The sequence below is a fragment of the Hypanus sabinus genome, chromosome 4, assembly GCF_030144855.1.
Source record: "Hypanus sabinus isolate sHypSab1 chromosome 4, sHypSab1.hap1, whole genome shotgun sequence".
Classification (NCBI taxonomy): Eukaryota; Metazoa; Chordata; class Chondrichthyes; order Myliobatiformes; family Dasyatidae; genus Hypanus; species Hypanus sabinus.
The window spans coordinates 145,379,902-145,524,080 of NC_082709.1; the positions used below are offsets into that span (position 1 = coordinate 145,379,902).

Consider the following 144,179-nt stretch of genomic DNA (forward strand, 5'->3'; position numbering starts at 1 on the left):
CTCTATCTTTGCTGGTAAGTTATCCAGTTACGGGATACGTAACACCATAATTCTATTGGATTTAAGAAAGCAATGGAAAAGGATCAGACAGGTTTACAAGATGGGGCTCTAAACTAGACCATGGTTAATTTTGGGGGAATTAGACAGGATCTAGTGGAGATCAACTGGATGAACCTGTTTGAAGTGAAAGGAATGAATGGCAAGTGGAAGCTTTTAAAAGGGTGATATCAAGAACCCAGGAACACTATGTCACTGAATGGTAAACCTAGCATGTGTAGGGAACCTTGGCTGATGTCAGATATTGAGGCTATGGTCAACATAAGGAATGATGCATACACTGAGTTTAGGAGGTCGGAGACAAGTGATGCCTACAAAAAGATAAAATAAACTTGGGAAATCATGAGGACAAAGAGAAGTTCTGAAATAGAACTTGCTGGAAAGATTCTACAGCCACACAGATTACAAGTAAAAGGGTGACTAGGAAAGAGTAGGTTCCCTTAGAGACCTGCAGGGCCCCCTCTGTCTCAAGCTGCAAGTGATGGGTAATTGTAATGAATATTTCTTCTCTGCATTTACCAAGGGAGAAAATCATAATTGCTCAAGAGCTAAAGGAAACAAGTGGAGATGATTCCCTGTGGGGAAGTAGATGCAGCCATACAGTTCATTAAGGTGGATAAATCCCCAGAGCCTGACCAAATGTATACTCAGCCTTCATAGGAGACTCGAAATTTGCAGAGGCTCTTCAAGATATTTGCTTCAATGTTAGCCGCTGGTGAAGTTCCTGAAGACTGGAAGGTGTTTAAATCAATTCCATTGTTTAAGAATAGTAGCAAGGACAAACCAGGGAACTACAGGCCAGTCAGCCTGACATCTGTGGTAGGTAAGTTACTGGAGTCAATTCTGAGGAACGGAATCTATCAACATTTGCTAGACAGAGTATGATTAGGAGGAATCAACATGGATTGGTGCATGGAAGGTTGCTTTTGACAAACCTTTGAGTTTTTCAAAGATGTAACCAAATAGGCAGACAAGGAAAAAGCAGCAGATATTGCCCATCTGGCACTTGGTAAGTTGGACTAGAGGGTCCCATGGAATCCAGACAGAGATACTTAGATAGATTCTAAATTAGCTTGGAGGTAGGAAGTAGAAGTGAGAACGTGAAGAGGGTAAGGGGTTCATGTAGAAGGGGTGGGCATGGGGTAAGTGTAGCAAAATATGTAGACAGGGCCAGGGGGAGGATACGTTATTGGGGAAGTAGCTAGGATAAGATTTCAGATAGCAAGTGGCAACCACAAAGAAAAAGGAACTTGTGACCACAAGACAATGGCAAAGTATTTTGAGCTATATACCTATTTTGAGTGTTTTGCTTGCGTCCATACCCATTCCGAGTATTACACTTGCGTCTACGCTTATTCCGAGTATTTCGCGTGCTTAGCTATGCAATAGCCAATCAATTGATGAATTCGAATCGGTAACCATATTTGTGAATGTAGAACCCTGCTTTTGGGTATAAGTATGACCTTCATAAACCGACAAATTGGGAGTTGGCTAAAGTCCGTGGGCTGCAAACTCCTATCTGAATAAAAACCGTTTCAGAAGTAATTTTGTGTCTCTGGTGTTTTTCCTGAACTGAGCAGGTTAATAATCTCAGGTTGGAAAGAAGGAGGTGGCACTTCTCAGAATTGAGGCCTGTAACTAGTGGAGTGCCTCAGTTTTGATAGTGAAGAAAGTTATCATCGATTACAGAGGTATCTTGATCAGCTAGAGGATTGGGCTAAGGAGTGGCAAATAGATTTCTGATACAGATAACTCTGAAGTGATGCATTTTGAAAAGTTAAAACAGCATAGGACTTATACTATGAATGGTAGGGGACGAGGAAGTGTAATAGAACAGTGGAACGAAGGTGTATAACTGCAGTCACAGGTAGACAGGGTGGTGAAAAAGGCATTTAGCATGCAGGCCTTCTTCAGTTGGAGCACTGAGCAGAGAAGGTGGAACATTTTGATGCAGTTCTTGGAGTACAGTTTGGTCACCTTGTTGCAGGAAAGACATGGTTAAACTGGAAATAGTACAAAGCGATTGATGAGGATGTTCCCAAGATGAGAGGGTCTAGTGATCGGCCAGGGTAGGTCTTTATTCCTTTTACTGTAGGGGAATGAGGGGAGACCCGGCAGAAATGTTTAAGATTATGGGTGAGGTGGATACTAACAGTCTTTTTCCCCAGGATAGGGGACATTGGTTTATTTTGAGAGAGGGAAGATTTAAAAGTGACTTGAGGGTGAACTTTTCTACACAAAATGTGCTGAGTACATGTAGTGAGCTGCCAGAGAACTGGTTGAGATAGGTACAACAGTATCATTTAAGCAGCACTTGAATAGGTACATAGAGGGGTGGGACTTGGAGAGCTATGGGCTGAATGCAGGGAGTTGGGACTACCTGGGGCCACACTGTGCTCGTACTGAAGGGACTGTACCTGTGCAGTGTTATTCTAAAACACTGATTTTTTGATACTCCTTTCAGCTAATAAAACCTTTGAACAAGAGAATGTGTTTTACAAGGTATTTTTGCAATGCAATACTTGATGCTTGCAATTGTACAAAAGGCAAAGGACTAAAAAATTAAACCTTTGATTGATCGCACAGTGGCTGCTGCTCCTGAGTGTGCCATCTTATAATAAAATTGTTATTATGTGTGTACATTACAAAGAACTTCAGTTCCCAGTGTGCAGTGCTGGTAGTTCACCCAGTGCCGGAAGTGACGTTAGTGAGCAGGCTGCATGCACTCAGATCGAGCTGAAGCCATGAGCTGGTTACATGTGCTCATGTGGACCTAGAACCATTTTACTGTAAATAAAAAAATGTGTTAGTTTTACCCATGCTAAGTTTGTCTTTTATTAAGAACAAACATAACAAAAGTAGCACTGGAGCTGGACTTATTGTGTACCATTGTTGATTTGCTGCCAGGTCTTACGTACTGTTGTTGAGTCGAGGCAGTGCATGGTACAAGTGATTCTTGGATGCTTTTACTGCGATCACAAGACCTTGTTGGATGTTGGTAATATACAATACTGCAAGGCCAGTTCACTGGTTCATTGGTGAGACCGATGGCATTACCTCGGTTGTGGCAGGGACTAGGCCCTCGTTGCAGGGTCGCCTGGTGCAGTAACCCAAGGAAGAAAGCGAAGGCAATGTGGGAGAGAGCAGAGCCCTCTGTTGGTGTGCTGGAATCTGGAATAAGTTGGGGGTTGCCTCTCTCTTTGGTGCTGCCCTCCGATGTTCAAGAACAAGCTACTTGCAGGACTACTTGCAATCAATCTGCAGTCATGCCACTTAGGGACTTGGGGTACAGTACTTTTTTTCCCTTTGTGACTCTCTGTTTTTCTGCAATTGTAACCATGCAGTGGCTTGAAAAAGTATTCAGCCTACACAGCTACTTTCACATTTTACTTTCATTTTTTTAAAATTTAAAATATATTGAAGTAGGATTTTTGAGCTAATCTACAAAACATTGTGCGTCATGTCAAAACAAAAGAAAAATTCCAAAACCTGTCAAAAATTTACAAAAAAAAGTTAAAAACAAAATTGTGAGGCTGAAAAATTATTCATCCCCTTTGTAATTACTACACTGACTTTCCTCTGGTGCATTACTGTACATTACCTCACCAACTCACCCAATTTGTTGATGCAGAAAACTGAAGAAACAGCCATTTTCAACAGACCAAACCAAAATGAATATAAACGAGCATTAAAAGCAAATCAGGGAAATGTTAATAGAGAAGCACAAATCTGGGGAATGGTACAAGACCATCTCAAAGGCACTGAACATACCTCGAAGTTCAGTACAGTCCTTGCAAATAGCAGTCAGCGTTGAGGCCAAAAAGTTCTACTGTAGTTTCAGCCAACCACAAGACCTTCTTCCACATCTTTACAGTATCATACAATGATGCTTTGAAAAGTCTTTATGGACTCTTTTTTTAAGTGATGCATGCAGCATTAAGGTAACACCATCCCTACTGTAAAAAATGGTGGAGGCAGCATCATCCTATGGGGATGCTTTTCAGCAGTAGAGACTGGAAATCTGGTCAGGATTGATGGGAAGATGAATGCTTCTAAATCCAGAGAGATCCTGGATAAAAAAAATACCTGCTACCTCTGCCAGAAAGCTTAAATTGGGGAGGAGGTTCACCTTCCTAGGACTATGCTCCAAAACACACTGCCAGAGCAACAACGGAGTGGCTTCAAATGAAGAAAATTGATGTCTCTGGGTGGCCAGTTCTGACCTTAACCCAATCAAAGTTCTCTGGCAAGACCTCAAGATTGCTGTCTACCGCTGCTCCCCAACTTGAGCAATTTTGTAAAAAGGAATAGGCACATCTTGCTCCATCACATTGTGCAAAGCTAATAGAAGTTCAAAGTAAATTTTATTATCAAAATAAATGTCAACATAATATAAACCTACGATTCATTTTTTGTTGGCATACTTAATAAATCTATAGAATAATCATAATAGAATCAATGAAAAAATCACCCAGCTAGAATGTTCAACTGGAATGCAGAAGACCACAAACTGAGCAAGTACAAAAAGAAATAATAAAAACAAACAAGCAATAAATAAATACCAAGAACATGAGATAAAGAGAGTCCTTGAAAGTGAGTCCATTTGTTGTGGGAACATTTCAATCATGAAAGAACTTTCAGAGCTTGATGGTTGAGGGGTAATAACTCTCCCTGAGCCTGGTGGTGTGAGTCCTCATGTTCTTGTACCTTCTTCCTGAATGCAGTATTCTATATTACCACAGTAAGTGCTACTGGGTGATTATCATTGGGGCAGGTCAACAGGCTCTTCTTGGGCACTGGTGCATGAAGCAGGTGGGTACCACACACTGCCGAAGTGAGAGGTTAATGATCTCAGTGAACGCAGCAGCCAGATATAAATGTTTAGTACTTGGCCAAGTACCCCCTCTGGATTGGATGCTTTTTGTGGGTTCACTCTCCTGAAGGCTGATCACCCATCAACTTCAGAGACTGGAATCATAGGATCATTGGGGGATGTGGGAGTTCATGATGGTGAAAGTTTGTAATAGAGACTGAACCAAAGACTACCGGCTGTAATAGCTGTGAGAGCTGGTTCGACTAAGTACTGAGCACTTTTGAACTGCTGCCATTTCAATTCTTCCATGTTTAGCAATTTTCCCTGATTTTTGGGCTCTACTGTGAAAAAGGAGCTCGAGATTCACAAATGAAAATTCTCAATTAAAATGATCAAAATCCTGGGTTGTAATATTCATTTATGTGAACAAAGGTGCAGAAGCTGAATACTTTTTCAAAGCTCTCTAAACACATGTGCTATCTGCTACGTGCAGTGTGTTGTGTGGCATTGGTAATGTGTTCTGCACCTTGGCCCCAGGGGAACGCTGTTTCGTTTGGTTATATTCATGTATGGTATTCCTCTCCACACCTTGTGGCACATCAGGTGGTGACCTTGCTGTTTCTTTAGCATTTGTCTGTTTTTTTCATGAGGCCGAGTTGCTAGCTTGAAACTCAACCCAGCAGGGACCCTTCTGTTCTACCACACTTCACAGTGCCCTACTGCTCACTGTGCAAATTCTACCCTGGCTTGTCCTCCCAAAGTGCAACACCTCACACTCCTGCACTAAATTCCATCTACCATTTTTCAGCTCAATTTTCCAGCCGGTCCAGATCCCACTGCAAGCTTTAGTAACCTTCCTTGATGTCTACTATGCTTCCAACCTTGGTATCATCTGCAAATTTGGGTCACATAGCCGTTAACCTGATGCTATTGCAGCTTAGACCGTTGGAGTTTGGAGTTCCGTTCTGGCATCTTCAATAAGAAAATTTGTATGTTCTTTCTGTGTGTGCGTGGGTTTCCTTTGGGTGCTCCAGCTGCCTCCCACAGTCCAAAGCTGTACCGGTTAGTAGAATAATTGGTCATTGTAAATTGTCCTGTGATTAGGCTAGGGTTAAAGCGGCAGGTTGCAGGGAAGTGCAGCTCAGTGAGCCAGAAAGGCCTGTTCTGCGCTGTCACTAGATAACAAATAAATAAATCTTGATTTTTGATATGGATGACAAACTACAACAGACATAGCACCAATCCCTGTGGCACATCACTAGTCACAGGCTTCCAGTCAGAGAGGCAACTATCTACTACCACTCTTTGACTTCTCCCAATATCTACGGTAATCCAATTTACAACCTCATCCTGAATGCCAAGCAACTGAAACTTCTTGACCAACCTCCCATAAAGGACGTTGTCAAAGGCCTTGCTAATGTTGATATAGACAACATCCACTGAATTGATTTCATCAATTTTCCTGGTAACTTCCTCAAAAACTCTTAAGTTTGGCTACACATTACCTACCATGCACAAAGGCATATTGTTGATCCCTAATCAGTCTCTGTCTATCCTAATACTTACATATTAAGTCCCTTACAACACCTTCCAATAACTTACCCACTACTGATATCAGGCTCACCAGCCCATAATTTCCTGGCTTATTTTAGAGCCTTTCTTTAACAGCAGACTCTATCTTTATTTCTCCAGTCCCAAAGAAGGGTCTTGGCCTGAAACGTCCATTGTACTCTTTCCCATAGATTCTGGCTGGCCTGCTGAATTAGCAGCAAGATATTAACTAGGGTGTTACGCGTGGATTTCAAGCATCTGCAGATTTTCTGGTTTATGACAAGGTATCCTCCAATCATCCGGTACCTTACCGGTTGCTAAGGGCATTATAAATATCTCTGCCAGGGCCCCTGCAATTTCTGCACTAGCCTCCCACAAGGTCTGAGCAACACCTTGTCAGGCCTCAGGGATTTATCCATCCTAATTTGAATGAAGCAAGCAAACACCTTCTCCTTTGTAACGTGCATATGGTCCATGATCTTACTGTATTTTGCCTCACCTCTATAGGATCTGTGTCTATCTCCCGAATAAATACAGATGCAAAAAATCCACTTAAGTTTTTCACCTTCTCTTTTGGCTTTTTGCATTATTGATGGCTCTGATCTTCAAGAGGACCAATATTGTCCTTTGCAATCTGTAGAAGCCCTTGGGATCCCCCTTCACCTTGTCTGCTAAAGCAACCCCATGCCCTATCTTAACCCTCCTGATTTCCTTCTTGTGTTCTCTTGAATTTCTTGTACTTTCCTTCCTATTTATACCTGCTATGTACCTCCTTCATCATCTTAACCATGGCTTTAAATCTCACAAAAACCAAGGTTCCCTACACCTGTTAGCTTTGCCTATTTGTTCTGACAGGAACATACAAACTCTGTACTCTGAAAATTTTCACTGTTGAAGGCCTCACACTTATCAAGCACATCTTTGCCTGAAAATAATCTGTCCCAATGCATACTTGCCAGTTCCTTTCTGATACCATCAAAATTTGCCTTTCTCCAATTTAGAATCTCAACCCAAGGACCAGACTTATCTTTCTCCATAATTACCTTGAAACTAATGGCATTATGATCACTGGATGCAAAGTGTTCCCGACACAAACTCCTGTCACCTGCTCTGGTCCCGACGATCACACTTCCCCTGGTCGGGACCTCCATGTATTCATCAAGGAAACTTTCCTGAACACATTTGACAAACTCTTTTCCATCCAGCCCATTTACAGTGTGGGAGTCCCAGTCAATATGTGGAAAGATAAAATAACCTACTATCACAACCTTATGTTTCTTGCAACAGTCTGCTACCTTCTACAAGTTTTCTCCTCCAAATCGCACCAACTATTGGGTGGTTTATAATATCATCCTATTAATGTGGTCATCCCTTTCTTATTCTTCAGTCCCACCTGTATAGCCTCAGTAGACAATCTCTCCAGTTTGTCCTATCTGACCACTGCTATGGCATTTTCCTTGACTAGTAATTGCACCCTCCCCCTTAAATCTCTCCCACTTTATCACATCTAAAACATCGGAACTGCAGAACATTAAGCTGACAGTATGCTCCTTTTGTAACCAAGTCTCACTAACCAATGTCATAATTCCATGTGCTAATCCATGCTCTAAGCTCGTCCACCTTTCCTACAATACTCATTGCATTGAACTATACACAACTCAGAATATTAGTCCCACTATGCTCAACATTTTGATCCTGACTGTGTATTTAGGCTTTCCTCACAACCACTCCACTATCTGCTCTGGCTCCCATCCCCATGCAACTCCAGTTTCAATCCACCCCCTTGCAACACTAGCAAAACTTCCCGATAGGATATTAGTCCCTCTCCAATCCAGGTGCAAACCATCCTGACTGTATAGGTCCCACCTTCCCTGAAGAGAGCCAAACAATCCAAAAATCTGAAGCCCTCCTTCCTCCACCAGCTCCTTAGCCACAAGTCAAGGTGTATGATCTTCCTATTTCTGAGCTCACTAGCATGTGGCATGGGTAGCAATCATGAGATCACAATTCTGGCAGTCCTGTCCTTTAACTTAGCACCTAACTCCCTGTATTCACTTTCCAAAACCTCATCACCCTACCTACCCATATCATTGGTAATGATGTAGACCACAACATCTGGCTGCTCAGCCTCCCACAAGAATACAGTGGACTCAATCCCTGACTCTGACATCCAGGAGGCAGCATACTGCTCTGGAATCTCATCCTCATCCACAGAACCTCCTGTCTTTTCCCCCAACCATTGAATCCCCTATCACTACAGCTCCGATCCCCCTCCCCTTTCCTTTCTGAGCCATAGAGTCAGGCTCCATGCTCGAGACCTGACTGCTGTGACTTTACTCTGTTAGGTCATCCTTCCAACTGCATGCAAAGCAGTATGCCTGTTATTGAGGGGAATGGCCACGGAGATACTCTGCATTGCTTCAGACGGTCACCCAGTTACTTGTGACCTGAGTGCAACTACCTCCCTGTATGTCCTGTCGATAACCCACTCAGTTCATCTCGTTCCAGCTCCAATTCCTTAAAATAGTCTGTAAGAAGCCACAATTGGGTGCACTTCTCACAGGTCTTGTTGTCAGGGAAACTAGAGGTCTCCATGCCTTCCCACATCCTGTACTATCTGGCCTGGTATTCTCACGTTCTAACAGTGCAAAAAGAAAGGAAAAAAAGAAAAAAACGAAAGGTGATGAGATCCTTCTCCCAAACATGTATATAGGTTAATAACATAAATATTTTAATCAGGCTTTTGACCATTTCTGTTGATTTCACTGGCTGTTTAATTCAAAACTTGCAAAGAGCAGGTCTACTTCAGTAAAAAAAATAGCGAAATGAAAATCCATCTTGAGAACATAGTCATTGTTCCAAAAAATCATTCTTGTGAGAAAAAACACTATCGAGAAAAATGTGCGAAATTTCTAAATCCTCTCATTTATTCTCAGTTAATTATTGCATTAGACACAACTTACTTGTACAGATGAGGTACAAAGTGAAATTCTTGTTTTGTTATTGATTTAGATTGATTTCAAACTAAATAACTTGAAAGGCATTTTTCTTTTCATGTCCATAAAGTAACAGTAGTAAAACATGCACTTTTCAATGAATAAGGCAAAGAAAACCCACTTTAAGTCTTGAAAGGCATTTTTCTTTTCATGTCCATAAAGTAACAGTAGTAAAACATGCACTTTTCAATGAATAAGGCAAAGAAAACCCACTTTAAGTAACTTCATTCCTGTTTGCCAAAAAGATCCTCGATTAAAGCTATGTAGTTGATACTCTTCACTTGCTTAATCAGAAACTCTGAATTCCTGGTGTAAAGCTGAAATGATAAACAGAAAGAAGGAAACTTGACAATTGTTCTCAGTAGAAAGTAATATCCATGCTAAGTGCTATTGAGTTATTTAATATTTCGGGAGATAGATATGCGGGTGAGTCAGTCCTATTACAATGAACACAGTGGTATAGAGCACCCTCTATGCAAAAGCTCTCGTTCCAGATTCTGAAGATGGGTTCCTTTAAATAGCTGAGTAATATTTTATGAAAATAGTAAAACTGTCATTATTTGTTGCCATCACATCAAGTGACTGAGTGCAGATATATATGAGCACAGTTATGGAAAAAACTAGAAGTTGCTTTCAATTATCTTTTACCTCTTGTTTGGATTCATAACTTTAAAGAGATTTTCAACATACTTTGCAGAAGCCAGCAAATTGATGACAACTTCAGGTATATATGAACTAAACCCAGTACATTAAAAATATCAGAACATTTTATCTCAAGTAAGTGCTTAATGGTATACTAAATCCTAGCATTTAGCATTTTCTTTGTCTTTGAAACAAAGTTTAAATTTATACATCATCTACACTCAGATAAATATTTAAACATTCAAAAGATTTAATACATTTTAAGTTTTTAAAGTTTATTCATGATGTCTCATCTTCTATCTTAGAAAAACGATTTCCAAATGTCTTAAAATGCTTATATCTTCATTTATCATGACTTATTGCTCAACACGCTTATCAACATCACATTGCTGTTACATATAGGGAGCTAGAAATTCTACATATAACTTGAAAATACAACACTATGCCAATTTTGCATAATGCCATTTTGCAATCGATTTCCTGTGCAAACAATATCTCTCACATAACAGGTCTGAAATTGGTTGCCCAGTTTTGCTGCTGACCTATGTCTTAAGTGGGTGGAAGTACACCATTACTAATAAATACCCTTTTATCAATTGCACGCTCAAGACAATCAGTCCTCTGCGGCAATGCTCCACATGAGAGCACACACTTCCACCAGAAGAATAATAACAGAAAAAGCTGAAAATAACCAGCAGTTCACACAGCGTCTGTGGAGAGAGAGACAGTCAAATGTGTCAGGTAATTGGTTTTTCATCATCATAATGAAAAATACATTAAACCTGTTTCAAACTGGAAATAAAGATGGAGAGCTGGAGAAAATGAAAGGAATACCTGTGAAAGAAGAGAGAGATAATTATGGTGCTACAAATGCAATTTTGAATTTATCTGGAATACATTCACTAGAGATTCCTGAGAATGATATAATCCTTCTCTGATTGACAAAGTATTCATAGGCTGAGTTCTTCTCATGCTGTCACTGACAAATGTGAAATTCAGTGGAAAGGGCCAGGCTCTGATGGCTGAATTGCACACTCCATGGGGATGATGTTGTGCTTACTCTAAAGGACCACCCACCCGATCTTTCCAAGGCACCAGAGTATATATCTGCTGTAGCTCCCAGAATGCTGCTCACCACATCAGAAACATCACTCAAGCACTGTAATCATGAAAAACATAATCACATCTACTTTGATTTTGGTTACAAACAGGTAGCAACTTGGGAACTGTGATTTACCAGCATTGTGGCCTTCCTACCAGTGAAGTTAAGGGTGCACAAGAGCTCTTCTGAATAAGCTCTTCTTTATGAACAGGAAGAATTTCCACTCCCTCCTTTGTATATCAGTAGAACCTCCTCAATTCTTCTGTGAATCATACACAAGTCCTTCATTTCAGCAGCTAACACTGACCAGAAAGTAGACTTTCATTCCTTAGCTACACACAAATGTGCTCTTTAACACGAATACATCAGAGTCCAAGCAAGTACATGACTTATTGTGAAACATATTGTTGGTCTATTTTAGATAAGTCTCTGGGAGAGTCATGCAGAATGCAGCAGGTGGAATTAAAGACTTTATCATTGCTAATTAAAGGAAGCTTGTGGGCTACGAGGTGAAGCTGGGAGAACAATAAGTATAAGAGGAAAGCTGCCAAGGTAATATTCTTACTCATCAAGTGTGTCTCCCAGATAAATGGCATAGGCCGTACAGGATAAAAGAGCCATACTAATAAGTCAGTGGTTTTCATTCAAAAATACAACTCACTGATGCAAAAGAATTAATCATTTCTACTGGAAATAGATGAACAGTGGAGAGTAACCTGACTGGTTGCATCATGGCCTGGTATGGAAACACTTATCCCAAGAATAGAAAAGCCTTCAAAAGTGACGGATACAGCCAATGTATCACGGAAAAAGATCTCCCCACCATTGAACACTGCCACAAGAAATCAGCATCCATCACGAAGGTCCCCCATCACCCAGGCCATGCTGCTACCATCAAAAAGGAAGAATAGGAGTCTTGGGTCTCTCTCACATGACCAGGTTTAGGAACAGTTATTGTCCTTCAGCCTTTGGGCTCTTGAACCAGCATGAATAACTTCACTCACCTCAATATTGAACTGATTCTACAACCTATGGATTCATTTTCAAGGACTCTACAGCCATGTTCTTGGAATTATGTATTTATGTATTCATTATTATTATTTATTTTCTCTCAGCTCAAGCTGATGAAACCTGAGGTATGGGCATAGCCAAGCACACTCATTCTTCAATTGCCAGGAACTTTTGGGCTATTCTAGGGGTGATTAGTACTGTGGATTTCTGAAGATTTACATACATATTGCTGTGTAGCCCAATTGTTTAATGCTATTGTGTAGTGACTTTGGGATGATATCAGTTGTAGATATACTACTGGGACATCTCATGTGCCAAAGACTTTCAATTTCCTCTTTTAAGTTAGCATACTTCAGGCGTTTTCACTTACTGATTTCTGTAAGTTTTGTGTGTTTGGAATTGCTATATCTATTAAGTCATTCTTGCTTGTTCATCCTGTATTATTACATCCAGACGGTTATTATGGATTGTCCTGTCTGTAATAATGGATTGGTCATAATTTAATTACTGGTATTCTGACTCCAAAACTGGATCTGGCTTTTCTTTTGATGAGTTTGTATTTTAAAGCAAGATTTTGGTGAATGGTGCTTGCCATTTGATTGTGCCTGTGTAAGTCATCAGATTGAGTTAAACTGCTACAGGATCCTGGAATGTGTTGGATTGCTTCTGGTTTTCTTTGGCATTTTCTACATTTTTCATCTTGAATTTGTTTGTTTTTATTATGTATTATGTATTTTTGATCATTGTCCTGTATTGCCACAATGAACCCTTCTGTTTCTGGGAAGAGGTCTCCAACTCTGAGCCAGGAATTCGATGTTTCTTTGTCAACATCTAGTCTACTCAGATCATAGGGATGACTTCCATGGGTAACTTTTTCTTCAATAGTGATAATTTCTTCTTTTTCCAGGGCTGTGCTCTCTTATAAGTTTAGTGGTGAATACTTCTTATTAGATTTGCATATACTCACATAGATAAAAATATATTCTCAGAAGTTTATCTGACTGCTGTGTAGATTTTTAACATCTGTTATTCCTCTTCCCCCTTCCGTCCAAGGTAGTGTTTACCCAAGTGCATTTGAATGTACATAATGTTTTCTGAAATTTCTAATTTCAGTTCTTATTTTTCTTTATAAATTTTCAAGATCAGTTTCAGACCAAGATATTGTGTCAAGAGAATATATTAAAATAAGTATAGCGTACGTTATATTTTTCCTGTCGAGCTCTGTTTGGCAGATCTTCTTAAGCCTTGAAGTAAATTCTATGAAATTTTTTTTTCTTTATTGCACTATGGTCTATTTTCTTTGCTTGTTGATAACCCAGATACTTATACGTTTCATATTCATGAATTAGTTGTATCCTGCGGCTCAGTTTTGTGATCTATCAGCTCTATTGCACCTTCCTTTATGTTTTATGTTCTGCATTTATCCAGTACAAAGTTCATGCTTATATCTTCTGAAAACAGTTCTATCTGAATTAATTGTTTAGCTTTACTGATGAAGAACTATATAACTTCAAATCATCCATGTATAGAAGGTGTGTTAAAGTATAGCTCATTTCATTGTTACTGATTTGATGCCAAATTTTCGTCCGCTTCACTTTCAAGGACTCTATGACTTGTGTTCTCAGTATTATTTATTTATGTATTTTTTTTCTCAGTTCAAGCTGGTGAAATCTGAGGTATGGCCATAGACATTATTATTATTATTTTGTATTTGTCTTTTGCACATTGGTTGTTTGTCAGTCTTGGTTCGTGTGTAGTTTTCATTGACTATTGCATTTCTTTGTTCTACTATGAATGCCTGCAAGAAACTGAATCTCAGAATAGTATATGGTGACATATACATATTTTGAAAATAAATTTACTTTGAATTAGGAAAAAGGATTTCACATTTTTTGATGTGTACAGCATTTAGTGTCATTATCCAGCTGGATCATGTGTCAGGGTGAGTTCATGGAGAAAGTTTTGCAGAATGGATTAGAAGCAGGAGGGAAAGGAATATATAGGGAGAGAGCATCTATGGAGAAGTGGTCGACTTGTATGGGGTGTATGGGTGTTAGGATCCGTTGAATATGGAATTGTTTGTCCTAAGGACAAAAGTTGCAAGTTAGGGTGGAGATCAGAAAATGAGCATCAATAAAATGACTTAAGAGTGTATTAGATGCCTTGGACTTCCTGTTTGTGAACACAAAGCTAAAGGGGAAGTGGGTCTCAAAAGGTAAATTGTAATTCAGACACACAAAACATGCAATGCACGTGCTCAGCGACCTCCATGTTACTTAATGTCTTATGTGGGGAAACCTGCATCAGATTTGTGGAAGCACACTATATGTACACAATCAGGATTTAATTAAACATTACTCAAGTCATTAAAGAGCATTATATTATTTGTGAGAACTTCTAGCCCCCCCCCAAATTTCTTAGAGCTAATACTGACATTGACATTGTAAATGATATTGAAGTGGAAAACTAAATATGCCATGTCAATTCCTGGATTGTGGACAATGTTCTTCAAAATCATCCTTTTGCTGCTCACTACAAAACACAGGCCAATATCACAAAATGAATCTAAGGTGAATTCTTCAATAACGGTGAACTGCTACAATATTTCATTTTCCAGTGCCACAATGTAAAACTCTTACAAAAATTCTCTAGTTGTGCTACCTTTTCAGTTCACTATCTGAAGCTTAGACCTGTAGTTTGGAGGTTCTAACCTTTGCCATTAAATCCATTTTGGAAATGTAAAATGTTACAGATAACTACAAGTCAAAGACAATATCAGCAATGTAAGGAAAATTTACCAGCATCCATGGAAAGTACAGCCAATAAGCAAGAATTTAAAGTATTCTATTTCCTCAAAAGGAATCTCTATAAATAGCAAATACAGTATAATCAAAATAACACTATTTAAAACATTACTCTTCTAGGTTTGTTATTCTGCAGCTTTGAGGAGTTGGCATTATGAATTCCACATCAGGCATACGGTATTTGTTTGATTTGTGTAGAGAAGTACCATACAAAAGAAAATAAATACAGTAGTAACTAAATAAGTAACAATTGTATAAATAGTTTTTAATTCCCAAGATCAGTTCAATATAAAAAATGTTGACTGCAAATTTGTCTAAAGTGACTCTGGAAATATAAATCTTGCTTTGGTGAATTAGAAATACCAAAGTCCATTTAAACTTGTCAGATAACGATAAAATATTATTAAACAAACCACTGAAGGCCAATAATCTGGTAATTAATAGCAATACTCTTTTTTAAAAATTAGTGTTTAGATACTGAAGTTCTGAAAGGCAGCCAGATGCAACACATAAGACACTCTATATCATACCTTGATGGGAACCTTTGCATCAACAGGTGGAACAGGGTTTTCTCTCCAGTTCAAACCCAGCACAAGATTCCTGTATGCCACTTGTCCATCAGCACATTGAAACCTTAAAAGTGTTTTGAAATAAATGTGATAAGACAAAAGTATAATTGTTCTGTGTGAATTACTACAGTATACTTCCTTGTTGCACACCATCAGATTGGCAATAGACAGTAGGTGCAGGAGTAGGCCATTCGGCTCTTCTAGCCAGCACCGCCATTCACTGTGATCATGGCTGATCATACACAATCAGTACCCCATTCCTGCCTTCTCCCCATATCCCTTGACCCCGCTATCTATAAGAGCTCTATCTAACTCTCTCTTGAATGCATCCAGAGACTTGGCCTCCACTGCCTTCTGGGGCAGAGCATTCCACATATCCACCACTCTCTGGGTGAAAAAGTTTTTCCGCATCTCTATTCTAAATGGCCTACCCCTTATTCTTAAGCTGTGGCCTCTAGTTCTGAACTCACCCATCAGCGGGAACATGCTTCCTGCCTCCAGTGTGTCCAATCCCTTAATAATCTTATATGTTTCAATCAGATCCCCTCTCATCCTTCTAAATTCCAGTGTATACAAGCCCAGTCACTCCAATCTTTCAACATATGACAGTCCCGCCATTCCGGGAATTAACCTTGTGAACCTACGCTGCACTCCCTCAATAGCAAGAATGTCCTTCCTCAAATTTGGAAACCAAAACTGCACACAATACTCAAGGTGGGGTCTCACCAGGGCCCAGTACAGCTGCAGAAGGACCGCTTTACTCATATACTCAATTCCTCTTATTATAAAGGCCAGCATACCATTAGCTTTCTTCATTGCCTGCTGTACCTGCATGCTTGCTTTCATTGACTGATGTACAAGAACACCTAGATCTCGTTGTACTTCCCCTTTTCCTAACTTGACTCCATTTAGATAGTAATCTGTCTTCCTGTTCTTGCCACCAAAGTGGATAACCTCACATTTATCCACATTAAACTGCATCTGCCATACATTTGCCCACTCACCCAATCCAAGTTATCCTGCATTCTCATAACATTTTCCTGACATTTCACACTGCCACCCAGCTTTGTGTCATCGGCAAATTTGCTAATGTTACTTTTAATCCCTTCATCTAAATCATTAATGTATATTGTAAACAGCTGCAGTCCCAGCACCGAACCTTGTGGTACCCCACTGGTCACAGCCTGACATTCCGAAAGGGACCCGTTAATTGCTATTCTTTGTTTCCTGTCAGCCAGCCAATCTTCAATCCATGTCAGTACTCTGCCCCCAATACCATGTGCCCTAATTTTGCCCACTAATCTCCTATGTGGGACTTTATCAAAATCTTCCTGGAAGTTCAGGTACACTACATCCACTGGCTCTCCCTTGTCCATAGTGCTGCTAACTCACGGCCCCAGACTGTGTTTGATTCAGACTTCTGGTGCTATCTTGTGTAAACTTTGCATGTTTTCCCACTAACAGCATAGGTTTCCTCCCTATTGAACCCTGGCTGCTGGAACTGAGAGGCTACAATCCTACTAGTTGCTCCAACCTGCTGTTAGAATTAAACACTGACATGTAATGCTGGGGAACCCTACTGTGATCAGATTAAATTGTTTAATTCCACAATGAGTCCAGTGACAGCTGAAGCTCTGATGTCTATGACTTAGTTTGACTGGCCTTACGAGTTTGTGCTAATACCAGACCTACAGTACATATCAACACTTGGCTGCATTTTTGGAGTTGCCAATGGAACTGAACATTGCAATAATGTAAGCAATGATCAAATAATAAAGAAAGATCACTGATCACTACAGTTAAATGTAGTTGAGCCAAGGATATTGTGCTGTGGATGTGCCATGGAGCAGACTGACCTACAATAACCAGGACAAACCCTCTTCGTATAATATAAGACTCCAATAATTTAAGTAATTTTGTCTTGATGTATGTGGATTCCAGGGCACTTGGTATCACGCTGAGTGAAATGCAGCCTTTTACTCAAGGGTTATTATTCTCACCTCAGAAATCAGCTTTTTTGGCTCATGTTTGGACCAAGACTTTAAAGAGGTAAGGAGGAGAGCCGTCCTGGTCAAGCTCAACAAACAGCAAACAACAGATCCCAATAATTTCACATTGATGGCTATTTGAAAATCAGAAGAGATCTTTCCCAAGTGTATGACAGTTCATATTTTCCTCAAATTTTGGAGCCTCCAAATCCTATTCCAATCCAAACATGAGCATAAAAATCAATTTATATGCATATCTAATCCTATTATAATAGCAAAGTCCTAATGCAAGTAATTACCATCCTTAATTATTCTTCATTCAGAAGCAATGTTATCATTCTACTAAAGTAAGCAGATAATTAATTTTATCCGAAGTATTGTACGTACAAAATCTTTAATGTTTCATTCAACCTACTTTGAAATCATTTCTTCAAGAATTTCATTTGGTATAGGCAGCCGGAAACCCTTCAAAACATTTCTGGTTTCCTGGGCTGGCAAGAATCCAGTTCTGTTATAAATTTAGAGGAAAAAAATAGATATTACACTCAAAAATTCAATAAGAAAGAGTTAAAATGGTGAGATTTGATTATTAAATCTATGCTTAAAGATGAAATCACACATCCAAAGAAACGAATGGGCTGAATTTCCTTAACATTTTTAATACTCATGCTATTATTATGTTGGGATATCAGTGATTAAATGGATAGAGACTTAGTTCCGTATCCAACACAATACCAAGACAGCTAACAGTCTAAATCATCTTATATAATTTCCAAGTAACAGTTGCCTGGAACATTGGCTTCAGTCTTCCTTCAAACTTATCAATACTGGATACTAGATAAAGAGAATTACTTATCTGAGATCGTAGAAGCATGATGGAACCCAGTGTCATCAGTAATCCTCGAACTATTTCAATTTAATCTTATATTTGTTTATTACACATATGCTGTAAATTTTTGTTTGGTAATTCTTTTAAAAATCTTGAGCATTTTATTTCATTAGAATCAACTTGTAAATGTAAATTGTTGCTAATATTGGACTAAGAAAACATTAAATTGGTGTACCTAAAACTGCTGGAGGAACTCAGTAGGTCAGGCAGCATCTATGGAAATGAATAAACAGTCAATGTTTCAGGCCGAGCCCTTCTTCCAGACTGGAAAGGAAGGAGGAAGATGCCACAATAAAAAGGAGGGGAGGGGAAGAAGAAGGTGATAGAGGTGATAGATGAAGCTAGGTGGGTAGGGAAAGTAAAGGGCTGGAGAGAAAGGATTCCGACAAAAGAGACTGGACTGGAAAAGGGAGGAGGAGGGGACCCAGAGGGAGGTGATAGGCAGTTGAGAAGAGACAAGTGGCCAAAATGGGGAAAAGAGGGAAGGTGGAGAGAATGTTTTTTTTACCGGAAGTAGAAATCAATATTTATGCCATCCATCAGGTTAGAAGCTAACCAGATGGTGTATAATGTGTTGCCCCTCTACCTCAAGGGTAGCCTCATTGTGGCACATGAGGAGCCTATGGACTAACATATCAGAACAGGAATGGGAATCAGAATTAATATCTTTAGGCACTGGTCAGTTTCACTTTTGGTGAATGGAGCAGAGGTTCTTGACAAAGCAGTCCCCCATTTGGGAACCACTTCATCGAGCACCTCTGCTCCATTCACAAAACTCAGAACTTCCCGGTGGTTAAACATTTTAATTCCCATTCCGACATGTAGGGGAGGCCGCACTAGCCTCAATAGATGAAGCTAGCAGATTTGCAGGTGAGGCGTTGTCTCATCTGGGGCCCTGAATGGAGGTGGGTGAGGAGGTGAATGGGCAGGTGTAGCACTGTGGCCACCTGCAGGGATAAATGCCAGGAGAGAGATTAGTGGGGAGAGACAAATGGACCAGGGAATCACGGGGGGAACGATTTCTGCAGAAAGCAGAGGGGAAGAGGTAAAGATATGCTTGGTGGTAGGGTGCCTTTGGAGATGGCGTGTTGTTTTGGATGTGGAGGTACACGGAGTGATAGGTAAGGATGAGAGGAACTCTATCACTGATAAGGCAGCAGGGAGATGGAGCGAGAGAGGATGTCCAGGGAATGGAGAAGATGCGGGTGAGGGTAGCATCAATGGTGGAGGAAAGGAGCCCCCATTCTTTGAAGAAGGAGGACGTCTCTGATGTCCTGGGAATGAAAGCTGTATCCTGGGAACAAATGTGGGAGAAACAAAGGAACTAAGAAAAGGGAATAGCATTTTTACAGAAGATAGGATGGGAAGATAACCATGGGAATTGGTAAGTTTATAAAAGATGTCGATCTACAGTTTGTCTCCAGAGATGGAGACAGAGAGATCAAGAAACTGAAGGGAAGAGACAGAAATGGACCAAGTGAACTTAAGGGCATGGTGTAAGTTAGAGGTAAAGTTGATGAAATTGACAAGCTCATTATAGGTGCACGAAGCAGCACTAATGTAGCCGTTAATGTACTGCAGGTAGAGGTCGGAGCACTACCAGGGAAGGCTTGCAATATGAACTGTTTTATATAGCTAACAAAAAAGCAGGCATAGCTGAGGCCCCTATAGGTGCCAATTACCACCCATGGCTACCCCTCAAGCCTGGACAAAGTGGGAGGAACTGAAGGAAAAATTGTTGAGGGTGAGGACCAGATCTGTCAGACAGAGGAGGGTGCTGGTGGAGGGGAACTGGTTGGTCCTTTTATTGAGAATGAAGCAGAGATCTTTAAGACCTTCTTGATGGCCAAGTTTAAAAATCAAGTTTTCCTTGGTATTTTAAACAGTGTAAATCTCCTTCTCCTTTAATGAAGAGGCATATAAATGTCTTGGGTTTATAATTTAAAAATGTTTTATTGCTCCCTCTATCACTTCCGACAAATCTAAGTTAGCTGTTGAAATGATAAGACTGTACTTTTTTAACATATTTCTTTTCACGTTTAATTGCTTCCACTTTATTACAGGACGTTTTGCCTCATTCCGTTTGATTCTCTAATCTGTACTTCTATCAACTGAAAAGTGATGACCAGGCTGTCATACTAAAAATGTTGCTTCTGAAATAGCAAAGGGAATGGATGTAAAGCCCACACTCATCTGTCAAGGATTTCTTCGTATAACTATTCACCTTCATCCACAGATAGAAATATTTTGATAAATTAATGTGACTCTCTTGATTCCACATCTTTCCACTATATGTGGAAACGTATGTTGAAGATGGAACATTTTGCGGATTGCCATACAGCCTGATCTCCCTATGCTTTTGTGATGGTGGATGGAAAGGTTTACTCAAGAGTAGGAGCAGAATACTCTGGTTGACATGAAGTCATTCAATTTCAGAGTTATGCTATTTTAAAATTTTTGTTTTGTGATTGGGATAAAATGATTCTAAAATTAAAATGTCCGAAAGTAAATAATTAATGCGATACAGGGCTTATAATTCCACTGAATTACTTAAGCTAGCCCTCAAGGAACCAGCTATGGTCATATGTTCACATGTATCATCCAGTACAGGCTATACATGAAGATAATGAGACAAAGATATTTATGTAAAATATTTCTTTAGATTTTTAAGATTCCTTGAGCATTAGGACCTGAGATGGGGAAGGAGACCAATAAAACTGGATGAGCTTCCCAGCATTCTTGCAAAGAGATTTACTGCAGTTGAGGAAGGATAAAAGCAAGGATGAATGGTGTAAACTAGAACTGTACTTAATGAATCCATCAGTGTTTGGCCAATAGTTCAAGAATCTCACTGATTTTGAGGAACAATTAGATCAACTCTTCAGTTAAAAGTCAATTCTCAAGCCATAACTTAGCTGGTCCACATTATTTTAACACATTTCTTTACTTCTGCTCAGAATGTATTAACTTTATTCTAAAACTCAATAATACTTTTTCACTTATCTTCTGACAATTCTTTCTTATTTCAACTAAATATATTGTCAATACATTTGCCTTGTGTTATTTGTGACCTGATCAAGCACCAGAGTTCCTTGGTGCAAAAACAGTTACTGATTTGTATTCAATTGCAAATGTCTGAAATACTTCTCAAAACTTATTCAGTCTCTTAGTGTACAGCATTAAAATTTCTAATTTTTCTGAACACTATAATTTATTTTATTTTTAAATCTAAAAAAGAACCATTTTTTTCTTAAACACAAGAAAATCTGCAGATGCTGGAATTCCAAAGCAACACACACAAAATGCTGGAGGAACTCAATGGGCCTGGCAGCATCTATGGAAAGGAAGAGGAGAGGTCACAGTAAGAAGGTGGGGGGAGGGGAGAAAGAAGTACAAGGTGGTAGGTGGTAGGTGATAGGTGAAACTGGGAGATGGGGTCAGGGAGAAGTAAAGAGCTGGGCAGTTGATTGGTGAAGGAAATAAAGGGCTGGAGAAGGAAGAATCTCATAGGAGAAGACAGATGACCATGGAAGAAAGGGAAGAGGGAGGAGTACCAGAGGGAGGTGATGCACAGGTAAGGAGCTAAAGTGAGAAAGGAATGGGGAATGGTGAAGGGGAAGGGGGCAATCACTGGAATTCAAGAAATCAATGTTCATGCCATCAGGTTGGAAGCGACCCAGACAGAATATAAGGTGTTGCTCCTGCAAGTCTATCCAGTAGAGGAGGCCATGGACTGACATGTCGGAATGGGAACAGGAAGGAAATCCCACTTTACGTGGCGGGCAGAGCAGAGTTGCTCAGTGAACCAGTCTCTCAATCTACGTCAGGTCTTACCGATATGCACTGCGAGCACTGGATACAGTAGATGACCCCAACAGACTGTCTTTTTTCTTATATGTGTTTAGTATATTTAACAATTAACATTAATTGTTGGCCTCAGTGCCTGTTATGATGATGGGTGCCACTATTTTAGGGGGTATTTTTAATACCTAACACATATTGTGGAGTTCCCTTAACAATATTAGTAAACCATAATTACTATTTCCCAGAAACATGTAAATCCTTTAGAATGTCCACTTCCTGTCTTGTCCACAGTACAAAAATTAAGTAAGTACGCTAAATTACTCTTTTTAGTCTTGGCTATGATAGTTCTATGATCGAATAAGTTAACATACTCATTAACAAATGTATTAGAAATGGCCTTGGGTGAAGATTCAAGATTGCAACACAAGGAAAAGCAGAATACAAGATAAACAGGTTAAGTCATGGCACAAGAAATTAAAATGTACATTACGTAATCCAACGCATTTCTATGTGACCTCGCTGACTTAATATAGTAACTTGCAATTTTTTTCTTTTTTTAAGTAATGTGAATTTATAGTATAACAAATTTGAAAGTAAGTTGCTTATAAGAAAAAAGAGCTTGCATAATATATAGATGAAATTCAGTTTAACAGTTTCTTTGCTATAAATAATCAAATACTGTATGCATGAATACTAAGCTATTTTATAGACAAGTGTCAGGAAGTATTAAAATCTCCAAATATCACCTATTATTAATTACAAAAGTTATGTGTTTCCATGAATTGCAAATATTTACAGTACAGTATCCTAAAATAAGAATGGGAAGACATAATGAGGGGAATGTGGATAATGCATTTACATATTAGGTTATAAACTTCTGGAACATTTTGGGGACTCACTGTATAAGAGTAATAAATCTGAATATGGCAATGCTTATTACTATGCTTGTTACCTTTGTCGATCCTCATAGATGAAAGCCTCCGCTATTTTGAGAAAATCTTCAAAGCCATTTTTTCTCAGCACCTCTTGAACCAAATGTAATATAAGGCAAATGTCTGTTTCTTGATCTTCCCGAATGCTATAATACCGGCCCATTGTAATCACTTCATGTTCAGTAAGGTGTCCTTCTCCAATCTGAATTATAATATTCCTTTTCATGAACAATATGTAAAATGAGCTATTACAATGAGGAATCAATCCAGAGGTTATTACATAGTTATTAAATCTATGATATGTAAGAATTTAGGAAATTCAAACTTTTAAAATATTGGAATGGTGCGTTGCACTTTAGAAGTATTATTACATAGCTTAGGTGATATTAATGAAGTTTCAAGTAATATTAGTAAACAGCTCTCAAACTCACTACAGGTACTAGCCAGAAAACAATACAATGATTTGATCACTAAGAAAAGTACAACCGAATAAAATAAAGGTAATAACTTAGGAGAATTCTGGTTAACTGGGCCATCAGTTAATTAGGGCAGCAGCTTATTTAGGACAACTCTTAAAAGTACAAAAACAAATTGAGAAAATAGCTGGGACTCCCTTCATTTATTTGGGACACTATGCTGTTTAATTGGGACAGAAGACTGTTTCCAAACATTTTCTAACCAGCATCTGTTGCGTGCATGTCGTGTGACTGTTAGACACTTCATCGTGCTTAGAGCAAACGGTTTGTGATTAGTGTCACTTGCATGTTTGTGTTCAAAAATCAGTGATTGTTGGCACTAATAGTTGCTGAGTAATAAACAGTAAGACAATTCAGAAATGTTTTGCTCAATGTAGTTTCAAGCATTCAGGCTTGGAGATGCCAGAAATGGCTGGGAGTGAAAATGAAATTATTTCCCTACTTCAACAAGTTAAGCAGTACAAAGAGGCAAAGAGTGTTGACAGCCAGTATCTTTCTCCTCAGGCAGAAATGGCTAATATCAGAGGATATCCTTTTAAAGTGAGTGGAGGAAAATTTAAGGAAGATATCAGAGGAAGGTTTTTTCTTTACACATGTAAAATGGTAAGTGCCTGTAATGCACTGCCACAGGTAGTGTCAGGGGCTGATACATAAGGGACATTTTATGAGACTCTTAGATGGGCACACAGATGGGAGAAAATGGAGGGTTATAAACTATGTAGGAGGGAAAGTTTAGATTAATCATGGAGTAGGTTAAAAGGTTGGCACATCATGGGCTGATGGGCCTGTTCTGTGTTGTACTGTTCTATGTTCTAGAATAAAACATGGATACAGTAGCAACCAGGCCAGTGGCACCGTGGCTGGCTCTGAGGCTCAGCAGGGAAAGGTAAAGTCGGGTAGTGATATGGTGAGAGGAGACTCTGCAGTCAGAGGCATGGACAGGAGATTCTGTGCTCGCAAAAAGTCAACAGGATAGTGTGTTGCCTCCCAGGTGCTAGGGTCAAGGACAGCTGCAGAATATTTTCAAGAGGGAGGGTAAGCAACCAGAGGTCGTGGTGCACTTTGACACCAATGACATAGGTAGAGAAAGGGAAGAGGTCCTGCGCAGTGAGTGTAAGAAGTTAGGGAAGAGGATGAAGAGCAGGACCTCAATGGAGGTAACCTCTGGATTACTCCCCATGCCATCTGCTAGTCAGGGTAGGACTAGAATGATAGCACACATGAATGAGTGGTTGAAGATCTCTTGGAGGAGGCAGAGTTTCAGATTTCTGGATCATTGCCTTCTAGGGAAAGCATGTACAAAAAGGAAGGGTTACACATGAACCCAAGGGGATCAATATCCTTCTGGGCATGTTTCCTAGAGTTGTTGGGGAGGCTTTAATCTAATTTGGCAAGGGGTTGTGAACCGGAGTGATAGTGTTGAGAATGGGCAGTTGGTATACAAGTAGAAGAAGTATGTAGTGAGACTGTGAGGAAAGACAGGCAGACAGGGCAAAATTGCAGCCATTGGGATTAGGTAAGTGAAACATGAAGGCAAAATTGAAAAGGGCTGATGAATCCAGAACTGAAAGTGTTATATTTGAACACACATAGTATACAGAATAAGGTAGAAGATAAGTTAGAGATTAGCAGGCATGATGTTGTGGCCATCACTGAGTCTTAGCTGAATGAAGATCACAAGTGGAAGCTTAACATCCAAGGATACACATTGTATCAAAAAGACAGGCAGGTAGGCAGAGGTGGTGGGGTGGCTCTGCTGATAAAAAATTAAATCAAATTCTTAGAAAGAGTTGACCTTGGATTGGAAGATGTAGAATCCTTGTGTGTAGAGAAACTGCAAGGGTAAAGACCTCGATGGGAATTATATACAGGCCTCCAAACTGTAGCCAGGATATGGGATATAAATTACAACGGGAGACAGAAAAGGCATATAAAAAGGGATGCACACACAATGCTGGAGGAACACAGCAGGCCAAGCAGCATTCATAGAAATGAACAAACCGTCGACACTTTGGGCCGAGACCCTTCTTCAGGACTGGAAAGGAAAGGGGAAGACACCAGAGTATAAAGGTGGGGGGAGGGGGGAGGGAGGATAGCTAGAAGGTGAAAGGTGAAGTCAAGTGGGTGGGAAAGGTAAAGGGCTGGAGAAGAGAGTGGACCATGGAGGAAAGGGAAGAAGGAGAGGCGCCAAGGTGAGGTACCGGTAATAGGCAGATGAGGAGAAAACGCTAGAGGCCAGAGTGGGGAATAGAAGAAGAGAGAAGAACTCCGAGAGTGGCTTCACAGTGGTAAGAATTATATAAAAAGAGAAATGTTACAATAGTCATGGGGCATTTCAATATGCAGGCAGATTCGAAAAATCAGGTTGGTGCTGGATCCCAAGAGAGGAAATTTGTAGAATGCCTTTGTAAGATGCCTTTTCAAAACAGCTCACAGTTGAGCCCACTAGCGGAAAGATAATTCTGGATTGGTCGTTATGCAATGAACCAGATTTGATTAGGGAGCTTAAGCTAAAGGAAACCATAGTCGGCAGTGATCATAATATGATAGAATTCACTCTGAAGTTTGAAAGGGAAAGCTAAGGTCAGATCTATCAGTATTACAGTGAGGTAAAGGGAATTACAGAGGCATGAGAGAGGAGTTGGATAAATTTAATTGGAAGGGGATACTATTCACGATGATGGCTTAGTAGCAGTGGTTGGAGTTTCTGGGGAAGTGTGGAAAGCGCAGGATAGATACATCTAAAAAATGATGAAGTACTCTAAGGGGTTGCGGGGTGGGGAGGATATGACACAACTGTGGCTGATAAAAAAAGTCAAGAGACCATTAAAAGGAAAAAAAGAGGGCATATAATATCACAAAAACTAGGAAGATTTTAAAAACCAACAGCAAGCAACGAAAAAACAGCCATAAATAAAAGATGAAATATGAAGGTAAGCTAACCAACATAAAGAGAATACTAAAAGTTTTTTTATATAGTTAGAGAGTAAAAGAGAGGTGAGAGTGGATATTGAATCACTGGAAAATGATGCTGGAGAGGTAGCAATGTGGGAATGAAATAATAAGTATTTTGCATTAGTCTTCACTGTGGAAGACACTAGCAGTATGCCAGGAATTAGAGTGTATCTGGGGGCAGAAATGAATGCAATTGCTATTACTAAGGAGAAGGTGCTTGGGAAGCTGAAAGGCTCTGAAGATAGTTAAGTCACCTGGACCAGACAGACTACACCCCAGTATTCTGAAAGAGGTAGTTGAAGAGATTGTGGAGGCATTAGCAATGACCTTTCAAGAATCACTAAATTCTGGAATGGTTCTGGGAGACTGGAAAATTGAAAACGTCATTCCACTCTTTAAGAAGGGAGGGAGCCAGGAAAAAGAAAATTATAGGTTAGTTAGCCTAATTTCTGTGGTTGGGACAATATTGCAGTCCAATATTAAGGATAAGATTTCAGCGTACTTGAAAGCACATAATAAAATAGACCAAAGTCAGCATGGTTTCCTTAAAGAGAAATCTTGTTTGACAAATCTGCTGAAATTCTTTGAGGAAATAACAGGCAGGATAGACAAAGGAAAGTCAGTGGATGTTGGCCTTTGACAAAGTGCCGCACAGGAGGCTATTTAACAAGTTAAGACCCCATGGCACTACAGGAAAGATAGTAGCATGGATAGAAAATTGGCTGACTGGCAAAAGGCAAAGAGTGGGAATAAAAGGAGCCTATTCTGATCGGCTGCCAGTGACTAGCGGTGTTTCACAGTGGTCAGTATTGAGACTGCTACTTTTCACATTATGTATCAATGATTTGATGGTTTAGTGGCCAAGTTTTCAGACGATACTAAGATAGGTGGAGCAACAGGTAGCGTTAGAATGTGTTAGTGATAGACTGCAAGAATGAGCAAAGAAGTAGCAGATGGAATATAGTGCAGGGAAGTGAATGGCCATGCACTTTAGTAGCTCCAAGGCGTAGACTATTTTCTAGATGGGGAAAAAATTCAAAAATCAGAGGTGCAAAGGTACTTGGGAGTCCTTGTGCAGGATTCCCTAAAGGTTCATTTGAAGGTTGAGTTGGTGGTGAGGAAGGCAAATGCAATGTTAGCATTCATTTTAAGAAGACTAAAAATATAACAGCAAGAATGTAATACTGAGGCTTTAAGGCATTGGTCAGACTGTATTTGATACTGGAGGTAGTTTTGAGCCCCTTATCTAAAAAACCGTATGCTCCCATTGGGAGGCTTCAGAGGAGGTTCACAGGAATGAAAGGGCTAATGCATGAGGAGCATTTGATGGCACTGGGCCTGTACTCACTGGAGTTTAGTAAAATGAGGTGAGATCTCATTGAAACCTATCAAACATTGAAAGTGAATGTGTAGAGAATGTTTTCTTTACTGGGTGAGTCTAGGACCAGAGGCACAAATTCCGAATAGAGAGACCTTCATTTAGAACAGAGATGAGGAGGAACTTCTTTAGCCAGAGGGTGGTGAATCTGTGGAATTCGTATCCACGGGCAGCTATGGAGGCCAAGTCACTGAGTATATTTAAAGCGGAGTTTAATAGGTTCTTGATAAGTCAGGCCATCAAAGGTTATGGAGAGAAGGCAGGAGAATGGAGTTGAGGGGGATAATAAATCAGCCAAGGTAGAATGGTGCACAGTCTTGATGGGCTGAATGGCCTAATTTTGCTCCTATGACTTATGGTCTTATGAAACAACTAAGTATGTAAATGTTAATGCAGGAAAATATTGCCAATTTGATCCCAAATTGATATCATGATGCTCACCTGAATTCATCATAATTGATTATTCCGGTCCTATTATGATCATGAGCTGCAAGCATCCTTTTAATTTCAAGAGAATGTACATTACCACTTGTTTTGAGCTTTGTCAAAATTGTGCAAATATTGGCCTTCTGGTACTAGTAGAAGAGAAGTTTGATGAAGTTGAAATTAAATTGTAGAATGAAAGAAAATAAGTTAAAATAAACTCATCGATTAAAGCAAATGTTAATTAAATTCTATACATTTTATTGGTTAATCCCTCTACAGTACAACAAATAAGTTATATTTTATGTACTGTCCAATTAATATTACTAGTAGTAAACATGAGATATAGGAACTCAAAACAAATAGCAGTATTTGCTTTTTTCACCAATTTCCCAGCGTTAGTAACTTATCCTCACCCTCACACACATGAATCCTACCACAGTGACACTACAATATCTTGCTGTGTACAAAATTATTGCTGCTAATGGCACGTATTTAAAGGAAATAATCCTTCATGAGAAAATGTATTCCAGCAATGTTCACTATTTACATAGTTTCACCCAGGTTTCCTCAATCTTTCAGTGATAAGCTTGTTGAATTGCTGTTGGATTTATTTGTAGATGGGCCCACATCAATTTGTGCCTTAGGGTTTGAGTTACTACAGTACTCTTTTTCAGCTTTGAAGGAGCTAGACACTGGTTGCACAGTTCTGCCTTTTAGAAGTCACTGTCTTCTGATTCTTTTTATTTTTTATGAAAGTGAATGCTTGATTTTTTTTTACAGCCTTTTTTCTGTTTGGCCTCATGATTATCATGTAGGAACAATTGCACAAAGTAAAAGGTAATAAAGTTAGATGTCATGGCAAATGTGAGCACACACCAGAGAGTAGCATTGTAATGGGCAGCACAGGTCCTTTGACTGCATCAAAGAGTTTTATATTAGAATTTGCTTTTCAATAGCTGCATTTTAATATTTACATAACTTAAAGCATGAAGATCTCAGAGTCTTACAGTGTGGCTCTCTTTGGGTAATGAAAGCCACCAATGATCATAATCCTTTCAATGATCTTGATGGTGACAACATTATCATGATCCTTTCAAGGACAGTTCCAGTATATTAGCTTGAAATATTCATCCCTTTAAGATTAACGATTTGGATAAAGATATGTAAGGTGAATATATTCTTCTAAAATAAATGTTCCTAAGTTATAATATCTGTAGAGTTTAATTTGCTTTAAATTATCTCTACGCATTTGTTTACAGTTAATTCTACTTTGAAAGGAAGTAGAAAGTAAATAAAGAAAAGTGAAAGTGTTATTTAACCTACTTCATCTGCATTCTTTTCCATGTAACTGAAAGTATACTCATCAGCATCTACCAGGCAAAAGTAATTCCCATAGAAGCAGAGTTTGGCTCCAACGAACAAATCCTGCTGAGTGAAATAGTCAGATAGCCCGCTCTTATATAGTTCCTGGCCAGGTTTTTTTATTCGTCCCCTTTCCAAAAATTTACCACCAGTAATGCCTGTAAGAAAAATATGTTATTTGAATGTTTTTTTTAAAAAAAATGGGTCTACAGTACAATCTTCAAAACCTATTTTAAAGTGTGTTTTCTTACAAAACAAACAGAAAGCAGATGTAATGAATGCCAATAAGCTTTAATTAAAATTCAGGAAAACTAGACAATGTACGTTGAAACTTGGGGACAAAATTCAGTGTACAGCAAAGGAATTAAAAGAATTTCTGATCATCCAACATTACCAGACAGCAAAACTAAGAGTTGCCACAGTTATAATTTGGGATTCTCCAACCCCATATTACATAATTGGGAAAGTATGCGTGTGGGATAAATAACAGAAACATAGATTTTGTGAGCACTAATTGCTTTGCATCTCTTGCTACAATTTTGATTCAAGAGTAACTCTCTCCTGTGAAATTGTATTGAGCTACTCAAATACACTCAGTGTCCACTTTATTAGGTACAGGATCTTTTGCTGCTGCCATCCAGCTATTTAAAATTCAACATATCGTGCATTCAGAGATGCCCTTCTGCACACCCCAGTTATAATGTGTGATTATTTGAATTACTATCGCCATTTTCCTCTGACCTTTCTCATTAATGAAGTGTTTTCATCCACAGAACAACCGCTCACTGGATGTTTCTTCTATTTTTCACATTCTTTGTAAACTCTTTTGTTGTGCATGAAAGTCCCAGGAGATCTGCAGTTTCTGAGATATTCCAACCACCCTTTCTGGCACCAACAAGCATTTTGTGGTCAAAGGCACTTCATTACATTTCTTCCCCAATCTGAATCTCTTGACCATGTCTGCATGTTTTTATGCACTGAGTTGTTGCCATGTGATTGGCTGATTAAATATTTGCATTAACGAGCAGGCTTACTGGTACACCTAATAAAGTGACCACTGACAGCATAGTTTACTAATAAACATGATTTTGCCCTGTAAATGTTTGTTTGCTCATGCCTAATAATGGAAATTCAGAATTTCAAGAAACTTGCTTCCAGGAACATGCTTCTTGCTTTCCAGGATCATCAACCATATCAATGCAGCTTAACTTTCTGCAGCTCTGGAAGCACCAATTAAAGTACTTGTGGATAAAGAGGGTTGGGGATGATCAAGTGGTCGGGATAAGGTGGGGAAGATGACATAGAGACGTACAAAGTACAAGCTCCAAGAGGAGCTGCGAATGAAAGGTGCAAAGCCCATCACTGAATCATGACAACACACACAAAATGCTGGTGGAACACAGCAGGCCAGGCAGCATCTATAGGGAGAAGCACTAGATGCTGCCTAGCCTCCTGTATTCCACCAGCATTTTGTGTGTGTTGTTTGAATTTCCAGCATCTGCAGATTTCCTCGTGTTTACACTGAATCATGAGAAGTGATTGTCCTTAGAGGAGCAGATTTAGAATCTAAATCTCTGACATTTAGAAATAAGATGATCAAATTTGAGTTGATTCAACAAAGATGCTGTTACAGAATATGCTATAGTGAATGCTCAATTGGAGGGATCCATTAGTTATATTTATAATGGTATTTATATAATTTACATAAATATATGTTGATTACACAGCCCTTTATGCGCAAGTAAAAGCATATAACTACAGTATATTCTTACCTGAGTTCGCCTTTGGAGGTTCGAAAATACTAATTGTGTCATCACTCAAATAATAGGAAAGGATAAAATTCCGTTCATTATTAATTTCATTATTCGTTATTAATCTGGCACTAAACTGGAGCACATTGCTTTCCAATCCCTGTCTGAAAACAATCATAAAAACAAGACACTGTATTTATTATATTTCAGATTTTATATCTCAAATGGCACATTATAATTCTAAGTCACAGGTGTCGAACACAGAAGAGTTAAAACTAAAACGAAACAATGAAAAGGGAGCATGAAAAATGATTGGCAGGTAGCACAAGGAGAAAATGTAAAGCAAAATGGTAAATACATAAAGAAATTATTTGTGGTGAAAATGCAAATTTATTTATGAAAAAAGTGAAGGTGGGCTATTAGAGAACAATAGATAGAGAAGCAGTTTTAAGCACCTGTGGGACAAAGGCCTGAAGGTATGTATTGCAGATCACCGAGAGAGTCAACATTTGATATCAAAGGTGTACAAACTTCTGAAAATTTTCAGCTCGTATATGGTGAAAACTTGTTAACTTAATGTAGTTCAGAGGCAGAACTGATTTACTAGAAATCCACATACCACTCAGCATAATATTAATGTATAATTTTTAAGGACCATTATAAAAGATAAAGTGAACACTATAATCCTGCAAATAGATTTAATAACAGGCTTATAAAAGGCAAGTCATGTCAAACATCGGTAATAAAGTTCTTTGAACAAATAGTAGAATATAGTGATTAAGAAAATCAGAACCATAATTTGATAAGATGCAGAAAGACAACCTTTTCTTTTACAAAATTATGGAGAACTGGTGATAAAACACCCAAAATTTATCAAGAATGAACCATGATTCATTAATGCATTTTGGACTAATGATAGACATAGATATGTTCCTCATAAACATAACATTGACTATTTTGTGGTAGTATAATAGACAACATGCATGTTGCATTCTGCAGTGGAAGCTGACATCTACCATTTTAGCAAAAGCGAATCCTTGACATGAAACATACACTATCCCTTTGCTTCACAGAAGATGCCTGACCCCTCCAAGATCCCTAGCGGTTTGTTTTTGTAGCTTTTCTGCAAATGCCTCTTCAGAGTTAATTTACCTAAAAGTGTCACTGGACCCTCAGCAGTTACGAATGGGGGATGTTTCCTTTTAAACAGTTTCCCTTGACAGGGAACCCACTTAGTGCTCATGATATCATCTAAACTCAAATGAACAATTGCCTCAGGTCCATCTACTTGCAAGCATTTGGTTTTACCTGTCTTTCTCCATAAACTTTATTATATCACGTCGTGGTGGTTTGGGCTCCAAGCTTAAAGTAGAATTGTAGGAATCCTCCTCAGATCCAAAACCATTGTATGGAGGAATTTCCTTTCTCACCTTCGTGGTTGGCTCTGATTTGTATTTGACTGGTGTGAAATCCTCTGTTAATTAATGTAACACAAGATCATTTTTGATAGGTTATTACAATTTGAAAAATTAGTGGATTTCACTTATTAACACTCAACTTATTAATCATCTCAAAAATACTTCAATATTAGAGATGACAGATGCACCATTATTTCCATTCATAACTAAGTTAATGATTTGATTTATGGATAACGCACATTCTAGTACTTTTCAGCTTCCAAAATACTCAAATTAATCTTCATATTGTATTTGAAAGTTTGATTTTGTCTCAGTACAGGTAAAAACAGAACCACAAGTTCTCAGACATTGTGTCCTAAGATGACATCCATCATTTAACTAATTTACTGCAGCATAAATTGATGTTGATTAGTTTGATGATTAACAATAAAATTGACTTCAAATAATATGTAAAAAAATGTAAAAATGTTAAACACAAAAGATTCTACAGGTGCTGGAAATCCAAAGCAACACACACAAAATGCAGGAGGAACCTCTCCCTTTCTCTCCAGTTCTGATGAAGGATCGTTGCCTGAAATGTCGACAGTTTATTTGCTTCAGTACATGCTACCTGGCCTCAGAGTTCATCCAGCATTTTGTGTGTGCTGCTATGTAAAAATGTTAACTTGTTTGTTCTTACACACTGACCTCCCAACACACGAATATGCTTATGCACATACACAAGCACACAAAATTGCACACCTCTACACATTGCTATGCTTCCCATAGGGGGATAAATTGGCAAACTCACTCTGAGAACATGATCCTGTGATTAACTGGTGCCACTGGATAACACATTCAAAATTCTCACTGAGACATAATTTCAACAACCATCCAGTCCCAATTGAAATGGTTACTGTTTTAGTTCATCACCATGGAGCTCAATTGCATCAGGTCATACCATCAATATCCTTCATTACAAGTAAGAAATTTAGGAAACAAGTAGGTTTTAAGTTTGAGAGCTAGGGAGAGGTGGAGAAAACCAATAAAGAGTGAGGACTGAGAATGATTGACACAAGTCTCAGATGAGCTGGGTGGTGTTGGGGGTAGTAAATGTAAATACTCACAGATTGTGGACAGAAGTGCAAAGAGAAAGGCTGAATAAAACAATAAATGTTGTTCAAAAGGATATTGTGGCAATTGATGGTCAGAATTGAGAACTATCACTTAAAGATCACGACCACAGCAACTGCAGTCTTTCTGGTGGCGACCTTCTTCTTAGTAGTATTTCAGGATTCAGGGCCAACAATGATGCATTATGCTGTATTTCTGAGTCATATTATTCAACTTGGAAGGAACCAGCAGTTTGTGCCTTTCCTATGATCTTGCTGCACTTATTCTTCTTTTCGTTCAGGATTTAAGAAGTATTGTTAGTGCAACCTTGATGGATAACTATTGGAAATAGTATATCCTGCTGTAACGGCATGTTAATGAGCTGGGATTGTTGTGGATAGGTTACCAAGGAAATGGACAGTTTTGTCTTGGATTGTGTTAAGCTATAGTGTAAGTTTCTGGTCAATGGTTGCACACACATGCAATTTTCCACCCCTAGAAAATTTGATCGTGGGGCCCAGCAAATGGTAGTGCCAATGAATATCAAGGGTATATAGTTAAGAGTTTCTGTTGTTGGAAATAATCATTGCATGGTACTTTTGTAAAATGTATGTTCTAGATACATGCTATTTCACAGCCCATGCCTTTGGACATTGATGCAATGCAGGTATATACTGCTTCATTTGCTGAAGGGTCGTGAATGGAATTAAATATTACACAATCATCAACAATCAACCCATTACAGATCTCATCATGGAAGGAAGCAATCTCATTCCAAATTTGTTCCAGAGGTGATCATAAGTGAACATAATTTTCTGAATGAAGCCACTATACAAGGCAACAAAATGTCCCTCTTTAAGCTAGTTTGCAGGTGACTACAGTTATTTTGCACGGTACCTAGTCCTTCCGTTTGAGTTCTCATTTGCAAAAACTAAAACATCACCTCCAAAGTAAATATTGGACTCAATGGAATTAGGGGAAAAAAAACAGTTGGTTCATTAGCAAATATTGACATACATTACTTGGCAGGATACTTGGGAGTATTGGAGGAGCAGAGGGATCTGGGGTACATGTCCACTGATCCCTGAAAGTTGTCTCACAGGTAGATAGGGTAGTTAAGAAAGCTTATGGAGTGTTAGCTTTTATAAGTCGAGTGATAGAGTTTAAGAGTCATGAGGTAATGGCGCAGCTCTATAAAAGTCTGGTTAGGCCACACTTGGAGTACTGCGTCTAGTTCTGGTCGCCCCACTACAGGAAGGGTGTGGAAGCATTGGAAAGGGTACAGAGGAGACTTGCCATGATGCTGCCTGGTTTAGAGAGTATGCATTATGATCAGAGATTAAGGGAGCTAGGGCTTTACTCTTTGGAGAGAAGGAGGATGAGAGGAGACATGATAGAGGTATACAAGATATTAAGAGGAATAGATAGAGTGGACAGCCAGTGCCTCTTTCCCAGGGCACTACTGCTCAATACAAGAGGACATGGCTTTAAGGTAAGGGGAGCAAAGTTCAAGGGGGATATTAGAGGAAGGTTTTTTACTTAAGAGTGGTTGGTGCTTGGAATGCACTGCCTGAGGCAGTGGTGGAGGCAGATACACTAGTGAAGTTTAAGAGACTACTAGACAGGTATATGGAGGAATTTGTGCTGGAGGATTATATGGGAGGCAGGGTTTAAGGGTTGGCACAACATTGTGGGCCGAATGGCCTGTACTGTGCTGTATTGTTCTTTGTTCTTTGTTATTACAGAAATATAGGAAACTTGACAATTGAATCATCTGGTTCTGCACTAAACAATGACTTCCTCAATTTAGTTAACCATTATCAATAATTTCTATTAGATTTTAATACCACTGAGAACATATTATCAAATAAACAATTTGTTTCAGCCATCATGCCAAAGAACAATTAGCATTAAACTCATCAAGATACCAGTGCTGCATGCTGTACTAATGAACCAAAGGTATATTTCTGCAGACTGCTGTAACAAGAAGCTATAATGGGTTGTGGAACACAAATAACAACTGTTTTCCAATGTTCAGCACAAAAAAAAATTTGAACTTAAAAATTAGTAATGAAGTATTCAAAATACATTATTTGTATATTGGACACATTCTGCAGCAAAAGAATTGCAACAGTAAATATGATGTAAAATTGCCAATGAATTTTCTACACAATGTGGCAATGTGGTACTTTCATTATATCTTTACTCAGGCCAAAAGTTTGTACACATGTGAGGCCATGAAATAAATCAGTGTACAGCCTACTGTTTTATACTCTGCTTATTAATCTGAAACAGTAATTTGAGTAAAGGACAGTTCTAGGGTGTTTTCCTTTTAGGTTGTCAGGATAAACAATATTTCACTTTACGATTTCAGATAACAATCCTACATCTCAACTATTCCCACTTTTGATGAAATGTCATCAGTTTGAAACTGTTTCTGTCTCCATAGGTCATCCCAGTTCCCCAACCTTTTTTACACCCTGGAGCCTTAACATTAACCGAGGGCTCCGCAAACCCCAAATTGGGAACCCCTGGCATAGTTGTTGCCTTATCAGCTAAATATATGTAGCATTTTCTCTTATTGTATTAAGTACATTATAAAAAGTCTCTTTAAATGATGATAGAATCTCAGATGATGATGAAGGGTGTACAGAAGTGAGATTACCAACTAGTGGAGTGGTGGTGCAGCAACAACCTTGCACTCAAGACAGAAGAGCTGATTGTGGATTTAAGGAGAACGTGAACCAATTCTCATAGAGGGATCAGAAGTGGAGAGAGTGCACAGTTTCAAGTTCCTGGGTGTCAAGATCTCTGAGGACCAAATCTAGGCCCAACATATCGATGCAGCTATAAAGAATGCAAGACAACAACTATACTTCTAATGTTGAAGAGATTTTGTATGTCAACAGAAACACTCAAAAACTTCTACAGATGTACTGTGGAGAGCATTCTGAATGGCTTTATCACTCTGATATGGGGGGGGGGGGGCGCTACAGAGGGTTATAAATTTCATTGGCTCCAACTTGGGTACTGGCCTACAAAGTAACCGGGACATCTTCAAGGAGCAGTGTCTCAAAAAGGCAGCATCCATTATTAAGGACCCCCAGCACCCAGGGCATGCCCTTTTCTCATTGTTACCATCAGGTAGGAGGTACACACTTCAGAAGCCTGAAGGCACACACTCAGTGATTCAGGAACAGCTTCTTCCCCTCTGCCATCTGATTCCTAAATGGACATTGAACCCATGAACACTACCTCATTTTTTAATATATATTATTTCTGTGTTTGCATGATTTTAATCTATTCAATATACATATACTGTAATTGATTTATTTATTTTTACATTTTTTCTTCTACATTATGTATTGCATTGAACTGCTGCTGCTAAGTTAACAAGTTTCACAACACACACCAGTGATAATAAACCTAATTCTGATTAAATGCAACAGGTTTTGATATTAACAGCATAATCATTTAAAATCTCAGAATTTTTCTTTAGATATTTTAAGTGACTTTGTGTAAGCTTTATTTATTTCCATCTCATTTGTTCATTAGAGGCAAAATTCAATGTGTTTTTATACAAAGAATATTCTGAGCGAAGGAACATTAATTACATGGTGTTGCCACCTGCAGTCACCAAAGAGGAGGAGGTATTTGTGCTCACAATTTCCTATAAGCAGTTTGTTAACCTGTTATTATGAAAACAATATTTTAGTAGGATGCTGGTTCCTTAAGGTTGTTCTAGCCAGGGATGATGGTGGGAGTAGTCTCCAAATTGCGTGCACCTCAAATAACATCTAACAACTAAGTCCAGGTCTTGGTCTTCACATAAACTAAGCCCAGCAGATCCATTTCAACCGACAGGAGAAGGGGCAAAGGTGAGTTACTGGCACTTTTGGGTGGGCCTGCTATCAGGGCAACGGTTTGCTCTCCATATCATATCACCTTGGGTTGCATATCACATAGACAGCTGGGACACAACATCCGCGGTCGACCCCAAACAACAAAGGGTGTCAACAGGATGCTTCACTACTCAAGGTTTCAGCATGATACAGGTAAATAAAAATTCTACATGGAATTTATATAATACTAAAACTCTCATGCTCTGTTTGTCACCTCCAATTAGCACAAACGGTGCATTACAGCGACACTATAATTGGCTAAATCGACTTAAAATGCAATTACAGAATGCAGGCAAAGTTCAGGGTTATATACCAGTATAAAATTGTTCATTTGCCAAAATCAACTGCCCCGTCATGACCCGAGAGCCGATCCGCCATCACGGAAATCGGGATGCGACACCACGATGCATGCATACGGCTAGCCTCAGCAGCGCCTCACGAGGTTCACAGGGCCAATTCCACCTTGAGTGATCAGGCAGCTTTTGCAGTGAATAGAGATGACAAAAATCACACAGTATTTGACAGGCAGCTATATCGAGCCCTCTAAAGCTTTTGGATTGATATTTGGATTTCCAGTTCATGAGAGGGAACCAGCCGTTGTTCACCTTCAAGTGCACCTTCCCCAACAGCATCGAGTATTCTTTGAGATAATGCTGCTGTGCAACTGAATACTGATATGGCAAGAACCACTTTAATGGAATTCATGGATCTTTGCACTTGCGATCCATTTGTAAGAACCCTGTACTATGCGGATATTCCCAGATTCTACACTTGCACTAATAAGAGAACAGAAAGAAGGAGAATGGGGAATAGAGTGGAGGAGTACTCCGGGATTTTTGAAGCAAATGTTCTGGGTCAAGTGTATACCATTTCTCCACGAAGTAGTGACCTCCACTATTTGAGACAACTTCTTCATCACATAAAGGGACCAGTATCTTTCAAATCATTGAAAACACATCATGGAGATATCCTTCCATCATTCAAAGATGTCTGCAGAGAGAGAGGATTGTTGCAAGCTGATGATCATTGGCAGTAAACTATAGAAGAAGCGGAGAGAACAAGAATACCCAGAGCAATGAGAGATTTGTTTGTTGTCTTGCTAACAAACATTGAAATCAACAATCCACAGCAATTATGGAACCGTTTCAAGAATGTAATGTAAGATTGTAAGATTTCTTACAAATGGAAAGGAGAACTATCGATGATCCTGATATCATGATCGATGACAGGCATCATGGGCAAGCTCTTCTGTATTTCCAAGGGAATCTTGAGAACTTGGGCAAAACACTTGAAGAATATAACTTGCCAACACCAAAAAGGGTACAATTGCTCAAAGTGCTGGCAATCTGGAATTATTGTGTGAACTGCAATACAACAGAGATGAACAGCAGTAATTTGTTTCACAGAAGGAGCCCCTATTGAATAATGAGCAAACAGAAGTATATGATTATGTGTGCGACTGCTTGGAAAGGAATCCCTCTTCAATGATTTTCACCGATGCACCAAGAGGAACGGGCAAGACATTTATCATCAACTTGATCCTTGCTAAAGTTAGGCGAGATGGAGGTGTTGCTATTGCTGTAGCATCATCAGGTATTGCAGTAACATTGACGCCTGGTGGTAGGACAGCACATTCAAGAGTCAAAGTACTCCTCAAAGTCAATGAAGATGCCCTTTGTAACATCAATAAAAGCAACAATACTGCAAATTTACTCCAAAATGCGAGGCTTATTGTCTGGGATGAGTGCCCCATGATTAGGAGGGAGAGCTTCGAAGCCGTGGACCAGACTCCTCGTGATGTATCTGGCAAGAATGAGGCCTTCGGGGGTATTTCAATCTTGTGCTGTGGCGACTTCCATCAGCTTCTACCAGTTGTGAAATGCAGAAATGATGCTGATGTGGAGAATTCATGCATAAAAATATCCTACTTATGGAGAAGCTTCATCAAGTTTCAATTGAAGAGAAACATGCGATTGAGTGAGGGCGAAGGATGATATTCTGAGTTCTTATTGGATGTTGGAGAAGACAAGATTGAGAAAAATGAAAACGATGAAATCGAATTACCTGATTCTGCCAGCAAAAACTATGGAAAAATGCATTGATTTCATCTACCCGACATTCGACAATCCTGCGGAACTATTCTCAAGGAATTCTATCTTGGTTCCTGTCAATGAAATGATGCGAAAAATGAATTTCACATGCATTAGACGTTTCCCTGGAATCATGAAAAAATACTGTTGCTTCAATGCCATAAGGAGCTAACGCCACTCATTTTTCTTGATTCGGTCGAACTCTCTGGATTGTCCCCATATAAACTGGAATTGAAGAGGGGATCTCCCATCATTTCAATGAGGAACTTGGATCCACCAAGGCCTTGCAATGGAATGCAAATGATGGTGGAAGAACTGCATGATAATCTCATCGTAGCAGAGATAAACATTGGTGCATTCAATAATGACATTGTCATGATCCCAGGAATAACGCTCAATTATCAGAAGGGGAAGATGTCCCTCTTCAGCACAGCCCGTTCCTGATACAGTCATGCTTTACTATGACCATACATAAGGCACAAGGTCATACAATGGAGAATGTGTTGATTTATCTGGGGAAACTGGTATTCCAGCATGGTCAGCTGTATGTGGCTTTAAGCCAGGGAAAAAGAAATGAAAACGTTAGAGTATTCTTGAAGGGTGGCAAATCAACCAGAAATGTTGTCATCAAAAGTGTCCTTCATTAAATGAGGAGCCATCTTTGTCTTGCCACGCATCTTTATTCTTTAATTAACTGAGTTTTTCTTCTTTAATTTCCAAAGCACATCACATCAGACTGCACTACCTTTCTCTCAAAGGGTGCCCCATCGGGTCACCCAGTTGTCTAGTCTAATCTAAAAATTGAAAAGGCCATTCAATGCTCTTTTTTCTTGTGCAATGCAACCTTGCAATATGCGGCTTTGGAATTACTACTGGTATTATTACGTCCCAAGATGGAACCTGAGTAAATATTAGTTTCAATTATACCATGGGTATCTTATTTTTGAAGTGTTTAAATTATTCCCCAGACACCAGTGTTCTGTTGAGGTTACGCTGTAGTTATGTCTATATAGTCCTTCTAAGACCAACAGCGCCACCAACTGACCACTGGATGAAAGTTAAAAAGACAAAGAGGTCTAAAGTAGGTAACCCAGGAAAGAAAAGAAAGCTTTCTTTTTGATAGCCAGGAAGTGCCTGTCCAGTCCAGTCCAGTCAGTCCCAGTCAGAGAAATGAGGAATTGAGGAGCCAGGTTGATGTAAGAGGTTCTAAAGATAGGACTCGTGTCCAAATTGTACTTTGATTACCTTGCATCTTCAATTTGTGGTCAAATTGTGAGGATTCTTTGAGGGTTGCTCACTGATTTCAGGGGAATTCAAAACCAGGAGGGTCAATGATATCCCCTACACTGAATACCTCTTCTTGGATTATGTCACCAGCACATGTTGGTGCTGTTTTCCAAAATATCAAATATGAGTATGATTTTGTTTTTTGTTATCAAAAATTCCTTTGAACTCAGCTTTCCAGCTTTTGTATTAGAAAAGCAAGGAAGCTCTGAAAATGGCAAAGGATCTACAATATATGAATAAGTGAGCCCATTCTCTTTGATGGTATCACTGCTACTTCGTGCTACCAGCTTATTTATATAGCCCAAACATTACACTGTAATATCACGTAGTGACTCAGATGAACATTTATTTGTTAAGTGGTTTACACCTTTAAAAATTAACCTGTACATCAATATATCAACTGAACCTAGCATAATAGAGGTACACTGGTAGCAGTGTGCTCTGACAGAGATTCTTGGAACTCATTTCAGGAAGGAGTCAATTTTTTCCAATGATGCATTTGATGGAGCTGGGAGAAATGGAAACTGGAGAACGAAATAGAAAGATAAATCATGCACTGCACAGCTGATGTACCAATCGTGTTAATGCAACCCAACAGGGTATTTGATCTTGAGTCTCTTTCAAATATGCAGGCACTTTCCAAGCACCCAATATTTCATTAAATGTCTGTCTGCATTGATCTAATATATAATTGCAACAATTAAGACCATAAGATATAGGAGCAGAATTAGGCCATTTGACCGATTGTCTGGTTGACCCAATTTCCCTCTCCACCCTGATCTCTTGCCTTCTCCCCATATCCTTTCATGCCTTGACTAATCAAGCACCTTTCAACTTCTGCCTTATGTACTCCCAATAACTTAGTCTCCACAGCCACCTGTAGCAATCAATTTCACAGGTTCACCCCTCTCTGGCTAAAGACTTTCCTCCTCATCCCTGTTCTAAAAAGACACTCTTTTACTCTGAGGCTATGTCTCCTGGTCTTGGACTCCCCCACCATAGGAAACATCCTCTCCACATCCACACTATCGAGGCCTTTCAACATTCGATAGGTTTCAATGAGGTCACCCCTCATTCTTCTGAATTCTGGTGAGTAGAGGCCCAGAGCCATCAAACACTCATCATTTTTATCAACAGAGCCATGCTACCTCCTCTGCCACAATTCAGTGATGCCCACAATGGCATAACATGCCGATCTGTAGCTGTGCTACAAGTTCAACTACTGTATTCCATACACTGCATGCATTCAAATATAACATCTTCAGTCCTGTAATCACCCTTTTTGATGTTGTCCGCCTTTTACATTGTAACTCATCCTGTTGACTGCAATTTTGCCCTATCATCAGCCTCTCCTTGCTAGCAGTCTCACAACACACTGTCTCTGTAAAGCAACTACCTCATCCTCAGCATTATCACTCTGGTTCCCATCCCCCTGACAAATTAGTGTAAACCTTGCCAAACAGCTCTAGCAAACCTGCCGCAAGGATATTGTCCCCCCCCCCCCCTTGAGTTCTGAGATAATCTGTCCTTTTTGTACAAGTTGTACCTTCCCGCTAATAATCCATAAATAAGAACTCCTGCCCCCTGCATCAGTTCCTCAGCCATACATTCATCTGCCAAATCATCCTATTCTTACCCTCCCTGGCGTATGACACGGGCAGTCATCCAGAGATTACTACCTTGGAGGTCCTGTTTTTCAGCTTTCTACCTAGCTCCCCAAAATCTTTCTTTAGGACCTCCTCGCCTATGTCGTGGTTGCTGATGTACCAACCCTGCTGGCTGCTCACTCTCCCACTTTAGAATGCCATGGACCCAATCCGAGACATCCCTGACCCTTGCAAACAGTGGATTCCAGTTAATTGTGTTACTGGTTAATTGGGGCATGCACTTATATGGGACAACTCTTAAAGAGCAAAAACTAACTGAGAAAATAGGCAGGACTCCCTTCATTTATTTGGGACGCTATGCTCCTTAACTGGGACAGGAAACCGTTGCCGAACAATTTCTAACTAATGGCAGTCACATGCACTTGTGTGGCCATTAGACACTACACTGTGCTTAGAGCGAATAGCTTTTTTTTAAAAAATGGTGTCATTTGCAGGTGGTTGTGTTGAAAAGCAATGATCTTTGACACTGATAGCTGGCGAGAAATAAGCAGAAAGGTAATTCAGAACTGTTTGCTCACTGTGGTTTCAAGCATTTAGGCTTGGAGATGCCAGAAACAGCCAGAAATGAAAATGAAACGATTTCACTACTTCAGTAAGTTAGGAACTATAAAGAATTTGAAGGTATCAATCATCTTGAGTGTTACAACAAAATTTAAAATTAGGAAGAAGCAAACAATGTAGGAAGGTCATCTATTATCTGCACGAGGTGTCTATGCTGTTCTTGTTCATTCACAGTTAATCAAAAGACCACATCAGTGTATACAAAATTAATTACTCTGCTGATACCTAATAGGAGCCAATACACAGTTTTATAATACTATAGTAGTATTGATAGTGTTTGTTCTAATTCATTCTATATTTCATTTAAATACATAATTCATGACTCAGTTAAACAGTTGTTTGTCTTTTTTTAAAATATCTTTTTAGCTATTTCCATGAAACTTCAGCTCATTGGAGCAGCTGCTTAATTGGGCCAAAATGTACTTGTCCTGCTGTGTCCCAGTTAACTGGAATCCACTCCATATTCCTACATCAATTGGTAACAGGGCTCCAACTTTTAAATGGCTCTCTCCATTTTGCCACAGTGCTACTCTGATTGCTATATGCTTCTGTGTTTTGAATTCAAACAGAAGCAAGGCAGGCAATGAAGTGGGGAAATGTAATTCCATTTCATTGACTATTATGTCAACATTCTTGTTCATCAACATTCATGGGAAGGGTGATAGGGGAAAGGATCTAAGGATATTCTCCAAGCTTCAAGCTTCCTTGAAAAAATGCAACATCTTTGTTGTCAGAAACCCTAGCTGGTTAAAATGCAGAAGGAACATTCAGAGTGACATTGAGACTCATACAATGGGACCACACAGAAACCTGGTGTAAATGGTGGAAGAACCATACCACTTCACAAGCCATCCATACCTCCCCACCCAGTCTGCAGTTCACAAATGGGCCTCATCAATCACCTAGAATCTACAAAATCAGAGTGGAAGCAAGAACGAGGGGTCACAGTTTAAGGATAAAGGGAAAGCCTTTTAGGACCGAGATGAGGAAAAACTTATTCACACAGAGAGTGGTGAATCTGTGGAATTCTCTGCCACAGGAAACAGTTGAGGCCGGTTCATTGGCTATATTTAAGAGGAAGTTAGATATGGTCCTTGTAGCTAAAGGGATCAGGGGGTATGGAGAGAAAGCAGGTACAGGGTTCTGAGTTGGATGATCAGCCACGATCATACCGAATGGTGGTGCAGGCTCAAAGGGCCGAATGGCCTACTCCTGCACCTATTTTCTATGTTTCTAAGAAAGAAGCAAAGAACTGTCAGGCTGTGCTACCTTGACATGTACAAGCATTTAAGTTCATTTCCTTGGGACATTTCAATGAATTCTCAATCTTGCCTTATCTGTACACAAGTCAGAGAAATAAATACATAGATATAAAAGTACAACTTTACTGTATTGACGGCAGATGTATAGGTACAGTTTGTTTCACTACTATCCACTTTCTGTTATGGTCCGGTCCGTGGACTCCGGACTCCGGGTCCCTTGTTTCGGTCGGACTTAACCATAAGCACCTGATGCTCATCCTGGGACTGGGAATATGTGGCCCTGGGATTGAGTGTGGTTGGGGGTTGTCTTGTCAAGCTTCCCTGGGAGCAAATGTCCGGTGGAAGGCTAGAATGGCCACTTACACCATCTTTAGGCTGGGATGGAGAACTATTGCTTCTTGGAGCCTTGCTGTCAGTAGTCGGAGCTGTCATTGCAGTATGGAGTCGGCTGTTTCCCGGGCCAGCTGGGTGGCCGTCAGCCACTCCGAGCTAGGTAGGGATCTGGTTATTTCCGTAACCAGCCAAGGTTGCTGGCCATAACTGCGACTCAGAGCAGCCCCGATGCAGAGATGGAACTGTCTGTTGTTCTTCGAAGTTTGTCTCTTCCTGTCCTCGCCCCATGGGGTAAGGTGAGGGGTTATATGGGTGGCAGGGTTTGAGGGTCAGCATAACATTGTGGGCCGAAGGGCCTGTAATGTGCTGTACTATTCTCTGTTCTATGTAAGTCAGGCCGTTCTGCCATTGCCCTCCGGGGGAATCTGTCTTGTCTTGTCTTTTCCTTCGTCGGGTAAGTCAGGCTGTTCTGCCGTTACCTGGTGGATGGTCCTGCCCCTCCTTGGTGTGGAAGTTGAGTCCCGGCTTGTCGAAGGGCAAGTCCTGGCACTATGTTGATGTACAGTTCCTAGTCTGCCTCCAAGCTCCAGCCTCTGAGTTATGCAAGCCTCGAGCACCAAGACCCCAGAACCCAGGCCTTGTCACGTCTTTGCCTGGTTTGGGGTCCGAGCCTGAGTCAAGACCCAGGTTCTGGGTCCTTGTCCAGTCTCGGGCTCGGAGTCCACACCCAGGATCCTTGTTCTCCGTCCCTCGTCCTGCTCCTGCTTCCCTAGCTTTGTCTGTGACCTGTCCCGTCCTGTTCCTAGTACTTCAGTGCCTGTGTCTTGCATTTGGGTCCATTCACACTTTCTTCCTAGTCAGCACCATTCCTTAGTGAAGAGTATTGTACCCTAGTTATCAATACCACCTAGTTTCTAAGAGGAACAAGGCACTGTCTCAGTGATATTCTATTTTTGCTTGGAATAACAGACCTTGTTTATAATTTCTCCCTTCAATTGCATTATAAATTAGGCCCATGATTTTACTTAATCCTCCCAGTAGGAACTTGGCAAGTGCAGCCTAGAAGTCTATTTTACATCTGCCCTATTTCACATCCATTAATGTCAACACAACATAAAGCTGGTAGTATGTAAATAAGCATCCAAAAATAGATGTGATATAATTGTCATAAAGTATGTACAAAGATTACAAATCTGATAAGATTCAGACTGATATTCTCAGCTTGATTGTGAAACCAGGGCATTACAATTGGAAAGTGTCAGCATAAGCTGCTTCATGCACTAAAATTCTGGTAATCATTGTGCAATTCACGATAAGACTTGTGGTGCCCTGAAAACCTTCAGCTCCCAACTCTTTGTTCACATAAATGAGTATTACAACCAGGGATTTTGATCATTTAACTGCGAGTTTTTATTTGTGAATCGCATGCTCCTTTTTTCACAACACAGCCCAAAGAACAGGAAAAATTGTAAAGCAATGATAAACTAATTGTTCAAAAACTTCAATGCCAGCAGTTCAAAAGTATTCACCCCCCCCCCCCCCCCCACCTTTGCTCGGTACTCAGTTGAATCACTTCTCATAGCTATTACAGTCAGTAGTCTTTCTGGCTAAATCTCTATTAGTTTTGCACAATGTAGTGGAGTAAGATTTGCCCATTCCTCCTTGCAAAATTGTTCAAGGTGTGTCAGATAGTTAGGAAAGGGCAATGGATGACAATACTGAAGTCTTGCCAGAGGTATTTGATTGGGTTGTCAGGATTCTCACTGGGCCACACAAGGACATCAATTTTCTTCGTTTGAAGCCACTTCATGGTTGCTCTGGCAGTGTGCTTTGGGTCATTGTCCTGCTGAAAGACAAACTTCCTCCCCAGTTTAAGCTTTCTTACAGAAGCTAGCAGGTTTTTAAATCCGGAATCTCTCTGTATTTAGCAGTTTTCATCTTCCCATCAATCCTGACCAGATTTCCAGTCCCTGCTGCTCAATATCATCCCCATAGCACAATGCTACCTCCACCATACTTTACAGAAGGGATGATGTTAACCTTGCTGATGTGCAGTATTGGATTTATGCTATACATACTGCTAAAAAAAGCATATCCTTTCCCTTAAAGACTCTGAAAAGTGTCACTGTACGGTACTGTACAGATGTGGAAAACTATCCTGTCATCGGCTGAGACTAAAGTGGAAATTTTTGGCCTCAACTCATGGTATAAATCTAAGACTGTGCATCAGCCAGGTCACACCATCCCTACTGTAAACAACATCTTCTCCATCAATAAGATGTAGGCAACATCTTAATTGACTTTTATGAATTGAAATAACAAATATAAGCTGTTTCAAAAAATGGTGCATAATAGAGATATTTCATGGTGACTGTCGTGATCAGCGGCCCAAAATCTAGAAGATACATCCAAGTATTCAGGAGGCAAAATCTTTGTAGTTCAGTGTTTGCCTCTTGTGATGATGTAATGTAAATAACAAAAAAAATTACGGTCAGACTGGGTACTCCAACATTGATGGCAGAATACTTTTGAAAGGAACTATATTTCCTCTCTAAACATAGTCTTTATTAGCTATAAAACATTTTATTAATTTATTGAGATACAGCATGGAATAGGTTCACAGGACAATTTACAATGACCAAGTAACGTACTGACCATTACATCTTTGGACTGTAGGAGTGAACATGGAGTACCCACATAGTCACAAGAGGAACTTAAAAACTCCTTACAGGCATCAGAGATTTGTTCAAATTTTTACTACAATTATGCAGCTATCATGGCTGAGAGACAAAACAATACATATAATAATATATAATAAACAATATATATATATCCTGCCTGCCTACTGCCTTCCCAATGGATATCTTCCCCAGAGAGATACTAGAGCAGATAAATCAAAATGAAGGTGAAACTAAAAGTTTGCTCACCAATGCCATACTTTTGCCGGTAATATTCTTTTGTAAATTCATCACAATCACAGAGAACCACCTTCCGTCCCCAGACATTTATCACTGTCCCAATCATCAAGTCACAATCCTTGTAGAACTCTTGCTGCACATGTCCCGTCTAAAAAATATAATTATAATTGTGAATAAATATGTCAATAATTTAGAATCTTTTTAAAAGACATTGTAGTTGGTAAACCTTGAAATATTGATTTTGGTACCTTAAGACTATCCAGAATATAGCGGCCTCCAGGCCCCACTGGTCCAAAGGTGTTCAGTAGTGTTCGGTCTGTAATCTCACCAGGATGATATAATCGATCTGGAATATTCTTTCAACAAAGATAGAATGCTCAAGACATTATCAAGTAAAATTTACTTTTTCTTGTCTTCTAAGTACAATTCTAACATGAGAACAGTTCAATCTAGATTCACTGGTGAGCCAATAATATCACTAATCTAACAGAAAGAAGAATAGTGGTTAACCAAAGATGGGCAAAAGCAATAGCCTAATCATTAATTAGGAAATAACAAGCTTTGCAAGCACTTTCACAGAAAGTAATCAGCTACACAACAATAACAAGAAAAGTAAATGACACAAAAAGGTTGGTGGTGTTGTGGAAGTGTAGAAGGTTGCTGTAATTTATGACAGCACAGTTTCAGGATGCGGAGCTGGGCTGAGAGGTGGCAAATGGAGTTCAATCTGGAAAGTAAAAATGAAATGATGCACTTTGGAAGATTAATTTGAAGGCAGAATACAGGTTTAATGGAATGATTCTTAGCAGTGTGGTGGAACAGAGGGATCTTGAGGTCTATGTCCATAGATCCATCAAAGATGCCATGCAAGTTGATGGGATGGTTAAGAAGGTGTATGGTGTGTTGGCCTTCATTAGTCACAGGCTTGAGTTCAAGAGGTACAAGGTAATGTTCCTGCTCCATAAAACTCTGGTTAGACCACACTGAGTATTGTGTTCAGTTCTGATCATTCATCATAGGAAGGATGTAGCAGCTTTGGAGAGGATGCAGAGGAGAATTACCAGGATGCTTCCTGGATTCGAGAGTACATCTTATAAGGACAGGTTGAGCAAGCTAAGGCTTTTCCCTTTAGGGAGGAGGATGAGAGAAGGGTGTGTACAAGATTATAAAAGGCATAGGTCACATGGAAAACCAGAGACATTTCCCCAGGATGTGATAGCTAATACAAAGGGACATAATTTTAAGGTGATTGGAGGAAGGTATGGGTAGATGTCAGAGGTAAGTTGTTTTTAACATGGTGAGTGGCAAGTGTGTAAATTGTGCAGCTAGTAGTGGTAGAGCCAGATACATTAGAGATATTTAAGAGACTCTTAGTTCTGCACATGAATAACAGAAAAATGGAGGGCTATGTGGGAGGCAAAGGGTAGATTGATCTTTGTGTAGGGTAACTGATTGGTACAACATCATGGGCTGAAGGGCTTATACTATGCTATACTGTTTTATGTTCTATGTTTTCAGTTAACTTTATTTGGGATTTTAAAATCATTTAATAAACTACATCCAGAGCTGTCAGGCTCTGACCGTAGTTCTTCCACCATTCCTGACTTCACGAGTGATGCCAAACAATAGTAGAGTACTAATATTGTATCAGTTTTTAAAAGGAAGTATGACAGTGTAACTGCTCCAAAACCTTTTTAAAAAATTTTTCTCACCGTAATAATATACTTCACTGCAAACAAATTTTCTGCTGGAGCTGCTGCCTCCATTCCAGAACCTGCAATACTCTAACCTGAGCTACAGTACACATGTTCAGTGACTGGATTCCAAGTCATGATCCACTTATTCACTGAAGCAGATGAGAGTATAGCTCTTGTAGGAACTGTACAATGCCACATTCCGACAATTCAGTGGATCATTTACCATATATGTTGTAGCAAAGGCTGACAATGATCATAGAATTCACCACTGAATTCCAGTATCTGTGCACCAGCACAACCTTTGGTCATCTAAGTTATTTGAAAAACAGAACACTAAATCCACTCTAATGCTCCTTTGCCGTATTTGTTCATTAGCTGCACATGGAAGATCGTCTACACGGAGTAGAGTAGGCCACTGAAAACTATAGAGGTTGATTTTCAGTGGCTCTTCTCTGGACTGACTGCAATGACTGATTTGATTCCAAGAAAGTATACCAAACTAGCACTCCAAATAGCTAAGTGTGACAGTTCAGCATAGATTTCTGAATTACTATCACAACCTGTTCTGAATATTTATATCCAGAGTCATGAAGACAACTGACTCAACAACTGATTTCACACCGTTACTCCTTGTATTGCAAAAGAAATTGAGGTAGCATGATATCTGGACTGAGGAACTAGCATGATGTCTCCATTTATGTACTAATGGAATGGTCAACTAATTTTATGCTAACCTTTATGAAAAGTTGCTGATGAATTCGGCCATATTCTTTGTAATTGAATGCAGGCTGTGTGGCAAACCTGATGGACAACCAACCCTTTTATGGGCCTGTTTTCAGACTTCACCATTAGACGTCTTCATTTAAATCCTCATCAGTGTCCTATAGAGCAGAACTGGAACATGTACTCACCTTTTGGCTGTGGATCCCTCATGTTGATGATTCACCACCAAATTTAAAGAAGTATATTATACACCTTTAAATACCCCTGAGAAGGATATAGGAATGCTTATCCAGCTATAGTAATTTTCACACAGCTGAAAGGTTTGCCGTTTCAAAGGATGGCTAAAAATGAACCACCTTGTTATGGGTCTGGAAATTTATCCGGGTAAGGCCAAATACGGGCAGTAGGGGAGGAAATCAAGCATGTGAAGCTAATTCTGCTTCATTCATTGTAAGAAAATGTTTTTTTTTGAAATTCCAGATTTTTAAATTAATCTTTCTAATACAACAAAATGCATAGAAGTACCAGAACAGTCAAAGAGATTCAGAGTTAGGGAATGTACAAATTTGCATGTTTGAAAAAAGGACTTTTTCTTTTCTCTTTCCACGGATGCTGTCTGACATGCTGTGTTTCCGCAGTAGTTGTTGATTTTATTTGACATATGTACGGCACATAGAATGTTGACTCTATGTGAAATATTGATATTATGGTGGCTATTATTTTTTGACCAGATTGTCTGGTTAGCAGTACAATGAAGGTAACATAGACTTAAATAGTAGATAGAAATTCATCGTGGAACTACAATCAGTAAAACCAGAACTGGGTTGTCTATATGCCTGACTTCCTTCTTCCACTTCTAATGCTATTGCTACCTGTTGGGATTTGAACTCAGCATATCATTTTCAGTTACTCTGCAGAATTGGATGAGTGCAGTAATTTAATCACTGCACTACCTTTCTGCCTTCTAAAGTTCTTTTGAGAGAAATTATTGATTATAACTGAGTGAGCAACTTTGAAAACTACTGATACAATATGGATATAATGTTTGATTCTGACCACATTCATAAGGTCATTTAACATTTAGACAGCCATTCCAGGATTATACTGCTTGGGCTCTTCACTTCCATCTCGACAATAATTCACTCATACTGCATTTGCAGAATGAGCCTGGAGATATTTCAATGCATAGCGGACATTTTATTTCCTCTCTACTTTTCATCAGTGTCCCTTTGTAGAATTGGCAAAGCACAACACTTGCTCTCTCCTGTGATGTGCCATGGCTGCTGAAGAAAGTTGCAATCACCAATACTTTCATCTCCAGTCGTTTGTAAGCCCTAAAATGTGTGCCTTTTCAGAGTTGCAAAAGTTGGCTACTGATACTCCAGGTTAGCTTCAACTATTGGCTGCTAGAGAAACTGGACACACTACTGAGGAACTAATGAATGTGATTAGCTCTGGACAGTCATAATAAAGTTTATAAACAGTTCAAACTTGATGCACTTTTACAAACTTGTGCCCATTTTCCAGCACTGTCGACTACTTATTATGTTTATACCTTTGGTAGCTTGTTTCGTTTGAGAAACACATCAACAGCATCTCTGCCGGAATTTGGGGGGAAAGCCTCTCGGATCTCAATAGTGTTGTCTGCCAGGTAATAATGTAGAACAAGCTCTCTGAAGTCTCCAAACTGAGTTTCTCTGTCATCCCAGTAGCAATAAAATCGTAAAACATGCTTATCATGGTCTAGAAACTGCTTAAGTGTATCAGTTTTCTCATATGGCCGGAGAGGTTGCATGTTTTTCTCCATCTGCAAGAAATACAGAAGGTACACAATGAATAAAAACCAGTGAGAAAGCCTTCCTGGAGACTATAATAAAGACTCTTCAAAATTAACTTTCTTTACATTGGTGTTTAAGGATACATTCAATTTATGCCATTTTACACATTTCATTTCTTTAATTGTGCACTGTTAAAACAAAAAATTTTGCTGTAAGTTGTCCAGCACATATTAATAAAAATAATAACATTTATAGAGCACTTTTCATACAGATGATCAAAGTACTTTGCAATGGGATAAACTGCAAACATGAAAATAAAGTTAGAAATAAAAATAAATATGACAATAAAGGACAAAAAAATGTTAGTTAAAAGCAAGATCAAATAAATAAGGTTTTAAGCTGGCACTTAAAATTGTCAACTGAGTCTGCATCCCTTATAGTTTTAGGTATTGAATTCCACACTTAAAGAGCATAATTCAAAAAAGCTGAACTACAAATTATCCTTTAAGGGAGACTGTTAAAATTTAAGAGATGGGTAGAAGACAACCTGAGAGTTCGAGCAGGATTGTAGAATAAAAATGATTCTGTGTTATACTCTGGTCCCATACCATTAAGAACTTTAAAAACAAAAAAGAGAACTTTAAAATCCATTCTGAAAAATACAGGATCCAGCGCAGAGTAGATAGGATGGGAGGGATATGCTCCCTCACCCTGGTTTTAGTTAAAAGTCTTGCAGTAGCATTCTGAATGAATTGGAGTTTATCAATAGATTGCATTGGAAGGCAAGTAAAAAGTGCATTGCAGTATCTAGTCCATTTGATACAAAGGTGTGAAGTAGTTTTTCAGCATCATTGTGATAGAAACGGGCATGCCTTTCCAATATTTTTGAAGTGTAAAAATGCTGCTCTGGTCACTTCCTTATCTGAATCGAGATAATACCAAGGCTTGTTATTTCTGTTTTACAAGCTAAGGTGAATTCCCAAGTTTATCAAAAAGTTTCTCTCTTTTGTCTTCATTTAGTTTTAGGAAATTATTGCTCATCCATTTGTTCGTTGCAGCCATACCAGAAATCATAGAAGATAGGGTGTTATCGTCATCAGTTTCAACTGAAATATACAATTGTGTGTCATCTGTACAAGTGTAGAAAGCAAGTTTATGCTCTCTAATGGCATCCCCTAAGGAGAGCATGTACAAGGAAAGGAGTAGGGGCCCAAGACAGCTTCCCTGAACAACACTAAAAGGTAACTTGTATCTCTTAGAAATATGACCTCCAAGAGAGTCAACAAATTTTACATCTAAGATATACGAGCAAAACCAATTAAGGACAGCATCAGAGAGACCAACCTACTTCTCCAAGCAATCTAGGAGAACATTGGGGCCAATTGTATCGAAGGCAGCACTTAGATCTAGAAGAATTAAAACTGATGCCGTCAGTCCTCAGCCTAAAGTTGCTGGTAATTTTGGTAAGGGCTGTCTCCGTGCTGTGGTTTGCTCTAAAATCTGACTAAAACTCTTCTCAAATATTGTTCACATTCAAAAAGTTATTGAGTATGAAAATGACTTTCTCAAGAATCTTGACCAGGAAGGGAAGATTTGTTATAGGCCTGCAGTTAGCTAGTACATCAAAATCAAGGATTGGCTTTTTAAGTAGGGGTTTGACTGCTGCAATTTTGAAGGTATCTGGAACAACTCCAGTTTCAAGGAATGTGTTAATAATTTTCCTAAAAGATTTGAATACACTATTAATAGAGTCCTTAAGAAGTGCAGTAGGAAAAGGGTCAAGACAGCAAGTAGACTGCTTACTCTTTGTTACAATCTTACAGAGTTCTGAATCAGAAATACTCATAAATTTTGACATGGTTGCCATCTTTTTACCAGGTTAGCTACAGAGATCCACTTGATACTCATTTGCTGAAGACTTCACTTGATGTTCATTTACTCAAGAGTTTTAAACATAATATGTGTTCATTTGACAGATACTGGTCCTCTTCCTCTCCTAAAAGCTCTTATATTATAGGTATTACCATGATATTTTTGCAAGATGTCAATACTCAGGCATTTTAATACAATAGAATTATTTTGTGTGAGCCTTGACATGAAGTAATAATAGGCTATTAAAGTCAAGATTTATTGTAGCTGTGCACATCCCTTCTATGTGCAGGAGTGGAATTACAAATATGATATTTTGACTATCTCAAAATTACCTGTCAAGCTGCCCTTGCATTCCAATTGAGCTCACCTACTTCAAACAAAATCCATGTGAAATCTGTGTGACATGATAATTCAATGGATGAAGGCAAGACAGTGGATGTTGGACTTTAGCAAACCATTTGGCAAAGTCCTGCATAGGAGACTGGTCAAGAAGGTTTAGTCACTTGGCATTCAAGATGAAGTAGTAAGTTAGATTAGAGATTTGCTTCATGGAAGAAGCCAGAGCATGATTATAGATAGTTGCCCCTCTGACTGGAGGGGTACCTGTAGGAATCGGTGCTGGGTCCATTTGTTGTTTGTCATTTATATCAATGACCTGGACGATAATGTGGTAAACTGGAAAAGCAAATTTGCAGATGAGGATATAGTGGACAGTGAGGAAGACTATCAAAGTTTGCAGTGGGATCTGGACCAGCTGGATAAATGGGCTGAAACTTGGCAGATGGAATTTAATGGAGACAACTGTGAGGTGTTGTACTTTGGAAACAACCGGAGTAAGTCTTACATGGTGAGCAGTAGGGCACTGAGGTGTGTGATAGAACAGAGGAATCTGGGAATACAGATCCATAATTCCTTGAAAGTGGTGTTACAGGTAGATAGGGTTGTGAAGAAAGCTTTTGGCACATTGGCTTTCATAAATCAATGTATTGAGGACAAGTGTTGGGATGTATAAGACGTTGGTGAGGCCTAATTTGGAGTACTGTGTCCAGTTTCATTCACCTACCTGCAGGAAAGATGTAATTAAGATTGAAAGAGTGCAAAGAAAATTTACAAGGATGTTGCTGGGACTTGAGGACCTGAGTTACAGGGAAAGGTTGAATAGGTTATGAATTTATTCCCTAGGATGTAAATAATTGAGGGGAAATTTGATACAGCAATACAAAATTATGAGGGATATAGATAGGGTAAATGCAAGCAGGCTGTTTTCACTGAGGTTAGGTGTGACTAGAAGTAGAGGACACAGGTTAAGGGTGAAAGGTGAAATGTTTAAAGGGAACATGAGGGGGAATATATTCACTCAGAGGGTGGTGAGAGGGTGGAATGAGCAGCCAGCGCAAGTGGTGGATGCAGGGTTGACTTCAAAATTTAAGTGAAATTCGGATAGATACATGGATGGGAGGGGTATGGAAGGCATTGGTCCAGATACAGATTGATGAGATTAGGGAGGTTAATGGTTTGGCATGGACTAAATAGGCCAAAGGGACTGCTTATGTGCTGCAGTGTTCTATAACTTTTTGACTCTATAACAGACTCGTAGATTGCAAGCAAAATTAAGGGAAAGACTGAATCTTGCATATATGAGCATTAGGTAAAATGGGATTCAAGGGGAAGGCTGGGGATATAATAAAGATTCAGCTATCAGAAGTAAACTGTAATCTAGAAATGCCAAGCCATTTATTTCTATTTACTTAAGTTTGTTTCTTACTGATTTATATAAATACCAGCATTTTAGTCATGATCTGCACAAGCCAAAGGTCTGTTCCTGTACTGTACTGTTCCACATTCTATAACTGGTTGTTTCATCTAGTGTCTTAACTGAACTGAAGTGGAAGTGGAATGAAGTGCTGTTAAACCCAGCAATCTGGAAGAGAGAAAATCCAATTGATACAAGGCTTCCACAGGAGTAATTGTTCAGATTCAAGTATATAGAAAGTGTAAGGCATATTAACTACAGACAATTCCTGTGTAGCATTGTGGTGGCAGTGGGGAGTGGGGAGTGCTGGAGTTGCATTCCTAAAAAATTGGTCCATACTTTAATTTTTCCATTAAGTTAAACTGCATCATCTATGCATGCATCAAGAAAGATGAGATGAACGATAAATAATTTTGTGCTCATTTACTTTTTCACATAGCTTTTCTAAGAGTGGATTTTATTCCGTATCTCAAAATTTTGGGAAAATGACTTGTAAATTCTTTAATGGCAAATTTCCATTACCCAAATATCTGTACAGCAGTGATTGGTTGTATTTAAAGAGAGAAGAGAAATATAATTATAATAGAAAAAAGCTGCATCACCCATTGGTAGCAAATTGTGAGAAAATCTATTTTGTCACAGTTGTTAAAATATATTTTAATTTATTAAAGCAAAAGAAAAAAATGTAAATGTCAAAATAGAACAAAACTTCCTTGGCTTTGTGTTGAGATTCTTATTCACTCTATCAAGTCAAATCAAACACACTAGCATCAAAAGTAACAGTTTAAGAGTCATTGGAAATTTTGTTCCAACCTATATTGTTGAATAGAATTATTGACATAGCTGGTTGGTTTTCTTTTTAAACATACTCTTGCAATCATTGTATAAAAAACTGGTCTTACTTGCTCGCGTTTTGAAATATATGGATCTTCGGGAATGCAGCCTGGGGGGTTCAGTTTGACACCCATTTTCCAGAGGAAGTTTTTAGTAAATTGATCACAGTCCACAATCATGAATGTCTTTGAATAGAAAACAATTTCTTGGCAGAGATTGAAATGATCCACTGTGTAGAACTGATCATCATACGGAGGTGGAAGAGGAATACGATGACGATGGATTATCGTTCCTAAAAAGGCAATAAAAGCATAACTGAAGTTTGCCTTGTTCTGTTCTATTTCTCTATTTTAGACTTGTAATGCTTAAGCTCTCTTCGATTATTATTCTGGATCACTTAAATTACAGTCTAAGCAATTACTTGCTCCTGATAACTTCAATGGCCTGGCTGAACTTAGACAGGATAACTAAAATAAAACTTAAAAGTTATCTTAATTCTGCTTGCCTATTTTCAGTAGCTGATTTAAATCATTACAGAATACTTGTTGCTGCAGTCTCTTTGGCCACCATTTTTATTTCACAGATAAAATAGCATCTGTGACAGACTTGACTAAACTTCAGTACCTTGATTGATGCCACTGTTTTTTACTTCTGGTTCAATAACTTGTATTGTGTCATCTTCCAAATAAAAGTAAATCTTGCACTTTCTTATTCGATACTGTTCTTCTCTTCTTTCCTGTACACTCTCTTGAAAATAGGCTTTAAAGCAAAGTACCTATTAGACAAGCACACAGTTAATTGGTTCTGAATCCAATGTCTTCAAATGCTGGTTTATAAGATAGTAGATATCTAAATTCTCCCCATGGAGATTGTGAAATTTTTCATTTATTTTGAGATTAACTAAGAGTTTAATGAGCTATAATTAAGAGTGAGAAATGAAGTTGAGGTAAGATTGGGCATGATACAATTAAATGGTAAAACAGGCCTGAAGGGCCTACTCTTGTTCCTTCATTGGTGAAAAAGTTGGTTCAAAGATCATTTAAAAGATGGAAACTCATGAAGGAGAAAATTTCAGAAAGTGAGACATGGAGAGCTAAAAGCATGCCCAAAGTGCATGAGGACTAAGGACCAGCAAAGATTGTCAGAAAGGATGGACAAGAGTCTATGAAGGAAGTTAAAAACTCAAAAGTGGTAACGTAGCATACTAGAAGCTAGAAGAAAAGCATGTCAGCAAGGACTTACCTGATGGTTGAGTGTAAATTGGTACAAGTTGGAGAAGGTAACAAAGATGCAGTTTACTAAATAGTTAAGTGGCTAAAGCATGAATAAACGTTTCAGCAGTAGATTAGCCAAAGTAAAAGCCAAGGTACAAAGACAAAAGAGTAAGTTAAAGTCAACATCTCATGCAAAGGCCTCTTATACATTGGGTCTGGTTTAGTAGTTAGAAGGTATGAAGAGGAAGCCAATGGGGAGAGGTATGAAGTGGGTGCGGAGAAGTCTTTATTTCGAGTAGGGACTGAATAATGGATTTACCCATGTCAATGAAAATATAGAAGTTATCACTATTCTAAAAGAATGATATAACATAATTAATCCAAGGTCATATCAAAGAATGTGAAAGGAATGTATGTTTAAAGCTTTATGTGATGGCACCCAGGAATGGCAGACGTGATATACTGTAGTTACTCAGCTAGGGTAGTCCAAATGCCTCTACCACCAGAGGATGAAGACATCAGGCACACAGGGGAACAGCCACTTCCCTTTCTTCTCAAATCATACATCATACTCACACAGAAATATGTTGTCATACCCTCATCAATGCTGGAATTCCCTTGTAAACAATAAACATACACCATTTTCTAGAAAGATTGCAATAATTCTGGAATGTGGCCTTCTAACATCTTTTCAAGGTGGACAATAAACACTGGCTTTGCTATCATAACCTGCTTCTTATAACAAATCAACAAATAGAAGAAATTTTAAAAGTCAGATTTTGTTGGGGGGAGCAGTGCAGTGATTTGCAGATAGACGCACTCTGTTACTACGAATATGTCAGAGTAAAATAAAGCAATGGCAAATGTAGAAAGAACATAACACATTATTTTCTGCAATGAAGGCTACAGTGAAGTCAAAGAAAACATGAAGGGAAAGCTGTTCAGGATTTTTGCTGGACTGTTTTACTCTAATCTGCATACAGTATACATACTTATTGGAAGGAAGTAAATGTGTGATGCTTCTGTCAGTACTGCAAATCCTCCAATATATCAGCGAATGATCATTCTTCATTATAAGTAGGGACAAGCCATGGCTCTTACCATGAAGCATGTCAAAGATGCAGAGCAAAACTTGGCAGAGTCTGAGGAATTGAGGAGTTGCTTTGAATAACGAAAGGAAGTCATTTGATCTATACACCCAGTTAATTCAAGGTTTAAACTAAAAGGTTTGAATGTGAGGAATTGAATGGCAAGGTGTTCAGGCTCAGCGAACAAAACATAATGGTGGCAGCGTATTAACTACAGTTTTTACTACGAATGCCGTTACGGAGGAAGTGGGCACTGGAAGTGCTGCTGAGGGCGAATATCACGGAGTAAAACTTTCAAACAAGGGTTGTTTTAGTCGCAAATGAAACTAATATGGATTTGAAACGTACCTGCTTATCAAAGGCGACCCACGATGGCGCATCGCTGCCTTGTCCCTTTGGGAATACACTGAACTTGGGCTTCAACTTCTGACCAAGCAATGGCTCCCCACCAATTCCAGGCTTTTCCTCTCCCACCATCATTGGGACGTCATTTGGAAAATCGAAGTGATGGGATTTATGAAACTTTTCTTTTCCTAACTATAATAAGGGGGAAAATAGTTATTAGCATTAGCGTCCAGGGAAACTAAAAACAAAATTAATGGCAGCAAGAGGTCCCGCATCCCGAAAGATGTCCATGTTGTGCATTTGCGTTCCCCGCAAGGTAGGGGAACCCAGTTCTAAAATAAGTTTTAAAGAACAAAATAATTCGTAAAGCGTTCGGTATTTATTACTCACGTTCCTGTTGAAGGTGTTCCCCGGTAAAAGTGGTAAAGTCATACTGTTATCCAGTAGCTGAATTGTTATGTAGCGGAGAAACTGAGCGAAGGGTGAGCACAGAGTTATCGGGCCCCGCCGTTGCCTCGGTGACGCTGACGTGTCCAGGAGCAGGTATTCGTGTTGCTCGGAAACAAACATGCCGCCATTAAGGAAAAGAAGTTTTAAAACTCGATTTTGGAAACTCTGCTTCTGCGACCGTTTTACCCCATGTTCACCTGCTTACGTTTGAAACTCAATTCACAAGCTTTTCCTTAGAAGACGAATAGACTTAGATTGTTGGTAGAGGAGGCCATAAACTGAGGCTACACACACAAAATACTTGATTCCAATTCAGGCAGCATCTGCAGAATCTCTTCTGTTTTAAGAACTGAGGCTTCTTGTCACTCTCGCGGGGTGAGAGCATTATTGAAGAAGAAACGTCCCTCGGACGTAATTAGACGAAAGAGAACAGGGACGATGACATGAGAGAGAGCATAGATGTATGCGATCGGCTGCTCGGTAGAGGGAGGAAAGTGCACCAAGTTCCAGGGTGTTCACATCGCCGTCGACCTCACCTGCTCCCTCGATATCACTTCCCTGAACAAGAAGTCACAGCAGCACCTCCACTTCCTGAGGAGATTGAGGAAAGCGAGATTCCTCCTCCCCCACCTAAAGAACTTTACAGCAGCACCACTGAGAGAGTCCTGCTAAGAGGCATCTCCAACTGGTACTAGAGCAGCAGAGCACTGGTCCAGATGTCCCTACAAAGGACTGTGAGAAAGGCCAACAGGATCATAGGGGTCACCCTGCCATCCATCGGGTACGTTTATCTGGATTGCTGTGTACACAGGGCACTTAGTATTATCAAGGATCCCACCCATCCACCCAAGCATCCTCCTTGAAATTCTATATTTCAATTTCTGAGAAAACTTAGAATGGAATTTTTTAATTGGTTAACACTTCATCATTATGTGCCTGCCACTCCCTCCTACAATTCAAAGTGGTTCATAGGGCCCACATGACTAAAGATAAGCTATCTCATTTTTATTTGGATATATCTCCCTATTGTGATAGATGTAACAATGGAGAAGCTTCACTAATTCATATATTTTGGACATGTCCGAGTCCTGAAAAATCCTGGAAGCAAGTATTCCAAACTTTCTTTGTACTTTTCAAAGTAAATTTTAAGCCTAACCCTTTGACTGCCTTGTTCAGTATTGTTGTAGGAAAAGATATTATTTTGGAGACATCTAATTTGCACATTTTGGCTTTTATTTCTCTTATAGCTAGGAGGACGCTCTTGCTTAAATGGAAGGATGTCGTTCCACCTTTTCAGGCTCAATGGTTACATGATATTATATCATGCTTAAACTTAGAGATCTGCTGTTCAATTTCTAAATCTAGTCAAGACTTTCAAATGTTGTGGGGACCATTTTTGAACTATTTTCAAAACCTTTGATTTGCTCTTAAAGTACAGATGTTGGCTAATAACATATTTCACTATGTGATAAGGATTTTTCCCTCTTTCTTTACCAAACAGCTTCGGTGTTGGTAGTGAGATTAGATTTTTTTGTATAATAAACTTATCACATTTCAATATTACAATTTAATTTAATTTACATGAATATAGGGTATTGAGATTCCAAGTATTTGATAATATTTAATCCCTTTTTTACTTGTATATCTTATTGTACTCTGTCTTCTTCTATGTAGAAAATTAATAAAATATTGAAAGAGACATTCTACCATCAGGCAGGAGACTCCGATGCATAAGGACAAGAACAGTAAGGATGGGAAACAGCTTCTTCCCTCAGGCCATTGGGCTTCTGAACTTCCTGCCGCATTGCATTCAAAGTGTCACCTTTTAATTTGTACTGTACCCTACAATATTTGATTTATGCACTTTACTTTGTTTAACTATGTGTAATTCATCTGTAGATTCAATTCTTACTTTGTTAAGTTATTATGTGTTATGTGTACTACTGTGCTTCACACCCTGGTTCGGAGATACGTTGTCTTGTTTGGCAGTATACATGTATGTATATAGTTAAATGACAACAAACTAGACTTGACTTGAACTTAAAAAGAGGTGCAAGTGATTGCAGATGCTGTAATCTGGCAGAACGTGGAAGGCTGAGCAGCATCTGTAGGGAAAGGAGGGTGTATAAGTCTAGTTGAATCAGCATATGACACGAGGAGAATAAATATGAGGCAAGGTTTTGTTTTGTGGTAGCAGCTATGATTGTAATCTTCTCTTTTAAAATTATACCTCAGAATATAGAACTGGAAGTTTCTATTTGGAATTGACCAGGGAAAGATACCCTAATGGAAGTTATTTCCAAACAATATATTACATGTATGTTGAAAAAAAAACTTAAGTCTAATTGTCACAGAGGTTACTTTAGAAATATGTGAACTCAGGCATGAGATCTGGTGATATACATTCATTTCCTAAATAGTTTTTAAAGCAAGTCTTCTCTCCATGGGAAATTTTGTTTTCTGGCATATTTGCAGTTTCTTGATGTTTACTATGCAATCAGAAAATGTGATCTGTTCAGTGGTAAAGCAAACTGGTAAGTCCACAATTACTTATTAATAAGATACAGCCTGCTGTACGATTGCATCAGGAAGCCTAAGGAGGTCCCTAAATGGGTGACATTATATGAAATATTACTGTAATGTTTTGTTTTATAAACTCTATTCATAAACAAATAAATGAAATAAAGTGTTTCCATGTAGTGAGATACAGGATTCAACAGTAAGGTAATTTCAGTAGTTCATGGACTAACTCTGATAGGAAAACTAACTCAACTCATAATTACTACTTTTTTAGTTTTGACAATTTTAAGTCTTGCTCAGGAATTTAAAAATACATCCCGCACCATGCATTAAAGCAAACTTTCTCTTATTTAATCAGGCTTATTGATGTATTCGTAGATTTATGAAACAAAGCAAGCAAAATAGCTCCTCTCCCAAAATTATTTTTTTTAATATAAGTTTTGCACTACTGGGAGTTCTGCTTTTTGTGTGTGACTTTCACTTTTCCTCATCTGCTGTAAATTGGTAGGCTTCTTTATCCATGTTATAATTATTCTACAGCCATATACATAGCAAAGTATTTATAACTAATATTTCATCATGCATAATAATGTGGGAAAATAGATACTTGACATAGTTAAAGCAAAACTTGCAAAAGACGAAGTTACAATAAGAGTATAATGCCATGCAACTGTATGCAAGGGGGTGTGAGATGGTAATTGCAAACAAAATCAAAAATAGTCAGTTTAATTGGATATATGAAGTACTGACCACGGGTTTTAGGATGTTCTTATCCTTTAATATTGCAGCCCATCCACTACATTTTTTGGCTGCCTTCTATTAATTTAGTACTGATGTTAAGGTTCCTATTATGACATAAATACCTGAATATTATCTAAAGTGGTTCATATTGATATTGGTCACACATATATGACTGATATATATATGCAGTGACCCCAGGAACTGATATCCTGTAATACTTTATATACCTTTTTGTTTGCATTATAATGCTATGTCACATTGGAAATTATGGGTCACTTCAATTACAAAGAAATCCAGAGCATATTCAAGTTTACTGAAGTCTTGACAGCTCTGGATGCTTTTTTCATGTAACCATTCTGGGAAAAGATCTGTAAATCCTTCTCTCTCTCTTTCTTCACATGTAATTAATCCACTTTGCCACAGTTCCTCTAATTCTAATGTGTTATTTTTAAAACACCCTTCTAATTTGTGGTAATTTATAAAAGGCTTTATGAAAATCTGTACAGACTTATGAAAGTTGGATTTTTTGTGCATATGATTCCTCCACTGGTGAAATTCTTATCCACTTTTGCTGGGACAGGTACTAACATATGAAGATGGTATAATTTACCACAGAAGATATATGTGAAGCATTTTGAATGTAAAAACTGTTTCATTCCTCAAGCCTCTGTCCTTGGCAGTTTCTGCTTGTTCTAGAAACATCAGGACAGATGTTAAAAGACTATATCTGTATGCTTGCCAAAACACTATGCAGAGAAATCAAGGGGATCTTAATTTTTTTCCCAAAAATTCTACTTATTTGGCTCAGCAAAAACCTGCAGTTACTGAAAATTAGTAATAAATACGAAAGTGCTGAAAATACACATTCGGTCAGGCAGTGCCTGTGGAAAGAGGAACACAGTTAAAGTTTCACATCCAAGGCCCTTTTAGTGTTTAGGATTTTGGTGCAATTTCATCAGTTTCCTCATCCTCCTAATTTACATGCCTGGTAATATCCCCATTTTCTCCATTTTTTTATGAGCCTTCTTGTTATTGACAGTTAGCCTTTCCTTGCTTGAGGGCAGCAGTTTTCAGTCCCCTTCTGTTTACTTGGCTCCTAGGGATGTATCTGAACTGGTACTTTGTGGTATGCACAATAATACTGTAGATGATGCAGCTGTCTTGTAAGTTCAACCATCCAGGTTTGATTCTGACCTTCGGTGATATTTGTATGGTGTTTACACGTTTTCCCTGTAAGTTTGCTGGTTTTTACGTAAGTCATGAAGAAGGGTCTCAGATTGTTTCCTCTCCTCTCCTTTCAGATTCCTTCTTCTCTGGCCATTTACCTTACCCACCAACCTGGCTTCACCTATCATCTTCTAGCTAGTCCTCCTTCTACTCCCCCAACCCCCCACCCCCAACCTTTCTATTCTGGTTACCTTTTCTGGTTGGCTGCCAGTGACTAGTGATGTTCCTCAGGGATCAGTGTGGGGACCACTATTTGTCACATAGTTTGTCACTGATTTGGATAATGGAATTGATGACTTTATGGCAAAGTCTGCAGATGCTACAAAGAGGAGGAGGGGTAGGTAATGCTAAGGAAACAATGTGATTGCAGCTGGACTTTGACAAATAGGAAAAATGGACAAGAAAGTGGCAGATGGAATACAGCGCTGGGAAATGTATGATGATGCATTTTGGTGTGGACTACTATCTAAATGGGGAGAAGGTCCAAACATCAGAGGAGTAGGGGGACTTAGGAGCCCTCAAGCAAGATTCCCAGAGGCTAATTTACAGGTTGAGTCTGTGGTAAAGACGGCAAATGCAATGTTGGCATTTATTTCAAGGGGAATAAAATATAAAAGCAAGGAGAAAATGCAGAGGCTTTTTGAGACTCTAGTCTGTCCACAGTTTAGTCAACAGTTTTGGGCCCCATAACTCAGAAAGGATGTGTTGTCATTGGAGAGAGTCCAGAGGAGGTTCACGAGGATGATTCAGGGAATGAAGGGGTTAACGTATGAGGAGCATTTGGCAGCTTTGTGCCTGTACTCACTGGAATTTAGAAGAATGCGAGGGGATCTCATTGAAACCGCCAAATATTGAAAGAACTAGATAGGGTGGATGTGGAAAGGATGTTTATGGGGCTACCTAGAACTAGAGGCCACAGGAATTTTTTTAGCCAAAGCGTGGCGAATCTGTGGAATGCTCTGCCACAGACAGCAGTGGAGGCCAAGTCCATGGGTATATTTAAGGAAAATGTTGATCGTTTCCTGATTGGTCAGTGCATCAAAGGATATGGCGAGAAGGTAGGTGTGTGGGGTTGAGTGGGATCTGGGATCAGCCTTGACGGAATGGCGTTGCAGACTCGATGGGCTGAATGGCCTAATTCTGCTCCTCTGTCTTATAATCTAATGGTCTTCTGGTTCTTCCCCTTCCTTTCCAGTCCTGAAGAAGGGTGTCAGCCTGAAATTTCGACTGAGTATTCATTTCCATTGATGCTGTCTGACCTGCTGAGTTCCTACAGCACTTTGTGTGTTTTGCTCTGGGTTTCCAGCATCTGCTGAATCCCTTGTGTTAGATAAATTTGATACATGTTATCCTTAGATATAATTTTCTGTGTATAATGTATACAGTACATATTTTATAAATACATAAAGTGCTGTGATTGTGCTGCTTTCTGCTTCTTTGTGTCAGCTCTATCATAGATGATGCCTGCATAAGTTAAAAAGTAAAATACTTTAACAGAACATTTGTAATATATTACTACGTGCACACTACAAAAGCTATAATGGTGCTATTGTGGGTAATGCAGATGAAGCTGATTGATTCTTAAGAACTAACAAGAAGAAAAATTCAATGTGACTCATCCCCTTGCCTGACAAGATTCTGTTAAATATGTAAAAGCTTAACATTATATGTTATATTTTGAACTGGTGAGTAGAAATGCTAGATTAAAAACAAAAGAGCTGGTAGGACAGGTTCAGTGGGTGGTGGGGGGAGGGGTGGCGAAGTATAAGAAAGGAACTGTTGAGTTCTTGTTTTCAAGATACTTTGCAGATGCATGAAAGTTTTCTGGGCACCATGATATTATATAATAAAGATTTCCCTTATTTTGAGTGGATATCTGCGTGTTCCTTGTTATATTTGTTTTGTCTTGTGTTTTGCGCCTGTGAATAATGCACTGAAAATACAGGATTAACACAATTGGCCATCTTCTAGCATTCTTGCTGTACACAGTCCTTTTTGGAAAAATGCCATCTATGTTGGAAAATGATCCTTTCCTCAGAGGGACCTCTTTTAATAAAACTTAACCAAATCAGAAATTCTAAGAGTTCCACTAATTGTTCATTGTCTCCAGAAAAACTGTTACCTCCGAACCCAGCACTGAAGTGTGTAACAGCATTTTAAAAAGTGCTGCATTCCTTGTTCTAATCCCCTACCAGTGAAACAATGTGTTCTGTGTTTAGAAGAAAATATAAGTTTTGATGAAGCGTCTCGGCCTGAAACATTGATGGTTTATTCTCCATAGATGCTGCCTGACTTGATAAGTTCCTCCTGCACTCTGTGTGTTGCCTTAGGAAAAAACATTATTGCAACATAAATTAGCGGCAGAACATTCAATCATTCTAGCTTGAAAACTGGTAATTTTACAAATGACAATGGAACCTGGCTTAAACCATTGGGGATTTCCCAGCTCATAAACTCTACTTGTGCTTCTCCATAACAATCTCTTAAATTTACATTAGCAACCTGAGTGAACTCATCTATTACACCCCTTAATTCATCCTTTTCTTTGCCACCAAGATCAGGAGCTCAGATATATCAGAACCCAATACAAGTGGATGTAGGCTATTCAGCCCTTCAAGTCTGCACCACCAGTCAACAAGATCATAGTAATGATCTATTTCAAATACTACAACAAGATAATGATCTACTTCAAACGTAATTTTCCTACCTCATCCATGTATCCTTTGATTCCTTTGCTAGTTCTTGATGTCTGCTTTGAATGTAACCAATAACAGCCCTAACCGACTTCCAGGAAAGAGAATTTGTGAGATTCACCATCCAATGTGAAGAAATATACAAAAAGCAGGATTTACTCAGCCTATCAAGCAATATCTGTGGAGAAAAAAATAGATTTAACACTTCAGGTTGAAGACCTTTGTCAGAATTGGGATAAATTCAGTATTAGGAAAAGCAGGGAAGGGACGAAAAATATTTTGTTCTGGTACAGTGCATTGGAGAATGAATGATAGGAACCAGTTCTTTTGTTTTTATATCTTTCTATACTTGCCCAACATCTCAAGCCCAGTCTCAAGCAGGCTTGAGATCATTAGGTGACTAGGCACTTAGGCCAATAAAAAGAAATAGGTTTGAGTGGGCAAAAGTTAAAGGAAGGTTGAGGGTCTGATTGACAGGAGACACAGGGAGGTAGTTACAACTAAGATGGAGGACATAGGTAACTGAGTGACCATCAGGAGAGGGAGAGGATAGGCAGCCAGTGCAGGATATACCTGTGCCCATTCCCCTCAATAACTAGTGTGACCCTCTGGTTCTGTCGGCTGCATAAGTCTAGGGAAGACAATCATGGGCCCCACCAAATGTCTGTTGGTGTGGATGCTGTGTGATGTGTTACCCTGTTACAAATCAGTACCACGAAATAACAGACGGTACAGCATATGCAATTAAACAATTTAGCTTTATAATTCTTAATTTGACTAAAGGGTTAGTAACGTAAAACAAAAAGAAAAGGGCCCATTCTAGTGAAACAGCTTAATGTGCACAAGTTGGAGCTCATGGTTTCCCTTCCGCTGGTCCTCCATCGATTTCCCCAGGCTTCATTAACTCCTGGCCCCACTCCAAGGCCACTCCTTTCTGGTGTCTACGACCTCTCCATTCTGGCATCTTTTCTCTCCATCTTCCACTGAACAAAAGACCCAGATCACCTCAGTCTCAGGCACACAAGAAAGAACACTCCCTTCATTGGCCAGCACACATTCCAAAGCCCCCGTAATCTCTAGTCATAACCCAAACACTGCTGCTACAGAGTGACCATTACATTAGCAGTTTTTCTACAGAAAGACCATTACATTAACAGTGTTGCTACAGAAAGACCATTACATTAGCAGTGAAACCTTTCCCAAGATGTTACACTAGTATATCACTTTGGATGTTGTTGCAAAGGGGTTGGGGTGGGGGGGGGGGACCCTAGCAGAGGAAAGCCACAACAGTCAGGTCTCTGGCACTGAGTCTAGCTCTGTAGCTCAGAAGGGAAGTGGGAGGGAGAAAACAGCAGTGATAGTGGATTCAATAGATAGGTGCGCAGGCAAAAGGTTTTGTGCATGTTACAGAAACTCCTGAATGGTATGTAGCCTTCCAGGTGTCAGAGTCAGGGATGCCTCAGATCAGATCCACAGCACTCCTAAAAGGGGAGGGGGGTGCGGTGAGCAGACCGAAGTTGTGATATGTATTGGTACCAATATTGCTAGGAAAAGGAATAAGGTTCTGAAGATCGAATAGAGGGAGCAAGGAACGAAGCTGAAAAGCAAGACCTCAAGGGTAGCAATCTCTGGATTGCTACCTGTGCCGCTCGCCAGTGAGAATAAGAGTAGGATAATTTGGTGTTGAATGAGCAGTTAAAGAATTGGTGTAGGGGATAGTTTCAGATTTATGGTCTTTCGGATCTCTTCTAAGGAAGATATGACCTTTACAAAAGGGACGGGTTACACCTGAACTCAGAGGATACCAATATCCTTGTGGACAGGTTTGCAAGAGCTGTTGGAGAATGTTTACTCCCTCCTAGGTCAGAGGATGGAGCAGTTGCTGCAAAGGTAGATCAGCCTGTAGAGAGACTGTGAGGAAGGAGAGGTAGTGCAAAGGACATAATTGCAGTCAGTTGGATGGGTAGAAATGAGTCTATTTTAATGCTATAAGTATTAGGAACAAGGGTGATGAACAGAGCATTGGTCAGTACATGGAGCTACAATGAAGATGGGAGGAGCTAAAGGGCGACTTCTTCGAGTTCATCTGTGAAAGAGTTTAAATTATTCTCTTTAGTGTCTCTTTTTCCTTTTCAAGATGTCTGGTGTCCTTTTGGAGTCCATGATCTGCAACTGCACTCAAACTGCAGTTCTTCATTCAGTTCTGCATTTGGGTGATCACTCTCTCTCCCTTTCTCTCTTAGTGACAGAGAGTTTGCTGCTGATTCTCCAGTTGGAGAAGCTCAAAATAAAGTGAACTTGCAGACTGTAACATTGAAACAGCAGGCCGTTGGCCTTCCCTCTCGCTGTGGCGGGAGTGATATCCCTTTCTCCCTTGGTAGTGAGAGAGAGCCTGTGGGATGAGTGGTGGTTTTTGATGGACTCTAGCTCATGGCCTCTTTGGGGATTTTGTTATTGCTTGGTTGTGGCGGTGGGGGGAGGGGGGCTGACATTTTCTGCTGGAACAAGTGGGGAAGGGCTGATGCTTTGCTGATGTATGTGTATGGGTGGAGAGGGAAAGCTTTGGGGCTCTATTGTTTTCTGTCAACCATTCCTTGGCTTTTCTGTTTTGTGGATGTTTGTGAAGAGTAAGAATTTCAGGTTGTATACGGTATACTTTCTCTGATATTAAATGGAACCATTTAACCATTGAACCTTCAGAGAGACTTGGCTGTCACAAGGGCAGCTCCTGGATGTCCCGGGGTTTAAAAGTTTCAAAGGGGATGTAATGTGGGTGGAAGTAAGAAACAGGAAGAGAACAGTCACTATATTGAGAGTATCCTATAAATTCTGCAATAGCAACAGAGGCACTGAGGTGCAGGCCAGGAGGTAGATTTTGGAAGGATGAAAAAAACAACAGGGCTGTTGTCACAGATGACTTCAACTTCACTAATATTGATCGGAACTTCCACAGTGCAAAAAGTGAAGTATTTGTCAGGTGTGCCCAGGAAGGATTCCTGACAAAGTATGTAGACAGGCTGAGTAGAGGAGAGGTCATACTGAATCTGGTACTACGCAATGAACTTCGACAGGTGACGGATCTCTTGGTGAGTGAGCATTTTGTAGACGGTGACCACAACTTTCTGACCTCTACCGCAGCCTTGGGCAGAGATAGGAGCAGACAGTATGGGAAATTATTTAATTGGGGGAGGGTGAATTTTGATGCCATTAAGCTGGAACTTGGGAGCATAAAATGGGAACAAATGTAATCATGAAAATGCACAACAGAAATGTAGAAATTGTTTAGAGAGCATCTGCATAGGGTTCTGGATGGGATTGTTCCATTGAGGCAGCAAAAGGATGGTAGGGTGAAGAAAATACGGTTGACAAAAGATATGAACATCTAATCAAAAGGAAGAAAGAAGCTTACTTAAGACTTAGGAAATAAGGATCAGACAAGTCTCTTGAGAGTAACAATGTAGCCAGGAAGGAGCTTAAGAATGAGTTTAGGAGAGCTGAGAAGGCCTTAGTGAGTAGGTGAAAACCCCAAGGCATTCTACCAGTACATGAAGAACAGGAGGATGACTAGAGTGAGGGTGCGACAATCAGGGATAAAATAATTTTTAAAAATCCACACTATTGGAGGAGGCAAGGATTCAAGATTCAAGATTGTTTAATGTTATTTCCTGTATACAAGGGTAAAGGAGACAAAATAATTGTCACTCTGGCTCTGATGCAGTGCAAAAAAACACAAAAGGTAAAGCACATAATAATAAGAAACACAATAAATATAAATTTATGTTAGCTTATAAATGTAGATTGATAGTGCATCAATAAAGTGACACTAGGCTGTACATAAGGTGACTGACAGGAAATAATAAAGTAGATCCTTAATAAATACTTTGCTTCAGAAATCACCAGTTAAGAGGAACCTTGACTAATGTGAGGTCAGTGTAGAATAGGCTGATATGCTAGAAGATGTTGGTGTTAAGAAAGTGGGTGTGCTGGAACTTTGAAAAACATGAGGATAGACAAGTCCCCAGTTCTGAACAGGATACAACCCAGTTTACTACAGGAGGCAAGATAAGAGATTGCTGTGTCTTTGATGATAATATTTGTGTCCTCAATGGCCACAGTAGTGCCAGAGGATTGTAGGGTGGCAGATGTTATTCCTTTGTTCAAGAAAAGTAACAGGATAACCCTGTAAATTATAGACCAGCGAGCCAAGCCCTACTCAGTGGTGTGCAAATTATTGGAGAGAATTCTTAGAGGCAGGATTTACAAGTATTTGGAGAAGCATAGTCTGATTAGGGATAGTCAGCATGGCTTTGTGAGGGACAGGTCATTTGTGAGACTGACAAAACATATCCATGAAGTCAGAACAGTAGATGTAGTACATAATGGACTTTAGTCAGGCATTTGACAAGACATTCCCCATGGTAGGTTCATTCAGAACATCAGGAGGCATGGGTTCAGAAACTTGGCTCTGTGGATGCAGAACTGACTTGCACACAGAAGTGTGGTAGTAGATGGAGCATATTCTGTCTGGAGGTCAGTGACCAGCGGTGTTCCACAGAGATCTGTTCTGGAACCCTTGCTCTTTGTGATTTTTATAAATAACTTTGATGAAGAAGTGGGAAGGTGCATTAGTAAGTTTTCAGATGACACAAGAGTTGATGTGAATAGCATAGGAGGTTGCTGTAGGTTACAACAGGACATTGATAAGATGTCAAACTGGGCTGAGAAGTGGCAAATGTTCAATCAAGAAAAGTGTGACATGGAAGGCCAAGCTTGAAGGCAGAATATAGGGTTAACGATAGGATTCTGATTGTGCGGAGGAGCAGAAACATCCATCAATCTAAGTTGCTGCACAAGTCCATAGGGTGGTGAAGAAGGTGTATGGTGTTTGGCTTTCATTAGTTGAGGGATTAAGTCCAAGAGCAAGAGGTAATGTTGCAGTTCTATAAAGCTCTGGTTAGACCACATAAGTTCTAACAGTATTAAGTTCTCATCCTCTCATTATAGGAAGGATGTGGGAGGTTTAGAAAGGGTGCAGAGCAGATGTAGCAGGATGCTGCCTGGACTAGAGAGCATGCCTTATGAGGACAGGCTGGGTGAACTGGGGCTTTTCACTTTGGAGTGAAGGAGGTACTTGATAAAGATGATAATAGACATAGTCTTAGTAACAGCCTGAGACATTTTCCTAGGGCGGAAATGGCTAATACAGGGGGAGGACAACTTTTAAGGTGTTTGGGAGGAAAGTATAGCAGAGATGTCAGAGGTAGGTGTTTTACACAGAGAGTAGTGGGTGTGTGGAATGCATTTCCAGGGGTGGTGGTGGTAGAGGGAGATACATTAAGGGACATTTAAGAAACTGTGAGATAGGCACAGGATGAAAATGGAAGGCGGTGGGAGGGAAAGGTTAGATTGATCTTGGAATTAATAAAAGGATCAGGACAATATTTTGGGCCAAAGGGCCTGCAATGTGCTATTTAATGTAAATTATCAAACATATTTATCAATTTCTCTTTGAAACAAAACTCAATAAAGTTGGAGAGGACTCTTACAGATTGGATTTACTCACATTTGGAATAAGGTTGTTAAAGGATGCAGAACAAGATAGATGAGTTGAAAATACAGACAGAGAAATGGCAGGTAGTGTTTAATTTCCTTAAGTGCGCAATACACTTTGGAGGTCAAATGCAAGTCTCTCTGAATCCCATGTGCCTTGATCTTCTGTATTAGCCTTTCATTAGAGACCATGCTGAATACTTTACTGAAGTCCATGTAGACAATATCCATTGCCCTACCCTCATCAATTATGTCCAGCACATTCTCATAAAACTCAGTCCTATGTAAGACATGATTTCCCTGAACCATGCTGATAATCCCTTAGTCCATTCTTTTCCAAATGTGAGTAAATCCAATCTCCAATAAGAAGTATTCTAAAGGCAAGATGATGCTGCCGTAGCTGACTACTGTAGTCAAAGACAACTTAAATGCAAATAAAGGGCATATAATAGAGCATAAATTAGTGGGAAGGTAGAGGATTGGGAAGCTTTTAAAAACCAACAGGAGGCAATTAAAAAAGTCAAAGGAGGGAAAAAATGAAATATGAACGTAAGCTAGCCAAGGAGGATACCAATAGTTTTTCAGATACATAAACAGTAAAAGAGAGGTGCCAGTAGATATCAGACTGCTAGAGAGCTTGTAATAAGGGACGTGGAAATGACAGGTGAACTGAATAGATATGCATTTTGTATTAGTCTTCACTGTGGAAGACACCAGCAGTATGCCAGAAGTTCAAGAGTGTCAGGGAGCAGATGTGTCCACCGTTATTACTAGGGAAAAAGTGCTTGAAAAACTGAAAAATCTTAAGGTCCAGATGAGGAATCTCACTGAGGACCTTAATGAGGAATGAGATCTTAAGAGATGAGGAATTTCTTTAGCCAGGGGGTGGTGAATCTGTGGAATTTCTTTGCCACAGGCAGCTGTGGAGGGCAGATCACTGGGTGTACTTAAAGCAGAGATTGATAGGTTCTTCACTAGGGAGTGAAAGGATACAGGGTGAAGGTAAGGGAAGAGTTGAGAGAGAAACTGGATCAGCTATGATGAAATTGCAGAGCAGAATTGATGGGCCAAATGGCCTAATCCCGTTCCTACATCTAATGGTCTTACAATTCCCTATCATCGTTTAAAAGTTCACCAGTTTATCATTTCCTGATTTGTTCCAATTACCCGTCATAAACAAAGGAATGATCTTGGCATTTATAATTTTGAGAAAAAAACACATCTCATTCAACCATACCTCCTGTTATCTCTCTCTGTGCCTCACTATCCCAGATAGAAAGCAAAGGGTAGCAGTGAAGCAGATAGAAAGCAAAGGGTAGCAGTGAATGGGTGTTTCTCGGACTGGCTGGAGGTGACTGGTGGGGTACCACAGGGCTCTGTATTGGGACCACAGCTCTTTACGATTTATGTCAACGATTTAGATGAGGGCATTGAAAACTATATCAGCAAGTTTGCTGACGATACTAAACTGGGTGGCAGTGTGACATGCGAAGAGGACATTAGGAGAATACAGGGAGACTTGGATAGGCTGGGTGAGTGGGCAGATACTTGGCAGATGTCATTCAATGTGAATAAATGTGAAGTTATCCACTTTGGAAGCAGGAACAAGAGGGCAGAGTATTGTCTGAACGGTGTAGAGTTAGGTAAGGGAGAAATGCAAAGAGACCTAGGAGTCCTAGTTCATCAGTCAATGAAGGTGAATGAGCAAGTGCAACAGGCAGTGAAGAGGGCAAATGGAATGTTGGCCTTTATTACAAGGGGAATTGAATACAAGAGCAAGGATGTCCTTTTGCATTTGTACAGGGCCCTGGTGAGACCACACCTGGAATATTGTGTACAGTTCTGGTCTCCAAGTTTAAGGAAGGACATTCTGGCAATTGAGGAAGTGCAGCGTAGATTCACTAGGTTGATTCCTGGGATGGCAGGGCTGTCTTACGCAGAGATTGGAGAGATTGGGCTTGTACACACTGGAATTGAGGAGATTGAGAGGAGATCTGATTGAAACGTTTAAGATAATTAAAGGATTTGATAGGATTGAGGCAGGAAATATGTTCCAGATGTTGGGAGAGTCCAGTACCAGAGGGCATGGATTGAGAATAAGAGGTCAGTTATTTAAAACAGAGTTGAGGAAGAACTTCTTCTCCCAGAGAGTTGTGGAGGTGTGGAATGCACTGCCTCGGAAGACGGTGGAGGCCAATTCTCTGGATGCTTTCAAGAAGGAGCTATAGATATCTGATGGTAGGGGAATCAAGGGATATGGGGACAAGGCAGGGACTGGGTATTGATAGTGAATGATCAGCCATGATCTCAGAATGGTGGTGCAGACTCTAGGCCGAATGGTCTACTTCTGCACCTATTGTCTATCCCTCTTTATAACCAGAACAAAACACCACTATTGTTTTCATAATATACCTTGATCTTTTCAATTCCTACCTTATAGATTGACGGTGTCAATGTCTTAAAACTAACGTAATTTTTGAAATCATATGGCAGTTTTGTCAGTCATAACTGTATAGTGCATAACACAGAGACAGATCCTCCAGCCCATTGAATCTGTGCTCAATTGTTAATCTGCCTAGTCCCTTCCGCCTGTATCCAGACCAAAGAACTCCATACCCCTCCCATCCATGTACTTATCCAAACTTTTTCTTAAATGTTGCAATTGAACCTGCATCCACCACTTCTACTGGCAACTCCGACATACTCAAAAAATGATAGGTGTACTGTGGAGACCATTCTAAATGGTTGCATCACTATCTGGTATGGAGGGACTACTGCAGGGGGTTGCAAACCCAGCTAACTCCATCATGGGCATGAGCCTCCAGAAGGTGGTATCCATCATCAAGGACCCCCGTCACCCAGGACATGCCTTCTCCTCTTTGCTACCATCAAGGAGCTGATACAGGAGCCTGAAGACACAAACTCAATGTTTCAGGATCAGCCAGCAAATTTCTGAGTGGATAATGAACTCATGAACACTACCTCACGTTTGTTGTTCACGTTTTGCATTGCCTAGTTTAATTCTTTTACTTATTTCTTATTGTTGTTTACAGTTTTATACACGTATTCCAATGCACTGCTGCTGCAAAACAACAAATTTCATTACATTTACCAGTGATACTAAAACTCATTCTCTTTCCCTGAGTGAAGTTCCTCTTCAGGTTCTCCTTAATTATTCCTCCTTTTACCCTCAATATCTATTTCTAGTCTCATCCAACCTTCATGGAAAAAGCCTGTTTGTACTTACCTTGTCTATACCCCTCATAATTTTGTGTACCTCCATCAAATCTCCCCTCAACTTTCTACATTATAAAGTCCTAACCTATTCAACCTTTCCCTGTAACTCAGGTCGAGTTCCAGCCACATCCTTGTAAATTTTCTCTGCACATTTTCAATCTTATTTATACCTTTCCTGTATGTAGGTGACCAGAATTGCACAGAATTCTCCAGATTAGGCCTCACCAATGTCTTATATAACTTCAATGTAACATCCCATCTCCTGTTTTTATGAAGGCCAATATGCAAAAAGCTCTAAGTGACCCTAGCTACTTTCAGATCCCTTTGTTCTACTGCATCCCTCAATATCCTGCCATTCGCCATACAAGTCTTAACCTGGTTTGTCCTCTCAAAGTGCAACACCTCACACTTCCTTCATTAAATCCCATCTGCCATTTTTCCAACTGATCCAGATCCCACTGCAAGCTTTGATAGCCTTTCTTTGCTACCCACTACACCCCCATCTTGGTATCACCAACAAATTTGCTGATCCAGTTTACTACATTATCATCCAGATCATTAATATTAGATGACAAACAACAAGAGACCTAGCACTGATCCCTGCAGCACGACACTAGATACAGGCCTCCAGTTAGTGAGGCAACCATCAACTACCACTCTCTAGCTTCTCCCACTAAGCCATTGTTGAATCCAATTTACTACTTTATCCTAAGCGCCAAGCAAATGAACCTTTTGGACCAGGCTCCCATGCGAGACTTCGTCAAAGGCCTTGCTAAAATCCATGTAGTCTTTTCATCATTAACATTCCTGGTGACCTCCTGAAAAAAACTCTGAGATTGGATAGACATAACTCACCACAAACAAGAAAATCTGCAGATTCTGGAAATCCAAGCAACGCACACAAAATGCTGGAGGAACGCAGCAGGCCAGGCAGCATCTATGGAAACGAATAAACAGTCGACGTTTCAGGCCGAGACCCTTCATCAGGACTGGTGATAACTCTTCTCCATAGATGCTGGCTGGTCTGCTGAGTTCCTCCAGCATTTTGTGTGTGCCACCACACACAAAGCCTTTTTTGACTCTCCCTAATCAGGACTGTCTATCCAAGTAGTGGATTCTGGTTACCTAAATCAGGGCAGCCACTTATTTAGAGCAACTCTTAAAAAAACAAAAACAAATTGAGAAAATAGCCGGGATTCCCTTCATTTATTTGGGACACGAAGCTGCTTTGTTGGGACAGGAGACTGTTGTTTAGCAGTTTCTAACTAGGTTCAATTGCACACTTAGAACAAACAGTTTTAAAATACTGTTAGTTGCATGTGTTTGTGTTCAAAAAACAGTGATCTTTGTCACTAATAGTTGGCGAGAAAGAACCAATATGACAATTCAAAACTGTTTTGCTCACTGTGGTTTCAAGCATTCAGGCTTGGGAATGCCAGAAAAGGCCAGGAGTGAAAATGAAATGATTTTACTACTGCAAGGAGTTAGGAACTACAAAGAATTTGAAGGTATTGACAATGAAAATTAAGATTTAGAAGATGCAATCATTGAAAGTAATGGATGCAGGCAGTACATTATCTTCACTAGGTGTCTGCACTGATTTTGTTCATTTACAGTCAATCAAAAGAACATGACAGCATACACTGGATGAATTCCTCCATCAATAACTATTAGGAGGAATATACAATTTAGTTGTACTATAGTAGTATGGTTGGTGTTCTAATTTGTTCTGTATTCTATTTAAATACATAATTTGTTACTCAGTTAAATGGTAGCTTGTATGTTTTTATACCTTTTTAACTATTTCCATGAAACTTCAGCTAATTAGGCCAAAATTTACTGGTACCGATACGTCCCAATTAAAGAGATTCTACAGTACTTATATATCATGTCCTTCAGAATACCTTCCAATAATCTACCCATTACTAAAGTCAGGCTCACTGGCCTACAATTTCCTGGTTTATTCTTTGAGCCTTTCTTGAACAACAGAACAATATTGGTTATCCTCCAATCCTTTGGAACCTCACCTGCCAGGAAGCCTGGAATTTCTGCACTAGCCTCCCACAAGGTCTAAAGGGACATCTTGTCAGGCCCTGAAGATGGGTGGCAAACTTCCCAAGCAAATAATTTTAAAAGCCAGGGAGATCAGCAGAACTCAAGGTTTTTTGAAATAGCATTGCTTGTAGTAAGCTAGATTGAGAATTAAAATTTAAGTTCTCTGGCCAATCAAAACTAGTTGCAAAAACTCCAGTAGCAAAAGGCCTTAACTGTGTTTTTCCTGGAATCATTTTAAAACATAGAGCTGGTTAGATAGGATGACTATAAACATAAACAATATTTGCAAAATTATCCTTGTTTGACAGTTTAAAATCAATATCAAAATCAAAAGCAGTGTTTAATTAATAAGAAAATTGACTGTTGCATTTTGTAAAGATATGACAGAGCCTCAGACTAAATTACAGATAGACATAATAAGCTCTTTATATACAAATTAGATTTCTTTTTTAAAGTTTTAAATACTGTGTAAAAAGTCTAAACAACAGAAAATACAGTATATTTGGCTTGAGATGTTTACAGCATGAACTGATAACAAGAAAAAAATATACAAAAAAACCCACAAAAATGAATTTAAAGCTTTTCTTACTATACAAATTATACCACATCAATTCAACTAACTAAAATCAAAAGTGCAGGATGATTATTTTTGTCCTTTTAATATTTCATTGTGTGGCTTGAACTCTCCAGTGTTCCTTGGGAAGCTGCAATACTGACATGCTAGCATTGTTGGTTTGGTGCAGTATATTTTCAGGACCAAACTGTAGTTTTGTCTTCATAGTTGTTACTGTGTCTGCATAGTCGGAAATACTTTACGAGGCCAGACCCAATAAAAAGCCCCCAACAAAACCACTTGTCAGCACGATATTCTTCTTTACAAATTCAGCTGACTGTGGGAGGTAAAACAATACACATTCAAGAAATTTAATTCAAAGAGAGATCTTCTTTTAAACAATGTTGCAATATTAATACTATTTTATCACATTTAAGAACATGATAATGTTGCATCACTCAGAAAAAGGCCATTAAAACTCAATGTATGCTAGATTATTATTAGATATCCAAAGCTTTGTATGTAAAGAGATATTATGATCAAAGACTGCACTCTTAAAGCCATGTTCAATTTCTGTTCCAAATTAAGATCTAAAATATGCAAGGTTTCTTAAAGAATCTTTTGCACTTAAAAGAGTAAAATTATAAACATCATTGTCTCTCAACAAAACAATTATGCAATCTAAAGAGATAATTTTATCTGTTCATACATTTAAATATCACAGAATATCAATATTTTGGATAGTCCAATGAGAAATCCTTCATCTTTAAAAAAAACTTCAATGATATAATTTAAAATTTCTCAGTTTTCATATGCTCTCTTCTTTATCGTGCTCTATATTCCTCAAATACGATCTCTTGCATATGCCAAAATTCCTTAACATCACTATTGTTAAATGATCAGGTAGGTGATCCATTATCAGACAGCTTGGTTCTACTGTCTCTAATTCAATACATGAAAGAAGCAAGCATCCAGGTAACTACAAACGTACATCTGGTTTCAGGGAGAAGGAGGGTGGTGGGAGAGAGATTATGGCAGAGCATCCTTTTTTTTTTGCAGTTTCTACACTGAGAAGTAGGAGAATACAGACATGTTAAACTCAAGCAACATACACAAAATGCTGGTGGAACGCAGCAGGCCAGGCAGCATCTATAGGGAGAAGCGCTGTCGACATTTCGGGCTGAGACCCTTGGTCAGGACCCTTCTCCCTATAGACACTGCCTGGCCTGCTGCGTTCCACCAGCATTTTATGTGTGTTGCTTGAATTTCCAGCATCTGCAGATTTCCTTGTGTTTGCATGTTAAAGTCAAGCACCTTGCTACTTTGGACCCATATTGACTTCCTTAGGATGATGGAAGATGGAACACTCCACAGTAGAATATGGAATAGTTCCTTCATCAGTTTCCATAGGTTTGGGAAGGGTCTGATGGTTAATGTTGGTTTAGATTGATAGAAGTACATATTGCGTACCAATGACAACATGTAAATGTTTATTTTAATACATCAGTTGCTTGTTTTCCATGAACAGAAATTCTAATGCCATTCAATTTGTATCAATTTATCTTAACACAAACCACTTCAATCAGCTATAACTTCTTAAGTAATAAGATGGCCAATGTCTAAATAAGTGACTCCTAAAGAGCAAATACTTATGGTTTCTCATTTCATCTTATTGCAGGATTTTTTTTTTCTATAACCGAAAATTTAAAACCATGTCCTTTAATCTCATACGTGGGGCGTGGCCAAGTGGTTAAGGTGTTGGGCTAGTGATCTGAAGGTTGTGAGTTTCAGTCCCAGCCGAACCACACACAGCTCCAGTCCACCCAGCTGAAAATGGGTACCGGCAAAATGCTGGGGGTTAACCTCGCAACAGACTGGCGTCCTATCGGGGGGGGGGGGGGGGGGGGGAAGAATCTCGTACTCTCAGTTGCTTCGCACCATGGAAACCGGCATAAGCACCAGCCTGATGAGCCTATAAAGCTCAGGACAGACTATAACTTTTTACTTTAATCATCTTTATGATTTCCAACAATATTATTACATCATCCAGTCCATTATCTTTGTCCAGTTTTCAAAGTGAGAAGAATTTTCTTTGTCCAGTTGATATGGCCTGCATGCCAGATGGGAAAGAGCCCAAAATTAGAGGCTCTGCCTTGGATTTTTTGCAGTAGTAGAATTACATGTCACCATGATCTGCAAATTCATGATCCCTCCTGCCTAAGTTCTCTAATAGTTATTTATCAAGTTAGGCAAATCTCTGAATGAGATCTGATCAAGATGTTTCATGTCAAATATTAAAAGGGTCAGACTAAAGAATAAAAAATAGTCCCTCAATCAAAAAAAGGGAATTCCATCCTATCACACCAGTTAAGTATGACAGTGGACAACAAATCAACATTGATATTGCTTCCTCAGCCAAAGGAGGTCAACTTGGCTCTAACAAAAAGTCCTTTAGTTTGAGGGGGGGAAATGAAGGAAGAAAGGGCAAATGTGCATTCAAACTGGATTTACAATCCATGGGCAAGAAATTTGTGATCCTTACTGTACAAACTATGAGCTATGAAACTTTCTGCAGCAAAGCCTACTGACCAAATAGTAGTAAATTAATATGTATTCTTTAAACTATTGCTGTCCCTTCTTTGTAAATTGGCTGGTCACATTTGTGACATTGATAGTGAGATCAATAAATTACATGGACAACAATTTGGCTGTGGGATGGGGAGGAGGGGTTGTTGAATTTCAGCTAGAGTACTAAGAGTTCAGAAAATATTCACTTTTCTCACCTCTTCAATAAAGGTGTTGATTTCAGGAGCAGCTTTATTCGCTTTTCTTCTCAACTGTCGTTTGGCTTTATTTACATCTTTCTCAACTCTTTTCCAATCTACTTTAATGTAGCCACTGTGATTTGCAACCTTAAAACAATAAATGAACAAAGTTTCGTAACAATTCTTTGAATATTTTAAATATGTTCCATAGATCTTACACCAGACTTACAAATTCAAACACCTATTTCCAGCAGTGTCACACTATTGTGGATAATCGGGCTGTCTGTAGAAAATGAAGTATATTTTACACAGTTTCAATTGATAACTTGCACTAAGCAATATTGATTTAACAGAAAGCTCAAGATTTATTAGTGCCTATTATATCATTTTTTCATAGAAGTTTCTCTGGAAATTTAACGGTTCTAGATAAATATGAAAAATGTACCTATGTCAAAAGGTCTTGTGGCTTTTATGTACTGTAATCATGTAGTTTGAGTATTGTTCCACCAAGTAGTCAATTGATGAGAAAACATCTCACTTCAGCTATCAAAACTTCTGTTCCTACTACTGGATTTTCAACATAGTGTGCTGCTCAGATCAATACCCTCAATCCAAAATCTCCAGTATCACAGTTATATTTCTAATAACTAAATTACAGATTAGAGTCATAAAATTATTTTGGAACAGGAGTCCATTCAGCTTAAGGAACTCAGGCTGGCACCTTGAATAGCATTTCAGTAAGTTATATTCCACTGCTCTTTCCTGTTGCCCTTCAAGTTATTTTCCTTTGCTTCTCAAATTCCCTCCGATTTTGTTTCAACACCTTTAGTGACTCTTAGATTGGTACTACCCTAATCTTTACAAGCAAAAAGCTTACAAACCCCATATATCATAATTTGATCCCTAAACCATTCGCCACTAAGAGCAGCTACTACTTTTCTAAACCTGTCATAAACTTGCACATCTCTATTAAATCTTCCCTGGACATTCTAGTGCAACAGCCTTCCACCCCCCAGTACACTGTCTAACCATTTTCAAAGATTTATACACACAATTTTAATGTACATAATTTATATATAAATTATATATGCAAATATTTATACACATAAATGCTCTGATTCTGCATTACTCTCAGAAGTGAGCCATTTAGTCTTTCTACCCAAATACAACATTTTGCACTCCTTTTGTATTAAATTTCATGCAGTATTTCTCTATCCATTATGCAAGCATGAACCTTTTTGCAGTTTGTCACTATCCTCCTCACTGTTTACCACATCTGTTTGGCATCTTCTGCAAATTTTGAAACAGCGATGGCACTGATTCCTGTGGCATACCACCACCTTTCAGTATAGAAAATTATTTAGCACAACTGTTTTTTGTGCTTAAGACATTTTTAGTCTACGTTGCTACTGGCTGCTTCATTCCATTTTGTTAATCTGCCTTTGTTTTGAATGTTGTCAAATATTCTGAAAACCCATATGAAAGGCATCGACTACATTCCCTTCGTTAAACTTTTGTTTTCTCAACAATATATTCAGTCAGGTTATTACATCACAATTTATCCCAGATTCATTTATATATCACATCTACTCTGAAACATACAATGAAATGCATCGTTTGTGTTAACAACCAACACAACTCAAAGATGTGCTGTGGGCAGTCAGCAAACGTCATTACACACTCTGGCGCCAACATAGCATGCTCATAATGTTCAACAGAACAACACAAGCAACAACAACAGCAACAAAACCAGTTCTTATCCTCCCTCCTTCCCACCTACCCATTCACACATCCAGACAGGATAGGGTACCTCCAGGCCTCCAACCTCCAGTTTCTAGCCTAGACCCACAGACATTGAGCCTCCGACTTCCGGACACACCAACCCAGTGGCTTTGACCATCGAGCCTCAATATTCAGACTCGCTGAATTCAGTTTCTGATCTTCTGCATCGACTCCAGAACTCACTGATCATGGGACTTGGAACTGTAGGCCTCGAAATCCAAACCTCCAACCCTGGGACCCGCCGAACTGGGGGAGGCATTCCTGGCTGGTCTTATAGATATGCCACCCCAGGAGCTTCAAACCTCAGGCACTAGCATTTGGACTCACCAACTTCAATCTCCGACATTTGGGGCCGACACGAGGACTTGCCTATTACGGATTTTGAACACCAGGTGTTCAAAAGTGTGGTGACTCTTGTGGGCTGCCCCAGCACATCTTCGGGTGTGTTGGTTGTTAACACAAATGACACATTTCACTTTTTGCTTCAATGTACATGTGATAAGTAAATCTGAATCTTGAATCTTGGTCAGTGTACTGAAAATCTTCACCATTGTGAAGATCAATATAGGGATTAAAGGCATGTTCTTACTCTTTGTACACAGAAATTATGTTCCATTAGGAAATTATGGGAAGTTTTTAAAGCATTCTTAATCCCAAATTCCCCAAGAAACATTGGACACCAGCCATCCAGACAGGAAAAGGATTAACTTCATGGCCAGTCTTTCAAGTAGCCCCTTTATCAATGTTTACTTTTTCTACAACTTTTACTCTAACTTCAATCAAGACTTTGATAATACAGTGGATTCTGGTTAATTGGGCCATTGGGTAATCATGGCAGCCACTGATTTGGGACAACTCTTAAGAGAACCAAAACAAATTGAAAAAAATAGCTAGAACTCCCTTCATTTATTTGGGACAATATGCTGCTTTATTGGGGCAAGAAACCATTGCCAAACATTTTCTAACTACATCATGCTTAGAATGAAGAGTTTTTAAATTGTGTGGGTTGCATGTATATATGTTTAAAAGCAGTGATTTTTGTCACATAGTTGATGAGAAGTAAGCAGTAAGACAATTCAGAACCATTTTGCTCACTGCAGTTTCAAGCATTCAAGCTTGGAGATGCCTGAAATAGCTGAGAGTGGAATTGAAATGATTTCACTACTTCAGCGAGCTAAGAACCAGGAAGAATTTGAAGGTAATGACAATCAACACGAATGCTACCTTTGGTTCTCACTGCACACATAGCTCTTATCTATGGCTCCAAGTAGCTGTTTGCATGTAAAGTGGCCACATGGCAGTACACTGCTTTGACAGGTGGACTAAACCAGGTGAGGGAAGGTGGTGAGATCAGGACATGCCTGTCACAACATGTGAAGTCAGCTCTGGTGGACTGGGCAGATGAGTTTTACATTGAGATCCAGAAGCCTGGAAGGGAGTTCTGCAAAGCTGCGTGGAGAGCAAAGTGCAAGACGAAGCACAGAAATTATGGTATCCACTGCAACCAGGGAAGACCCCAGATGTAATGTCTACTCATTCCACGGGACCTGGACTTCCGAGGTCAAGAGAGTGGAACTGCCCCAGTGCAATGGCTTTTCCATGTTAAAAACTCTCCTGCACAGGCTTCCTATCATCGCCAGATATGACAGACAACCACCAGCAGTATTGGTAGTGTTCTAATTTGTTCTGTATTTCACTTAAATACATAATTTGTTACCAAATTAAACAGTAGTTTGTCTTATTTTTTTTAACTAATTCCATGAAACCTTGGCTAATTTGGGCAGCTGCTTAATTGGGCCATAATGTACTGGTCCCAATTTGCCCCAATTAACTGGAATCCATTGTATATTATTTCTCCGAAAGGACAATTAAAGTATCCATTCAGTTTTATTTTGAATTTCAGATATAAAGTTTATATCTTTTCAAATGGAAATTTAAAACAGCCACTGATTTCAAACAATGGGCTTGGCCTTGGGCTCAGTAGCACTGGACGGACAAGCTAATTGGCATTCAGTTTCCACAAAAATCAAACATTAATGGTGGCATTTTGACATCTAATAATCTTTCTTATTCTAATAGGTAAGAGAGCATACAGCATTTTTTTTCCAGGTTCTATATATCACACTTCAATCCTGTACACTTCCTTGCTACTTTGTTGCAATCAGGAGAATGGTTAACTTCAAAGTTTGAATCACCGCATGTATAAGTACAACAGGATAATGATTCCTCTGCTGCAATGATTTCTGCAAAAGCAAACTAGCATTAGATCTTTAACTTTAGTCTCACCAATGAGGTTAATTCTTACTTAATCTCACTAAAGAAGCTGCATAGGGTTGTAGACTCAGCCGGTATTATCATGAGCACAACACTGCCCACCATTGAGGACATCTTAAAAAAGCAGTCCATCAATAAGGCAGCATCTATCATTAGGTACCCTCACCATCTGGGACATACCTGCTTTTCATTAGGGAGGAGGTACAGAAGCCTGAAAACACGCACTCAATGCCCATGACAGACACTCAGTGGCCACTGACTACATGCTCGTGGTCGTTTGCTGTTGTAACCCATTCACTTCAAGGTTGAATGCATTATCCAATCAGAGATGCTCTTCTGCACACCAGTTATAACGTGTGGTTAGCTGTGTTACAGTCGCCTTGAACTAGCCTGGCCAGTTTTCACTGACTTCTCTCATTAACAAGGCACAGAACTGCTACTCATTGGATGTTTTTCATTTTGATTTGATTTTTGCATTATTCTCTTTAAACTCTAGAGACTGTCACACATGAAAATGCCAGGAGATCAGCAGTTTCTGAGATATTCAAACCACCCCATTTGACACCAACAAATATGTCATGGTCAAATTCACTTAGATCACATTTCTTCCCCATTCTGATGTTTGGTCTGAACAACAACAGAACCTCTTCACAACGTCTGCATTGAGTTACTGCCATATGATTGGCTGATTTGATAGTGTTAACAAGCTGGTGCACAGATATACTTAATAAAGTGACCACTGCATGTACATCAGCTGTAATAAGCCTGATTCTGATTCCAGTTCTGGTATTGGTTGACACTTTCCTTTTACTTACGACATAGAATGAACCTGTGGAATAAGTCGTCGAATGAAAATAGGTAACTGTATCTACCACTGTTGCTCTGGTTTAAATCTGAAAAAATCTTGAGTGTTTATTTCTCTTTTAAGCTACTCTGGTTTGGCTGTGTGCAGTTCACCTACTATAGATCCTTTTTTACTGACTTTAAAGCAGTCCCATAGTCCCACTTAATTAACACTAAGGCTATCAAACCTCTCCACAAATATTTGCAAAAATAAGATCTATATACTGCATTTACCTGCATCAAAAGGAATCCACCTCCAATTGCTGTAGCCGCTAGCTTGCCAATCTTCTGAAATACAAAGCCTGCACACCTAAATGCAGAAACATGAGATGTAAATTTAACTTCAGGCTCACATCAAACAAAAATTATTATTTGATTCAGTAGAAAGGGGAGGTCAGTAACTGTACATTAATTCTGTTTCTCTCCCCATAAATGCAGTTGACCTGCTAAGTATTGTCCGAGTTTTTTATTTTTATTTCCAATGTTCAGCATCTGCCATATTTTGCTTTCAGACACGATGAAGTAAAGGTACACACTAAACTTCCAGTTTAATTTCTTCCTACACTAAATTTTCCTGGACTTTCTTTTTTCAATTTACAAATGAGTAATCAACTCAAGATTATTTGTTCATAGCTTAAACCTCAGCTCTGTGAAAAGTTAATTTTATTCTAATTTTCTTTTTCGAAGAGGAAACATGATAGCCAACAGACCAAATTTTTAGCCAAAATTAGAATTACACACTGGTATTCAGAATAATGTTCTGGTTGAAACATCAATTATAAATAGTAGAGTAAATTGGTATCACTTAAAGCTTTACTTCAAATTACTAGAAATAAGTAAGAACTAGTCCATCTCCCTTTTGGAACTTCAGAGCTATCAGAATAAGTGATCAAATGAATGCCTCTTAACTGTTTGGAAACTGCGCAGGTTTTCTGCTTTTATTAAGTATTTAGTGGTCTTACTTTTTAGATCACTGTACAAAATGTTGTTTGGATATATTTCTGATGCTGATTCGAGGAGTTCCATCTCATACATCAAAAGTGAAAGAGAATGAAAGAGACTAATGCAAATGTAATACTCTACGTGAATTCCCTTACATTAACAGCTTTCAGTTTTATTTTCATTTTACTGAGATAATGTCATATTCTAAGTATAGTATTGGGTTTAAAAGTTGGTAATTTATGTGACATCAGACAAAAAGCTGGAAAAACAGTGTGTCAGGCAGCAATGCAGAGGGAAATGGACAGTTGAGGTTTTAGATTGACATTCTTCATCTGGATTGAAAGATAGAGGAGAGATAATCAACATCTCTGTAAGGAATAAATGTGTAACAAGAAATGTCAATTGAAAGGTGGATCCAGGTGAAGTAGATAGGCAGATGGAGGAGGGAATAGTGGACACAGCAAGAGAGGTTGGGAGGTAACAAAAGGCTACAGATAATGGAATCCAATAGAACAGGAAGGTACAGCGTGTAAACAAGTAAGAGAGGTGAGGTGGGCAAACGTGAAGAGTAGGGAGAGAGGGTGTTAGATATGTGGGTGATGGCCACACAGGGTGAATGGAGGTGAGCAAAGAAACAAGGTAATGGGAGGCTTGAATACATGTGAGAGGAATTGGGCAGGTCAGAACATACAGACATACTTTATTGATCCCGAGGGAAATTGGGTTTTGTTACAGTCGCACCAACCAAGAATAGTGTAGAAATATAGCAATATAAAACCATAAATAATTAAATAGTAACAACTAAATTATGCCAAGTGGAAATAAGTCCAGGACCAGCCTATTGGCTCAGGGTGTCTGACACTCCGAGGGAGGAGTTGTAAAGTTTGATAGCCACAAGCAGGAATGACTTCCTATGACGCTCAGTGTTGCATCTCTGTCAAAGAGAGAGAAAAAGGGACAGAGAGGAAGCAGTTTACCTAAATTTGGATAATTCAATGTTCATACTGTCAGGTTGTAGACTAACCCCTAGTGGGGGGAAAAAAGAGTCATTCCTCTAGTTTGCATTTGGCTTCACTCTGACAATGAAGGAGGCCGAGTACACACAGTTTGGTGTGGGACTGGGAGCGAAATTAAAATGGCTAGCAACCAGGAACTCCAAAAGATTATAGCAACAACAGACAACATCTATTCCTGCAGAAAAGAGTACATACCGTTCTTGGAACAGTATTCCATTAAGAACAAGTAAATTCTACAGAAGAACTTTGTTCTTAGTAAGTAACTGCTCTGGTTAACAGTTTTATAAATGACAGACACATGTTCTTTATACAAAAGGAACATAACTAAAACCTATTGTAATTGAAATGAAAAAGAAAAAACTGCAAAAGTCAACTGAGAATTGAAGAAATCCCTTATGGCAACATTAGTAGATATTCCCAATCCAATCTCATTTCCTATATGAACGCTCTATGCAATCTCATTTGTGTGAACTTCAGCACATTTTTATATCCTCTTAATTAGTTACATGCTACAAATCCAGTTTACTCAAACTATTTCAATATAGGACCATTACAATTAGCAGAATAAGGATTGTCATACAATCATGTAACACCAAACTGAATTGTGTAAAATGAAACTAAACACGTGATTTACTGTTTGTGCTGTTTGTGATGATTTCATTTAAATAAGTCTTTTATATAGCACTTGCATCTAAAACATATGAAAATCAAAACAAAACTGCATCTGAAGCAAAAATATAAAACACTGGAAAAACTTACAGTTACCTAGCATCTGTAGAAAGGGAAACAGTTAATTTTTCAAATATCAGACTTTGAGCAGATGCCATGTTGTTTTAAAATCATCATGGCTTCTGGATGTATGTATAAAGCAATTCCCAAGGGCATTTTCACTCAAGCAATTTATGTATTCATTTTGCTTCCACGTAGACACACATGAAAGGAATGAGGAAGAGAATTGTAACAATAGATTAATTATGTTAAATTTGACATGCAATACATTTACAGACTCACCAGCCAGTCACACCACCCATCATTAACTGAGTAGCTACAGAATATTTCTCTGCAACTGGACCAGAATTATGTCCGAAAACACGGCCCCACCACGCATGTTGTCGTGAATACTCCCTCAGATCTACAACTTCATAGGATTCATCATCACTATTTTGGCCTAATGAGAGAACATAAAATTACTAATTTTTCTGCCACACAGCTGACAAGCTCTTATAAAAAGCAGCTAGTATGAGAAAGAAAAGGTGAAGGTTTGTTCAAAGTCATGAGCAATTGATGACTTGGTTCCACCTGCAATGCTGGAGCTGCATTCATATGAAACAAAAAAAAACTATTATTCTGGATGATGTCAGAAAAGTATGAGTAGATCAGTGTCTCTGTACTTTTCCACATAACTATTAGGTTAAAAAATCAGTTTATTTTACTCCTAAATTAAGTTCTGGGCTTCCAGAGTTAGTTTATCCAAGTTGGACCCTTATTTTCATTATTTTACAGGTTAATAAACCAGGTCCTCAAATTTAAAGTGAATGAACAAGCTAAGGAACAAACTCATCCACCCAGATAGTGCCAGGAATCTAATACTCAAAGAGTAAAAGGGGTGCTGAATGCAGAAATATTCACCACATTGAAACATTTCCTGGCTAATGCTTGGAATATCATCTTTAAGGTTTAGACCAAGTACTGAAAATGAGATTAGACTGGATAGATTGCCTTCTGTTAGCGTGGTCATAAGTCATAACTGCAAATCTGTCTCAATTGAGACAGCTAAGATGGTGAAAAGAATACAGTTGTTTCAGTATCCATGATTAAAACAGGTGAAGTAAAATGCTAATACTGTGAAGAACCATTGGTTGGTGTGTTCCTGGAAGTTGCAGACTGGTTCATGCCGTCTGAATTGTGACATTCTGACAGCATGCCAGCAGATGTTTTGAAATATATTACAAAGAGAAAAATAGTAAGCAGAGGACTGAGCACAACTGCAAAATTTTGCTAGTCAAAAAGCCCTGCTGAGTCACCAAGGGTCTACATATAAATAACAGCTGTTGCAGATCAGCACACAGTAAATGTGTTAATATACCACAAAACCAATTAGAATAGTTGCAGCAAAAATTTTTAAATGGTACAAAAAATGATAAAGTCTGCAGATGCTGGAAATCCAAAGCGACACACAAAATGCTGGAGGAACTCAGCAGGTCAAGCAGCATCTATGGAAAAGAGTAAACAGTTGGCGTTTTGGGCCAGTATGCTTCATCAGGATATATTAGTTGAGAAAAATGTTAGTTTAGGCCCCAAAAGTAATGTATATTACTTATATGTTTCATTGTTCTCAAGTATAAAACATTTCCTCCGGTATGGAAATCATAGTGATGTCTTAGTTTACAAAATGTGAGTATACAAGGATAAATATAAAGTAATAAATGGTATTTTTCAACAACACAAAATGAGATATTCAAGAACTGCAATCATTTTCAAATAAATTCAAAGGTTTCAATTATACTGCAAATTGGAAAAAAATCGAGGTAGTTTTCCAAATGTTTGGAGCAAATTGTTATTTCCAATTTCACCTTAGTAGAATGGTAAACTTTGTAAAGTCTGAAGATCATGTATTTAGTTTTGACTGGGTGAGTGCACTGTGCAATCAAAAACGCTATTTTTCCAAATTGGGAATTAAACTAATTTGTAGACTCAGGTGAACATTTTGTATCCTTCTAAAAACTTATTAAATAGTTTCAAATAACATTTGTCAATTATTTTTGGTCTATGCTTGAACTGGATAGTTAAAAAGCATAACATATTCTACATTTTAGAGACAACTGAACAATGTACAATGCTTCTGATTCTAAAAGCCTAAATTCAACTTATATTTGATTATTCCTTGTGTGAAATGTTTTGTGATATTTTACTGCATGTTGTTCCTATCATATGTAAAAAACAATCACAAATTTGGCTTAGAATGTGACCCATAGATGTCTTAAATATACATTGCTTCATGTTAAGGTGTTTTTCAAACTTGTCATGTTTTAGTTGACCATATTTTAGTTGGTGAATATGTCTTTTGTTCAACATAAATAAACTCGTAAAACGTTTTAAGAACTGAGAAATCAAGATGAACAACTGTAACACATAATAGACAGAAATGATGTTATAGATTCAAAAGTTTTAAGATGGCAGCAGCAAGAAAATGATTAAGAAGTTCCATAGTTTTGAGGTCTTGAGAAAATATCAGTTTAGGGAATTTCATTTCAGGTGTCTTCATTTCGTTATGAAAAAATGTAAAAATATGACGGAAACACAAGCTGGCCACGTAACCTAATCTATAATTTGAGAAAATAATATCATACAGTCGATAACCTTTTTATGCAATAACATCCAGATTTTGAATTAGTCATTAGTTTTTGCAATGGACCGTTCTAAAACAGTTAAACATTAATAAATGATGTATATTTTATCTACTATTCCTGCATTGCGTTTTCTGATTTACGTCAGAAACAATATGACACAGTTCTGACATTAAATACACCAGAGCAACTGTAATTTTTTTTTCCATCGTAAAACAATTTTACGGCTAAAAGGTCTGCAATGTCCTTGATCAAGCTCGTAAGAATTTTGGTCACAACAATTGCATATCTGCTATAATAATGCATACGTACTTAATTGGCAAGGATCAAACTAAAAATAAGCTTGTTCTTTCAACCATACAATCCTATAGTATGCTGTCGTAATGCCACAACTTTTCTGTGTGCGATGTTCCCGATAAGCAGAGAGAAATAAACCGCCGCCATTCCTACCTACCTCCCCGCTCCGCCATACTGTTGCCAATCTGTCATTGATTCCGCTCCTGACCCGGAAACACACACTGATGGGGTCAGAATGGCGGGCGGTCCGGGCCTCCCCTGGGCGTCACAGTGGTGGGACGGTGTCCACACCGAGATGCAGTTGGCGTAATCTCGGTATCGCCACAAAAGCGTTCATTATTGAACACCTTATTTTCGATGGATCGACTTTTCGAGCTAGCTATCTTGTTATATGTGGATGCCCCAGATTATCTTGTCTGTCATGATCGTATACAAGTCAGCCTCATGCCCTGGAGGTAGTCTTTTATGTTACGTTCAGTCATTTAATATTTCAAGATTGTTTAATATAATTTTCTGTACACACGTGTAAGGAGAACAAAATAATACAGCACAAAACGCAATGAATACAAGCACATGAAATAGCTTATATACATCAACTGATTCTATGTCTATGAAGTGAAGCTAAGCTGTACATAAGGTGACTGACAGGAAATAATACAGAAGTGGTAGAGTTAGTGGGTGGAGGTGTTGATTAGTTTTACTACTGGGAAAAAGTAACTGGTTTAGGGACTGTATTTGCAATTTAAACTGGGTTTGTACCTTTACCCGCGTTTAAAAAGGTCATACATTGTGTTTTGTCTGCGTGGGAATTCGTGCTAATGTGCTGATTGCCTGTGGTCACTGATGAATACTGTTCTGGACAGCATGGTTCCATTGAGATGTCCATTATTCTCTCCTAACACCAGAATGCAGCAACTTCTTCAATCAGGTTTCCAAAGGATAACTCATTGCTTGGACTTGCTGCTGAGAACACAATTACCCCACATTTAGAGCATCCACATTCTTGGAGAACTTTCATGGCACCAACATTTTGTACAGTGTAATCTGGTCAAATGGGTGAGCAAGTGTAATTTCAACTGAAACAGCTGAGAAAATCCTCTACAGATGGCAGGTTCATAATACAGGCTTTGTCATGTTAATACCGGCATAACAATTATAAATTAAATAACTGAACAACAGTTTAAAACAACATTACAATAATCATTTTTTGAAACAGCTTTTTACTTATTTTTCTTCCTGGCTGATGCAAAGTTGCCTCAAAATGAATGGACTTGCAGATCCTTACTCAGGTCTAACCTGTTATAGGACATGCTAGTTGAAGCATCAGCATAAATGATAGTGAATTACAGCAAGTTTATGTGGACATGGGTGGGAGTTTGGATAGCAAGTTCAGGATTGCTGTATTTGCAAGAAAATCATGTATTTCCTAGCACTTAGATTGAGCAATGTGAAAGTTTTGCCATGGCACTGCCAGTATTTCTCAGGTAGCTTTACCTTATCTATTTCAATTGAAAAGTATGAACATTTCCTCTCCTTCTCTGCTTTGGGACCTGTAATAAGTTTGTGTTGTGGAACAAGAAAAAGTTTCCATATTCAGCAATGCAAATTGATCCCAAAAAGATCACCTAATGCTGAGTATATCCAAGGCCTTTATTGGGATTTTTAAAGTACTTAACACTCATTGTGTTATACATCACTAAGTAAAACAACGCTATGGTTAAACAATTCTGTTTGCGAAGTCAAGACATGCAGAGTAACTGAGAGAAAACTGGGCTGGAAGTCCATCATAATATTTTCAAGGAAAATCTAGCCTCCTTTAACACTGCTGTACACTCTACAAGAGGAGTCAATTTTTCCAAGATTATTACAGAGAATAGTGGCGATTCAAGAATATTACTCTCGACTGTAAACCATATGTTTGAACCTGCCTCAACCTATAATGTCCTCACTCAAACATCTGCCATAAAATGTGAGGAATTCACAATATTTTTTATCAACAAAATTACTGGAGAGTATAGCTATAGATGCTGGTAACCTCTATAGTAAACCTTGTAAAAAGATTGCACCCATGTCAAAATTTACAAGTATTTTAAATTCAGAACTCTATAAGATTGTAACAAAAAGTAACCTGCTACTTGCTGTCATGGCCCTGTCCCTACTACACTTTTTAATAGTGTTTTCAAATCTTGTAGGAAAATTACTAACACATCCCTTGAAACTGGAGTTCTTCCAGATACCTTCAAAATTGCAGCAGTCAAACCTCGATAGCAAGGTACTAGCTAACTACAGGCCGATATCAAATCTTCCCTTCCTGGGCAAGATTCTTGAGAAAGTCATTTTCAAGCAATTCGATAACTTTAGGAATTAAAACAATATTCCAGAAAAGTTTTAGTCAGGATTTAGAGCAAACCACAGCACAGAGATGGCATCATCTTTGCAGGGGAAGCTATGAATCAAGAATTGCATCATCAGCTTGCCTATCTCCAATGCCATAGTTTGTTTGGGGAGAGGAACAGACTGATAAGCGGAGAACCAGTCCACCACAACTATAATGTCAGTATTCCCTCGGGACAGTAAAATAATCCATTGAAATTGAGACCAGGGATGAGTGGAAATTGGTAGAATCTGTAAAAACCCTTGGAACAGTGCTCTGGTTTCTTTATTCCGGGCACACACATCGCATGTAGACTTTGGCATCATTGACCATGCCTGGCCTCCAGAACCGCCTGCTTGTAAACTCCAAAGTACAGGAAACTACCAGGTGACTGACCATGTTGGAGGCACACCCCTAATTCAATACCTTAGTGTGGAACAGGTACAAAGATATCGCCAAGTAATCCATTGCTGGAATTAACTTCCTGTTTATCCAGGGTCCTCCACACCATGGAATCAATCCCCCATCTAATGGGAGCCACCAGCTTTGAATTGGGGAGAATGGTCTCTGGGACTTCCTCCTTATCTGGCATTTCAGACTGCTTAGAAAGAGCCTCTGGTTTCCAATTCTTGGAACCAGGTCTGTACGTAATGAAAAAATTGTACCTATTGAAGAACACTGAAGAGCGTACCTACAGTCTTTTGACATCTTGGATATAAGCTAGGTTCTTATGATTGGTGCAAATCAAAAAGGGGTATTTCGCTCCTTCCAGCCAATGTCTCCATTCTTCAAATGTCATCTTGACAGCAAGCTGATATCATAGTTCATGTCAGCGGGAGAGAAACATCTGGAGAAGAAGGCACATGAAAGCTTCTGGTCTGAAATGGTTCATTGAGATAGCACAGCTCCACTTCTGATGATCAAGGTGTCAACCTCCACTACAAAAGCTAGGTCCAGATCAGGGAAACAGGTACAGATGCAGTGGTAAATCTGTTCTTGAGAATGCAGAAAGCAGCTTCTGTCTTCGGAGTCCAACGGAACGGGCCTTTCAGTGAGGTTGGTATGTGGAATTGCGATTGTATTGAAATTGCAAATGAAGCACTGATAGAAATTGGTGAACCCTAAAAACTGTTGGAGCTGCTTGACCGATGTAGTTTGTGGTCAATTTTGTACCACTTGAGTCTTCTCAGGGCCTATCTGTAAACTCCTGTTCAAAATGACAAAACCCAGAAAAGAAACTTCAAGGAAGTGAAATTCACTCTCTTTTAACAAAAAGTTGGTTCTCAAGCAACTGAGAAAAAATAAGAACATTGTCCAAATAAACAAGACAAAGTGGTTAAGCATCTCCCAGAATGCATTGTTCTTGAAGGTCTGAAAGACTGCTGGAATGTTAACTTAACCAAATGGCATCACTCATTCTGTCTAGTGGGAGTGTTGAAGGCTGTCTTCTAATCATCTCTCTCTCTCGATCCAGATCAGGTTGTAGGCATTTCAGAGGTCTAGTTTAGAGAAGACCATGGCTCCTTGTAACAACTCAAATGCTGTGTTCATTAGACGAAGTGGGTAACAGTTCTTAATAGGAATTCTATTCAGACCTCTGTAATCAATACATGGTCTCAGTTTGCCATCCTTCTTAGCTACAAAGAAGAATCCTGCTCCAGATGGAAAAATGGATGATCAGATAACCCCAGATGTCAAAGTCTCTTTAATGTAATCCTCTGTAGTTTGCCTCTCGGGAGCAGAGAAGGCACAGAGCCTCCCCTGGGAAGGATATGTGCCAGGTTGGGAGGACATGTACCAGTTGGCACAATCATAGTTCCTATATGGAGGAAGCATAATGGCTCTCTTCTTACTGAACATCTCCAACAAACCTGAATACTCTGAAGGCACTCCAAATAACTCCGCTGAGTTCAAGTCCGGTCTTGAGGAGTCAGGAAGCAACTCGACTGACAACTTGACATGGTTCACAGCAGATCACTCAGGAACTTGGGAAGGTGTCGTGGAACATCTAGGAAGGCACTTATTCGGGTCAGCCAACCCTGAACGGTGCCAGAAGACCAGTTTATCCAAGAATTATGAAGACCAGTGCAATTTTTATAAATTCTTTCTGATACTTATTTAGTTTGAGTTTCGGTTTTATCCCTTCAATATCACCTAGTAAAAATAATATTGGATTATGAGGAAATTGTGTTCCTGTAATTTGTTCCAGTAAAAGTCTTAAATTTGTCCAAAAAGGTTGAATTTTAGAGCAAGACCATGTCGAATGTAAAAAAGTACCAGTTTCCTGGTTACATCGGAAACACTGATCCGAAATAGCCAAAAAAGCTATTGCAGTTACTTGGAAATCGGATTCACATTTAAGTATAGATTCTTGGAAGAAAGAAATCTATGGTTGTATTCCATTAGAAAAAATTACTTATAATTTAAGAGATAAATATGAAACATTTTTGAAAATTTGGAGCCCTTATTTACAAAAGATAGGATTAAATATATAGATGCTTTTAAGATGAAACAATTGGTTATTAGGGGAAAGAAATAAATATACATATTAAAATTATTACGAACTCCATGGAGCATGTGGAGATCTTCCAACCACCAGGCATTCTTTCTTTCTTTCTTTCTTTCTTTCTTTCTTTCTTTTTTTTCTAAGGGGCAGTTAGGGGGGAGGGGTTAAGGGGAGGGGGTATGGGTTATATACATTGTTTTTTTTCATACTTTGTAATCATTTAAAAATGCAATAAAAAATTATTTAAAAAAAAAAAAAAGAATTATGAAGACGTAACCACGGATAACCAAGGATTAGGGGAAGGTCTGGAGAATGAATAAAAGGAAACAAATCATTTCCTCGTGCCTTCCAATAGTCAAATTGAGAGTAACAGAAAGGTAAGAGATTTGTCTCTGTCTAGTGGTCTAGCATCCAGGGCCATAACAGAGATAGACTAGTCAAGGCATACCTTAGGAACCTGAATTCTCTCTGTCAGTCCACTGAATTAGAGACTACCAAGGTTCTCACAGAATGTTGATGTATCCCTCAAAATAATAGAGATGGGGAAATCACTCTTGGACTTGACAAGATGGCAGTGATATTTCAGACCGTAACAGTTCTCCCCTCACTGGATGGTCCTGGGAGTTTCCTGACAACACGGGACAGATGACTCTGAAGTGGCTGCCCTTAGCACAGTATAAGCAAAACCTTTGTTGTGTCATATGTCTCTCGCTCTGCTGGGGAGACAAGGGTTCTTTCAAGTTGCATGGGTTCCTCCTGAGATGACTGCGGAGATTTGTGTTGGTTATTGGATTCAGGAACTGGGGGTAGATATCGGATAGTTCTGAGAACCGGCCCTCCGGGTGAACTCGTCACATCTCCTTCCTTCTTTCGGAAATGCAGTTGTTGATTCTCATGGCCATGTCCATAAGTTACTAGGCAGCGATGCAACCAGTAAGAATGCTTTTCACCATTGATCTGTAGAAATTGCAAGTCTTTGATGATATACCAGATCTGCCCAAACTTCAAAAACAGTGATGTCATTGGCAAACTTATAGATGGTGCTTGAGTTGTGCTTAGCCACACAGTTATGTGTTTGGAGGGAGAGAATAAAGGTGTGGGCTAAGCACACATCCTTGAGTTGTGCCTATGTTGATTGTCAGTGAGATGATGTTATTACCATCACTGACTGCGGTTCCCCAATAAGGAAGTGGAGGATCCAGTTGCAGAGATGGCCACATAGGTCCAGCCTTAGAAGCTTTTTTATTAGAACTGAGGGGATGATGGTGTAGAACATTAAGCTATAATCAATAAAGTGCAGCCCGGTGTGTGTTTTGCTATTGCTTAGGTGTCAAGACCTGTTGTGGTGGTAGGCAAATTGCAGTGGGTCCTGTCCTTGCTCAGGCAAGAGTTAATTCTAGCCCATGACCAACCTCTCACAGCACTTCATCACAATAGATATGATTATTGTTGAGGCAGTTCACCCTGCTGCTCTTCTTGGAATGTCATTTTGAAGCAGTTGAGAGGTTGAGGATGTTATTGAACTCTCTAGATGATTGGTGAGATGATGATCAGCCTGTTGGCTTGGGGGAGTAACTGTTTTTTGAGTTTAGTTGTCCTGGCATAGTTGCTGCATAGCCTCTTCCCTGACGGAAGTGAGACAAACTTACATTAATTTATTCTTGATTTCTCTCTGCCTTTTCATAACATTACATTTTTAGCGTAAACAATATTGGAAGGAAATGCTAAGTCAACTTGAAGTACCATTGGTCCATTGTGCAAGAACTGACCCTGATAAAAATCAACTGTTATTTGAGGGAATAAAACATATGCTGATTGCTAGGGTAATTAGCTATTGCAGCTTATTTAGGATCAGAATCTAGTTTATTTTCACTAACATACAGCATGTCATGAAATCTGTTGTTTTAGCTAGCAGTGCACTGCAAGATATAAAAACTGAAATAATCTACAAAAATAAAGAGTGCAAGAGAGGAGTGATGAGGTAGTGTTCATGGACAGGTGGCAGAGGGGAAGCTGCTTTTCATTGAATGTAGGCTTTCAGACGCCTGTACCTCTTCCTGGATGGTAGTAATAAGAAGGGGTCATGTCCCAGATGGTGAAGGTCCTTAACAATGAATACTGCCTCTTGAAGCACCATCATTTGAAGATGTCCGTGACAGACGGAGGTTTGGAACCATGGTAGAGCTGGCAGTCTTACAATCCTTTGCAGCCTTTTGCGATCCTGAACCTTAGAGCCTCCAGACCAAACTGACATAGCTTGTCAGAATGTTCTCCATTGTACATCTGTAGAAATTTGTAAGAGTCTTTGGTGACACCAAATCTCCACAATCTCTTAATGAAGTAGAGCTGCTGGAATGCCTTCTTCATGATTGCATCAGTGTGCTGGGTCCTAGATAGATCCACTATAATGTTGATAGCCAGGAATTTGAAGCTGCTCCCTCTTTCCACTGCTGACCTCTCTATGAGGACTGGAGTGTGTTCTCCCGACTTCCTAGACAAGTTTTTTTTTGCTGATGTAGAGGTTGTGGTTTTGTTGTGGCACCATTCAACCAGCTGATCTATCTGACTCACTGCCTTCTGAGATTCTGGCAACAACAGCGGTATCAGTGGAGAATTTACTGATGGTGTTTGCGCTGTGTCTAGTGCAGAGAGTAGAGCCGTGGGCTTATCACTCATCCTTGATCATAGGTGAGGAAGAGATGTTACTACTGATCCATGCTGACTGCGGTTCAGAAATGAGGAAGTTGAGTATCCAGTTGCAGAGGGAGGTACAAAAGCCCAGCTTTGAAACTTGTTGATTAGTACTGAGGGAATGATGGTGTTTATCACTGAGGCTGCTCATCCCGGGCACCAGTATGATTGCTGCCCCTTTGTACCTCTAACTGAAGCAGTGAGAGGTTGAAGGTGTCCTTGAAGACTCCAGACAGTTGATCGACACTGATTTTCACTACCCTGCCAGTACACCATTGGGGCCTGACTCCTTGTGAGGGCTTACCCTCTTGAAGGATGTTCTGACATCAGTCTCCAAGACATAGATCACAGATGCTGGGAGTTTCACACAGTCTAAGATTAGACATCCAATAACATCCAAGGATGCACCTCAGGATTAGGCAAAAGATGGGAGATTTATAAGGTAATGGCTAAACAAAGTGAGATGGACAAAAGAGAATGATTAATGTCATTTACCTTTGTGGAATTGAAACTCATGTTCTCAAATAAGTCATCCAAACTTCTGGTTGCTGGTCCAATAACTTGATCTCTATGTAACTGTTTCACTTCCCTAAAAATCCAACTGAAAACAAGAGCCACCATATACAAGCAACCCAGAATAAAAGAAAATAAAGATAGTGTTTTCTTATAGCAATGCAAAATTGAACTCAGTTCTACCAATTTCTGTACAGGAGCAGTGGCCCTGATATTCCCCCTATTATTCCTATTCATTTCTGAAAACAATAATGATCTACAAGCCACCTGTTTCAAAAGTTGACCAAAGATCCCATGTTCACCTTTCTGAGTGCCACTATCATAGTTGGCCTAAACAGTCGTGTGTAAACTATAAAGTGCATTGAGTTGACCATTGCTGTCCACGGTACTCTGGAATTGTGGTTTTGGGAGAGAAGACCTAGTTTCTGGCAAACTTCAACCCTAGATTGCTGACCAGACTGCAGAATATTTGAAAACAGTCCAATGAGGTTACATGAAGCATTTCATTGTATTAACTTGCAATTTGTAACATCTTTTACATTGATGGGAGGTACAGCATATGGCCAACTTAGACTATTTTCTATAGAACAGTAAATAAATACTCCCAACATAGGAAATGCGTCAGAAATTGGAGATAATCAAGTACATTTTAATATTTATTATTTTCCCAAATATCCTGAGGTGCTTCACAGGCCCATGCAAGCAAAAAAATGACATGGAGCCATATGAAATTGGGAAACCACCAAAAACCATGATGAAATGCAGATTTTAAGGAATATTTTAAAGCAGGGGTTTCAAACTCATTTTAGGTCACGGCCAGATTGGGCAAAATGCAGCTTCATGCGGGCCGGATCAGTCGGGCGCGTGCGAATGCAGCTTTCTTTGCCTCTGTTTTTTCAGCCTTTATTCTCATGTGTCTCAGTCTCTGCTATAACTACAAAGTGTTTCACTTCACAAATTCTGTTTCTTATGAAGAATACTGCTGAGCAAGCATTATTTTTATGATTGGTATTAACTTACAATCATAGGCTTCATATCGCCGGGCCATTAATAATTAAAATAATAGATCTATCTAAAATGACCTCGCAGGCCGGATATAATTGTATGCCAGGCCGGATATGGCCCGCGGGCCTTGAGTTTGACACCTATGTTTTAAAGGAAGGTAGAAGATTTGAGAGACTAGGAACTCATCTGCAGAATGCAAAGTTATCTATTAGATATGATCAAGGTGGCTGTAAGAAATTAGTATTAAACTGTGGTATTGAGTTTATTGCTGTACTTTGTTTTTATTTGCCGACTACTACAATTTGCTCCTATTGTTTGTTTCCTTAGCAACAAAGATGTATCCTATTTGGACCAGCTGATTTTTCTACTTTAAATATAGCTATATTCTCCACCATTGAGCACAGCTACACAAAATGTTCTCACAGGAAAGCAGCATCCATCACAAGGGAACCCCACCACCCAGGACACGCTCTCTTCTCACTGCTGCCATCAGGAAGGAGGTACAGGAGCCTCGGAACTCACTCCACCAGGTTCAGGAACAGTCATTACCTCTCAACCAACAGGCTTTTGAACCAGAGAGGGTAACTTCACTCAACTTCACTTGCCCCATCATTGAACTGTTCACACAACCGATTAACTCACTTTCAAGGACTCTTCACCTCATGTTCTCAACATTTATTGCTTATTTTAAAATAATAGTTGTTATTTATTTATATATTTAGTTGCCTTTTGCACACTGGTTGAACACCCAAGTTGGTGCGGTCATTGATTCTATTATGGTTATTATTCTATTAAAAATTTATTGACCACAAGAATGAATCTCAGTGTTGAATATGGTGACATATATGTACTTTGATAATAAATTTACATGTACTTTGAACTTTTCTTCTATCCTTTTTACCTAATCCAGAATCTCAAGTATACCCTCTCAGGTAAAGACTGATGCAAAGTACTCATTTAGTATTTCTACTATAACCTCTGAGTAGATTTTTGATCTCTAATTCACTCCGTCTCCTCTGACAACCTTTTTGCTATTCAAATTGTTAAAATATTATTAGATTCTTTTTTATGTTTGCTGCCAGGTGATCTCCATTGTGCAATATTTTTAGTCTGAGAAATAATCTCTTGCTATCACTCTGTTTCCTATAACTTGTTCAATGTTCTATCTATGCTGCCCTAGTACCTTTTAGCCAATGGGCTTCAGTCTTAATGACAAGCCTATTGTGTATCACACAAGCTCTCTCTTATTTCCTTTTTCACTTCCCCTCTGAACTTCCTATAATTACTATGGTTTGTACTTGTATCACGATCGTTTAGATACCCTTTTTTAACCTGACTTTTTTGTCATCTTGACATTTGGGGTTTTACTTCCATCCTTTTTTTCCCTAGTGGGATTATACCTAAATTGTAGCTAAAACATTGCCACCTACAACTCTACCTTCAATATTATAATTTCAAGCAAACTCATCTCCAGTCACCTAGTCCTGGGATTCTTGATATCCTGACCAACAGACTGTAATCAGTAAGAACAGGCAGCAACACCTTCCCTGTGATTATTCTCAACACTGCTTCCCCACAAGGCTGCACTCTCTGCCTATGCTCTACTTTATGATTGTGTGGCCAGATTTTTCTCTAACTCCATCTACAAGCGATCCACTATAGTAGGTCGTATCTCAGATTAACAATGAGTTGGAGTACAGGAAGATGATAAAATGCCCAGTAACGTGATGGCATGACAACAACCTTTTTGTCAAATCAGGGAAACAAGAGAGCTGGCCATTGCCTTCAGAAAGAGGGATGATGCATGTATTCCTGTCTACATCAACAGTGCTGAGGTTGCAAGGGTTAAGAGCTTTAAGTTCCTGGGAGTGAACATCACCAATAACCTGTCCAGGCCCAATCACATGGATGCTACAGCCAAGAAGGTTCAGCAGGATCTCTACTTCTTCAAGAGGCTGAAGAAATTTGGCATGTCACCATAGACCCTCATCAATTTTCCCAATAGCGTGCTATCTGGATGTGTCATGGCTTGGTATAGCAACCAGTCTACCCGTGACCACAAGAAACGGCAGAGTTGTGGGTACAGCTCAGCACATCACAGAAACCAGTCACCCCTCCATGGATTCTGCCCGCAATTTTTGCTGTTTCTGTAAAGCACTCAGGATAATCAAAGACCCGACCCATCCCAGAATTATCTCTTGTCTCCAGTTAGGTAGAAGATAGAGATGATTGTTTTCCACTACAAAAGATGGACTCTTGTCTTCACAATCTTTTATGACCTTGCACCTTATTGTCTTCTTGTAGTGCACTTGCTCTGTAATTCTGCATTCTGTTCTTCCTTTACCCTGTACCTCCTCAATATATGGTTGTAATGAATTGATCTGTGTAACTAGTAAGCAAAATGTGTTTTTCTCTGTACTTCAGTATATGCAGCAATAATAAACTAACTTACCTTTAAAGCCTTCTATTTTCCCCAACTGCAGTATTTCCTGCTAAGCTTTGATGTTAATTTAGAAAATAAAAAAAAACTAAAATAAACTGCTACAGGAACTCAGCTGGTCAAGCAACATCTATGGGGAGAGAAGAATTAGCGACCCTTCAGACTAAAACCATGTATCAGCATTTTAGTTGCACTGGATCTATTCATTGCACTGAAAATGGTCCATTTCTAATTGAGTATGGAGAAGAATGTGAAGTGGTCTTATCCTTTTCCCTAACAATTTCCATACTTATGATCACTCTTTCCTAGATCAAATTCAAGTTTATTTTCATCTGACCAAACCTATATACGATCAAATGAAACAATGTTCCTCTAGGACCACAGTGCACCCACAAAAATGTATGTATATATATCACCCACAGTACATAAAACAAAATATAACCACAAATAAGTTAATAAAATATAAATAAAAATGCATGTCAAGTGCACAGCACAAATAACCAGTAAATAGGAATAACTCACTGTCCTAGTAAAAAGACCTCAATGGAGGCAGGGTATTCATTAGTCTCACAGCCTGAGGGAAGAAGCTGTTACCCCATCTGGCAGTCCTAGTCCTGATGCTCCTGTACCTCCTTCCCGACAGTTGTTGGGATTGTGGGATGGGTGGTAGGGTTCCTAGATGTTTCCCTACTGATGCTTACTCAACTTGGCCAAGCTGATTTCTGAAGTCCAGTTATCTTTTCCCAGCAATGTACTGACCCACAAAATTGTCCTCAATGCATGCTGGCATCTCCCCTTCCTCTATTGATACACTTTATACCTGGATGGTTAAAATCTCCCATTGTCATTTTTCTATGATTTTTATACTTCTTCAAGTTTGCTCTTCAAGCCAAAGAGTCTCAGTAGAGTGACGGCACTGCTCTTGTTTCATAATTGTAAACACATCAGACCGTGTCCATGATTATTACTTTATTGTCACCAAACAATTGATACTAGAGCGTACAATCATCACAGTGATAGTTTTTTCTGCACTTCGCACTCCAGGATATCCTTTTACAGCACTGGCATACCATTCCCTTTTCCTCAATCTTTTCTGAACTCCTTGCACTCAAAAATATTATGAACCTATTGCACCCTTGATGCACCATCAATAACTCTCAGAGACTGGAAGTGAACGAAAGGCTTATATTAACAGCAAAAGGGAGCAGTGCCCCAATCGCCTTTATACAGGGGTTTGTGGGAGGAGCCACAGGAGCAGTCAGCAGAGGGGCGTGTCCAGACAGGTATACATAGTTTACCACAACCCTTCCATTTAGTCAGACCTACTGTGTGTATTGGCATGCTGTGGATGAAAGAGGAAACTTGTGCTATACTTCGATTTCCACAAGGCTTTCAATAAGGTGGTTGCATCAAAGGTTATTGCAGAAAATGTAAAAATTAACACATTGGCAAGGAAAAAAAAGTCGCTGAATCCAAGAGTTGGAAGGTCATATTGCATCTGTTCAAGACATTGGTGAGACCACAGTGGAAAACTGTGTGCAGTTCAAGTCACCTGGCTATTGGAAGGATTCTATTAAGCTGGAAAGGGTGGAGAAAATACTGTCAAGAATTGTGTTAAAAGAAGAGACTGGGGCTTTTTTTCCCTGGTACACAGGATGACTTTATGGAAGTATATAAAATTAGGGGCATAATGAGAGAGAAAGTCATAGTCTTTCTCTCAGGGTAGGGGAGTCTAAAACTAGGGGGCAAAGATTTAAAATGAGGAGACCAAAATTTAACTGTGGCTTGAGGCACAATCTTTTCCTCAGACAGTGGTGGGTATGTGGGCAAATGGTTCAGATGAGTATAATTACAACATTTAAAAGTCACTTAGACTGATACATACATAGAAGAAGTTTGAAAGACTTAGCCACATTTACTTGATATGGGCCAGATGCAGGTCAGTAGAACTTGATCAGGTGGTGAGGATAAGATGGCCCAAAAGACCTGTTTCTGTGCTGTATGACTCAATGACACGAACAGGAAAAAGTCAGCATTAATGGGTATTTTTCTGCTTTGCAAGATATAGCAGTGGTGTATCCATGAGACTGGAGCGGGGGGGGGGACACTCACATTTTACAATCTATATGTAATTACTTGGATGAAGGGACGATCGTTTACTGCAAATTCTGCTGATACCAAAGACAGGTCAGAAAGTAAGTTGTGAGAGGACATAATGATTCCACAAGGAGATGATAGATAGCTTAAATAAATGGGTAATGATCTAGCAAATGGAATACAAGATGGTAAATATAAAACTGTTCATTTTGGCAAAAAAGAAACATCTAATAGTAAGAGACTCTAGAGTTATGAGAAACATTGGAATTTGGTGTCATAATGTATAATGCAGGTACTGCAAGTAACTAGAAAAACTAACAGAATGTTAACAATTATTCTGCGGGATATTAAATATAAAAGTAGAGAGGTTGTGCTTCAGTTACATTGAGTATTTTGTGAGACTACATCTGGAATAACTGTGTACCATACTGGTCTTCTTACTTAATGTGCGTACTGTGTACAGAGTGGAGGTTGGAAGATTACTGGTTGCCATATAGAAGAATGGTTGAGCAGGCTAAGCTTGACTGCTGCAGTTTAAATGAGTGAGTGGTGAGTTGATTAGACAGCCTTGCAATGATGGATATAATGAGTTTCCTCTAATTGGAGAATCTAGCATGAGGGGTCACTGTATAAAAATATGGTATCACCCATAAGACCCATGATTTTTTTTTCTTTTTGGGATATTTGGAATAAATGCTGAAGGAAGTCAGTGAGTTAAGCAGCACTGTGGAGGTAAAGAGGAATTGTGAGAGAGGTTGCTGGGTGATAGGAGAAAAGGCAGATGGAGCCAGGTAGGGGGAAGGAAGGGGAACATAGAGATAGAGACTGGAAAGTGATAAAGTGGAACCAGATGATGGGCAGGTGGACCCAGGTGGGAGAGGGGATAGGGACAGGTGCCTAGGGGAGAAGAAGCCCAATATGAGTAATGGATGGATGGAAATGGGAAAGGGAATCGAGGTGGCCTGGTAGGAATAGGAAAGTGACACAGGTGGTGTGGGTTACCTGAAATTAGAACATTCAGGGTTCATGTTAGTAAGTTGTAGGCCAGCCAAGTGGAACAAAGAGTGCCATTTTTGTTTGTTTGGCTTTCTGTGATAGTGGAAAAGGCAGAAGGCAGCTGGTTGTTATCTGCTCTAGATTCCAGCACATTCAGACTTATGTCTCCATGAATCTTTGGAATTCTTCTTCTATGGGCTGTGAAAGTTTAGTTTGAATACCATTTTTTAACATAGACATTGTTAAAGTGCTGTGCGAGTCTGAGAAACCTTTTAATCTACATCTATAAAAATCCCTTAGTTTATTCCACTTGCAGTTTTCCAACTTTGTGTGTTTCTTGTACTTAATTGTACACTCTGTTGCTTGTCATCACCTTTTCTTGTTGCAACGTGCACAAAGATATGGCTGAATAGACCAAACTGGATCTGAAAGTTCCTTTCAAACAGATGACACAGGTGTGGTCATGCCAAAGCATTGGCAGTTCCTGATTTTCTCACTTTTTCTCTTTGCTTTTTCACATAAACACCTACACCGGCAGTTTCAGGAAGGACGACTTCCCTACAATCATTAGTTTGCTGAACTGACCTGCACAGTCCTAAAGCTACCTCAGCAATGGAACGTTATGGACCCCCTCTTGCACTACCATGGTTTTGTCTGCTTTGTTTTTGCATTATTGTCTCATTTTGCACAGCCTTTTTTGCTTTCATTGCCTTGTGTAATTTTTGTTCTGTGTGAATCTCTGTGCTTGTGATGCTGCTGGAAGTTTTTCCATTGTGCTCATCATACTCATAGATATGACAATAAACTTGTCTTGCTTGACCTTCTGGCTTCCTCACGACCAAAAGCTGCTCTTTATGTGATTATTCTAAACAGGATAATTCAATGCCTATTGTTCCCTTGTGGTATATGTCAATATTAAAACTCCTCAGAGCTTTTCTTGTAAAGTTTTTGAATCTCTTTTTCTGTCCATTATCGGAATCAGAGTCAGATTTATTACTGGGATACATTGCAAAATTTGTTAACTTTATGGTAGCAGTACAATGAAATACATAAGTAAATAGAGAGAAAAATAAATTACAGTAAGTATTAATAAAGTACAGTAATTACAGAAAACAGTGCAAAAAACAGAAATAAAAAATTAGTGAGGTAGATTTCATGGGTTCAATGTCCACATAGAAATTAGATGGCAGAGGCGGTTCCTGAATCACTGAGTGTGTGCCTTCAGGCTTCTGTACCTCCTTTCTGATGGTAAAAAGGAGAATAGGGCATGTCCTAGGTGGTGGGGGTACTTAATGCGTGTAGTATAAGAAATAAGGTGGATGATCTTGTTGCAATATGACAGATTACCAGGTGTGATGTTGAGGCTATCACTGAATTGTGACTGAAAGATGGTTGTAGTTGGGAGCTGAATCTCCAAGGTTATATTATACACATTGTACAGGAGGGAAAGGAAGTTAGGCAGAGGGGATAGCATAGCTGTACTGGTAAAGAATGGCAGCAAATCAGTAGAAAGATGTGACATAGGATCAGAAGATGTTGAATCCTTGTGGGGTAAATTAAGAAACTGCAAGAGTAAAAGGACGTTCATGGCAGTTATATACAGGCCTCTCAACAGTGGCTGGGAGGTGGACTACAGGTTACAGCAGGATATAGAAATGGCGAGTCAAAAGGGCAATATTATGGTTGTCATGGGAGACTTTAATACACAGGTCGATTGGGAAAATCAGATTGGTAATGGAACTTAAGAGAGTGAGTTTGTCAAATGCCTAGGAGATAGATTTTTAGAGCAGTTGAACCTACTAGGGAATCAGCTATACTGGATTGGGTGTTATGTAATGAACCGGATGCGATTAGGGAGCTTAAGGTGAAAGAACCCTTAGGAACCAGTGATCACAATATGATTGAGTTCAACTTGAAATTTGATAGGGAGAAAGTAAAGTCTGATGTAGCAGTATTTCAGTGTAGTAAGGGAAATTACAGTGGTATGACAGAGGAGCTGGCCAAATTAAATTGGAAGGAGCTGCTGACAGGGATGTCAGCAGAGCAGCAATGGCATGCATTTCTGGGAAAAATGAAGGTGGACATATGCATTCCAATAATGAAGAAATAATTAAATGGTAAAATAGTACAACTGTGGCTAACAAGGGAAGTCAAAACTATTGTAAAAGTAAAAGTTAATGGGAAAATAGAGGATTGGGAAGTTTTTAGAAACCTACAGAGCAACAAAAATTATTAGAAGGGAAAAGATGAAATATGAAAGTGGATAGTAAAGGTTTTTTCAAGTACGTTAAGAATATAAGCGAAATGAGAGTGGATATAGGATCGCTAGAAAATGAGGCAGGAGAAATAATAACAGGGGACAAGGAGATGGCTGATGAACTAAATGAGTATTTTGCATCAGTCTTCACTGTGGAAGACACCAGCAGTGTGCCTGATGTTGTAGTGTGTGAAGGAAGAGAAGTGGGTGCACTTACAAAAGAGAAGGTGCTCAAAAAGCTGGAAGATCTAAAGGTACATATTTCACCCAGACCACAAGAACTGCACTCTAGGGTTCTGAAAGAGGTAGCATTGGAGATTGTGTTGGCATTAGAAATGATCTTTCAAAAATCATTGGACTCCCTGGTTTGGTGCCAGAGGACTGGTAAATTGCAAATGTTACTCCACTCTCTAAGAAAGATGGAAGACAGCAGAAAGGAAATTATAGACCAGTTAGCCTGACCTCCTGGTTGGGGAGATGTTAGCATCAATTGTTAAGGACGAGGTGATGGAGTACTTGGTGGCACTGGACAAAGTCAGCATAGTTTCCTTCACGAACCCGTTGGAATTCTTTGAGGAGATTACAAGTAGGATAGTTAAGGGGATGTAGTGGATGTTGTATATTTGGACTTACAGAAGGCCTTTGACAAGGTGCCACACATGAGGCTACTTACCAAGTTAAAAGTCCATGGTATGACAGGAAACTTACTAACATGGTTAGGGCATTGGTTGATTGGTAGGAGGCAGCAAGTGGGAATAAAAGGATCCTTTTCTGGTTGGCTGCCAGTGACTAATGGTGTTCCGCAGCAGTCGGTGTTGGGACCACTTCTTTTTATGCTGAATATAATTGATTTTGATGGAAAGATAGCTTTGTTGCCTTGTTTGCAGATTATATGAAGATGGGTGGAGGGGAAGGTAGTGTTGAGAAAATAGTTAGAATGCAGAAGGACTTAGACATATTAGGAGAATGGGCAAGAAAGTGGCAAATGAGCAAATACATAGAATGGGACTTGTTCTGGCTGGAGGTGTGTGACCAGTGATGTCCTACAGGGATCTGAACTGGGACCTATGCTGTTTGTGATATATGTAATTGATCTGTTGAACATGTAGATAGGTGTGTTAGTAAATTTGCAGATGATACGTACCCCCAGCTAGGATAGCAATATGTACAATCTGTTCAATGTAGAGACTGGGAAATGATGGGTATCACGTGGAATCCTCTGGTTCAAGCTCTGAGCTCCCGGTAGGGCCTTGGGATCAAGCATGGATGATAGACAAAAGGTTGGGTGCAATGGTGCAAATTACAGTAGGGCCAGGCAGCAGAAGGGTGCCAGAGACCAGAGATGACCTAGTTGACATCCTCCACAACTATTCCCCTCACCACCTGTAAGCCACTCCTGAGCCTGAGGGACTTGGGCCCTGGTCCCAGGTTGCAGATTCCAACTCTCCCGCTCCATGGGCCTTGATCCCTCCAGAAGCCCAGCAGAACTGAGTGCCCTTATTTTGATGTTTCTGACCCATATCTAGCACTTTCACTCTCCAGGCCCTAACCGTCATCACCATTTTATGATCTTGTATGGACTGTAACCTACCCTAATACTCCATCTTGTCTAAAAGACATTCTGTCTGTTGTGCTATTACCATTTATTTCTATCAATTTGTTCCTATTTTTCTTTTTTAGTTTTACTTTCCTGTGTCCATTTCACTGCCAAATTAGCTTAAACTTTTCCACAAGGACATTAGTAACTGACCAATGTCCCAGTAACCACTCAAACCACAAAATTATCAAGATGCTCCCCTACTCCTACGTTCACTGGCAAAAAGTCCTTGGTACAAAGATAACTTACTATCTAACAGGCACAGAAACTACCATGTCTGGATATTTTCAGATAAATGTTCAGCAGTAAAGGAAGACAATTGTTAGAGACAATACAACTGAATTTCCCCTTTGATGATATATATCCGACAACATAGGAACCAAATACAAACATGAGAAAATCTACAAATGTTGGAAATCCAAAGCAACGCACACAGAATGTTGGAGGAACTCAGTAAGCCAGGCGACATTTTGGGCCGAGTCTCTTTATCAGGACTGGAAAAAGATGAGAGGACAGGCAAAGAAGGTGGGGGGAGGGGAGGAATAAGTACAAGGTGGTAGGTGTTAAGTGAAACTGGGAGAGGGGGAAGAAGGTGAAACAAAGAGCTGGGAAGTTAATTGGTGAAAGAGATAAAGGGTTGGAGGAGAGGAAATCTGAGTGGAGAAGGTAGAAGCCCATGGAAGAAAGGGAAGGGGGAGGAGCACCAGAGGGAGGTGATGGGCAGGTAAGAAGATAAGGTGTGAGCAGGAAACAGGAATGGGAATGGTGAAGGAAAAGGTGAGGGGAAAATACTGTAAGTTCCAAAAACGATGTTCATGCCATCAGGGTGGAGGCTACCCAGACAGAATATAAGGTGTTGCTTCTCCAAACTGAGTGTGGCTTCATCACGGCAGTAGAGGAGGCCATGGACTGACACGTCTGAATGGGAAGCAGAACTGAAGTGGGTGGCTACCGGGTGATCCCAGCTTTTCTGGTGGAAGGAGTGTAGATGCTCGGCGTAGCAGTCTCTCAGTCTACATCATGTCTCACTGATGTACAGGAGGCCAAACTGGAATCACCGGATATAGTAGATGACCCCTACAGACTCACAGGTGAAGTGTTGCCGCACCTGGAAGGACTATTTGGGGCCCTGAAGGGCAGGGTGGGAGCAAGTGTAGGGGCAGGTGCGGTGCTTGTTTTGCTTGAAAGGATAAAATGCCAGGAGGGAGATCAGTGGGGAGGGATGAATGGACAAGGGAGTCACATAAGGAGCAATCCCTGCGGAAAGGGGGAGGAGGGAAAAACATACCTGGTAGTGGAATACAGCTGCCTATCAGTTTCTGTGGGAGATTAGGTACTATTTTTAAAGAATACGTAACTGAGAATGGTGGAGCTAGGAATAACACCCAAATTTATAGGAGAAAGGTAAATTTCTAGAACACAGTATCATTGAAAAGAATGCACCAGTGGATTTAAAAATAGGCTAATCTACAACCAACTATGAAGAGAGATGTCTGGAGCTGATTTTTAAAAAAAAAATCTTTACTGGCTGTAAGTGAGGTGCCAGTTGACAGCAAACATACTTTTATTCAAGATGGGCAGCAGAGGCAATGAGCTAGTACAGGGTTTTGGATCTGACATCAGTGGTAGGGTAACTGCCAGAATAAATTCTGTACAAGATTAATTTACATTTGGTGTTGGAGTTGGGGTTCGCATCCTCTCTAATAAAAATAATTTTTTTTTGAAAAGGAGATAAGCAAAGATTTTAAAGAGGGCATTGAGGTTGTGGTTTAAGTGTGAATGTGTGTAGTCCTTCCCGTCAGATTGGGTGAGACAAGAACTAGTGATCATAGGTTTAGGGTAAAAGGTGAAATACTTGAGGGGAATTTGAGTTACAGAGGGTGGTGTGAGTTGGTTCAGTTGTCACATTTTGGTTTAACTAGGTGCATGGAGAGTAGTAAGGAGGGCTATGGCCACGTGCAGGTAGATGGAAGAGCAGGTTGGCTGATGAGTCAAAGGGCTTCTGTCCTGTACTGGTCTATGACTACAATCCCACACCTGAATAACTTGTATCATAATTTATTTCCTGCAGCAAAATGAATTCACTGACTACTTAACACCACTTTATTAAGTGTTCCAGGGAGCATGAATCAAAGCATTAAAACACTACATGCTTAAGTTCCAGCCAAGGAGTGAGGGTTGAGAGAATCTGTGTCTAACTTAACACACGGAGCACAAAAAATTGATCTTTCCCATTTCTTATGAGCTGCTTCCCATTAAAGGCCAACATAAATGAGGAAATCAGCAATCTGAGAAAGTGTCACAATCAAGATCTCAAACTCAGTACAAAGTATCAATGATCCCACCCTTCTGTACACTGCAATCATGGGCTACTGAAAGCAGGCACTTCAAAACACTAGAGGTACCACTAATTCTGGCAAGATAAGTAAACAAATACTTAAAAACAAAAATTATGAGAAGGATCTACAGAATGCATAAAAATTCTGAGGACGAGTACATAAAGGGCAAGGATGGAATAACAGTACAGGTGGACTTTGAAAGCTCAAACATCAGGTTTAACTTATCACATGTACATTAAAACAGTGAAATGTGCCATTTGTTTTACCAACCAACACGGCCCAAGGTTTCTTTGGGGTCAGTCCACAGGTGTTGGCACACATTCCAGTGGTGCCCACCATGTTCACAGAACACACCAAAGACAGCAGAACAAGTCCAGTTCCTCTTTTGCACCCACCCACGCAGACACAAAGAGAGTCCTCCACCCCATTTAGGCCACCCTCCACCTCCAGCAGACTGAAGACATTGGGGCCTTTGACTTCTCCGGTGGACTTGCCGATCCTGGGCTCCGGCCATTGGACTTCAACTTCTGATTGACATTTGGGCTTTGATCTTCGGTATTGATTCCTGGACTTGTGGATGACAACAGATGCGGACTGCAGACTTAAGGTGTTAAACTCTGAACTTGCCAATGATGGGACTACGAACATGGGACCTCGAACTACCGTCTTGCTGACTTGTAGGGGATCAGCAGCCCAAATGCCCACTACTCACACAGAACTCTGATCCATGAACCCACTGATCTGGGGGTCTTCTCCAGTCTGCCAGCCAGACATCTGACCACTTACGTCCTTTGTCACTGGCCTTTGAATGCAGAGCAGAGTTCTTGAATCTAGCCTGACCTCCAGCTCCCCAACATCTCTGACCCTAAATCCTAACCTGACCGCTAACTCCTGTCTGTCCCCAAACATTCCATACAAACCTAAAAACCAACCAAGTCTGAGCTATAACCTTGATAGAGACCACAGCCTTCTCCTCCTCAGCAAGTACAAAGGAGGAAACAAGACTGAGCATCTAGATTTGGCAACTTCGCAGAAAAATAATGAACTAATGATGATGAAACAGTAAAGTTAGGTTGAAACCAAAGATAAAACAAAACATCCAATTTTAGTATGATCAGCCTTCAACTTCACTGAGGCGGGCAATTAAAAAATAATTCCTAGTTAACTGCATTAGCAAGAAACATTGACAATTCCGCATAACCAAACTGTTCACCAAAACTCTGTCCAAAGCCACATGTGAAATCTTAAATGAACAGAAGAGCGAATTAAAAAAAAATCAAATGGAATATTTTTTCCTTACTACAGTTAACAGAAACAATTATCTGTTGACTTGAGCTTTTTAAATGATCAGAAAACCACACATTTTCCTAACAGCTTTATTTACATTATTCCCACTCTCCAATTCTCCCTAAATTTATCTAGGATAAATGCATTAATAACCGAATTAAAACTGTAATAATCAACATTTAATACTGCAAAAAAATGTCATGTCCACACAAATAAAGCTGAAAATCAAACCACCATTTTGTAAGGTATATGATGATGAAACAATTTGTCAGTGCCAATTCAACCTTGAAGGCAGATTATGGGAAGTTGCAATCCAATTACGTATGGCTTCCCTGTGCCCAACCCTGAGAAATAAAACGATCTACACTACAGATGGAAGGGAATAGTTGACCCTTGGTTCGCAATTAAAATTAATCCACCTAGAGTTGTGGGCTCAAATAGGCCTCATTAAGGAAAGTGATTAATTTGAATAGAAAGGGACAGAAAGAACCGTGTAGTTTGCCAGAATATTCTTAGCGGCGAGACGCTCTCCAAATCTTAAAGCTATCAAAAATTGTCACATTTCACACGAAAACTCAGCACGGGCCGAGTTCCTCTCTCAGACGTCGCCTCTTCCGATTGCTTTAAACTATGCAGCAGAAGCCACGAATCGAAGAAGTCACCGAAAGTGGAGCTGATTGACTTTGGAAACTGGGGATGTGGCCACGAAGCTTTTTACTGGCATCCGACCCAATCTGGCCGAATCCTTTCCGTTTCTCAGTTAATCGCCAAAACGATTGCTCCCAGAGGAAGCAATAAACACAGTCAACTCCACTATCACCATTTCTCTCGCACTCTCCCCCCCCCCCCACAAACAAAAAGCCAACAAAAATAAAGCAAAACTAAAGTTATACGCAGCCAACATTCCTTTTATAGCCCGACTAACCCTCACTTTGTTGACGTGTATGGCGATTTCAGAGATTGGCAGTTTCCCTGTCCAAAGAGGAACCAGTTTATGCCGGCGCCAGTTACAATAAAAGAACGACGAGGCTGTTTGACAGCCAATGATTGTCGGCGTCGATCGGAAGGGGCGGGCCCTCGTGTCAGTTGATCCCGCAGCACGAACTGACGTAAATCAACACAAAGACACGTGGTGTCGGCCGCTGTCGGTCATTGGTGGGGAGTGGGTTTGCTGCTTGTGCGCTTACGGCGTGGAATCGGTGTGACACAATTACAACTTTCTGCTTTGAAGTTTTCTGTGTTTTTTTTGCTAATATCATTTAAATGCTATTTTAGTTTTTCTGAATAAATAAGGACTTCAACAGCGTGTGGTAGAAAGGAGCAAGAGCTTGAAGGATGTGAAAAACAAAAAAGTGCACGGAAATAATAAAGAATAATACAAAATAAATTGCAAACAGTTTTTTTTCATCTCTGTAAACCCATGAAATCCTGTGGAGTATCATTCGGTGATGAGGAAAAGAAAATGGCGGCGGGAAAACCGAGTGAAATTGAGGATGACTTTCCAACTCTGACGCCCCAGGAGAGAGACTCTATTGCAACTCTCGATAGGTTAGAAAATTCTGCAAGTTTTGTGTTGTGTTTTTGATTGAGTTTTAGTGTTTGTGCATAAATTAAATCCGATGTTAACGTATGTCATCTTGTCTGTCGCGTTCGCACAGCCGACTGTTTGGATTTCTGAAGGTTCATGAAGATGGCGCCAGAACGAAGGCCTTGTTAATAAAGGTAAGAGCTGAGAAACACTGTCTTTTTTTTAATGTATGTTTGAATATATGTGTTGCAGTCGTAAACTTCTTCGCCCCCTTCTTTTGAACAATAAAACCAGTCTTAGAAGAAAACATCCCTACTTTCCATTGGACAGTATCATTTAATGTTGTCATATTTTTATATGTGTAAAATAACCTGAGAAGCAGTGGTGCATATGAAAAGAGATGTTTGCAGATGTTGAACGTGTGGTGTGAGTGACAAGTCTTTTGTTTTAGGTGGTTATATTAAAATTGGCTACTCTTTCGGCCTCCCCCCTCCTCCTGCTTTGCCTTCCAAGTCTCTGGGCTCTGCTGTGGGTTTTGTGTTGTGCATCGGTTGAAGTTTCGCTCCGCGTTAAAAATGGCTGCTGATCTCCAAGATGGCGGGACAGGGAGGAGAGGAAAATAGTGAGACTGGAAAGGAAGGACAACAACAAACAAAAAGAAACTCGGGCTAATTTCATTCTTTCTTCACTTGCAATATGCATTGTGTTGTGTATATGAATTACACCTACTGAGGTGCTGGAAATGGAGACGTTGATGGGATTGTTTGTGCGCTTTTAAGACAAATGCACAATGATTCTTTCACTCAACCTGTAGCACGAAACAGTAATTGGGAAACATAATTAAATGGCTGCAATCCCATAGAGGCGGTGTGATATTTCATTAAATAGATTTTGAGGAGGGTGTAAATTTGCTGAAATGAGACAGAACCACGTCTTCGATAAAAACTTTCATATGGAATCAATATTTACATTGCAGTATAGATCTTTCTTAAATTTGTACTGTAATAGAACATTTTTGTACGTATCGTACAAGTTTATGTACATTGAACAATTCTGGAGCGTCCGATCTCACTAGATTTTGATTTCCTACTCAATTCGTTGTTTTCAGCGAGGAAAATGCGGCAGTTTGTGTTTTTATTTAGGTGGGTTAAAATCTGAGCTTATGTAAGTGTTGTAATACTCGGTCCGACATGTTTCTACTGGTATTTACTTACATAAATTGACTCAAATTGCATTTTTTAAATTTGCTTAGTTCATGGTTTGCTCTAGTACATTTTTGTAACACGAGTATTTCTGAGAAAGTATGGTTATCGTTTGAAAATAAATGTCAATTTTATTTACTAATTGGGCATTCGTACTAAAGCCTTTAAAGTGTTATTTCATTTAACCGTAGCGTACTATAAAGTCATAATTCATTAGTTTTAGGTTCTAATTCTCTTTCACATGTCACATAGGCAGTCTATAAGATGAAACACTTAACTGCCAATTATATGATTATGAATAAGAAATAAGCTGTTTTATAGGCAACAAATATTAAGGTCTATTTGAGGATGTTGATATTGTGTTTAATCAAAATTCAAACTGGAACTTTAAAAGTAATTGGATGGTTGCAGTTTCCTGATCTGCAGTGAGTTTGTTCTCCAGCATACAGAACCTCTCAGTACAGAATTCCAAAATGCATTTCTGTTTACAGAAAAGCTGTTAGGAATTAGTAATGTCACAATACAGCTTAGTAAACCACCTAATACTTGTAGACCATTAAATTCCAAATTTGAATTTGTATGAAACTCATTGTTAATGGTGCTTTGACTGTTCTTGGTGCGGGTTGACAAGGTTGGTCATGCTTTTAACATTTACCTGTGAATGGTGAGAATTGCACTGTATTGTTTTAATAGCTAAGCAGCTTTCTCACAATCTGGTTTACAAGGAATAATCTGAGCAGTTGTATACCAGTAATAAATCAATGTCTAGAATATTGGATGGTGGGGGAAGGCACATATTTCTGTATTAAAATGCTTTTTTGGATAATTGTTAAATACTCATCTATGTTAGAAGTTTAAATAGTTAAATCTGCATTTATATGAAATCTATATGTAACATCCAGACTTATTGGAATTGGTTTAATATTGTCGCATTACCCAAGTGCAGTGGAAAGCTTGTCTTGCTTGCAGTTCATAAGGTCAATTCATTACATAGTGCATTGAAGTAGTACAAGGTAAAACAATAACAGAATGCAGGGTAAAGTTGAACATTACAGTGAAAGTTCAGTGTAGGTAGACAGGTGCAAGATCATAACATGGTAGATTTGAGTTCAAGATCTAGATGGAAGAGGGTTCCTTAGTATGATACATTTTATTGTACGAGTGAACTTTTCAACAGTCTTATTATTGATAGTAGGATAGAACCTACCCTTTACCCTAGTATTGTGTGCTTTCAGGCCTATGTATCTCTTGCCTGATGGGAGAGGGCGCAGAAAAATGTCCAGGGGTAGGTGGGGTTTGTTGAGTGATACGCTGGGCTGTGTCCACAACTCTGCAGGTTCTCATGGTCATGGGCAGAATGGAGCAATGTTACATCCAGATGGGATGCACCCTATGGTGTAAATCTTGATCTCTAATTTGAAGGTATCTGTAAAAATGTGTTTTTGGGAGTGCAAATTCATTTGACAATTGGTCAAATGAAGCAAGAGATCTTGAGATAAACACGTCCCAAAAACACTTAATACCTAGTTCATCCCAATCTTTAAAGACTTTATCAGTCAAGGAAGGGATAAAAAAATAATTAAGGAGAATGGGAGATGACAATGAAAAATTCGCTAAACCAAAAAATTTCCTAAATTGAGCCCAAATCCTTAAAGTTTGCTTAACAATTATGTTATATTTTATTTGCTGAAAAAGAGTATGATCCAAGAAGAGAGACAATAGAGGAATTTTTTACAGAATTAACTTCTAAGGAGACCCATGATGGGCAATCTTTACGATAAATATAATAGGACCAGAAAGTAATATTCCTTATATTGGCAGCCCAATAGTAAAACCTAAAATTGGGTAGGTCTAGTCCACCCATCTCTTTATTTCTTTGTAGGTAAACTTTACTTAAACGAGCTTGTTTATTATTCCATATATAAGACGTTAAAATTGAATCTAAAGAATCAAGTCTTAGGAATAAAAATAGGTAAGGCCTGAAAAAGATATAAAAATTTTGGTCTGATGTTGAATAATGCTATATCTTCATGACTCTGAATTATATTTAGTGTAGTCAAAACTATTCACTCAATTTATTTATAATGTCAGTCTTACAAGGCAGAAAGATCCTAGGTTTGATCATGAATTTGTGCAAACTGGGTAGGGGCTGATTGGGGTACACCAATTGCCCTTGCATTTGGAACATTATAGGAAGACTGTAGTTGTATATTTATAAAATTAACTATTGTAAATAACTCGATTGTTTCCTACTAAAGATTTTATCTTTGAGAAGTGCAGTAAACTTGAATAAAGTCTTTTTTTGTACTGTTGGTTCAGTTTGATGGAATATTTGCAACACCAAAGAGATCCAGAAAGTTAACTTTTATGTATGGAAAGAGCATTGGATAGCTATAGGGGAAAGAAAACACATTCAAAAGTTGGTTATTATTTTAAAATATGTAGGCTTACTTGCTCATAAACACAGCAACAAACACAACCTTAATAGTGCTAATCATTTATAGAAGCCTCATTTCCTTTTATAATTTAAAACCTCTATTGTGCATACACTAAAATTTGTGTAATTAAAATCACCTAACTATTGAAGTAGTCCTTTTTTTTTTACAAATGAGAGCAATGGGTGATTCGTTTTCTGCAAGTTACTCAGTTCAGTACTTACTGAGTTTAGATCTTTCTAGTTAAAGGTAGAGCAGCCAAAATGCTGATTAAGTATGCAAGACTTTGTTGTGACGACTCATTGAGTATTTTTTAAACATTTTTAGAATTATATTATTTATATAAAATGAAGTACCATAATGATTAATTGCCTAATTTTTAGTCTTTTCATAATCACATACTCCTTTGAAATTATGGACATGCTCAGTTCTACCCTGACATTAGTGGGACAAAATGGTACTTTTTTCATTGTGGAATTTCATGATCTTCCCCTCAGTACAAGACTGTTTAGAGCAAAATTAAATAATTTCCAGATAATTGCTGCACAGAACTTGTGATTAGCTTATTTCTTTTCAATGTATTAACAGTTGGTTGCTGCATGTATTCTTAAAAATTTGAAAAGAACAAGGTGGTTGAACAAGTAACATTATTCATGACGTGATATTACTCAGTATTTGAAAAATAGTTAATTCATTCCAATTCAGTTGATAATTTAAAACATCTGTATTGATTTTTCATTTTAGATGCATATGCATTCTTGATTTCCAAATGCTAAGTTTGCATAGTGTGTAGTTTAATTATAGGTCAAAAGATTATTAATGTTATTTACTTATGTTTCTGTAGTAAGAAATCATCTAAATAATTTCACAATGCTGATCACTAAGTCTTTAAAAGTTTACTTTCATAATACTGTGATAGGTCTTTCAAGTTATAATGCTGTAGCATAACTGTGGCCTGTGTGGATTCCAGTGCAATGTAGGACTGCAGCACCCCAATACATTTTGCAGAAATAGTGTAATTTTGAAATCTGATACTTGTAGTTGGTATGTTTTCCAAACTAAGGTTGCATGTCTTTTAGAGATGGCGGGGAAATGTTAAGATTTGTGAAGCCTAGGAATCTGCAAGTAATAAGATATTCAGGAATAATAAACTATAGACTGATTTTTGATAGTTTAAAAAAAAACATATTTTGGATCTGGAATGATTTGATTCCCTTATTTATCATTTCTCTCTCTCCCCCCCCCAAAAGTAATTGTTTACATTAAATATTGTTTTTAAATGAAAAAATGTTTTTACTGTTATTTCTCACTAACATCTGAATTATTGTTTTGCTTTTCTTAAAATAATTAGATATTTACCCTACATTGCCACAGTGATTACACTTTCAAAAGAAGCATTAGTAACATTTTTATGACGTCATGAGATTACGATATTTTAAATGTTCCTTTGGCTTTCCAAATTTTCATTTGCTGTTTCTTTTGAACGTACTGACATACATGTCCTTGTTTTGTTCATACATGTTCTTGTTTTGCTTTAAATATGCTTCTATTGGGATCTTTTATTCATTGCCAGTTACCCAAAGATGTAATGTGGACCTGATTTTTATGACGGTTTGCAGCCCACCCAGTGAAGATGCTTTTGTATATTGGAAAGGAAGTTTCATGGTTTTGATTCATTGCTTAAGTACACTCAGTGACCACTCTATCAAGTATATTCTGTACCTTATAAAGCGGCCACTGAGTATATGTTCTAGTACTGTTGCTGTAGCCCATTCACTTAAAGGATTGACGTATTATGCATTTAGAGATGCTCTTCTGCATGCACAGTTGTAATGCGTCTTTAGTTGAGTTACTGTGGCTTTTCAGTCTGGTTGAACCAGTCTAGCCATTCTCCTCTGACCTCTCGTTAACAAGGTACTTTCACCCACAGAACTGCTGCTCACTGGATGCTCTTTGTTTTTGTTTTATTCCTCCTGATTATTGACTTACGGAGCAGGAAACCAGTGGTCCATGAGACAGTTCTCATCCAGGGATCAGAGGTGGAGAGGGCTAGCATCTTTAAAATTCCTCAGTGCTATCATACAAGAGGATCTGTCCTGTGTCCAGCACACAAGTGCCATTATGAAGAAAGGATGGCAATACCTCTACTTAGTTTATGAAGAACCGGCACGTCATTTAAAACTCCGACAAACTGCTATAGGTGTGTGGTGGAGAGCATGTTGAGTTGTATATGGTGACATTTATGTATTTTGATAATAAATTTACTTTGAACACCTATCATATGCCCACATTCCTTCAACTGGTTCTCTTTCCTTACTATTCTCATCTGTTCACCCACCTTTTATTTAGTTCCAAGCTTCATCTTCCTTTCTCCTCAGAGTCTGTCATCTGCTGCTCTTTGTCACCTCCATGATCACCTCCCAGCTTCTTTTGCTTTGCCCACTCTCACTTCCTTCACCTGCCTTTCATTTCTCCTCACCTGGATCCACCAATCACTTGCTAGCTCTTGCTCCATGCTTTCCAATCATCTTCAAATTGGACATCGACCCTCTCTTTTTCAGTTTTGATGAAGGATCTTGACTCAATGTCAACTGTCATTTTCCCTCCACATAAGCTGCCTGACCTGCTGCGCCCCTGCAACGTTTGTTTAGGTGCATCAGTAAGCTGTTTGTTGGTTGATAATTTACAGTACCATTGATGTCATCCTTGGTTATTGTGCTGATGTTTGAGAACAGACTGACTGATAATTACTCTGATTTGGATTGGTGTAAGCTTTTGTAGGCAGAGAGTAATTTGGACAGGTATCATATATGTCTGCATATATTACTGCTTTGGCACATTAGCAGGTCTTTTAGAGTCATAGAAAAGCACAGCTCAGAAGCAGGCTCTTTAGCCCATCTAGTCCGCGCCAAACTTCTTAAACCGCCTACTCCTATCGATCTGCACTGGGACTATAGCCCTCCATAACCCTGCTGTCCACCTATCTTAAACTTTGAAATTGAGCTCACAGGCAACTCTTGTGCTGGCAGTTCATTCCACAACTTCACATGCTTCTGAGTAAAGGTGGTTCCCCTCATGTTCCCCTTAAACTTTTCACCCCCCCCACCCCAAACCCATGACCTAGTTGTAGTCCCACCCAACCTCTGTGAAAGAAGCCTGCTTATATCTACTATATATATATATATATATATATATATATATATATATATATATATATATGTGTGTGTGTATATATATATCACAATATATATCACAATTTTGTATACCTCTATCAAATGTCCTCTCGATCATCTATGTTCAAAGGGTCACCTAAAGTCCTAACCTTTTCAATATTTCCTTATAACTGAAGTTCTCCAGACCTGGAAACATCCTTGTAAATTTTCTCTGTAATCTTTCAACTTTATTTACATCTTTGCTGTATGTAGGTGACCAAAACTGCATGCACTACTCCAAATTAGGCCTCACCAATGTCTTTTACAAATTCAACATAACATAAATTAGTACATTGACTTATGAAGGCCAGTGTGCCAGAATGTTTCTTTATGGCTCTATCTACCTGTGACACCACTTTCAATGAATTATGGACCTATATTCCTAGATCCCTTTGCCCTACCTTTCAGTGTGTAAGATCTACCCTGATTGGTTCTACCAAAGTGTGACACCTCACATTTGTCTGCATTAAATTCCAGCTGCCATTTTTCCATCTGGTTCAGATACCACTACAAGCTCTGATAGTCTCCCTTGCTGTTCACTACACCTCCTGTCTTGGTGTGATTCTCATTTTCAGATATGCTTGGTGCTGCTTTGCTCTTTGACTTCTGCTGAAGCAGGATTGACCATCTGGCTTTAATGGTAGAATGAGGCACATGCTTTGCCTCAAATATCATAGATTTTGATGTAATGCAGTTCTATTGATAGCATCTAGCAGTGCCTATGTACTATGAGAATTGCATTTTATTGTGAACTGTCAAGCTATATGAGCTAGATGTATAGAAAATATAACGGCTCAAAACCAGGTACAAAACCCCTCCAAGAGGCTTAGTCTTGAGCTGCTAGATTGCTATGGATCCAGCTTGTATAGCATGGTAGTACCAAAAGATGATGGAGGATGTCCTTGCTATGGAAAAAAAGATCTTTGACCATGGCACAGTCCTTGTAAGACGCTTCTGTCAGTATCTTAATGTTGTTTTTGCATGAACTAGATAATTGAAAATAAAGGCCACTGCATTCATTTCTCCGTTTGTTTAGTTAGCCATCAATTTGAGACTATTTCTAGCATCCATATGTCCCAGGCCATATTCTGTTAGGTCAAAGGATAGTGTCCTTGAGGATATTCTGGAGTCTCTCCAATGGGTAGTCAGATCTGCCCAATGCATCACCCACAACAGCCTATGTGCCATCAAAAACATCTATGCTGAAAGGTGATGGGAAAAGCACCTTTGTGAATGATCCCACCCACCCTACTCATGGACTCTTTGTCCCATTCCAGTCTGGGAGGAGGCTACATAGGATCCAATGCAGCACCACCAGACTCAAAAAAAAGTTACTTTCCCCAAGCAGTAAGGCTGATCAACACCTCCACTCACTAACCCACTCCTCCACACCTCCATTCACCACTACTTTATTATTTCCTGTCAGAGTCACCTTATTTACAGGCATTCTTGTGTCTAGCGGCACTTTTATGCCATCAATCTGTGTATAAGCTATCTTGCGTATTTCTATTTATTATTATTCTGTTCATTTTTTTTTGTTCTGCATCGGATCCGGAGTAACAATTAGTTTGTTTTCCTTTATACTTGTCTGCTGGAAATGACATTAAATAACTTGGATCTTGAATGTAATGATGAACCTGGAAGCTTCCCATCCCCACTGAAGTACTCATTCCTTAGTTGAGGAAAAATGATAGATGCTAAGTAAAACCTTTCTTTGTCAGTATTTGATGCTGTGGCATGATTTGGAGTTGGTAATGAAAAATCCCAGGCTCATTCTGTCTTTATATCACTGCAGTGCCACCTCTTGTGCCTTGCTGGTGTGAAAGGATGTACTTGATGGTTATGTTGGTATAGTCTGGAACTTTGAGTGAAATGTATGATTCTTTGAGCTTGATTATTAAGATACTAGCCAGTCCTTGCAACCTGTACATATTTTCCTGGTGTTTGCAGGAAATTTCAAGATTGAAATTGAATAAGTGTCTCAATTGAAGATAGGTCCTTCAGAGTTTTTTTTCCCCCTTGTTATTGTTCAGAACATAGAACAGTATAACGTAGGCACCAACCCTTCAGCTCACAGAGTACTGAACTAGTTAAGTTAGCAATCGAATGCCCAACTAAACTAATCCCTTCGGCCTACACAATGTCTGTATCCTATACATCTATGTGCCAGTAATATGTACATAATATCTATGTACCAGGCAATGCATTCTAGGCACTCAGTGCTATGTGTAAAATTAAAAAAGAAAACAACTTGTCCTACACAACTCCTTTGAACTTGCCCCTTCTCACCTGCAATGCATGCCACACCCACATTGCTGGAGGAACTCAGCAAGCCAGATGGCATTGAGGGAGGGAAATGAACAATTGATATTTTGGGCTGAGATCATTCATCAACAGTGGAAAGGAAGAGAGGGGTAAAGGGAATAATGTGAGTAGCTGGAAAGTGAAGAGGCAAAGGGCTGAAGAAGGATTTTGATAGAGGACAGTAATAATGTAATGGAGGGAGAGGCGAGGAACCACAGGGAGTGATGGACAGGTTGTGAGGATGGGATGAGGAAGAGAAGATGGGCATCTACAGCAAAAAGGGAAAACAAAAGTAGGGGGTTGGGAGAGGAAAACAGGGGAGTAGTTACCAGAAGTTAGGGAATTAGGTGTTGCCGTCTGGTATTAGAGAATTCAACCCTGGGGAAATAGATTCCTGCTGTCTGCACTATCTACGGTTGCAAGAAAAAGTTTGAGCCCTTTGCAATAACCTGGTTTTCTGCATTAATTACTCAATATGTGGTCTAATCTTCATTGAATTCACAATAATAGACAAACACAATCTGCCTAAACTAATAACACACAAACAGTTTTACTTTTCATGTCTTTATTGAACATGTTGTTTAATTATTTACAGTCCAGGCTGGAAAAAGTATGTGAATCCTTCTATTTAATAACCGGTAGAACCTCTTTCAGCAAAAATAATCTCCACTAATTGTTTCCTGTAGCTGCTGATCAGGCTTGCACAATGGTGAGGAGGAATTTTAGATAATTCTTCCATACAAAACTGTTTCAATTCAGTATTTCTGGGATACCATGTATGAACAGCCCTCTTCTGGTCATACTACAGCATCTCAATTGGGTTAAGATCTGGGCTCTGTCTTGGCCATTCCAAAACTCAAATTTTGTTCTTTTCAAACCATTTTATTGTTGATTTACTGTTGTGTTTCAGATTATTGACTTGTTGCATCATCCAACTTCTATTAAGCTTCAGGTGACAGACTGCCACCTTGACATTTTCCTGTAAAAATGTCTTGATACAATTTTGAATTCTTTGTTCCCTCAATGACTGCAAGCTGTCCAGGCCTTGAGGCAACAAAGCGGCCCCAAACCATAATGCTCCTTCCACCATGTTTCCCAGTTGGGATGAGGTTTTGGTGTTGGTGTGCAATGCCCTTTTCCCTACAGGCATAGTGCTCTGCATTTCTACCAATTGTTTCAACTTTTGTCTCATCTGTTTACAGAACATTGTTCCAGAAGTGTTGTGGAACACCCAGGTGGTATTTTACAATCTTGAGACGTGCAGCAATGTTTTTGGAGAGCAGTGGTTTCCTCTGTGGTGTCCTTCCATGAACAGTATTCTTGTTCAGTGTTTTTCTTATAGTGGACACATGAATAGAGACTTTTTTTTAGCAAGTTCTAGCGATCTCAGCAGGGAGAGTAGCAACGGTACTGAATTTCCTCCATTTGTAGACAGTTTCTCTTGCTGTGGACTGATGAACTCTCGGGTCTTTAGAAATGTTTTTGTAGCCTATTCCAGCTTCACGCATCTTAACAATTCTTCAGAGGTCCTTTGAAAGTTTTGATTGAGGCATGGTGCACATAAACAGATCTTTACAATGAAGAGCAGGCTCTGTTAGTAACTTGATTTTCTTTTTATAGAACAAGACATCTCTACAACCCACACCTCCAATCTCATCTCATTGACCGGAACATCTGAATCCAATTAGCTTTTGTCGAAGGCATTGCCCCAGAGGTTCACATTCTTTTTTGAACATAGACTGGGATTGTTTAGATGGTGTACTCAGTATTGATGAGAAGTAGTACAATTGTATGTGTGCTATTAATTTAGGCAGATTGTGTTTGTCTATTATTGTGACTTGAATGAAGATCAAACCACATTTTTATAAGTAATCAATGCCATAAACCAGGTAATTGCAAATGGTTTGCACACTTTTTTTTGCAACTGTATGCCTCTCAATATATAATAAACCTCCTCTGTCAAAATCTCCTCTCAGCCTCTGCCATTCCAGAGATAACAATGTTAGTTTGTCCTATCTCTCTAATTCAGACTGGCAGCATCCTGGTAAACCTTGTCTGCACCCTCTCCAAAGCTTCAAAATCCTTTCTATAATGGGACAGTCAGAACTGAATGTAATATACCAGATGTGGCTCAACTTCAGTTCTATAAATTTGAAACAGAGTTTCCTGACTTTTGAACTCAAAGCCTTAGCAAGCATGCTGTATGCTGCTTTCAGGAGCTTTGAACTTGGACCCCCAAGATCCCTATGCTTATTGAGGGTTTTGCAATTAACAGTGAACACTCTCCTTATGTTTGATCTCCCAAAGTGCAACACTTTACAGTTGGCTGGGCTAAACTCTCATCTGCCATTTTCTTCCCATATCTGCAACTGTTCTATATCCTGCTGTATTCTTTGCCAGTCTTCTATACTATCCACAATACAACGAGTATTCGTTTCATTTGAATGCTCACTAACCCACTTATCTATGTTTTCATCTAGGTCATTTACATATATCACTTGCAGCAGATGTCCCTGTCATTGTAAATCCCTACATGACAGCATTGGTCACAGACTATGAGCCAGAATGTCCCATCAGCCACTATCCACCATCTTCTATGGGCAAGTCGATTCTTAATCCAAATATTAAATTCACCGTGGATCCCATGTATCTTAAAAACTTTTGATGAGCCTCCCATATGGGCCCTTATCAAATGCCATACTAAAATACATGTAGACCAAATCCACAGCTCTACCTTTATCAATCACTCTGGTACTTCCTCAGAAACTCAGTCACAACTTGCCCTGTATAAAGCCATGTTGGATGTCCTTATTTAGGCCAAAGTTTTCCAGTTGCTCATAGAGCCTAACCCAAAGAATCCACTCCAGTAACTTCCCTACCACTAGCATGAGACTTACTGATCTATAGCTTCCAGTATTACCCCTACTTGCCTTCTTGAATAATGGAATAACATTAGCTTCTTGCCAGTTCTCTGGGGCAGTTGCCTGTGGTTGGAGAGGACATGATGATGTTGGCCAAGGCCCTGGAAAGCTTGTTATATACCTGGGGTAAAACAAATTAATCCCTGGGGATTTGTCTATCTTAATATTCTTTAAGGTCCAATACTATCTCCTTTATCTCAAAATGCCCTAGCAACATTCTCTCTATCCTCTACATGCTTCTTCTAGGTAAATGCTAATGCAAAGTAATCATTTAGGATCTCATCTACATCCTCTACTTCCAGGCACACGTTCCCTCGTTTCTCCTAGAGTGGTCGTACCTGCTCCCTAGTTATCATCTTGCTGGTGATGCATGGATAGAATGCCTTAATGGTCCCTTCCGACTTTTCAAGTTCTTTTCTGCTTTCTTTATACAGTCAATCCCCGAGTTATGAACGTCCGACTTATGGACAACTCATACTTAAGAACGGACGGAGGAGACAGCTGTCCGCCATTTTAAGTCAGATCATAACGCCATCTGCCATTTTAAGTCGTTGCTGTTAACACTGTGTTGAGTGTGTAACCTTGTATTTGGCTTAAATATTTCCTAGCAAGATTTGCCTTGATCTCCCTTTCCCAGTCAGCACCACCCCCACTTGTCCTATTTAACCTGTCTCAGTGTGGGTGGACTTTAGGACCTGGAGCAGCACAAGACCCCTTGCCTGTGGCCGCTGCTGTATTTTTTTTATTTAAGTGCGATCGTGAACAGTAGCCAGATCAGAAATGCGGATCAATTCAACTAGTTCCTAAAGAGAACTCTGATAGGCCAATCAGATGGGTTCACTGCTGCTCAATGATAGAACATAAAATCCGCAGTTTTCTGTTCCATTGACGGAAAATGATCGCGATTGGAAAATAAAGTGGAAATAATAAAGTGATTGGAAAGAGGTGAAATGCCATTTGTCATTGGAAAAGCGTTAGGCTACAGTCGGTCAACGATCAGAACAACTTTAAAGGATACAGGTAAAGGAAAAAGTGAGAATAATGGAGCATCTGAAAGGCCCTGTCCCGATGAAAGCTGCAATTATTTCTAAGCAACTCAATGGTTTAAATACTGGAATATATACGTTTCCTAAGTGTTTTATATGCATAGAAAGGTAAAATATATACCATATACTAAGGCAAACGTTTGACTAACTGACGCTAAATAATACCGGATGTACCTTTTCTGACTTGTATACAAATCTGACTTAAAGATGGACTCAGGAATGCAACACGTTTGTAACCTGGGAACTGCCTATAATCCTTGAGGGCTCTACTTAAGTTCAGCTTTCTGAACCTTGTATACGTTTCCTTACTCTTCAAAAAATTCACCACCTCTCTCGACATTCAACCTTCCAATCTTTGTCCTTACTGGAACATACCTGTCCTCTACTCTGTGCAGTTGGTCTTTAAGCAAGCATACTCCATGTGTCAGATGTAGACTTGCCTAAAAACAGCTATTCCCAATTAACTCTCCTTAGTTCCTGCCTAATAGTCTTGTTGTTTGTTCTACTCAATTTTAATACTGTCCTGCAAGAAACATACTTCTTCAAAAGCTATCTTAAAACTAAAGTTGTGATCACTGTTATGAGGCTGGACTCCTATACTGGACTGTCTGGGCATTTTTCTGGTGTCTAGAATCAATTGACTTTGGCCTTGAATATATCTCTTATAGGGATTCTAAAGATGTGAAATGCTTTTCCATAAAGACATTTCTTCTTTTTTAAAATTAACTTTGGTCGTAGTGAAGAGTAGGCCTCAAGCTGTGGTGTTGCCTGTTTGCAGCTGCCCAAGGGAGCAGTGGAGATGGTGTGGTGTGATGTACATGCTGGAGTCGGTGCTGCCCTCCAGTGTTTGCTTAGCAGAAGACAAGATGTATTGTGTTCAACTGCAGACTTCTGCAATATTCATGGACTTAGGGATTTGGACTTTTTTTTGAATTGTACTTTATGTGCTATGTGTGCCTTGTGCTGTGTATGACAGTTAGTTCTGTGTTTTGTACCTTGACCCCGAAGATACTCTTTCATTTGGACACACGGGTATTCATCTGTGGTTGATAATTAAACTTGAGCTTCGTCATGAGGCCGTGCCTACGTTGTTCTAAGTTCTCTGGCTGGAGGGAACAGTCAGCATTAATCCTGTTAGATTTTCTGGGAAGTTTGTATCCCTCAATGAGATTTTTTCTAAATTCGCTGAAAGCGGAGAATTTACTTAATCTCCACTTGAAAAGATAGCTCATTCCACGATTTAATCTACTAAATCTATGTTGTACTTGATACCAAAGCTCTGTAGAATTTCAAAAAGCCATCCTTCACTGTTATATCCACTAACTTGCTAAAAGTTCTCATTAACATTTGCTTACACCAACTGGATGCTGAATCTAGATCTCTGTGAGAGAGGGAACCTTTGAATATAGCAGGACCTGTTGCGTGCAAGTTTCATGCGGGCCAGTAAAAAGAAGGTAGGTTTAAGTGGAGCAGCCATTGTGGGAGCATAGAGAGCTAGTGGGGAGGTTTCAGTGAGAAGGGGCAGGGGGCAGAAGCAATTTTCTATCTGCCTTGCGTAAGTAGGCCAGTTTAAGGCTTTGGCTTGAGAGTTTCTGTAGGGAAGTACAGGTGAATAGCAGGTTAGGTTCTTTTTATGGTAGTTACTAAACGTGCTGTAGCTGCGTGGTGTGGAGCTGGCAGATACCTTTTTGGTTCCTGATGACCTCATCTGCAGTAAGTGTTGGTTGCTTGAGGAATTCAGGATCAAAGATGATGATCTTGAATCTGAGCCTTAAACACTACAAAAGAAGGGTGGTGAATGCTGGACCCAAGCTGTTAAATTTCAGTACATGCAGTACATGAAATAAGGTAGACGATCTTGTAGTGCATATAGAGATAAGTAGGCATTATGTTGTGGGCATCGTAGAGAGGTGTGTAATGCACTGTAAGGTTTCACTGCTAATGTAATGGCCTCTCTGTAATGTTTCACTGATAAGGTAATGGTTTCTCTGCAGCAGTAATGTTTGGGTTATTATGAGAGAGAACGGGGGCTTTGGAATGTGCACTATCCAATGAGAGGCATGTTGCTCTTTATTGAGGGGCTAGGAGCAGGGATTTTGCAGTCTTTTGTTGGCAAGGGATGAAGAGAGAAGACGCGAATGGAAAGAGTTGGTAGACCGGCGGACGGACTGGACTCAGAGCGGGGGTCCGATGGTCAGCGACGCTTGGAGGTCGATGGGGAATGAATAAATGAATCTGTGAGCTCCAAGGTGCACACTAGACTGTTTCATTGAAATGGGCCCTTTTTCTTTTTATTTTCTTCACTAACCCTATAGTCAGATTAAGATTTATAAAATTCAGTTGTTTGATTGCGTACAATGTACTGTCTGATATTTTGTGGTTCAGACTTGTAACTGGGCAACACATCACATCCACACAAATGAGATTTCTCAGTGTGGCTGGGACAGAGGCCGTCTTCCCCCAGACAAATGCATGCTGGCTGAATTGGAGGGTTACAGGTGGTTGAAAGAAGATCACAGCTGAGAGCTTAACATCCAAGGATGCAAATCATATTGAAAGGAGGGGTAGGTGGGCAGAAGGGGTGAGGTGGATTTGTTGATTTAAAAAAAATCGTCTCATCTTTAGGAAGAATATATAGAATATTTGTGAATGTAGTTAAGAAACTGCAAGGCTATAAAGACCCGAATGGGATTTATATATGGACCTCTGAGCATTAGATGGGATGTGGGATGCAAATTACAATGGGAGATGGCAAAGACACGCAAAAATGGCAATGTTACAATAGTCATGAACTATTTCGATATGCAGGTAGGCTGAGAAAATCAGGTTTGTGATGGATCCCAGGAAGAAGCATTTTAAGGGATGGTTGGCACCATGGTTGATGAAACCAGTCAATGACAGCATTAAAAGCAAAAGAGGGGGCATACATTACACCAAAAATTACTGAGAAACTAGAGGATTGGAAAGCTTTTAAAATATTAACTGAAAGCAACTGAAAATGCAATAAAGATGAAATGTGAAGATAAGCTAACCAGTGGGATAGAAGGAAAATACCAAAGGGTTTTGCAAAGGTTTGTTGTCCTGGGAATGAATTGGTTAACATATGAAGAATATTTGAAGGCTCTGCATGTACTCACTGAAATTTAGAAGAATGGGAAGGGGGATGTAATTGAAACACAATGAATGTTGAAAGGCCAAGGAAGAGTGGACATGGAAACGATACTTTCAATAATGGGAAAACCTAGGACCACAGAACACAGCCTCAGAATGGAGGGATATTGTTTTAGTACTGAAGTGAGGAATTCCGATAGCCTGGGGTGGTGATTCTGTGGAATTCATTGCCTCATTCAATTATGGAGGCCAAGTCATTGGGTATATTTAAATCAGAGGTTGATAGTTTCTTGATTAGCAAGGGTGTGGGGTTGTGGGGAGAAGTCAGGAGAATGAGGTTGAGAGAGAAAATAAATTGACTATGATCGATTAGTAGAGCAGACTCGATAGGCCAAATAGGCTAATTATGTTTCAATCTCTTACTGTCTTAAGTTTATTTGTGTTTTGTGAAATGGCATCTCCACTAAGATTTAGTTCTTTCTAATAATAATGATAAATATTCTACTTCATTCTTCCAAAAACACATGTAATCTCACATTTTTCCACACTTAGTACATCTGCTCATCTTGTTCACACATTTAAATTGCCTTTATCCCATTGCATACTCTGTATTTCATTAATTTCCCCTCAAGCTTTATGTGAGCTTTGAAGCTAGAAGTGCTATGCTTCTGTCGTTAAAATAAATTGAGTAGGTAAGGGATCAGTACTGTTCAGATACACCACCTTAGGTAACCTGTTTATTTCTGTTAGTTGATGTATAACCAATTCTCCATATAGCCTGGTGGTCATTGCAACCCTATGAACCCTCAAAGTAGTGCATTTTGAAATGTCTTAGAAAATCCAATGTGACATATCTATTGATTAGTATGGACTATGGAAGTTGCATCTCAAAAAATGTTATTTTCATGTATTATTTTCTCCAAGATTTAAGTTTATTTGTCATGTGTGCATTGAAATATACAGTGAAATGTGTCATTTGCCCATGAACCCGAGGGTGTGCTGGGGCAGCTTGCAAGTGCTGCCACATGTTCCAGCTCCAAATTCCAGAAACTGCATTTTGAAACATAAATAGGAGCAGCCACACGTAAGTTATGTGTGCTCGTTGTTCATATATACCTCTAGGAGGAGTCGTTGAGTGAATTCTCAGTTTTTCCCGAGTTCTGGGTCTATAAAATAAGTTTATAAACTCTATGCTTGAGTTAGATCTTTGGCCTTCTGTCTAATGTGCAGCTGTGTAACCTGCTCAATAGATTCGTAGGGAGTTAACTTTAAATTCATCCAGATGATTATATTTATTAAATATGGTGTTGAATATAAATTGCTTAATCTGGTATTGGATATAGTTTGGATATTAGTGATGAATATTGACCCTGGATAAAAATGTAGAAGTGTGGATTGGCCCATTCCTATTTTACGTTTGTCTACAGTTACATAAATTGGAACAATTAAATGACTAAATCATTGCAAGTAGAGCACTTGGTTTTCCTTTTTATCCAGTTATGTCCTTTTCTATTGTTGTTCTTTGCCACCATAGAACAAATTGATGAAAAGTGGCAAGAAAATTGGAAGCTGTTTAAGGGTCATGCTAACATCTATGAATAATTTCGCACACTTCCAATAAAATCAGGGGCAAACAATTCTGATCCTTGTTATGCAAATATAGTTTATGCATTTCGAGTAGCCTTAGACTGAGCAGAATATTGAAATGCATTTAAGTATGTTTATAGCATTGCTTTTTATATATTTAAAAAAAACTATTTGCAAGAGATTCTGTAAGATGCTGGGAGTATAGCAATTCACACAAAATGCTGGAGGAACTCAACAGGTTAGGCAGCATCTATGGAAAGGGATAAAGAATTGAAGTTTTGGGCTGAAAGCCTTTATCAGGACTAAAAAGAAAGGGGGAAAAAGCCAGAATAAGGTGGGCAGGGAGGAAGGAATACAAGCTGGAAAGTGATTGTCAAAACCAGGTAATAATGTGATTATAATTTCGGTGTATACAGACATGGATAATCATATAAGCAGTGCTGATTAAATGAAATGTCGACTCTATTCATTGCCATAGATGCTCCCTGATTTGCCACGTTGCTCCAAAATTTTGTGTTTTTAAATCTTTATTATTCAGTGCAAAGGGGCAGTTGTCACCATACAAATATACCACATAAATAACCAATAGGAATATGTGTTGGTTGTAGTTATTTAATACTTTTAATATTCAAATTTACAGCTGTAGTGTGGGGGAAATTTTGGTACAAACAGTTAACCAAACAATTACATTCTGATGACTGTAATTATTTTAGGGATTTAGTTTGAGTCTTAAGGAGTTGTAGCAGCTGAGATGAAATTCTAACTGTGGCTGCAGTCGCTGGAATTAAAATGATAAGAGTGGGAAATGGCTTTGAAGATTTCTACCATCTGCATATTTTTTCTTTGGTTTGGATTATTTCTGCCAAAACTTGGATTTGTATCTTCTACCTTTATCCTGGTCTGTTGGATATAAAGGTCTGTATTCTATTAGCATTTTTATTTTCTGTGCTAGTCCATAAACATTAAATGATTGATACAGATGGACACGTCTCTGTGAATCTCCAGAACTACTTCATTTCTGGTTGCTCTGTTTTGTCCTTTTCAGTTCCTCAAGTGGATAACTGTATAGTAGTTAACCCATAGATCCATTTTCGCATTTACTTTAGCAGGTAATTAATTTGTTATTTAATGCTTCCATCTCTTTAAGCGGTACATATCTTTAGGTGATGTAGCTCATCACCTAAATTTATAAATGATCTGGAAAGCAGGAAAACAATTTAAAATAAACATACAGGAGAACATAACAATAGATTAAATGACAAGTGAGAGCATAAACAGAAACACATGAAGGTTCTATGAAATCCTTTGTTAATAGCCGATAGTAACTTAGCACCTGTAACTTGCTCTCAGCAGCATTATGGACCTCCACCATATGAAGAGATGTTTGAACAGAAAAGTTGTTTTTAAAGAGTATCGTGAAGAATGGGTGGAGTATAAAAATTGCACAATAATGTCAAGCTATCATTGATTATACGGCGTCACTAGTGGGCAAAGCACTGAGCTTCACTGTGCTAGGTCTAATTCTGAATTACCATAAACCATTTAATATGAATTCTGAAAACATAGGCACTCCAAACATCAGCTATGGCTGCAATCCATTTATACAAAGTTGACCTTGAGAGTGTGATGTCTGGAGTTTGTGGATAGCAAGGATTTAATATAATAACTGGACAGCATGCCGACCCATTAGGATTTTGACGTTGGCATAAAAATTTGACAACTTCTGCATTAATGTCGACTTGAGCTAGAACATCTGTGCTTATTCATGTTACTACCATTTTCATTATGGAATTCCAGTTAACGTGGGAAAGAAGTACAAGCTTTAAATGAAGCATATAATAAATACCAATGTTTCAATCCTATTTTTAATTTTCAAAATATTTTTGTTCCTTTCTCAATTTCTGGGAGAGCAGGTAGAAAGATGTGCGCATCGGTGTTCTTTTTGTGCAGCTTCAGAGCTGTGTGTCAGACATGGCTGTAATCAGCAATGGGGTCCCACAGGGGACTGTATTGGCTCCCTTCCGATTGATCCTATATGCCTTGAACTTCAGATATAACATTGAGTCAGTATTCAAGGCTCTCCTTCACATGTTCTACCAGTCTGTTGTTACCAGTGCAATCTGATGCAGTGGTATGCTGGGGCAATAGCATTGACACGGGATGTCAACAGGCTCAAAAACTGATTAGAAAGGCTGGCTCTGTTATAGGAGTCAAACTGGACACACTGGAGGCTGCGGTAAAACAAAGGACCCTACAGAAAATCCTGGCCATTCTGGATAATGTTTCTCACTGTCTGTATGCCACCTTGGCTGAACAGAGGAGGACCTTTAGTAAGTAGACTAAGACAACTGTGTCGCTCCAAAGATCACTATATGAGGTCATTCTTACTCTCGCCATTGGGCTCTATAATGAATGAGTCAATCTATGGCGGAGGAAGTGATGACTCTCTTCTGTTACACTGTTTGAGGTAACTTATTTTTTATTCTTTCTACTTCTCTTCCAATATTTGTATATCTGTGAACTAGTAATGCTACTATGACACTGTAATTTCCTTTGGGATCAATAAAATAGCTATCTACCTATCCATCTTATCTTTTACTATTGGGGTGTTATTTAAGATGGCAGTCATTGAAGGGTACCGGTATAATATGAGTAACATTTTGGATACTCTGGAAATGCTTAAGACTGCACTCCTGTTTCGATCCTATGTATTTTCAAATTCACTTTTGTATTTGTCCCCTTCATTACCTCTGAATTTCACATTGGCATTTTAACCTAGGTATTTTCTCTATAATATTGGTTCCTATTCTGCACTATAGGTGGTTAAGCTTCAGTATAATCTGAAGTCCTGAACTTCTGCAATCTTTACGTGAATAATACGCTGCTGGAATGCAGCCCAAAACTGCTTGGAGTAGAAAACTGCCTTTTTTCCTTTTGTTTTAAAACTGTCTGCCTCCCTGCTTTGCAGGATTCAGTGCCTTTTTAACTTCCCTTCCTATTCTCACACAGTCTTGTCTGGCCTTTTCCTTTCACCACTGATGTGGCGAAGCCAAGTGTAAGCTAGAAAAATGCCTTGTACCTTGGCATTTAGTTCAATTCTGGTTGATGGAGGCACAAGAGAATGGAGATGCTGTAACCTGGAGCAAACAACATCTGGAAGAACTGTGGATCAAACAGTGTCGATGTTTTGGGTTGAGACCTTCCATCAGGACTGATCATGGCTGATAATTTTGTTCACAGTACCACATTCCTGCATATCTTGGTGCTGTAAATTTCCATAGATACTGCTCTTAAGAGGTATTTATTCATCAATGACCTGGTTAATTAATTTTTTTGTGAATTCTGTCAAGAACATTTGACTCCTGACATATTTTGGTCCAAACTTTGGTAAAAGAGTTGATATTGAGAGATAATGTGAGAGTGGCTTCTTTTGGACAGCATGGCAGTGTGTGAATAAATGTGGCAACCACTAATAATGTTGAAGTTGGTGAGAATGGGGAAAATTCAATACTCGATAGTCCTGCTTTTATTGTTGGAGGTAAAGCATTACCTTAAACTTGAGTTCAGTGTAGTTCTGAAGACTTTCAAATGCTTTGTCAATTATTTTTCTCCAGGTTTTGCCAGAAGTGAATGTTTGGAGATAATGCTGTTGTTTTCTGTTCCATTTAAAGTATTGGCAAAATGGTAAAAAAAAAGAGGTGCATGAATGCAGCAAATTTGGCATGGGTTGATAAGTGGAAGAAAATATTTGGGTAAAGACCAAACAAACATCTTTTGTTATATCCTTGCCTTGAGGTGGGTAAAAATATAGATGGGTGGGCTAGTAAATTGCCGATGATGTTTATTCTGAGCAACTGTGAGATGTGGCACTGTGGGAGATCAGATGTAAAGAGATAGCCCAAAGTTAATGGTAGGACCCTTAACCACATTATTACAAGAGGGATCTTAGGAGTCAGATCCATAGCTTCTTGGGAGTGGCTGCACAAGATGAAAGGGTCGCAAAGAAAGTGTATGGCATGCTTTATTGATTGATTTGAGATGCAGCACGGAATAGCCCCTTATAGCCGTACTGTCCAGGAACCCCAGTTTAATCCTAGCGTAGTCATGGGACAATTTACAATGTCCAATTAACTGTGTCTTTGGACTGTGGGAGGAATATAGTTGAGGCATTGAGTTCAAGAGTCACAGTTTTGTAGCTTTATAAAACTCTACATCTGGAGTATTGCATTCAATTCCGGCTGTCCTGTTATTGAAATGATGCCGGGGTTTTGGATAGGGTGCAAAAGAAGTTTATCAGAGTGCTGATTGGATTTGAGGGGTTGGACACACAGATTATTTTCTCTGGAGCAATGGATGCTGATAAAAATTTATAAGAATATGAGAGGCATGGACAGATTAGTTAACTGGTATCTTTTTCCTCTGTACTTAAATGTCTCATACAAGAGGGTGTGCATTTAAAGTGTGAGAGGTGTTCACAGATTTCTGGGGAGAGTGAGTTTACACAATGGTGGGTGCCTGGAATGCACCATTGGGAGGTAGTGGAAGAAAATACAATAGATGTGTTTAAGATGCCCTTTAATAGGCAGATGTATATGCAGAGATTGGAGGGATATTGACCTTGTGTAGTAGGCATATGGGATTTCTTAAGTCAGTGTTTAATTCTTAATAATTAGTTTGGTACAACAGTGGAATTGATGGCTTTGTGGCAAAGTTTTGGATCTTACGAAGATAGGTGGAGGGGTAGGTAGTGCTGAGGAAGCAATGTGATTGCAGCAGAACAAGTTGGAAGAATGGGCAAAAATGTGGCAGATGGTATAGGGTTGGGAAATGTATGATAATGTACTTTGGTAAAAGGAACAATAGTGTGGACTTTTATCTAAATGGGGAGAAGGTTCAAACATCAGAGGCGCAAAGGGACTCTAGAGTCCTCTTGCAAGACTCCCAGAAGGTTAATTTGCAGGGTGAGTCTGTGGTAAAGAAGGCAAATGCAGTGTTGGCATTGATTTCAAGGGGAATAGAATATAAATAAATACAAGGAGATGATGCTGAGGCTTTATAGGACACTGGTCAAGTCAACAGTTTTGAGCCAATATCTGAGAAACGATGTGTTGGAGAGAGTCCAGAGGATGTTCATGAGGATGATTCTGGGAATGAAGGGGTTAATATGATGTGTGTTTGGCAGCTTTGGGCTTTAATCACTGGAATTCAGAAGAATGCTGGGGGATCTCATTGAAATCTAATGGATGCTGTAAGGAGAAGATACAGTGCATCTGCAGATTTTCTCTTGTTTGGATGTGGAGAGGATGTTTCCTATGGTGGGTAATCCAGAACTAGAGGGCACAGTTTCAAAATTTGAGGGGGCGACCTTTTAGAACAGAGGTATGGAGGATTTTTTTAAAAAAATAGCCGAAGAGTAGTGAATCTGTGATTCTACCAACAATGGTTGTATCATCAGCAAATTTACAGATGGTATTTGAGCTATGCCTAGCCACACAGTCATGGGTATATAGAGAGTAGAGCATGGGTTAAGCAGACACCCCTGAGATGTGGTCTCTAATGCTCCTCTTACCTCAGATGTAAAACCTTGGGCATGAGGTTCTTAATTCTTTTATGCTAACACGAATACTTGATGATGAATTCTGTTTTAGTGGACTTGTAGAAATGTGTAATTAGTATTTTATACAGTCTACTTAAAAATGTCAGCATTTCTTGTCTGCTATCTTTTATCATGCTTTGATAAACATTTTTATTTGTTGCAATGACTTACTTTAAATAGCCTGGTTGGTAGATTAAGTAGTCTGCCTGACTTGCTTTTTCCACTTTTTCATCTGGTTTGTCAATTGGTTTTGGTTTATTTTCAGTGAGCAGTTGAATGCTGAGTGAATGATGTGGAACTGCACATTTATTTCACTGCTGCCTGCAGTCTGATTAAACAAGATGTTGACAAATGGCTATGATTTTTGTATTTGCATCTGGTATCTGAACCTGTGTGGGATTTTTCTGGTGTCCTAAATCAGGGAACTGAAGTGTGGCCATTATGATTGGCCTTTATAGGAAGATCAGTTAAATGTGGTTTAATTTGTTTGTACATCGGTTATTCAGAATCAGGTTTCGTTATTGGTGAGCATTTTTAAAAAGCAGTTGTAAACACAACAACTTGCTATGTGTCACTATGCTCTGTGGCAAATGGGATATTTTAAAAATAACTTGTATTTGCCTATATTAATTACAGGAATACCTTTATTTTTACCATTGGATTTAATACTCCTTGGTGAACCATGATTTTGTGTATTGTGCAAGCTAAATTATTTTCAAATGTTTCAGATTCAATTGGAGTTAGAAACTTTCACAGTCTTGCTGCTGCAAACCAAAGCAGATTTTCTTTTCTACAAAATGTTTGTGAGGTAGTTGGCTTTATTAACCTTATTAGGAATTTGGAGATTTCAGTACATCTCCAAGAATAACTCATTCAACAATTTTGCCATTCCAAGTAGAATTAGTTGTACAAGGATGTTTTTCTGACTTGGTCAACAATTTGCCAATTGATCGTATTAATTGTGCACACAGGACCAGGGTCTTCAACAGAAGTTTCTAGGAGGAGTTGCTAGAGCACTTAAACTAGCAAGAGAATGGGAGAGGGAATGTTGAAAGTAAAGGCCTTAGACAGCTTTAACATCGGAAGCAAAAGTCCGCAGGGTGCATTGTTTATTTGCAATCTGTGCTTAAGCTGCAAGTGTCGTACAGGGCTATTATAGGATGATTTGAGAAGGTGCAGGAAATTTGAAATACTGATAATTTTTAAAATAAGTGATAGATTTTACGATTAAAAATTGTGCAACTAAGGCACAGTTGAGAAATACAAGTTTAAGCACCTTAGCCTGGCATGTTTTGAATCTAGGGATCTATACTAATTAACTCATTCCAATTAAGATCCAAAATTAACCAAAAAAATGTTAATCTGTAGTTAATTAACCTACAAATGCAACTACTATGATCTCAACCAACAGCATTTCCATTTTGGGAAATGTTGGATTATGTGAAGCTCTTACACCCCCCCCACTGGAGTGTCTGCTCTTAAGAAGAGCAGTTCTTTTGGCTGAGAGAAAGGGGAAGTTGATTGGGATTTTCTGTTGTCTGGCATCAGATACCACAGTGTTGGACCAGAGCATTACAAACTGCTTTTGAGTAGGCTGACACGAGGAAGTCTGCAGATGCTGGAAATTCAAACAACACACACAATGCTAGTGGAATACAGCAGGCCAGGCAGCATCTATAGGGAGAAGCGCTGTCGACGCTTCGGGCTGAGACGTTCCACCAGCGTTTTGTGTGTGTTGTTTGAGTAGGCTGAATGGTTTTTATTTTGCTTCAGTTTTCTTACTGTTCATATATTCTCCAGAATTCTTCAGTACAAACTTAAAGAATATTGTGATATTAGGTAACAAAATAATTTAACTCTGATTGCTTTAATTTAACTGCATTGCTAATTGAATAAAGACATCTGTTCTGTATGAAGTTTTTTTGGAAATGCATCTATTAAATTAGTTATCATCCTAGGTGGTTCCTTGGGATCAAGGGTAATTTGCTTCCATTCTAGTATTATGGATTCTAAGGTGAGCAGTGGAACACATTGGAACTTGCAGGTTTTGCATAATTGGATGACTGTGATGTGACATGCTCCTGTATTTTATACAGGATTTCATTGTGCTCCTAATGCAGGGATGCTTTCCTCTACATTGGTTATGGGCCAGAGATTCACTGGAGTTGTGTGGGGCTATCACTTGTTTTCATGTAGACATGCAGAAAAGCTTTGTGGATCTAGCCCCTCTGATCGCTTCTGACTGAGTTTGGAATAGGCAGTTCTTTTTTTGGGGGGGGGAGGGGGGGGAAGTTGGTTGTTGCATGTGAGTGATGTGCCCAGTGAGCATTGGTCTGCAGAGATTGTTGCTTCCCTTATTCATCTGTGGATTTGGATGGTTTGGTTGTATCCAGTGACGGTAAGTATCTTTGTATCTGCTGTGGGTTTGGCATCAATTAGAGGCAGAAACAATCTGTTGGAAGATCAATTCAGTTGTTTTTCTAGATGGATTCTTAGGAGCATTTCTTTGGAGTTGGTGGTTGGGAAGAGCCAGGCAATTGATCAAAGTAAATTTTATTATCAGAGTACATATGTCGCTGTATACAATCCTGAGATTCATTTTTCTTTGGGCATACTCAGCAAATTTTATAGATAGTAACTTAGAATAGAATAGGCATCTGTTAGTCTCGTGAGACCATGGATTTGTGCCTTGGAAGGTTTCCAGGGCGCAGGCCTGGGCAGGGTTGTATGGGAGACCGGCAGTTGCCCATGCTGCAAGCTGTCCCCTCTCCACGCCACTGATGTTGTCCAAGGGAAGGGCACTACACCCAAGCAGTTTGGCACCAGTGTTGTTGCAGAGCAATGTGTTGTTAAGTGTCTTGCTCAAGGACACAACGTGCTGCCTCAGCTGAGGCTCGAACCAGTGACCTTCAGATCACTAGACCGATGCCTTATCCACTAGGCCACGCACCAACATATAGATAGTAACTATAATAAGATAAAAGAAAGATCAACCAGAGGACAGCAAACTGTGCAAATGCAAAAATAAATAAATAGCAATAAGTAATGAGAGCATGAAATAACAAGGTAAAGAGTCCTTAAAATGATATCATTTGTTGTGGGTACATGTCAGTAGATGGATAAGTGAGTGTAGTTATCCCCTTTTGTTCAGGAGCCAGATGGTGAGGCATAGTAACTTCTTGAACATGATGGTGCAAGCCCTGAGGCTCTTGTACCTTCCAGCTGATGTGAAAAAAGAGTGAGAAAAGAGCATGGCTTGGGTGTTGAGGATCTCTGATGATGGATGCTGCTTTCCTATGACAGCGTTTCATGTAGATTTGCTCAGTGGTTGGGAGGGCTTTACCTGTGATGTACTGGTCGAATCTGCTAACTTTTGTAGGATTTTCTGTTCAAAGGCATTGGTGTTTCCATACTAGCCGTGATGCAGCCAGACAATACACCCTCCACCACACATCTATAGAAGTTTGTCAAGAGTTTTTGATGGCGTGCCAAATCTCCGCAGATTCCTCTGGTTTCCTTCTCCTGAAGTCTGTAATCAGCTCCTTGGTCTTTCTGACATTCCATGAGAAGTTGTGATACCATTCAGCTAAATTTTCTATCTGTCTTGTATACTGATTCATCTCCACTTTTTGATACGATCCATAACAGTGGTGTCGTCAGCGTACTTTGATATGGTGTTGGAGCTGTGCTTAGCCACTCAGTCATAGGTGTGGAGCGAGTAAAGCAATGGCTAAGCACGCAGCTCTGTGGTGCCCCTGTGCTGATGGAGATCATGGAGGAGATGTTTTGCCAATTTGAACTGACTGGGGTCTTCAAGTAAGGAAATCCAAAATTCAATTGCACAAGCAGGTATTGAGGCCAAGGTCTTGGAGCTTATTGATTAGTTTTGAGGGGATAATGGTATTTAATACTGAGCTTTAATCGATTAAGAACACCCTGATGTATGTACCTTTGCTGTCCAGATGTTCCAGAGTTGTGTGCAGAGCCAATGAGGTGGCATCTGCTGTGGAACTGTTGCTCCAGTAGGTAAATTGGAGTGGATCCAAGTCACCTCTCTGGCAGGAGCTGATATGTTTCATCACCAGCCTCTCAAAACACTTCACTGTGGATGTGTGCACCTGGCTGATAGTCTTTGAGGTACATCACCACACTCTTCTTGAAGCCTGCTCCAAGCAATTTCTGTGCTTACTACAGATGGGTTTTTTCCTTTATTATGAAAATGGTCACGATTGTTGTATCGGAGATCCCTTGCGTCTCCTCTTCCAGCTGGGTGCAATAAAATTGCTGATCTGTGAATTAACATCTTCATCTGCAACTTGCCAGATCTCATCAAAGATGCTGTCTGTCCACAAAACATTCTCAAGAATTTGAAAGGGCTATATGCCAGCTAGTGGCTAAGTCAGAGAACTTGCAGTACAAAGAATCGGTTTGAGGATAAGAGACCTGATTCCTGTTTCATGGAATGAACTATTTGATTAGTTGCTAACTGTACCATTCTTGATTTGACAATTCAGAAACTGAAATATCTATTCATAATACAAATGAAGAGCTTATCATAGTGTAGAAATCACCAAATTAAAACACACTTGACAGGATGATTTCCATATTGAGAAGCTTCTTCAAATTATGATGAGAGAGAATAGAAATTAATTAAACATTACAATTGACTTGAAACCACCCATGATTTAAGTGTTGCCTTCTACTATAATTTAAGTGGGATGAGCTGCCTTTTGGGCTTGTGTTCCTTGGGGTGACCTGCTAAGTACAGTTAGGGCAGAGGTATCAAAATCAAAGGGCATGTGTTTCAAGTGAGAGTGTTTAAGCTTTTAGGGATTTGAAGAATAAGTTTTTTTATTTAGTGTGGTTAGTATTTGGAATGTGCTGTTGGTATGATGAGTCACATTACACCATCATGTTTGAGCTATTTAGACACTTCAATAGGCAAAGCATGGTGGGATTTAGTTCTAATGCAGGAAACGAGGATAGAGTAGATCAGCAAAAAGATTGGCATGAGTGTATTATATGACTGTGATATCATTTTATCCAGGCGATGATTATTTATTATTAGTAGCAATCAGTTGGCTTATCAGGATAATAGTAATAAAAATCTGTAGGTCCATTGTTCTTGAAGAATGGAACTGTCTGACAGTGTCCATCACTCTGTCTATACAAACTTGGCTCAGTCTGTTGCTTTGAGTGATAGAAGTCATAGGTGCGACCTTGTTGAAAATAAGGTAGAGAAGAGGGAAAAAAATGGAAAATGCTAGAAATTCTCAGTGGATTAAACACCATCTTTAGCACCTGCAATTTTTAAAAATGTTTATTTACTTGTTGTATTCTCTGGCCTATAACTGCTGATTAGGCCTGAAGACTGGAGATGGAACAAAGCTGGAACTCCAAATAGACCTTTAGTCAGTAAAACCACACAGCAACAAAACTTAAGTTTATCGCAAAGCACAACTATTTAATTGTATTACCCAGGAATAATCAAGACTTTGATAAG

General features: G+C 39.2%; 3 protein-coding genes and 1 long non-coding RNA gene across 7 annotated transcripts in view; 2 read left to right on the top strand and 2 right to left on the bottom strand.

Annotated features, from left to right (window-relative positions):
* Positions 1 to 9,327: 9,327 nt before the first annotated feature.
* Positions 9,328 to 60,134, bottom strand: efhc2 (EF-hand domain (C-terminal) containing 2). The gene is made up of 15 exons (XM_059968279.1): positions 59,731 to 60,134; positions 59,344 to 59,532; positions 57,318 to 57,468; positions 56,762 to 56,985; positions 52,012 to 52,263; positions 48,285 to 48,392; positions 48,046 to 48,184; positions 32,815 to 32,980; positions 31,528 to 31,670; positions 29,717 to 29,913; positions 28,409 to 28,542; positions 23,179 to 23,376; positions 17,949 to 18,041; positions 15,507 to 15,609; positions 9,328 to 9,734 (listed from the first exon to the last, which is right to left on the bottom strand). The coding sequence occupies exons 1-15, from the start codon at positions 59,908 to 59,910 to the stop codon at positions 9,642 to 9,644; spliced, it is 2,370 nt and encodes a 789-aa protein (XP_059824262.1). The 5' UTR covers positions 59,911 to 60,134; the 3' UTR covers positions 9,328 to 9,641.
* Positions 60,135 to 78,134: 18,000 nt separating this feature from the next.
* fundc1 (FUN14 domain containing 1) lies at positions 78,135 to 91,883 on the bottom strand. Its single transcript, XM_059968280.1, has 5 exons — positions 91,790 to 91,883; positions 89,000 to 89,156; positions 86,265 to 86,340; positions 81,150 to 81,278; positions 78,135 to 78,703 (listed from the first exon to the last, which is right to left on the bottom strand). Exons 1-5 carry the CDS (start codon positions 91,803 to 91,805, stop codon positions 78,626 to 78,628), a joined length of 456 nt encoding a protein of 151 aa, XP_059824263.1. The 5' UTR covers positions 91,806 to 91,883; the 3' UTR covers positions 78,135 to 78,625.
* A 64-nt stretch (positions 91,884 to 91,947) lies between these two features.
* Positions 91,948 to 101,627, top strand: LOC132393261 (uncharacterized). The gene is made up of 2 exons (XR_009511809.1): positions 91,948 to 92,087; positions 101,049 to 101,627. It is a non-coding gene; the product is annotated as an uncharacterized LOC132393261 (long non-coding RNA).
* Positions 101,628 to 114,882: 13,255 nt separating this feature from the next.
* Positions 114,883 to 144,179, top strand: part of kdm6a (lysine (K)-specific demethylase 6A) — a 218,775-nt gene continuing 189,478 nt past the window's right edge. For 2 of the 4 annotated variants that reach the window (XM_059968281.1, XM_059968283.1), the window contains exons 1-2: positions 114,883 to 115,282; positions 115,393 to 115,456. In XM_059968281.1, coding sequence (XP_059824264.1) covers positions 115,155 to 115,282; positions 115,393 to 115,456 — 192 coding nt within the window. In that variant the 5' untranslated portion in view covers positions 114,883 to 115,154. The remainder of the gene's footprint in view (positions 115,283 to 115,392; positions 115,457 to 144,179) is intronic. The other 2 variants (XM_059968282.1, XM_059968284.1) reach the window with 1 other exon arrangement.

Excerpts from the sequence above, each read along its gene's own strand:
- efhc2 (XM_059968279.1), bottom strand. The coding sequence starts at position 59,910 with ATGTTTGTTTCCGAGCAACACGAATACCTGCTCCTGGACACGTCAGCG. Across the intron at positions 29,914-31,527 it reads ACCTCCAAAGGCGAACTCAG|GCATTACTGGTGGTAAATTT; the intron begins GTAAGAATATAC and ends TTTTTCTTACAG. Across the intron at positions 9,735-15,506 it reads ATGCAAAGGTTCCCATCAAG|CTTTACACCAGGAATTCAGA; the intron begins GTATGATATAGA and ends TTATCATTTCAG.
- fundc1 (XM_059968280.1), bottom strand. Across the intron at positions 86,341-88,999 it reads ATGGGTGGTGTGACTGGCTG|GTGTGCAGGCTTTGTATTTC; the intron begins GTGAGTCTGTAA and ends TTCTGCATTTAG. Across the intron at positions 81,279-86,264 it reads GTGGATTCCTTTTGATGCAG|GTTGCAAATCACAGTGGCTA; the intron begins GTAAATGCAGTA and ends TATTGTTTTAAG.